Source organism: Ictalurus punctatus, chromosome 5 (genome assembly GCF_001660625.3).
Source record: "Ictalurus punctatus breed USDA103 chromosome 5, Coco_2.0, whole genome shotgun sequence".
In the NCBI taxonomy this organism is placed as follows: Eukaryota; Metazoa; Chordata; class Actinopteri; order Siluriformes; family Ictaluridae; genus Ictalurus; species Ictalurus punctatus.
Genome location: NC_030420.2, coordinates 29027423 through 29159468, shown reverse-complemented (window position 1 = coordinate 29159468; position 132046 = coordinate 29027423). Strand labels below are relative to the sequence as shown.

Below are 132046 nucleotides of genomic sequence, written 5' to 3'. Positions count from 1 at the left end.
TTGATGACTTTATTATTATTCTAAAATGTGGGTGAAAAAATACAAATAAAGAATGAGTGTGTCTAAACTTTACTATACTACTCTGTATCCAGTGTACATGTACCTTTGCTTTGTGTGGCTTGTGTTGGATTCTGTGCATTGCAAAGCAATAAGTATGAACTTCAGCAGAATTTCAATTAATGCTTTTAACAATGCGTTAATTAATTAAACAGAGAATAGATTTCCCTTTGCCATGTTGTTAGCTTGGGGCACCTTCTCACACACTGTGAGCTCCGGTAGTGTGAGCAGATTTGAGAGCTTGATTGATTTTCATTAAAACTGAAATGATACAACATAAGACTGAAGAGTGAGCAGTTCAGCTCAAGATAAGGCAGTGACACAAATAATGTCTGCATCCAAATAATGCAATAAAGTGTAACGCTGACATGAATTCTTCTCCAGGAAATAACATGATATGTAGGCCAGGGTTTAAGATGAACAGCAGGAGCGAAATCAATTTGCAGTGTTCACCCACTATGAATGTGGTGTAGAATATAAAAAATATATATTGTTTTTGTTAAATCACCGCAAAATAACAAAGCCGAAAACTCACCCAGACTCCTAACAGTCACTCTAGACTGGTTGATGAATAACCTCTTAGTAACCTCTGAATAATCTCTTAAGCTAGACATTACAGCAGAATACAAAAAATACATATCACAATCAACCTTTGCTTGGCATTCCATATAGGGACTGTATGTTTTTGCACCGGAGCTTGTAACTTGTAATTGGAGCTTGAGGCTTCATCCAATGAAATATGTGTTCATTTGCATAATCAGTAGAAAAATCCAGTTTGGGATTATTTTAAAATGTTTATTTCACTCTCAAATAAATACTTTTACTTGTTTAAAAACATTTCAAACATTTGTTGTTTAATCAGGACATAAATATACACCATTAAAAAAAAAACATTTTATGCAATTTTACATTATAAAATATAATGTGAATCCAATAATTATAAATATTTGGGAAATTCCTGTATAATAAGGTTCTAATTAGGGAAATACATGAAAATTTTTTAAAAAATCATCTAGAAACTGAAATTTGTTTCTGAATATATAAAAATTATTATGAGGAAAAACATTTTAAAAATACAATGTGGTTTAATGTGTTTCCACGCTAGTTAACGTGGATTATAAGGTATATAAAAGAAATTGACTTAAGTCAGGAAACAAGCATTTGAGGGATATATGGCATGACGCAACTGTGAAATGATCAGAGCGTAAAGCCTTCTTGAAAGTTGCTAAGTTTCAGATAATATGGTGGTGGTGAGTGAAGACAAACATAAAGTAACTTTCTTCTGTTGATTTTTTTTTCCACTATGATTTAACACATGCAGTAGATGGAATTTATCAAGAAATCTGAAAAAAAGTTTGACTGTTTTGACTAATGGTAGTTTCTACCTGTAGCATCTTGCCTTAAATTCCATGTTTTTTTATGTACTGATGAATGAATTTTGTTTAAAACCTGATTTTTTAAATATCTGTATTTGATTTATTTCACCTAATACTTTAGATTTTTTTTTTTACTTCCTACATTTATCTACAGTCTACTCACTAAAGTTTCAATCACTGTATCATATATTTGTAAAGTCATAAGGTGAGTTTTTAGCATTTTAGCATGAAGCCTGTTGCATTGCATACTTTGTATTTATCAAGGCAGTTTCTATTGTGACAGCCAGCTATTAGCATTCAGATAGTGTTATATTGTATTGTGCAGACTGAATTATTATCATGTAAGCACATTTCTTGTGAAAGATGCACTTATTTACCATCAGTAAGTAAAATCAGAGTGTGGTTTGAGACAGACATCTTTTAATTTTTTGCGATTCAATCTTGTACTTCTAATATTCGTACTTAAATTGACGTAAATATAAGAGTTTATACATTTGAGTGAGTAATTTGAAGCAGTACCTCAACCTTTACCCGAATATTTATTTAGAAGAGTTACGCAAATAAAGAATTTGGGTATATTTACCACGCCTGGAACACCCACAAGGGAATCCATCTAGTCTTAAAAGAGTAAGTAGTACAAGTAAACATAAATGTATAATGTCAACCCTGTCAAATATTAACTTTGGCCTGCACTGGCTGAAACTCAAAAAGTCGTAGATGATTGATGATATGCAATACATATATCTTTTTACCTCCAAAATCTTCTTCTCGTCTATATAGATTGATTTTTGAGCGGTGTTTCTTAAAGAAGAATTATTCATGAGCCTCATCAGATATTCAACAGCTTTTCCAGACACTGACAGGCATGAGGATGAATCCATAATGAGGTTAAAACCCCAAATGACATTACAACCCAAAGCAGAACTTTCCTGTTAATACCACTTTAAATCATTTCACAGCCTCACAGCTATTACTGACATAATTAATTGAACATGTAATGCATGCATGTGGTATGCTTAAGGCATTAATGCATTATGAACTGTGAACTTTGTAGAATATGTCATGACAGGCATTTTATGTTGAAAAAAAAAAAAACATTTTCAATGTCTTATCATTTCATGTCTGCCTGTCTGTCACAGATTTGTCATGCATCTCTGCTCACCTTCTCACAGGTTGCCAAGGCTGCATGACAAAACCAACCCCAAAAACAAGCTCAATGGTAAATAAAACCATCACAGTTCCAAAAAATCATGAACGGCCAGATTTATTGTACATTTTTATTACTTATACATAATACATACATACATACCGTCTCACAACTCCACTGTCTCTGGTTCCATCCTGAGCTCCTTACTGTATGTTCCCCATGTTCTCCCCATGTCCCTTCCTCTAGGTTCTCTACTTTCTTCCTATCTCTAAAAACATGCTATTATGATGACTGACTACTCTAAATTACCAGTAGGTGTGAATCAGTGTGTGTGCATGCAATGGACTGGCATCCCAGGTGTATTCCCACCTCACACCCAGGGTTCCCAGGATAGGCTCCACTGCTCAGTAGGATAGAGTGGTTCCTGAAAAAGAATGGATGCATTTAAAAAAAAAATCAACATGTGGCAGCAGGTCAAAAGCAGGTAACCCTGTATCTAATTGAGAATGTATTGGTCAGATTATACACTGGTTCTAAACGAGTCAACCGTTCTGTCCGATAAGGGCATTCTTTATTACTGTAGATCCTTTTGCAGACGGGTCCACAATCCTTCCGTCTTCTCCTGATGGTCTCAGTGGTGAACCTCTTCATATTTCATCTGTCAGCTTCTTATCTGACTCTGTTTACAGCACCCGGCTCTGAGGATGCACACACCACAGGAAGCAGGAAAACAGACAGAAGAGAAACGAGATGCAAACCATGTGCCAGTTGAATCGAGCTAAACGAATATGGCTTGTGTCAATCGAAGTGTGATTGGGTTACAGCCATGCATTCAAACTATTTCAGGAAAATGAGGCTCTGTGCTTTGAACAGCCTTAAAATTGAATAGATAACAATTTTTTAAATGTTCAGTTATTCAGTTATATTAACTCTTTTCTGTTGTCTTTATGAACAGTTGAACAAAGAATTCACCTTTCACCTTTTCGGGCTGTTTGGCTACTGTAGATATGCACCACAAGTCAGCTAACACTCAGAAGATTCAAAGCATTCAAGCACATACCAATTAGTCCTGATTCAAACACACGCCCTGAATGAAAAATACATGTAACCAAGCTGATCACATGTTTGTAGGCTGCATGTCTGAATATATTCTTGATTTCAGACACACACAAAAGCTAATTTAAATAAACCACTGATATCCCATATACTCCCTAAGCCTTATATTGTATCCTCTGCTATCCTTGATCTCCTGTAATGCTCACTACAGGCCCAGTTCATTCCTGTGAGTCTGTAGAATTTGTGTATGTCATCCCTGTTTTTGCCTCTGGGGATAAACTGTCCCAATTCTGCCTGCTTTCTTTGGATGATAGTCAAAGTGGCCTTTTTTCCCCCCTAAATTGCTGTTTTTCCCACTTGGTGTGCTGTGCTGACACATGCAATCAGATTTAATAGATGTTTTAGATGAAATATGTCCACTACCATTTTTCCACTATATTTTTGGAGGGTAAATTTCTAGGTGGGAATGAGTGTGTAAATGCAAAGTGCACTGTGATGGACTGGCATCCTAATCATCATTCTGCATTCCCACCTCATGCCCAGTGTTCCCAGATCCACAATGACCCTGACTAGCATAAAGAGGTTACTGAAAGTGAGTAAGTGTCATATACAAAGATAGAGACTAAACAAAAAAATAAAGCATGTGCAGGAACCAGTGTCCAATGGGACGTGCCTGTTACAGCTCTAGTGGGAGACACCCAGGGGCCATTCTTGTAAGGTGCCCAAACTACCCCAAATAGCTTGTCTTGATATGGAAGAGTAGTGACTTTACTCTAAAGAACCTATTTTCTGCTGCTTGTCACCTCAAAGGAGCATCCAACTCTTTTCGGGGAGACGACCGTGGCCATCTTAGCAGCATCTTCTGAGTAATGCTTAAGGAAGGCTTTCATGATTCAATTGAAATGTATTGTATAGGAGGGTCAGAAGCATCAGCAAGAGTGCTTTCAGAAGCGAAAAGTTGTCAAACACTTTACTAGATCATCTTTGAGGTTACTTCAAAGCCTTCTTCCATGGCCTCTCCAAACTCCCCCATGACCAAGCTTTTTCTTCTTCAACCACTTTTGCTGATGCTTCTGATGCTTCTATACATTTCAGGTGACCCCTCCTTGAGCATTATCAGGAAGCCATCCTTCTACAACTTTACAGCCTCCCTCAGAGAATTCTGGTATCACAACCCATACTGTGTGTGGACATAGAGTTAATGTGTCAGATGGAAAGATTTGGACTCGATGTGGCTGGCCTTGTGTCCACACATAATAAGGGCTGTGGTACCAAATTTCTCTGAGGGAAGCTGTCAAGTTGAGCCAGAAGCATCAGCAAAGGTTGTTACAGAAGCGAAAACTTTGTCATAGGGAGGAGTTTCGACTATATCTAATCCAAATCATCCATCTTACTCCTTCCCTCTATCCCTACCAGCATAATGTCATTCCACATTTCCCAAATGAGTTTCCATGGCAAGTGTAGAGACCACTTATGATTAGTGCTTGCCTGCTGCATTACTGGCATTGCACCTGACTCCCGGTCTTTATCTTGAAGGTGATGAACCCACAAGACCCCATTTAGGCTTAACCTGACTGTTACATACAGTAGGTGGCCCTTTCACCAGGTATTCAACTGTGGACGCTATGCCCAGGCCTGGCCCCAGGGCTGGGTCCTGGTATCTCCAATCAGGACAGGGTATACAAAGGCTTATTTGTACCTTTCCTAGGGTGTGTTAGGATGTCTGACGTCTGCTCTCAGATCTGTTCACCAAGGGTGGCCCTACTAGGAGCATTAAGCTTCTTGCAACATAACTCTGTGGTTCACTAAGCCCTTCACCATGACTACTATAACAAGGTCTCAATCCACAAAAGGTGTATTACTTTTGTTCCTATGAAAATAAAAGTACTGTATTAAAAAATGACAAATTCCATCTTTAATAAATGGATGAACTTCCCTGAGAAGGACTTCAACAAACACTTTCTCAACAAGCACAGCTCATCCTTGCCCTCATGACCTGGCAGCATATTATTAATTTATGAGTGGGATTTATTAACTGAGTACATTGTGTGGCCAAGGCTACAGCAGTTTTTTAGTTTTATTACACAAATTTAGTTAGAACTCTAGGTGCTCAGGTATGGACCTTTTGACCTAGAGAATGGAAATTCTCTGTAGAACATGAAGTGTCATCCTTTTTCTGTAAATACTTGTGCATATATTCATATGCAAACCTTTTTATATTAAAAAAGGTGATTATTTGAGTTGATCGGATTATTTATGAAAAGTACGGCTTCTCAGCAAATTACAGTTTATCACCACTTTAACATGGTTTTAGTGTGTCACCTAAGTGGAAGTTACAGTGGTTTTAAACCTTTCAATTTAAACTAAATACTGCAGCTGATGAAGAGAGGATGGTGCTTTTCAATGAGTAGGCTATGAACTAGTGGGAAAAAGGCAGCACATCCTATATCTTTTTAGAATTGTATTAGTGTATTTCAAGAATGGCACCAAGATCAGGATATATATTTTATTTACTCACATAAAATGGCAAGTGTATAAAACATTTACTGGTACAACACATCAAAGTGACAAGATGTGGTCAGGAAACAGGTACGTCTGAAATTTTCAGGAAAATGGAATATAAGCTTTAACTCAATTAAGACTTTTACCCATGAATCTCAATGAAACCCGCAAGCATTTTTTTTTAACTCAATTTATATCCATTGAGTATTCCATTAAATTCATTCTACTTATTATATTATATACTGGTCTATCTCAAAGCCTGGCAATATCCTTTATCTTGTGTTTTAGCTTTCTCATATGCTCTAGCTTATGAAACTGAACTATAATGTCATATTATGAGATAATGCTATGCAAAATGTTTACTTGTATGTCAATATGATTTTCGTTGTTTTTGTTTGTTTTTTAAATATGTTCTAATACGTACACACACACACACACACACACACACACACACACACACACACACACATATATATATATATATATATATATATATATATATATATATATATATATATATATATATATATATATATATATATATATCCATAAAAACATGTGCGTAGAATATATCAGATTAGACACTTGTGAGAGTGGATAGTATGTTGAAGTGGACTCAGGAACTCTCATGGTTTGAATGTTTTTTCTTATTGTTCATGTACAAATCTGTGTCTCTGTAGATATGAGAATTTTATACTGTGTGCTTTGAAGAAATGCAAATGCAGCCAAGAGAAAGGTCAAATCATACTTATGTGAAGCAAGGTTGAGCTCGTAGCACTTCTGTATTCAAATATTAAGAATTAATATTAAGAACTGTTAAAAATAGAGTACGATTTGTTTATGCCGATTTGTGAGTGAAAGTGATGCTACTGTTAATTTCAGATGTACCTGGAATTGTATACATAATTAAATGCACTTTTACACGTCTACACGTTTTTCTTTGTTTTTATTTTTCTCTGGTTTTCACAGTTCTCCTAATTGTAGAAATAAAAAAAAAACATTTTTAGGTATATTTATAAGATTAAAATGACCTGGTATTCATTGCAGTTTACAGCCTAGCAGTAATATAATAATGTTTTATATAGTCATTATATTTATCCTTATAAACCGTATATCACGATCTCGCGGGCACATGGCGCTGCGGCATCGACGTGCACGGACAGCTGGAGAGTGCGCTCGTGCACGAGATTACGTAATGACGACTGTTTCCTATGGACACGTGCCTTTGTTTTAGTTTTGCTCTCTTCCTGTTCAGGTATTGTTTGATGTTCGAGGGTGTGTCATTATTGGTCCCAGCTGTCTATGTTCAAGCGTGATTATGTTTGTTATTTAAAGCCCTAGTGTTGCTGTGCACTTAGTGCAGTATTACCTGAATAACTGAATGTTTAGGTGAATACGTTTAAGTATGCTAAGCGGTCGTGTTTTCGTGTCCTGTTCTTGTTTCATGCTTAAACCTCGATTATCTCTTCCAGTCTAGACCGCGTTTCATGTTTATTGACTTCCGTTTGAAAATAAAGACTTTGATCTGCGCTTGCTTCCGTTCATAGTTTCATTCCGTAACACCGTAGTACATTTGATTGAATGTTATATCAAAGGTATAGTGGAGGAAATAAGTATTGACTGTGTCTACATTTTTTTTTCAGTAAATATATTTCCAATGAGGCTATTCATATGAAATTTTTGCCAAACTTTGGTATTAACTCAAGGAATCCACACATATTAAAAAAAATCCAAACATCAAAGTCCATAAAGTTATATGTAATAAAGAGGAATGACACCATAAAAAAGATTATTGAATGTAATTGAATTGACACTAAATCTGATTTGCAGTGGGTGTTGAATAATTTTGATAGCAACTGTAGTCACAATAAGAAATATATGTACTGTATATGAGTCATGCAGAAATAGCTAAAGTTTAAGTCACCCTATTTTTTTTTGTACAAACTTTGTTATAGATTTTTTAATTTTATGACTTCTACATTGCCAAATCAGAATAAAAAACATTTTAGATTCCCAAGCATTAGTTTTCTAGCACAAATTTAAATGTTACAGAAAAATGTTTATATATATATATATATATATATATATTTTGACAAAGCATCTCACACTGTTTATATGTCCCCCTTTTATCCTTCAGTCCAAATTCAATCTGAAAGCAGTGTTTTATCATGCTGCTTTAGTCTTCCTTGCTGCGTGACCTCACACTGACTGGTTTCTCTCAGGGGGAGACAAACCAGTTTCAAATACATGGCCCATGTGCTCATGTTGATAATAGAGTCTATAAACATGCATGTGTTCTGCTATGAACCACAGAGGAATTTAAATAAAGCCAGTCAGTATAGGTTCCACAAAATATCTCTAGACTTGTGCTATATGTAAAAATGTACATATTGGAGAATTCGCTGGCTGTTTTAATGACCTCAGCTGCTGCCCTGCTGGTTGCAAAGATTCCTGACTGGCATTTTGAGCTCATTAATGAGTTTTGTTAGGAAGAATCATTGTTCTCTCACCGCTCTCGTCTCCACCACATGAAGGAGCAGCTCTTCCCTCTGTCGCGCCCCATGAGTTCCTGTTGCCATTAGTCCACTCAGCGGTCTTCTCTTGCCAAACACTTAAAGCTATTTTCTTTGCTGAGCCTGAACCAAAAAAATTCCTTTCGTCAAGCCACAATCTGATTGAGTCTAACAGAACTGAACCACATAACTGATCCCAGAATGGTGTATAAGGCAAGTCTTTATCCATAGCAACACTGCATAGCATGCATCGTTTTCAGCAAGTAAGGAATAAAATGCAATAGAAGGTGCTGTTATAGGAAAATAATTAGTGATAGGATGGCGTGATGGGCTGCGATGATAAAACTGATGAGTTACTGCTACTACCCTTAACAAGTTGATTATTTTCCGATAATAGCACACTCCAAAGTGTTTTCTCTCTTCTTTTTTTTTATCTCTTATAGCACAAGAATTGTCCAACAATTACAATTGTTCATTTTGTTAATGAAGGAGATTTTATCTGTTGATAATTAGACTTAATGTTGTGGAATGTCTGTGAACCCTGCACGTTATTTATTCTTGCATTATAATGATAATGATAATGAGTCTTTATTGATCACATATACACTACAGCACAGTGAAATTCTATGCTTCGCATACCCCAGTAAGCCAGGAAGTTAGGGTCAGAGCACAGGGTCAGCCATAATACAGCGCCCCTGGAGCAGAGAGGGTTAAGAACCTTGCTCAAGGGCCCAACAGTGGCAGCTTGGCAGTGCTGAGGCTTGAACCCCCGACCTTCCCACCTTATATCAGCTATAAACTGTTGTTCTCTCACCAGCCTGTCTTTTTTCTGTCTCTTAAAGTTAGTAAGGCAAGAAAAAGAAAAAAAATTATTGTCATGTGACCGAGAGACATGTGGTGGAAAACTTATTAACTGTTACAAAGCACTGACACCGGAGACTCCTTCCACAAATATGAAAGAAATGTCTCCTTACAGAAAGCTTGACCATGTTACCATTTGGAAGTTTTTCTAATACTTCAAATAATACTGCATTTTTATTTGTTTATAATTGGGATTAGATTTATGTATAGCATCTTCCATACAATTACCTTGAGATTTACTTGCTACCGGAGCTACTGTTAGCTACTGCTTAAAAAAAAAAAAAAAAAAATCATGACCACCTTCTGACCAATCAGATTTAAGAATTTGACTTCAGTGTAAATGTATATTACCACCCCTTTTATTTAATTTAAATGTATGCTTTAAGGCTTTTGTGATCAAATGCTTTTGTAGTTGATTAGACATCATTTCTGGATCCACGATGGCTCAGTGAATTTCCTTTCATCTGCATCTGTATTTTACTATAGTGAGCGTGAACAGATGGTGAGGAAGTGACTGATGTTTTCTAGCCACATGAACTTGCTGTGCTGATGATTCAAAGGTGAATGCAGTGCATGCAGCCATGTTCACCGTTTTTCTGCTTCACTCATCATGTTGAGAACTGGTTCACGGTCTCCTGATTGTGGAATGCAATTTCAGTCGTTCCCTTGTTGAAAAGGAAAAAAGATGTAGGATTCGACGGGAGGTCCAGAAATTAAAACTAATGAGAGTAAAACTACATATATGTAAATTTGTATTTATTATTTGCAACATATTCTCTACATGTTCACCTCTACGCTCATGTTTTTTCATACGGATTTTGATCAACATATTCAGATCGACGTATTTGCCAACATATTCCCATCGGTTCCTGACTTTCTGGACACTCTGTAGTAAATCATATTCTTGTAGATGTAATAACATTTATCAATGTATACAATCAGCCTCATGTCCAGTGTTCCCAGGGTAGGTTACATAGTCACGGGAACCCTGTCCAGGATAAAGTGCTTGCTTATTAAACATGCTTATTTTGATAGCATGTACAGGAAGATTTACAGTGTTAATTCCTATATTTCTGCTGTAGATTGAACTTTTTTATATATGCACTTTCAAGGCGATTTCTGTTTCTGGCACAGAATAAATTAATGTGTTATGGTTCACTCATTACATTGTGTAATACATATTTCACCAATGGATCTTCTATAGCAAGTTGCATTGCATTGTTCCTCCATAGCAATGAGCTTTAATAAAATCCCTCTTTGACATATATATATATATATATATATATATATATATATATATATATATATATATATATATATATATATATATATATATATATATATATATATATATATATAAACACAACGATGATAAACTAGAAATACAATAATGAGCATTTCTAAAGCCTCATATTATTTATAATTCATTAATTTATGATCCCATAGACAATCTTAATTTTTACAACACAGTGTTCAGGCCCGGACTAGCCTTCAGGAGCACCGGGAGAATTTCCGGTGGCCGGACAACTGATTACTTAGTTATAATACTAAGTAATTTATCAGACAAATATCCAAATTTATTATTTTAAATGTTGAAATTACACATACAGCTAAAGCAAATGACAACAACAGCTACAACAGCAAGCACTGTCCAAAGCTATGAGTCATAAAAGACTGAGTAATATCATCCAATATCCAATATTAGGATTTTTTGTAAGTAGATATTGTCATGGTTTAATTAGTATTGTGCTTACAGATATTTAGGCAATTGTCTTGCCAAACTTTTTTCTCCTATTTTTCACAATAAGGTGGAGAGAGTGAACCTGGCACTAGCTCTGGTGTAGTGGTCACACTTCAGGGTCAATCTGAGATGACCGGTAGAGGTAAATTAAGAGAAATTAAATATGCTTTAATATATTTGAATGAAATATAGTATGGTTAAGTGTCAGGTATTTTACGTATTTTTAAGTCTTAAAAAACCCCAAAACATTGTCCTAATATGATGCTTTCATTTTAACTAAAATAAGTTTAGATGTTTAGATTCTGTGCTCACAAATTACAGTGAGGTTAAACAGTTTTCTTTTTCCAACAATGTGGAGACAGTGAGAAGTGAGTAATGACAGGTACATGAAAAATGGCAACAAAAAAAAAAGGTGTCTTTTGTTTACCTTTTGTGAGTGAAAAGTAGAGAGCTACTGGCAGCTTTGCACTTCTGGTGTTTGTTAAATGCTTGGCATACCCATGTGATATAAATTAGGATTGCTTCACTACCTCTAGGTTTCTTGTTTATGTTTTTATGGGATGACCATAGTACGTGTAATAAATTGAATTCAGGAAAGAAAAAATAGGGTTGTCAGTGGTTTCAAAATTTGTTGTGGGTGTATGAGGTGGCCTGGATGACTGGGAGACTTCCGGCCTGAAATTACGTCCCACTCCGGCCCTGATAGTGTGTCTGCTATAATCCGCTGTAAGTGCACTGCCCTATAAGCCCTAATTATGTGTTTATAATAGAATACAGAAATGGCAAAACAACACCATGTTCTAATTAGAGGAATATAATAATAGCATCCCGATCTTATTTCAGTTATGCATTTTAATAATTCTTCTCATACTCACAGTCCCTCTGTTTTTATATTCATCCCTCTGCCTAGGCAAAGCAAAGCAAATATTAAAATGACAGGATCTGATGTAGTCATTGGATTTTGAATAATAGAATGGAAAAGGAATCATAAATATAGGCACAATATAACTAAATTTGAAACATATTATCTACAGATTTACCTCAAACCCCCCCCCACGCCACCGCCAAACAAACAAACAAACAAAAAAAGCAAAACTGATTACCTAAAGAAGTGAAAAGTAAATCTAGACCACTTAGAGTGCACTCAGCAAAAAATGTGCAAATAAAGCACATTAAGAAGATGGAAATGTGCTACATTTAGAAATGGCTTGCTATTTTATGGCAATAAACATCATATGGAGTAACAGGCCGAGGCAGCCATTGGCAATCTGTCACTCTGGTGAGAGATTTAAAAAAAAAATCTATAGGCTTCTTTTCATCCATTAGGCAACATTTCTCCAGGAAAGTGATGGTTTTCCTGGTCTGGCTGTTGTAATAATCATAACAAATGTCTGTTATATGTTAAAGATGTGAGATAAGTCTTGCTGGTGTGTCACAGATGTAGAGAAGATAGAACTGTTTTCTTCCCTGTTACAGCCAAATTACACCCCATTCACTGAAGACAAATCCTGCTGTTTCATTCAGTCTTTTTCATTAGCAAACTCAACTGTTCTCCCGTTTGAATTTATATAATGCCTTTTAGAATAGGAGAACTGCTGTTCAAATGTGACTCCCTTTACCGTTCTATCCCGTACATGAATAAAACACAGAATGACAAGCTTAATAAATAATAAGCCTTTCGTCTGATTTTTTTAAAAAACAAATTAACTTAACCTACACTGTTTCGCAGGGAGTCTGGAGCCTATCCCTGAGAACTCGGGGCACAAGGGGGAAGACACCCTGGACGGGATGACAACCCATCGTGGGACGCAATCACACACACATTCATACACCCATTCACACACGACGGAGAATTTGTAAATGGAAATCAGCCTACAAGACATGTCTTTGGTCTGGGGGAGGAAACCGGTGTACCCGGAGGAAATATTTAACCATGAGTATGAGGTACTTTTCCATATAGCTCCCTCTCTGTGTGCTCCAAAACCACCTCTGGTGTTCAGTGGCAAAAAGCTCTATGTTGGTTTCATCTGACCATAGAACCCGATCCAATTTGAAGTCCCAGTAGTGTCTGGCACACTGAAGACGCTTGAGTGTTTTTGGATGAGAGTAGAGGCTTTTTTCTTGAAACCCTTCCAAACAGCTTGTGGTGATGTAGGTGACTTCGGATTGTAGTTTTGGAGACTTTCTGACCCCAAAATGCAACTAACTTCTGCAATTCTCTATCTGTGATCCTTGATTTTTTGGCCACTCGAGCCATCCTCACAGTGCACTGAGACAATATAGACACATGTTCAATTCCAGGTTGATTCATAACATTTCCAGTTGACTGGAACTTCTTAACAATTGCCCTGATGGTGGAAATGGACATTTTCAATGCTTGTGCTATTTTCTTATAACCACTTCCCTTTTTGTGAAGCTCCACAACCTTTTGCCGCACATCACAGCTATATTCCTCGGTCTTACCTATTGTTATGAATGACTAAGGGAATTTGGCCTGTGTGTTACCTCATATTTATACCCCTGTGAAACAGGAAGTCATGGTTGAACAATTTCCTGTTCCTAGTCACCCAGGTGTACTAAAAATGTAAAATATTAACGGGAATATACTTCAAATATATTTTTATACATAATTACCAAGGGTGCCAATATTAGTGGTGGGCATTGTAGGTGGCATGACTAGCTAGGAGTCATGACACTAAACTAAAGTTTTTGTTAAAAAAAAAAACTGCCACATATTGCATACACAACTGCATATTGGATATCGCCCATTACACACGTCTTTTCCAGGAAAGTGTAGATATATCAATATTCGGAACTATGATTAGTGTGTCAGCAACTGGCTAATGCTAATTGGTGCCAATCAAAGTTTTCTTTTATTTTTTGGCATCAGAATGAGGAATTCCTAGTACTTGATGTAGCTAGTTTACTCATGTTCTGTTTGCTAATTTTACTTTTGTGATTGCATCATCATTTTGTATAACTGTGCCTTTTTTAATACGTGTAGTTCAATCTACTTCTTGAATAAACCTATAAATCATTTCAAATGTATGTGTAATAGTACTCATACAACTGTGCTGTGGGTGGAGTCACATCCGCATGGCAATCCATACACAGATCTTAAGCTGTAAGCTCTAAGCTGTGAACATTCCTCACACCATTACACCACCACTACCAGCTTGATCACTTGACACAAAGCAGGTTGGGTCCATGGATTCATGCTGTTGATTCCAAATTCTGACCCTACTAACAGAAATGAAGATTCATCTAGATTTGTCCAATTTTGTTGAGCCCCAGATTCTTATTATTGTAGCCCATCCATATCAAGGTTTGATATATTGTGTATTATGAGATGCTTTTCTGCTCACCATGGTTGTAAAGAGTGGACTTTCCTGTAAGCTTGAACTATCTGCTCATTCTCCACTAACTTTTCTTATCAACAAGGTGTTTCTATCCACAGAATTGCTGCTCACTGGAGAGCTTTTTGACACTTTCATCGTCGATGTGAACATTTAGAACAAACAATACCAACAAAAATGAGTGCAATAATGAGTCTGCAAGTTTATAAAGGCAAGGGTTTCAGCATGGACAATGACAATGTTATGGAGATGACAAAAGACAATATAGAGGTTAGGGATGGACAGTACAATACCAACAATTGCAAGACTGAGAGCCACAGCTTTCCCAAGTGCCACTTGGAAGCTATAATCATGATATCCAGCTTGTCATTATTTATCTTTAGAAAATGTGTAGGCATCTGGTGTTTTAAGTTGTGTGAACACTTCATAAGTGAGGCAAGTGGGAGGACAATGGAAGCGTTAGTGCTACAGGTAAATTTGCATATATCTACATACCTGTAGAAATGGTAGAGCCCATGGCCATAGATAATAGCACCAAGAGGAACAAGTGCATAATAAAAAGTACCAAGTGCAGATTCTTGTGGTGCACCTCAGGGGAAAGATAATGTGTGAGATTTATAATTGCCTAGTGAAAAAAAATATATTTGTCTAAGAGGTAGATCTTATCTTAATATCAAATATCCCTAAGTGAGATTGGAGCCAAGAGAGGAGACTATTATGATTATCAAAAAGTTATCAAATCAGCTTACTCAATATTGAGTGATTTGGGTTAATTGTCTGCAAACTGAACTAATTAGAAAACTGAAGAATTTTAAGCTGAGAGAGCAGTTTCCCACTTCTCTCCCACACAGCGACCTTCACACAGCTTTTGATTTGTCAGATATGGATTAAGTCCAGGTAACATGGTTCCTCAGAATCAGTTGGCAAATGGCCACCATGTTTCCTCTGCAGTGCCAAATTATAATTAGTCAGATATACACCAGTGCGTACAGGGGAACCGGTTGACCTTGGGGCATGTGGAACATCACACAGCATGGTTTAATCTGACCAAGGAAAATATTAGATAGCATTAACTGAAATTCTCCAGTTAAAGTTCTTAGAGGTCAGCTGTATTTTTAGTTAGAATTCAGACTGTTGCTGTGTTGTGGGTGGATGAAAAGCTAAGCAAAACAGGAAGGATTTTTTTGCAAACCTGTAGCTGAATAAGGACAAATTTGAATTCCTCTATTCATTTCAATAAGCTCAAGTTATTATATTTTACCCTAATGCTCAAAGCAGTACTGTACTACTGAGTCAAATGAGTAAAATAGTGGATTATGAAGGGGAGCTTTAGCTGGTGCTGGGGTGGGTGGGGGTTGAATTGCTTGGAGCCTGTCATTTGGTTTCTGTGAAAAATGTGCTTGGTTGTTAATGCCAGATCAGCTTATTCAGCTATTGTCTAGAAAAGGAAGCACACAGACAGAACTGTGGATGTAATGTTTCACTTCTGATAAGCAAATGTGCCAACACGGGCCACTGCTCTGAGCTCTCAGTAATGATGGTGTTGTTTAGGCCAGTGGAGCCGGATTTTCAAACAATCTGGTTTATTAAACATGTGATCTCTTCGCAGTGTTATGAAAAGTCCCTCTGATGAGCTTTAAATGGTTCCTTCACATGTCTCTGAGGAAATAGAGAGAAAAAGAAAACGTAAAATCTTTGGTGCATGAGTGTAGCAGTAAGGAGAAGGCTTTCGGAATGCGTTAATTGTATTCGTTGAAGAAAAACAAAACCATGTAAACATACATCCTCGATAACCTAGAGAAGCTCACTTGAAGATTCTACATAGTATACGTCACAAATGTGGTCATTTTACACCCTATAATGTAGCATCCATCCATCCATCTTCTATACCGCTTAATCCTCTTCAGGGTCACGGGGAAACCTATCCCAGGGAGCATGGGGCACAATTCGGGGTACATCACAGGGCACAATCACATACACATTCACACACCCATTCATACACTCTGGACACTTTAGACATGCCAATCAGCCTACCACGCATGCTTTTGGAGTGGGGGAGGAAAGCAGCACAGGAAGAACATGCAAACTCTGCACACACAGGTGGGAATCGAACCCCTGACCCTGGAGGTGTGAGGCGAACGTGCTAACCACTAAGTATAATGTAGCATAAGTGCGTGAGTCAGAACATCAACTGTGTGAGTCACACCTCGTGTGAGTCAGAACATCAAATGTTAGTTACAACTATACGTTTGTCTTTCATTTTTATGCAGACTTTTTTTTTTCAAAGAACTCAAATATTAATTTAAATTATGAGATGCAATACACTACTTCTCATATAAAGATTCATATAAAGGGTGCACTGTGGAGTAAATACTGGGGACTAGAAAGCATAAAAACAATGCACTTTCTCTTTTACTGGCAAACACACACTTACAGAACCAAAAGCAGAGAACAGACATAGAACTAAACTAGCCTAAGAAACTAGTGTGGGGTAACAAAACCCAACAGACTTCCACTGGTCAGTAAACACAAACACAAAGCAACATGCTAGTATAACACTGCTGGCATGGACAACCTGTTAACAAATTTCTCAGTACAATATTATATGCAGTGTAAAATTATAATGCCTAAATCTGACCTAACAGATTTGGCCTCACTAAGAAGAACTTTTAGATAAAAGATTTTTTTTTTTAAATTAAAAATTCTCATTTTATACAACAGTTGGTTCCAGTCCACTAATTTGATTGGGCAAGCGGCGTTCCAAGAGTGTTTATATTTCCTATAACTTCACTGGGACATTTCACCGTGTATATTACTCTGCTCGGCCGAGTGTGCACGTAAAATTCCACTTCCTAGTTTAAAACGATTACTACAGAAATGTTAGTGACATCATCAGCGGACATGGCAAACAGTACTTTTCAGGAATATAAGTTTTTACTTAAAATACGAAAGCTCATGAGATGAAGATGAAAAAGAAGAAGGGATGCCAGTTTTACCTAAAGCACCTTTAACGGGAACGTACAACTCAACATGAGCTAGACCAGTGGTTTTCAAAGTGGGGGCCGCCAGGGGGCACCCTGGGGGCCTCAAGAATTTTGTGAAAAATAAATAAATACATGATTTTCTTACATGATTTTTTTTCAGATAACCACACACACACACACACACACACACACACACACACACACACACACACACACAATCAATTCCTAATGTAATGTAATGTAAAGATGTAAGATGTAATTATTAATAAAAAATAATAAAATAAAAGGGGGATATATTCAGAAGTCGCAAAAGGGGGGCCTCGGTCAAATGTTAATGTCATTTGGGGGGCCTTTCCCTGGAAAAGTTTGGGAACCCCTGAGCTAGCCGACATGCTGGAAAGTGAGAGTAGATTCTTCGAGATCTATTTCCGCTAAGGTGCAAAAATAAACGGGACATTTGGTCATATTGTGTCTGAAATGTCACTTACTCTATATTAATTTCTTGTTTATAGAACAGTTGTATAAAAGCAATGTCACACTCAGTCGCAGTCGTAGGGTCAAACTGAATTTTGGTATGTTTGTGATTAGCTACTGTATCCATCCTGCAGGCTCATTCCTCCAGCCAAATCACAGTACCAATAGTCATGCTTGTGCGATATTGCTAAAACAAAGATTATTATGACTGTCACAATTTCTTAAAATTAAGTTTTATGTAGTTTTGTATGTTTCAGTTTGTCTAGATTGTCTCATTTTTGCTATTTGCAACTTGTCTTTAAATACATAATGTATCTAATGCATTTATAAAAAAACAGGAGGGGGCGTGGTTTAGTGGGTGAGGATTAGAACGGTGGTGTTTGGGGGGTGATCTGCAGGTGTAATGACTAACGTAGCACACCTGCATCCTGTTTTTCCTGCTATATTAATGTGATCTCTCGCTTTCCTTGAGTTGTTACTTGGGAAGCAGCCACATTATTTGTGTTGAAAAGTTTTAGTGTTGACTTATTCCTGTGCCAACGGAGCAAAAAGCTCATCTGTGATCTTGTTGCATTTCTGAGCAGTGTTCAGCTGACACTGAGAGAGAGAGTGAGAAAGAGCGAGAGAGAGAGAGACAGAGAGAGAGAGAGAGAGAGTGAGACAGAGAGATCGCGAGACAGAGAGAGTGAGACAGACAGACAGAGAGACAGAGAGAGAGAGAGAGAGTGAGACAGAGACAGGGAGAGAGCGAGAGAGAGACAGAGAGAGAGAGCGAGACAGAGAGAGAGAGAGACAGAGAGAGAGAGACATTGAGAGAGAGAGAGAGAGAGAGAGAGAGAGAGAGAGAGAGAGAGAGGAATGTTTTAGCCCAGGACAAAAGGCTGCAGAGCAGCAGCAGGTCTGGAGCACAGAAAGTGGATCTGGATAATAATCAAATAATGATCAGACTAGCAGCTTATAAGTGAAGCACGGCCCTGTTACTAAGGAGCTTCCTCACTTAAGCATATGCAGGTGCAAAACATTGAAACGTCCCAGAGTAATAAAGAGGCTAGGCACTGATAAATAAGATTGCTGCCTTGCTTCTGTCACTAAACTTGCTTTCAAGCATGAGGTACGTGTATCATTTACCTTTTTACAATTTGTAATTTTACAATTACATTTACAATTTGCTTTTTTGAGGCTTTTTTATTTTTTAAGGTCAAATCATATTACTCCAATTTTATTCATATTACATTGGCTCCCTATTAAGTTTGAATTGTCTACAATGTTTTGACGCTGACATACTGCTCAAAGATCTAAATGGTTTAACCCCGGCATATCTTCCTGACCTTCTGAAATGGTATAACCCTTCTCGTGGGCTTCATTCAGCTGATGCAGGTTTGTGATTAATTCCTTGCAGGTTGTAAATGTTTTTCCTATGTCACCCTTAAACTCTGGGATAGTGTTCCAGAAGCTATAAGGAACACGGGTTCTTTTCAATGTTTTTAAATCCAGATTAAAAACGTACAGACTCAAACTGGATTATTCTTCGTTCCTGTCATTAACCTTTATTTGTGGCTGATAAATCCGTGGAGTTTTTATTCAATATCTATCGATTGTTTTACTGTGAATTGTTTTATTAATATGATTTATTCACTGTTCTGCAAACATCACCGTTTACCATTTATGTTCCGTGATTGTTTTGCTTTTAATAATAAATAAATAAATAAATAAAGATCTTAAGTTCTTTTCATCTTAACTATTTTTGCTTAATAATTACTTTTTTTGTGAAAGATTTTGGACTCAAAATGATAAGTGCTATTTAAATAAACATCCTTCTTCTGATATTGTTGTTGTTGTTGTTGTTGTTGTTGTTGTTGTTGTTGTTATAGCTTTACAGAGGAACAACATAATTTCTACGCATTGTAACAATTAAAGGCCAAAATTACATTCACAATAGATCACCAAAAGCTGACATGGTTTGGAGCAGAACATCAGCACAAGATTATGTTAATACAGCATGGAAATTTGTATGATCCAAATTTCAACGCTTGTCTTCTGCTTCTTTCTGATGTGTTCAAAATGTTTCTTTTTTATCACACTCAGCGGCAATTTTTTTTCTCCCTTCCATTTTGGCTGTCATGCCACTCACCATTACATAAACCAGCTCATTTATAGACTGAACAGGAAACAGCAAGGACTTGCATACACCAATGCAGCCATTTCACAGGAAATGAAGCACTCTAACTAACCAATGTGACTACATCTAACTTTGCAAATAATTCAGTCGCATCAGCGTTACTTGGAGAATCAACTGTTCCTTTGGTACATTAGTGTGTTAGAGTACCCAGCTAAATGAGAAGCTAAATGAACTCCTAAGGGTTCCAAAAACGTAATGCTGGTGTTGTTACTGAACACTTGCTTGGGTTAATGATTTGAGGCAAGGCATGCATTTTCAATGACTATCAGCTCTAATGTATCTAATCTCATTTGGGTAAAGTGTTGGACTGCGTTAATGTTAAAACAGTTTGCTCTTAGATAACTGTACTATTTTGGTGATGTGGAGCAACTCAAGAATGACGATGATTACTATCAAACTTAGAGGAACTGAGTGGATATCATCAGCAGTTAGAGAACGCTTCATCGCCCTAGTAATAATATTGTAGTAAATATGGACACAAATTAAGCCAGACTAAATGGATAATCCATGACCATGAAGGTATGTATCAGAACCTGTACATTTTACTGTTTTGAGAACTGAGAGAGCCTGAGGCTGACAACAGTGTGAGCTTACCAGTCATGGTTCCTGCACCTGTCTTTGTCACCTATGTTTCCTCTCCTGATCCTGGCCCAGTCCCTGCTTCTATTTCTTGTTCTGACCTTGTTTCACTTCCAGGCCCTGATCATGTCACTTCCAGGCCCTGATCCTATCCCTGTTTAAGCTCATGATCCAGATCACTCACTGATCTTATCCCTATTTCAGTCAGTATTCCTTATTCCTATATTGAAGATGAAGATGAATAACAGTGTGTCAACTGTCAGTCATGTGATTTTGGTTGGTTTTATGGAAGGCACTTGCAATGACTTAGGAGAACAGCAACTTCCAGACACCTGACTGCCACACTGGAGGGAATTTTTAACAATGTACTAACTGACGCTTAATGTCAGTTAAATGTCAGTTAATACATTTACATGCTATGCAGCCAATGGCGGACCAGCAAAACTACGTTTGACTAGACTTGTATTTTTTTTGCATTTATCCCCAATTGTCTCCCTAATTTAGTCTTGACATATTTCCCACCTACCAGTTAGGTGTCCCCTATCATGCAACAGCTACCCATCCATGTGAAGATATCCAACCTCATCTTTTAAAACTGCAGGAGCTCATAGACATCCATGATTGTCTAGTGTCAATGTGACTAATACGGTAGAGAGTATGCCACCCGTCCCACTCAATGATTATGAGCAATTTTGTTCTCTTGGACTCCCATCCATGGATGGCTGCGACATTGTCAGGATTCGAACTCACGATCTCCCGACTATAGGGCAAGCACTTTTCTTTATTTACAAATGCTGAATCCTAGTGATTTGTATGGTAAAATTATGATGGCCATACTATGATGACCAGGTAATGAGAGAAATGAACTGAACCCATGTAAGTGATTCTGCACTGTAGTCCTCTTCAGGCTTTGTCCTTGAAAGTCCTTCCTGTCTGTGATCATTCCTCTGCTGCAGATTATGAGTCTTAATCAGAATCCTTCTTAGAAGTGGCACTAAAGCTTCTCAGCATTGAACAGGCTCTACGAACCAAGATAATTACGCAGCTAGAGAGTCAAAAATGAGAAAAGACTGTCTAAAACCCATGAGCTGAATTCCAGTAGGATGTTTTCCATTTTTGAGCACAAATTTATAACATGGAGGAAAAATGGATTCCGAGTTACTCAGGAATTTGTTTTGTTTTAGTGTCAGATTTAATCAAAGATCTGGGGCCTTGGCAAGGATTTGCTACAAAAGCAACCATGCTGTCAAATTAATTAATGCAATGGACAGTCTGTAATCTCTGTTAAGGCTTATCGGGAGCTAAGGCTTTTTTGGGGGGGGAGTAAATCTCACACCCAAGGAACACTACAGGCAGCTGTTATCTCAGGATCTACTCAGGGTAGATTTCACACATTGCTGAATCTTTGGTAAGACAGTAAGCCTCTTGTGCCTGGCTTTTGTGGTTGGGTCATGATTTGTGTGGGATATACAAAGATTATAAAGATGGAGGAAGTTCTTTCTAATTCACTGTGTAGGTGTGTAGCCTTGAGCATAAGCTTAGTGTAATTGATAAGCAAGTTGTTCCACCTTTACAGACCCAAATGTTGCCGTTTTATACAACCAGGGTGCCGCCTTATTCTATTCCAAGTGTCACACTGGAAAGCTTTTATTATACAATGTATGATTATGTGAAAAATTCAAATAGGATTGTGCTTGTACAGCATGTGGGTGAAACATAAAGAACATAAAGAAGAAGAAGAAAAAAACACAATATTTGTCATTGTAGGATTCCACTGCAACACAGTTTTTTTTAAAATTATATATTTTTATATTATGTTCCTGGTGTGTATCTGCCTCTACACTGGATCTCTCTGTATTAGACACCACTTGTACCAGAGGCAATAGCTGTTGTAAAGCCACTGGCAAGAGAAAGCAATATCCACAATAATGAGAGCAACGAGAGCCACTTCAAAAACAGAATAGCATTTTCGGTATCTCTATACTGCATTTCTGAAACACTGGGAGATACAGCTCAACATTTTTCATGTTTAGACATTATTCATTCTACAACCCCAATTCCACAAAAGTTGGGACGCTGAGTAAAATGTAAATAAAAACAGAATGCAATGATTTGCAAATCTCATAAACCCTTATGTTATTCACAATAGAACATAGAAAACATATCAAATGTGTAAACAGAGGAAATGTACCATTTTAAGAAAAAAAAGAAAAAGAAAAAGGTAATTTACTTACATAGACAAGAGCTGTTTTCCTTTTTGGAGATGCAAATCTGCAGCTTTCAGCATGCTTTTTTTTTATATATATAAATTTGTATACTTGCCTTTAACCCTTTCTTGCAGTACACTAGTTTTGACTTATTGGTCATTTTCTATCAGTATAAACAAATGAATTATTTTATTGCCTCAAGTCAAGATTATAAGATTAGTCAGGACAGTGTTGGGTTTCTGTGTGTAGAGTATCGTGACTCTGTGTTTAACTGCTGGTGAGCAGAGTGATCTACGCTGCTGGGTAAACAATTCACACCTTTCCACAATAACATTGGTACAGAGATAAATCAGACAGCTCGACTAAAGCGTTTTTGATAGTAAAACCCTGTAAACAACTGCCCCAATAAAATTATATTTAAACCTTGTAGGCTAGGTAAATAAATAAATAAATAAATAAATAAGAAGTACTTATGGTCATATGAGCGATTAACCACTACTGTGAAGTGTGACATCACAAATAAATGCTGAACACAGGCAACACCAAAACAGGGGTAAATTCCATTTTTGGCTTCTGGTAAAAAGAGGTAATGTTATGGAATGTTCCTGAAGCAACATCGTCTCTCTTTTTCTCTGTTGAAGTGAATAAGACAAAATGGAGCTTCTCAGAAAGTGCAAACTCTTCTGTCCTGAAGACTTTCCCAGGTTGGAAAACATACTGACTTACTAGAAATGGTCACATATCAGAACTAGCGTATTATTATAAACACTACTGTCAGAGCTGCTGTTCTGGAAAATGACGAGTACATCTCCATGAATCTATAACACAAAATAATGTCTCAATATGTTAATTAATTGATTCAATAATAATAATAATAATAATAATAATAATAATAATAATAATAATGTAACATTTCTTCTGCTGATGATGCTGCAAGTTTGCATGTTTGTTTGTTTCCGTCTCATTGCACCTCTGCGGCCTGGGGTGTGTGTAAGCTGGTCTCCTCTGTCACTGCCATGTGTGGTTTGTTTTGTGCGAGGAAGTTGTGTGGTAATTACAGTGGGTACGCAGGTGCCCTTCAGGGGAATAGACAGCAGGTGTCTGGCTCTCTATGAGTCCTTAATTACAGAAGCTCTCATGTTCTGAATCCAGACTACTGTGATCACACTCAGCTTTCTCCCTTTTGGGTTTGCTTCTGGACAATGTTTTGGCACCATTATGTTTTCGCTTGAGAAACATATTCCCAAAAGGAAAGGCCTTGATATGTCGGTCCAGGAGCTCGTAGAGTGAGTGAGTGTGATGTCACATGCAAATATCATAAAAATGTGTAAGACCTTAACCATTGAAGGGTTAATGTCACGGTTTAATAGTCAATAGTCATTTCTTTCAAGAATCTGCAACGCTTGAAAATTTTTAAAAGCTTCTAAAAACAGGCTGAATTAACCTTTTTTTATTATTATTAATTTGTAATAATCTTATAGTAAGAAATATTTGATCAATTTGCCCATTTATGCGATATTTTCACTTGCTAAGATATTAAGCTTTTTTTTTTCAGAACTAAGTAACAAAACGTTATTGCTCACCTGTGAATATATGAGCTATTTTCCTCCTATGAGCTTCGATTTAAAGTAAAACTCAACACCAAATCATTATTGCATTCTAGTTGTATGCAATAGTTTGAGCACCCCTTGTCAAACTGCATAATTTGTTGATTTTCGAAATTTAAAGATAAACTAAACACAACCACTTCAGCAAACTATTTGTAAAATAAAGTAACGTTCTGTTTCTGCAAATATTACTGCACTTTATATTTGATACCTATGGCATGTGCAGTTGCCATTGAACCTGACTTTAGTTGACACCTATGGCATTTCCCTTCTCAAGCGGACACGGTGCGTAACACTCTGTAACACAGTATTACTATACAACTTGACAGCATGATATCAAATGATATACACTATCATAAAATATTCATTAATTTGATGTGTCTCTATAAAATAAGCTAGGACAGGGTTCATAAGTCTTCTCTTAATAACACAGGCAAGGGCTGGGGTTTTTTTTTTTTTTTTCTTTTTGTTTTTTTTGGAGATGCAAATCTGCAGCTTTTTTTTTTTTTTTCATGGTATGCACCCTGAATATTGAACAAGGCACTTGAGCGAGTGCTTTTAATATGGCTCTATTCAGTAAATCAATATGAGCAAGCCAGAGAGATGAGTCAAATCATCCCAGCATGCATGAGCATGAATTATTCAAAAGCGATTTACTAAACAGATAAACAAATCCCCAGTTGTAGTTGATCCCTCAGGGCAATGGTCAAGTTGACACTGTTTAATTATTTTTTATTTTTTTTTAAATAACAATTATAAACTGCTTTGATTGGATTTAAAAAAAAATATGATTTTATTATTTAAATTTTTTGCGAAGACTAAAAGATTTCTTTCCCCCTGGCTGAAGTTGTACTACACAAGTGCAGAATTAGTCTAAAACTATGGCCTATGTTTACACATGAACTTTCTTCTTGACGGGGTTATTTTCAGAAAACAGAATAAAATTATATTTATGAGACCGTGCTGCAGTGAGAACAGAAGATGAATACAAGAAAAGAAGTTAAATAACTTGCTCCACCAGGACAGCTGACCATGCTGCATGATGGTAAAACAATCACTCAAACCTTCCTCACATTTCCCCAAACCAACCTTTAAGAGTAGGTTTCAAAAATAGTGCCAGGAGTCACAGTTCTATACACCTGTTGTGGATGGTCCAACATGGATACCCTAAAGATGTGCGCTTCCCAAAACATGTTCATGCCCAAGTTTCTTTCCTCAGTGGAAAATCTCACCTGGATACTGCAGACTTTCAGCACATACGTAGTACTGGTTTGCTTTACAGTATACAGGTGCAGAAGATTAATCATTTTTAATCCCACTCTCTGATGTCACCCCTTTGAGTCGGGTTCCTCTCAAGGTTTCGTCCTCGTGTTGTCTCAGGGACGTTTCCTCACCATGGTTGCCTCAGGCTTGCTCATTAGGAATCTAAATCTACATCCAGGTTTCAGCAAATTCTATTGGTCTGCTATGCAACTAAAATGACACTTAATTAAATTGAATTAATTTGCTCTTATAATATCCCTAGCTGCGGTTGTGTTTATGTTTGTGGATTCTGTATTTAATGATTAAATACCAGAAAAGTCGTTCCACTGCACAATCTTTTGGATTTAAATAAGAGTAATTCACCTAATTGGTGGTTAGAAGGACCAGGTCAGACTATGCATGTTTGAACTCCCGTGATGACAGGAACATGAATATGCCTTATAAAGAGCCCAGGATCAATAATCCAATATGACCCTTACTCACATTATCATTACTGAGCTTGTGCTTGCATACTTATCTTTTTAAGCAGCATAATTCTTTTTTCACACTTTTTGTATACACTATATGGCCAGAAGTTTGTGGACACCGGACCGTCACACCCATTCAGTATTAATAAGTCTTTATTGATCACATATACATTACAGCACAGTGAAATTCTTTTCTTTGCATACCCCAGCATGTCAGGAAGTTGGGGTCAGAGTGCAGGGTCAGCCATGATGCAGCACCCCTGGAGCAGAGAGGGTTAAGGGCCTTGCTCAAGGGCCCAACAGTGGCAGCTTGTTAGTGCTGGGGCTTGAACCCCCGACCTTCCGATCAGTAACCCAGAGCCTTAACTGCGAAGCCACCACTGTATATGCTTTTTGAACATCCCATTCCAGATTTAGTCCTGATTTGCTGTTATAATAAGCTCTATTATATTCTGGGAAGGCTTTCCTCTAGATTTTGGAGCATGGCTTTGGAGATTTGTGCTCATCCAGCCACAAGAGCATTAGTTTAGCCAATAGTTGTTGCACACCTACACTATATTTAACAAAGACATTTTTTTTCTTTTTTGATAAATCTGTGTTTTGTTTGCAGTTGTTTGATTTCCATGAGAGCAGAGTATTTCTGTGAATTTTCTGAACAAAAGATTAAACAATAAAGACAAATGTTCACAGCTTTCTTTGCTCATATTTACCAAGGGTGCCAATATTAGTGGAGGACACTGTATAACAAGACTAACTACCAGTGACTGAATGGAAATGGACCGTGACAAAGTCTTGTTAGCATTCAATTAATTCTCTTACTTAAAGAGAGAGGTCTGAGAGATTTAGAGTCAAGTTTCGGGTACTGACGACTGAACCGAACGTTTACCTCCATGAGGTCATTCTTCACCATGAATCAATTACAGGCTTAATAGATAACCTGGCTATGCCTGTCTGTTTTCATTGAACCACCAGCACAGCAGTGACTACTCCATCGAAAAGGCTCTTGCCATACGACTAAAAGTGTGCAGTAAAGAGAGAGATGTAAGTCCTCCTAAATCACCACGTAGGCATGTAAAGCCATTAATGGATGCATAGAGGGAAGTGGTGATTTGAAACCCTGACCACACCACACGTTATCGATCAGTCATGGGCAGGAGTCATGAAAGGTCTCAGCCTGGATAAACACTGCAAATCCCATCCTGTTGTGGTTGCCCATCTTGTAGGTTTAGCTTGCAGAACATAATCACAAAGGCTAAGACATATAGGACACAAGCGAGAGCAAGCTAATGGACAAGCTTATGATTTGCTGAGCAGTCCGGCAGCACTCAAAGGCAGACCTTGCCACCGAGGACATATCGAGCACTCGCCTCCTACACTCGGCCTTCTCAGAGAGAACACTGCAGACACAACTGAAAATGACCTTGAAGAAATAAGTAGGAGAGCGAAGCAGAGTGCAATAGAGGAATGAAAAATAATCCTCTAGTGTATCGAACTGAACGAGAGAATGAAAACATTGGACATCAAGATCTGTTTATCTCGCATACTGGCTGGAAAAGTCAGATCTAAAATTGTCATGCGTTTTGCGTAGTGACCATTTTCTTAGATAATAGTCCCCTTTAACCCATAATCCCATCATTAGCTAAAGATTTTAATGTCTAATGGAATCCGTTAGGCCGATTCCCATTAGGATTTATTTTTTTTTATCACTAAGCATGGGAAGGTCATGTGGAATAGCTGTGAAAAATATTGTAAAACAATTATATCTGAAATTCATTATGAGATTAGCATCTTTATGATCATAGTTTATACCACAGCGCTGTTGAATTCTCGAATCTCATTGGTCAGAAGGTTTTGATTAATTTTCTCTAACAGTAGCTCTGACACAGATTTATATTAACGCACTCATTCTAATACATCGTCGTTTCAATAGTAACGGCTAAATCAGATGAACTTGTAGGGCAGACATAATAACAGATTTTTCAAAAATCCATATTGTTATTTATCAAAGAAAAACATATAAACATCGAAATGGTAAAAGTGTTCCGTAAGGACATGTTTATGTAACTTTAACATTTAGAGAAGGAGTCCCCAGTGCCAGTGATTTCTAAGTTTTCCACAAAGGGAAAATCTTCACAAAAGGGGAGTTTTTGAGTAACATGGCAACTTGTTGTGTTGTTTTTTTTTTTTTGTCTTATTAACTTCAAGAGATAATAAAAGAAAGCTGTGGTTGTGTGAATTACGGTTTATAGCTGCTGTAATGTAAGAAACAGGAACTAACTTGTTTTGTGGACATATAACAACATTATATGTAACTATAAACAGATAAACTAATATGATGTGTCATTCACAAATAAATGTTTACATAATAATAATAATAATAATAATAGTGTGGTCTAAGAGGAATATAACACATCAGGGTGGTAAGAGTAACTCTGCTTCATGTTGGGCTGCATCACACAGCCCTGTCATTGATCTTTTTTTTTTTTTCCTATAAAGGCACGCCCTGTCGTTTTATTCCATACTAAAAAAAGACGTTTCATTTGTGAAAATGATCGTCGCTACACCCCGGACTGTAACTATTTTGAGAAAGTGAAGCTACACTATAGTGCACCTTAGTAAAACGTCCTGTCAGCTGAAGTAATTTTTAATTTAAAATAATATTCGAAGTGATGTAATGGGACATGATGCCATGCAAATGTCTGCCCTTTACCTTGTGCTGAGAATAAGGGAACATTACTCTTTTTATAATTGCAATGTAAAAATGTCAAATAAGGTGAAGCGTGGCCTATTTTACACCTCACTCTGCACACGCAGGAGGCTCTGAGCACCTCTCTGTCACGCTGAGATACAACGCGTCATTTGGTACCAGGCAGTCATAGTGACTTCAATTTTAATGAGCCCCATCAGTACTCGTTCTGTCCTTAAACTGAAGCAGAACAGATTGAAAAAAATAAAAAAAAAATCCCCCCCCATTCCTCTTTTTCTGTCATCTTTTATGTCAGCTGCTGTGGCATTTCATACAGTCCTCACCTGGAAGACGTGTCTGCAGTGCTTGCCAGTTCCTCAGCGAAACGAAGTCTACTTTGCTGCATTGTTCGAGGTGACTGACAAACAGAACCTACCAATTAATCTGTATGACAATGCGGCATGTCCAAAATGTCTACGAAAGCGTCTTTGCTTAACGATCTATATCTGGCCGATGTAGACGCTCACTTCCTAATGAGCTGACCTTTGGCTGCTAGCTCAGGCCACGAGGAATAATTACAACACCCTTCTATGGAAAAACACCAGAGATGTTAAATAGAAATAGAAATTTCCGAAGTTTTATTCCATGTCATTCAGAACATTGAAACACATTTAATTTAATAGATTCAGATGAGAAATGAAGAGAACGTAGGCTTACTACAGACCAGACTAGAAAAGGTAAGATAGGATAGAAGACGTGACTACATCAAATGACCAGACTGATTTTCTGCATTCCTACTGTACTTAACCTGTATCCCTCGTATAGTTAATTACTGTTCTGTTTTAGTTCTTCAAAATCATCTCATCTTTAGCAGTCAAACGCCCTGTTTAGAATTAACATGGGGTGGCCTGTGTAAATGGGTCTTTTAGAAACCCACAAAGAAACTGTCCCGGTAACTAAATTAGCTTAATTTATAAAATGTGCAATCTGTACCAGCATGAAACTCCAGCATCTGTAGTAGTAGTAATAATAATAATAATAATAATAATAATAATAATAATAATAATAATAATAATAATAAATATTTGTACAGTATTAGTGATATGGAAAATAAAAGAATCATATTGATTGAACATTGTGACTAACTATTAACGGAAAAATCCACCTTGAATCACCTTGTATATTCATTTTCAACATGCTCTTCAACGGAGTCCAATATTTAATTTATAAAGAAATTCTGATTTGAATTTATTATTTGTTTTATTTTCTTTGTTGTTTGTTTCAAATTCTTTCATTGACATTTCGGTCTATTTTCACTTTCGGTGAATGGTTTCCTGCATTATCCACAATGTTGTTTGAAACCTGCTCATAGTGGCGTCAGTGTATTTTTTCCTCTTGCTTCATTTCTACCTAAAGAGAGTGATGCAACAGAGCTCAAACAGATCAGCTTCCAAAGCATCAACTTTCATGCTAATCCCTCCATCAATGCCGTTTCGTAGATCACTCACTAGCAGAGCCGAGCAACTGCGTCGTTGCATTCTGGAGCTTTGACTCCATTGTGTGCTGTCTCCACTACTTCTACATTGGAATTGTCATTAATATGACGTTTATCGATGATGGAAATGGTGAGTGAGAAAAGAAGCTCTTGCTTTTGCGAAAGCTGGCTGATATACTTTATGTTTGAGACTGAAATTGAATTTTTTCCATCTTTATTAAGCAGCACTGTAACTGCGCTAGCAATGTCTCTGTGTCACATCAGAGCAACAGACAACTGCCAACTTCTCATAATGAAAATACAGGACTAACCAACAAATCAGCCCCACCATCAATAAATACTCCACAAATATTTCAATCGAAACATATATAAGATGTTTCAAAGTGGAACTTTCCTTTTAGACTGAAAATACTGCATTGCTTTGGATGGGCCAAACTATTTTTTTTTAGTATAGTATATTCCCATTTGAAATAATTTCTTCTTTGCCTGTAAGTGGACCGGGCAATAAGACAGTACATTGATCTGAGATATTACAGATGTCATATCATCTTTTAATAAATACTATACCCGGGGAGCTGCTGATTTGAGGTTCAAAATTTATTTTAAATTAAAGTTTCATTAAATGTAAGTAGAGCGTTAAAACATTATTTCCAGTGAGTATTGTGTTTTTTTTTTTTTTGTTTTTTGTTTTTTTTTAAATATTAGAAGAAAGCAAAACTGTCTCTAATTGAGACCAATTATGATCTGGAGTGATGTAGCTGATGTTGAAGAACTGTCACAGCTATTTCTACTCTGGTATTTCTACTTCTGTTTCATCCTGTGGTTTTTCCACTGTTTCTGGCAACATAGTGGTTAATACTGAATTCATAAATAAAATAAATAAATAAAAGTTTAGGCAGCTCCCACTTCTGTTTTAAATCCAAATACAGGTACAGATATTTGGAGCACTAAAACAGATACAGATAATGCCACCCCAACTTGTGTTTGAACAGCATAACAACTTTGTTTTGAAATACTGAATATAATATATGGCCATCACACCCATATTTTCCAGTTGAACATCCCATTCCACATACTGTATAGTCCTCCTTTGTTGTTATAATCACCTCTGGATTTAGATTGCAAAGCGTGGCTGTTGGGGATTTGTCCATTCAGTCACAAAAGCATTAGAGAAGTTGGGCACTGATGCTGCACGAGGAGACCTGGGGCGCAGTCGTGTTCCAGTTCATCCCAAAGGTGTTCAGTGGGGTTGAGGTCAGGGCTCTGTACAGGACACTCAAGTTCTTCCACTCCAACTTTGTCAAATCATGTCTTCATGGAGCTCGCTTTGTGCACAGGGGCATTGTCATGTTGGAATGTGTGATATACAACTGTGTGACTCCAACTTTGTGGGGAAGAACCACATATGGGTGTGATGGTCAGGTGTCCACAAACTTTTGGGCATATAGTGTATATACAGTAGAAGTGTTGAGATAGATTTACAATCCCAGAGCAAATCTAATTGCTTCTCAGTGACCTGGCAAATGGAAGGTCATTTATAACAGATGAGACGTAGCTAAGAAATTCCCTTACTCAACTGCACATGACCATCAGCAAGGACTAATCGCCGTAATCTACTCCATAGTACTCCATGTATATGGAGAGCACTCCCAATCAGAAGTGAGCATGTTATTATAATAAGGTTTCCATTAATGTAATAATTCCTCCCACTCCTTGTCCCTCTGGCACACTGTGATTAATTACTGAACAACATGATATGACAAGCTCTCTATGAACAGGGATTCGGTATCTCTGCTCCATTTATAATAGCCTCTCGGTAATTGTGAATTTTACTTGTTGAGCTTTTTTTTTTTTTTTTTCTCCTCTCTGCTTTCCTGCAGGCTCAAGTAGCTGAAATACTCCGCTTTCAGGAGTTACCAAAGCTTGATGATGGAATAAATTTTTTTTTTTTTTTAAAAACAAACAAAAAAAAAAACATCTTCTGTACATAATATAATCTTTCTGAGAACAGGGATAATCATTTGCTTTTTAAAACAAAAGTCGAGACAAATCCTTACTAAATTACACAGGAAGTCTTTTTTTTTGTTGTTGCTTTCTTTTTTGTTATACATTTCGTCAACAATAACCTTAAGACAAAACTGACTGCATGTTTTCATAATATACAGAGAAGTAACCAGCTAGAGTGCGCTTCATCACTAACACTACACTACGACTGGAATTGGTGGACGATGGAAAAAGGGTTTGGAAACAGAACTACGCAAAACAGGAGGAGAATACATGGTCACGGAGTCCTCGCACATTTCTGTAGCTAGTGTCTCTAACACCTACATGCTGAAGATCCTCTTGTGCTTCACTCATTCGTTTTGCTCGCATGTAGGCCTGATTTTCATCTCCGTGAATTTAAGGGAGTACTGCAAACCAGTCCATGAGTACCACTCGATGCCGTCGGCGTAGGACAAGTGCTGGCCGCGCAGGTACTGTCCATTCAGGTTGGACATGTGGCAGTTCCGGTACCACCAGGCTCCGTGGTAGAAGGACGCGCAGTTGTTCTCCGAGTGATCGTTGTCCTTGTCCTTTGTAGTGAACTTCATGCCGTTATGTTTGAGCAATGAGTCACCTAAAGCAAAAGAGACAGGCAGGATTACTCTGTGAAACTGTGTCTCGGAGTCAATTTCAGAATTATTGGCACCTTTCAAGAGAATTACTATAATGGAGGAATTATTTAGCTCCATATTGGTATTACTGTCTACTACTGTCATATATATATATATATATATATATATATATATATATATATATATATATATATATATATATATATATATATAAACTGTGACTTGTCACAGTCTTTTTTGTCTACACTGTCCTATCCTGAAATAGTCTTTACAATGTTCTGTAGTGTTTACAATGTATATCTCACCAGAGAGAGCAGTGAGACAGTGTTTCGTTATGCTGCACTGTTTATACGACAATAAATAAATCCGAATTGAATTGAACAGAATTGAATTACCAACTCGGCAACCACTTCTATCCTGAGGCAGTCAGATTAATCAATACACTGCTGCCTCCCAGCACCCACATGGTCTAATCAAACCCTTCCCAACACCCACCCTACTACCACCATCACTTCACATCTGCACTTTAATATGCCACACGGAGACGCTTTTTACTGTTGGGTCTTTTTTTTGTTTTTTCTACCCAGCTGCATGATAGAGAACAAGAGGTGTATTCAAAACCTTCCCCACTTTTCCCTCACTTCTCAACCATGAGCACTGGACTAAACAATCTGAATATGAGACATGAGGAGGAAGGAGTGGGGCTTCCAAATAGTGTCAGTGAATATCAGAGAGTTCAAAACGCCTAAATCATCATCTGCTGTTGATGATTTAACAAAAACAAACAAACAAAAAAAAAAACTAGGAACTTTTATCCTACTCCGATCATAAAATGCAGAGCTCTTGTGCAAGATTCATAAATGTTGCCAGGTCTGAAATTTATTATTATTATTTTATATTTTGCTTTGCACCCCTCACTCGCAGCCCACGGTTTAATGAACTCTAGTGTAGAGCCTACAAAGACAACCGGTTTGCACTGGTTCTTCCATCCAATACAGTTCTCCTCTCCTGTCTAGATAGTGTGCACTGTACCGTGTATTTACTGCAATTTATTGTTCACTTGTCTCACACTGACGTGTATTTGCACCTTATTTAGTTCTGTGTACCATGCTACTCTGTTTTTTTATGGATTGTACCACAATCCTGGAAAAAAACAAAAACATTTCATTCCAATGTATATTGTAGTGCTGAGAAATGACAATAAAACCCTCTTACACTTTCCTTTAAAGAAAAACATTTTTAAATAATAGTATGTTTCCAAAAAAAAATGTCCTCTTCTTTCTCTAAGGAAAAAAAAACACTGAAGGACATACAATAAATGCAACTTCTTTAAAAATTGCTTTTCAGGAACTTACATTGCCTTTAACCATGTTCAGTTTCCCTGTGGTATAAAATTGAGACTGCGCACATCTGTTTCAGTTTTAAAGTTGCCAGGAATGGATTAAGATGATGTATAGATTCATGTACAGTGTCATGAAAAAGTATTTTCCCCTTCCTGATTTCTTAAATTTTTGCACATTTGTGTCAGATCTTCAAACAAAATGAATATAAGACAGAGACAACCAAGATTTTAAATGATCATTTCATTTATGGAAGGATAAAATGTTATCCAACAGCAACTGGCCCTGTGTGCTACAAACAATCAAATTATCAAACAATTAACCAAATTTAACTGATAATCAGGCTACATTTTTTAAAAACACACCCGCGTTTGATTAACGTCAGCCCTGTTGAATCTAAACTTAGATTAAATACACTTGCATTGTGTTGTCTGAGATGTGTGTGTTGAATACATCGTGTTGTGAACAGACATCAAGGAAAATTCCTAATACACGTCAGTGTACACGGTGAATAATATGATTCTGATTCTGATCAGAAACCTTTCCAGCAATGTGATGTAAGCTGAAAGGTCTCAACAAGCAGCACACTTTGCTGCGATTAAAAGAAATTCCGGTAGAGATTTGAAATAAAGTTAGAGATTTCAGTCTGAAAAGGGGCACAAAGCCATCTCTAAGGTGCTAGGACTCCCAGCAAAAAAAAAAAAAAAAAAAAAAGTGAGTGCTTTTATCTCCAAATGGAGAAAACTTGGATCTTTCCAGAAGTAGATGGCCTACCAAAATTCCTCCAAGAGTGCATCGACAACTCATCCAGGAAGTCAGCGAAAACCCTAACAAACACCCAAGAAACTGCAGGCCTTGCTTACCTCAGATCATGCTATTGTTCATGATTCCAGTATCATAAAGAAGCCGGACAAAAATAGTGTCCATGTGAGAATTGCAAGGCGAAAACCACTGCTAACCAAGAGGAACACAAAGGCTCGTCTCTCAAAACAAGGCTCATCAAACCATGAATTCTGCTCTCTACTAGAAAATCCTGAAGGAGAATGTCCAGTCATCAGTCCGTGATCTGAAGCTCAAGTGCAATTGGGTTATTTCGCAAGACAACAATCTGAAGCTCAAGTGCAACTCCACCTCTGAATAGTTTAAAAGAAACAAAATTAAAGTTTTGGCATGGCCTAGTCAATCAGTACGTTTACATGGACAACAATAATCCAATATTAACCCGATTAAGACGATACTCTGATTAAGAAACAAGCATGTAAACAGCAGTTTTTTATGACCTTAATCCGATTAAAGTCATACTCGAAGTAAACACAAATTGAATTAAGACGTGTGGAGTATTCCTGCTTTAGTCGCATTATCGACGTGCGTTACAGACATGTACACACCTTAATCGCAGATTAAGATTACTGAGATTACTAAGTAATTAGATTACGTAGTCAGTGACTACGTTTACATGGACAGCAGTAATCTAATTATTGACCTTATTCTGAATAAGACAATATTCTGATTAAGGTGTTTACATGAGTCACTTTTAGAATACTCCTTTCATGTTGCTGTTTTAAATGTTATAGAACATGGCATGATTAACGGCACACGTCATTACGTCACCGCGCCACGCCGTCCGACGTCCCTCCAGAATTTCACGTATCGACGTACAGCTCGTCTTCGTTATGATACCGTATACAGTTTTGAGTGTTTAATTTAGAATTTTACGAAAGCTTCAAGTGCAGTTAATTATTTGTCATGCTCTACGTGCAAATAGACGACTGCTTGAAGCCGTGGGCTGCGTCTGAAACTGCGTACTTACCATCTATATAGTAGCTCAGATATGTGTATTTCACCCTATACAGTAGGTAAGTACGTTTTTTCGGACGCAGCCGTGCTCTCTTGTTTGCCGTAAAACGGTTGAGCGCTGCCGTGTGTGCACGTGTCCTGTCACAAAATGCGGTGAAAACTCTCACACGACGTTAATAGTGTGATTAAGGTGTGTACATGTCTGTAATACACGTCGATAATGCGATTAAAACAGGAATACTCCACATGTCTTAATTCGATTAGTGTTTACTTCGAGTATGACTCTAGACAGATTAAAGTCATCAATAATCGCTGTTTACATGCTAGTTTCTTAATCAGAGTATCGTCTTAATCGGGTTAATATCGGAATATTAGGAATGTCTTGACTTGAACCGCATTGAGATACTCTAGCAGGATCTTAAATGGGTAGTTCATGCTCAAAGGCCTTTTAATATGGCTGAATTAAAGCAATTCCTCAAAGAAGAGTGGGCCAAAATTCTTTCACAGCAATATGAAAGACTGAGCTCCAGCCATCAAACATGTCGCAGTTACTGCTGCTTAATTTGGCAACACAAGTTATTAAGTTTAGGGGGCAATTAATGGTGTTGCATTAATTAAGCTTTTTCTTTCAATAAATTACATTTTCATTTTAAAAGATGTTTTGTGTTTCCTCATGTTTTCCTTGTCTTATATTAAACAGATGGCATTGGAGGCAAAAAGGAACCCAATGTTTCAAAATTGCAGTACTGTGATCAGCTGTGAGACACCACCTACATAATAATAAGCTGGAAGGAATAATTTTCTCAAGAGTAAGGGTGCCGGTAATTCTGGACTTGACTGTAGTGTTGTCAAGGGGGGGGGGGGGGGGGGGGGGGGGGGGGGGGGGTAGAAATAATGTGGGAAGCCTAGAAAAATCACTGAATCGCTATGTCTCATTACTTCCCATCATGCAGTTCAATTACTTTGAATAACTGAGACTGATTAAACTGTAAAAACTTTATTGAGTGTAATTTATCATGACAGACATTTTATTCTCATTGGGCTGTTCATTTTTGTTGTACATAATCGCTAAAATATCATTAATTAGCTTGTAAGTTTAACAAATGCAGGTATGAATGAATCTAAATCACAAGCTTTGGCTATAGGCTATAGTAATTCCTACCCAAGAATGTTACAATAGAGTAGAACAGAAGTGCAAAAGATGAATCGGCACAGCAATGCAGGACAGGAGGGAGGGGGAAAAAGAGCAACGAAGCAACCCAGCTGCTTAATGTGCCCTTTTTAAGCAGAGTGATGGACTGCAAATCTCAAGAATGTAATGTGGCTGTGAGTGTTCAGCCTCATCTATTCTAAACTAATCGCGGCTCTCAGACCGTGCTGATAAAATCAGGCTTTACTGCAGCACTGTGGCTCATGCTGGCTCTTTAACTGCAGCAAAGGAGATCGTAGCGATATAGTTATGCCATATCATAAAGAAGAGTTACATGCCATAAATCCCTCTCGTGTGCCTCGAGAACTCATCAGTGTGTTTAGTGAGGTGATGAATGACCAGAATGATGACACCAATGAATGAAAAACAAGTGAATGTTAGAGTGTGAAGGGTTTCCATTAACATCTGAGGTCTATTCAATGAGTGAAATATGTCCTATAATAACCTAAGTTCACAGATAGATGGTGCGGATTTTCAGGTTTAACTCCTCAAAACTTAGAACCAAGACATTCGATGTAAGATCATATCTTTTGCGATCCTGCCATTAATCAAAGCAGTTAACCTTAAGCCCTAGTCCAGGGGTGTCCAATCTTATCCGCAAAGGTCCGGTGTGGGTGCGGGTTTTCATTCCAATCAAGCAGGACCCACACCTGATTCCACGTGTTTAATCAGTTGATCTTGGCTTTCAAGAGACTCAGGTTTGGCTTCTGCTTTTTTGGAATGAAAATCTGCACCCACGCCGGCCCTTTCCGGATAAGATTCAACACCCCTGCCCTATTCAGATTGGATTAGATTTACATGGGGAAGTGGGGTAACATAATCATTACCATAGTATCCTTGAGATTTCTGTCCCATCTGAATTTGTCAAGTGAGTCATTTTAACAGGCTATCCACATACATTCATCTGGAAATATTAAGCCATACGGCTATAAAATGACCAGTAGAAAGAACCCCAGGCAAAATATATACCATTTGAATTGACATTTTAGTAAATATTTTCATTATATGTGGGGAAAAGAGGTTTTGTGCATTTCCTTTACTCCAGGAATTCTTCTTTTCCATGGCTCTCATCGAAACCAAGTTTAAAGGACAGAACAATAAAATATATACTGTGTTTACACTACAAAAACCTGACATCTCAACCAAGTGAAAATCTCTTGAACATCGTCTAATGTATCTAGTATTTCCTATTATAAAACCACAAGAAACCATATATAAGATTATTAAACCTATTTCAAAACAATTGTTTTTTTTTATTACTCATTTTATGCTTTATTCAATTGGAAGATCATTTTGGTTCTTTCCAGCAATAAATGCTTAAAATGAACAACATTATCTGACAATAAACCAGACTATTTCAAGCTTGAAATTAGTAGAAGAAAAAAACAAACAAACTAGAAATAGGTTTAATCTTATATTTGTGGTAGATTTATAAATTGTGGCAGTAATTTGATTAAGGTTAAAATGAGCAGGAATGTGGGTCAGAGAGACCATGTGAACTAAACCTGGTCATCTAAACTGTGTCTAATTAAAATATTCTTCAGGGCACGTTTGGTTTAAATCTAATCCATGTTTCATGGTCAACAATGTAGTGACGTCATATATATCATACAAGTTTAGGAAATAAAATTTACAGTATGCAGTTTTATATTTTGCAGTGTGTGTTTGGATGAATAATGCTGCCGTTTGGGACGTGAAGGACAAGAAATTCTTCAGTGTCAGAGCAAAAGTGAGTGCTAATTAGCTAACATTAGTTTCAGATTCGCTGTAGCCTGCGTTCTAGGGTAGTAATATTTTGGTTAGGTTAACACAATATATACTGACATAAATCCAATCAAAAAAATTTTTTCAATGTCAGATAAACCTTTCCTACTGTTTAAACTGTTAGTGTATCTGACTGAACAATAGCTATCTGACATTTTGGCTAAACAAATCTGGTAAAAAAAAACAAAAAACAAAAACTGACGGGCAGTGGAAGAAAGCCCTCCTATGTTTTGCCCTGCAGGTGGGCGTTCCTATAAGAATGTGACATCACGTGAAAACTACGAATAGGAGCCCTTATTAAAACCGAGAGCGACTGAATTACTTAAACAGAAACTGTGATTTTAGTAAGAATGAAAATGAGCTCCGGGTCAAGCTGTGCTGTCGTTGGCTGCAAAAAACAACAGCAGTAAACTTTTTACGAATTCCTGGAAAATACTCATTTTGAGCACCAGCAAACCTGAAAAGAATTTCAGTGTAAGACGGCGCATGCCTTGCATTAAAAAATGAGCATGGCTTGCAGTGTTGAAGTTAAAGTACCTTTCTGAAGAATGCTTATGTGTGCTCTGATCATTTTGTGGACCAAAATCCCTCCGAAGTTCTGGAGCTGTAACGGGGATATATAAACGCACAGCTGTTACCAAGCGGCGAAAGCGAGTGACCCAAGCCTGGCCTATTTTACTGCTATGCAGGTAATTATACACGTCTGTGCTTTTGTAATTTCAGAGTTCTTCGCCATCAACGCTTTCAGAGAAACCGAAGAACTTAATTATATCAGTGTAGCTAACCTCGGGCCACAGCTTCACGTCACCTGCCCAGTCATTAAATGATCAGCCCGGAACATATGCTAATTAATTTTTTATTGTACTATATTGTAACAAACATTATTATAACGTCCGAGATACATACAGTATGTGAACGTAGACAACAATGTAGTTCTTCCAAGTACTCCCAAAAAAAAACCCCAATATAATAAAAATACAAGAATCAGTAGACGACTGTAGATGACCAAAATGCCCATCCCTAATATAGAACACAAGGAACTTTCCATGTGACAAGTATGTGTACATTTTGAAGACTTATCTCGAGATTGCGTATTCTGTGTGAATCATACTAATTACATGATCATTACAGATGTCCTGCAGCAACACTACTTTACAGACATGCATCCAGACATACTTGTCCAGTCCAAAGAGTACACAAGTAGCTAGAACTTAAACCAGGAATGAATCTGGCTCCATGTTTGGGAGAATGAAGTAGTTACAATTTGGCTGTAATTCTTCACAAAAACGCCGCTATGTCTACAGGTGTATATTCACGCCGCAGTGCGCTTCAAAGCATAACAAATGTGTATAATTTCATACTGGAATATTCTACTCATACATTCAATCATCTTTTCCAAAACATTTGTTGGTGATGCACCGCGTTACCGTAAAGGACTTTGTGCTCGTACATTGAACAGGTTTCAAAGCTAAAGCACCTTAATGGGGGAATAAAATTCAAATTACTCATTACTCGTACACTTATTCATAAAAAAAAAAAGCTCTCGACGAATACATTAGAGGAGGATTATGCATGCTTATACAAGAGAAGTGTCAGCAAGAAAATCATGGCAGGCAGGCAGGCAGAAAAATCTGAATTTTACCACAAAAGCCCTAGTGCATGTCAGTGGCTCCATGCTATCAGAACAAATAATACACAGCACTTTCAGTCCCGAGCTTTTACTGATTATAGCCCACAGCCATGCTCTCTTGATTTTTTTCTATTTGTTCAAAAGACTGAAACTTGTGAACTCAAAGGACAAAGTTCACCTGGACAAAGTGTTCGGAATTGGACGTAGCTGCTATCATAAGGAAATGCGCATATTTACAGCCTTTCTCCTTCTGGAACGATCTTTTCCACCAGAAAAATGTTATTCACATTCGATCTGTTACTCAGACAAGCATCGTTGAAAGGCGTTAAAACCATCGCATGGCGTCTGACACCTGTGTGAATTCCAAAGTGTTTAAAGTTAAGTCAAGTGAAATACTCAAATGGTTGATAATAATGGTAGATGCTAGTGTTTGATCCAAGTATGTCTTCATTAGAGGCCCTTTGACTAAACTTCTTCCAATTCCTATTGTATTAGAAATCAATTAATACCTGATTACCCACCACATAATTACCCATGCACTAGTACATCTTACTAAACAGTAATCCAAGGAGGATTATGGGAAATTTAACTCTGCCTGCTATTCACCCCAAATCTTAAACCTCCTGTCCAAACTTGGCTTTCTCATTTTGGTGATGTCTGGACTCTGTGGAGCAGAGTTCCATTTGTTGGACACACTATTATTTAGGTTGTCGAGGATACAGAACTTTTTCACCCCAAACGTAACCTCAATCTGCTTTTCAGAAAAATTGCATTTCATGGGTTTCTGTTTTTTTCTTCTTCTTCTTCTTCTTTTTCTTTTCTTTTTTTTCTTTTTCAGAGCCTATGAACCTGTTTCACTCGCACAACGTAGCGGGTAATGGTGTAGACACCCTCCAGACTTAAGACCACTGCACACCAAAATGGATGCATTTTATTCATTTGAAAAGGTAGCAACGAACACATACAATTTGATGCACAATGGCGTCTGAGAAACCTTTTTCGCAGAGGAAGTGCAATCATTTTACTTCACGGATTTTTGAAGAAGGCGAGCAGTAGGTCCGAAAATGAGTTTGCAGTTGTTTTAATCTCAGAAAGTCAGAGAAAGAAGGGGGGAAAAAACCTGCTATTGGATCCACAACGTTTTGAAGCGCTAAAAAATATAGCCAATTCTATTGGATCATTCCATTTTTATTTATTTTATTATTTTTTTGTTTGCCACATGAAATTCTACTTCTTCTAGTTGGAAACAGTTACTACAGTAAAGTTAGCGACAACATCAGTGGACATAGCAAACTATACCTTTCAGGAATTTAATTTTTAACTTATTATATGAAAGCTCATCAGATGATGATTAGAAGAAGGAAGGGACACCGATTTTACCCGAAGCATCTTTAACGGGAATGTACAGATCAATGTAAGCTAGCTTCTTATAAAGTGAGTGTAGCTCCTTGGGGATCTATTTCTGCTAGCAGAGCAAAAATAAACAGAACATTTGGGCCATATTGTGTCCGAAATGTCACTTACTCGATATTAATGTCTTGTTTGTAGAACTGTTGTATAAAAGCAATATCGCAATTGTGCTGTTATACTGAATATCGGCACGGTTGTAATTAACTACGGCACTCAGGGGTGCCGCAAGGGTTTCTGGGCCCCCTGGCTAATTTGTACTCCAGGCCCCAAGCCTCCACCCCCACCCCCCAATTATCTTTTCTTACTGCCATGTGTATAAACAATCACTATCAATAAGCATAACAATTATTGCATATTCAGTAGGAGACTATAAAGAACAAAAATTTTAACAGCTTATTACTTTAACTGAAATTATGCATTCATAAATATATACAAATAACTATATATACAGTACAAGTAATTATTACCTCATTGTACTCAAACATGAACTAAAATGAACTAAAACAGTGACAGGATCACTGAATCAGTGAGTTGAACTCGAGAATCAATTCGGTTCTATTCGTGAATCAATCATTCAGACTGGTTTTCATCAACAGGATTCTCCAATTCATTGAAATGAACCGACTCAAGCAAACGATTCACTCCTGAATCGGACATCATTACAACACTTCTCTCATAAATTCATTCGGGACAATTAAAGCAGATTGATATGATTACATTAAATTCCGATCGATTCCTCACAGAAAGCTGCTGCAAGGCTTCGGAAAACTTGAATATATACAACACTGGACTCGTTTTACTGTCCTGTTTTGAACGTCTTTTTTCTATTTGAAGTTAATTATAACAGCTTCAGACGGGCTAGCTTCAGAATCATAGCACAAAACAGGGAACATAAATCACCTTTTTTTTTTTTTGAAAAACTGGGTGACTAGCTGTCACCCTCGTCTTGCTCTATCCTATTTTTCATGTTTTTCTTTCCTCTTTTGCTATCCCGATTTTGTCTGCGCCATCTCTTGCCTCCTACTTAATGCATGTAATGACTCGCAACTGTGAACTGCCGCATTTCTGTATAATCCACGAACGTCTTAAGGGGACACACACATGCACTCGGCACAGTCTGAGGGCATTCATTATAGCGTGCTTCTTAATAGATTATTGTGCAAAGAGGCCATTTAAATACCAAAATCATACAGGAAAATATGGGGTTCTGCTGAGCCCCCTGCCTGTCCAGGGCCTAAATCATCCTAATCTTCCCGCCCATTACAGCGCCCCTGTCAGCACTCATGCCTACGGCCGAATTACAGCAGTGTTGATAATCACTATAACCACACTCTTTCTCATGCAATATTGCTTAAATAGAACATCATTGTAGCGATGACTACAGTTTTCATTAACTGTCAAATAAAAGGTCTTACTTGTTTTAAAAAAATCAGTTTATAGTTACATTTATTGTTCAAATTAGTTTGTCATGTTACGAATAAACGGGTAAACTCAAGGTCCTCTGTCCAGAAAACAGCGTGAGCTCTGACAAAGTGCTGACACTGGAGACTCCTTCCAAAAATCCTAAAAACCTTCATACGATTTTCTGTGTCAAATAACAACACCTTTTTATTCCGTTTATTACTAGGCTTAGATTACACGGAGCGTCTACCAGTAAAGTCCCTGTGATTTTGCCGTTACTGTAGAAACGATATCATATTAGAACAAGCGAATAAATATAAACATGCGTTTTACATCAGAGCCGGCACTACTGTTAGAGTTTCTGTTATGGAAAATTAATGAACAGATTTGAGAATCTGCGCTGTTGCGTAAGATCGCATTCCATAATCCAGCCTTCAGTCACTATAATTCTTACATCTTATGTGTGTTCATTTATTACTCACATATAGTTTACATTTTTGTGTGTGTGTGTGCGGGCGTGTGTGCGGGCGTGTGTGCGGGCCTGTGTGTTTTCTGCTTGGAGCTCTTCCTGAACTGAAGCTTTGAAGTTAAGTGAAGTTAAGTGAATCCTGCTGTTAAGTGAAGAACTCCCTCATGCATCAAGATGGTTCTTTTATAATATGCAGCTAGTTAGAATTACGCAGACGGAGATAGAATTGCTCATGAATAGAGATATATACAGATGGAGGAGACATGAGATAAACATGAGGATCATCGACTGGCTTGTTCGCTGCAATTTCATTATAAGTAAAGGAGAGTAAATTCCAGCACTAGATTGCTGTGGCGAGGAAAACTACGTTTAGAAAAAGAAAAACACAATCGGAGAAGACGAGAAGGCTGAAAAGACCTGGCTTTTAAATATTAAAGACGGGAATTGCTGCATTATGAATGTTTTGATTCAGAAACCTGTAGGCATCCTGGTTAATTAGAGCAGAGTGTAAGCAGTCTTCTCTCCCTGATTTATGTTAATGGAGTGTTTATTTATGACTCCCATAATAATGAACTGTCTGCTTTCTTGAAATACTATTTTCTTTATGCGTTGTGATGCTTCATTATCACTGCTCTTTTCTGTGCTCTGAAGGTCAGATCAGTGTGTTAGGCTCGAGACGGAGGCGAGGAACCCAGAAGAGGTCGAAGCAGAAACCCAATTAACGTTAGTTAGAGGACTTGAGGACAGTGCAGATGAAGCACAGTCTATACCGAGGTGTAAAATTTCATGTCTCGTTTTTGATCAGTCAAATTGAAAATGTCAACTTTTATACGTTTCCAACTTGAAATTGTGACGCATTAATGTAGCAAAGATAAAATATAGTCAACAGACAAATCTAGCATATTTGGGGATGCTAGATTGCATTTGGCAGACACACTTATCCAGAGTGACTTACATTTATCTTACTTATACAGCTGAACAGTTGAGGGTTAAGTGCCTTGCTCAAGGGCTCGGTAGTCGCACCTTGGAGGTGCTGGGATTTGAACTCATGGCTTTCCAATCAGAAGTCCAATGTCTTAAACACTGAGTAACCACCACACCAAAAATCTCAGCCAGTCTTAAAACTAATTTTTTCTGAACTCCATTTAGGCCCATATGTCATGTTTTGCTTGCCCTGTCCGTCAAATTCCGAAAAAAGAAAATCCACTTTTTACTGCAGTTATTTCCTTAGAATTACAGCATACCAAACAAATGTCAGCCTATTTTTTTCACTAGAGGAAAAAGGCTGGATAGTGTGCAGCTCTTTTGTACAGCATGTGTCTTTAGAATAGACAGAATTTTACACTCCATAAAGCATTTCAGTATAATGCACCTGTGAAAGGGTTCCTCCTTCCCCATGAATCTAAAAGATTCATGCTGGGTTACGGAGTCCTCACCATACCTGCTGGATACTAAAGTTCTCAGGACAAAGAAAGAACCTACCGGCGGTTCCTGAGTAGTCCGCTACGCTCAATGGGTAGCCGTCTTCATCCGCGTCGACGGAGAACAATCCCACGCCAAAGGATCCATACTGCGCGAAGGAAGTGCTGTTCTCAAAGTCCTCCAGGTCAATCCTCAACTCATAATTAGCCTGAATGGTCAGAGCATGAATCCGCTTCAGACCTACAAAAGCAAGAGTGAGGTCATGTCAGACGTTGTATGAGGGAACGTAACGGTACTTTTAGTAAACTTTTAGTAAAGTTGTGCTTAAATAAATTCATTGGAAGTAAAAATCCGCATCATATTTTCAAAGGAGCGCTGATTTTCTTCATACTCACATGCGTATAAAGAAAAATGCCAATCACTTGTGAATTACCAAGCGTGTTCAAAGCACAGCTGATTTACATTTTGACATCCATAAAACTCCGTAAAAAGCAAGAGCTGAAAACAAGCAAATACCTAATTAAATGGCAAAAGAGCACCCCCTGAGCACTGTGTGTTCAGTTTTCCAATAACACAGCTCATCCACTGCAGCAAGTCAACTAATATAGACACACATTAACTCTGTATCCTTTTGCAGGGTGCCATTTCTTTTGTCTGAATTGAATAGCTAGTCTTATCTGTCTTCATTTATGGATTTCTTTTGGACTGTATCCTTTCAAGAAGGGCTGGGCGATATGACAAAAAAAAAATCCTATCACGATACTTGCGGATATTTCTACAATACACGGTGCATATGACAATAGATAATTTATCTAACAAACTATTGGCAAAACACAACCCCCCCCCCCCCCCCCCCCCGAAACTGTCTCTGACGATACTTTCCTTTAATGTCTACAAAGATTAAGTAAAAAAAAAAAAAAAAAAAACATTGTCAAATCAACAGCATCCATTCAGTGCCGTTTAATTTTTAATTATTAAAAACGTACAAAAAATATACATCACCATACCAACGATATCTCAGAAAAGTTTATCGCGTAATCATTTATCACAATATTGTTATTATATCGATATTATCACCCAGCCCTACGTTTCAAGTCATTAATAAGAAACGTCTGATTTTCAAACTATTTACAAAATTTGTGCGTATAACTAAAACAAATACGCAGTTGAATCTTGACAACGTAATCCATACTGCATATACCTTGAAATTGTAGTAATACATCATTAAGTATACAATATCGGCGTTAACATCAGGGAGTCTCCTTATATGTACATTTACACAAACTCAGGAGCTCTTGTAGGAAAGCTTTTCCTCCAAACTAACTGGATTGTCATGAGTAAGACATTTCTTATGTAAATGCTCCTATGAATATTTATGAATAAATTCATTCATATCTTGTTTGATAAATGAGGCAGATTGTCTTTAGACAAGCTTAATTAAGATAGGATGGGTTGAAGTCTGGATGCTCCAACACCTGGACCAATATATCCGTTTTCCACATCTCAGCATATCTTCTACTAGATTGGGGCTTGTCATTGAACATGCTTTCGTTGCATATTAACCAGATTTAGTTATTAGCGGCTTGTTTTGTTGGAAAGGCTAAGTATACCGAGTAATAATGTTTTACTTGTTTGCTAATTGTAAAGTTTAGAATTTGGTAGGATGCGCTACATATAACCCAAAGACCAGATTTTACATGGTGGAACAGCGTATTTAGAACTGTTAGTCCCTTAAAGAGTGTGAGGCCTGTAATCCTGTAATCAAAGACGTTTGGGTACACACTTGGATGAAGGTGGACTTTGCATTTGCTAAGCTTTGGAACAGTGTCCCGTTTGATGTCTGCTTGATCGCAGACGATTCAAACCACACTTAAACGAAATGATTGCTAGTATCGTATAGCTCTGGATGTGAACTGACAACCATGATTAGTTTCTTGTCCGTCATCCACAACATGGACGTGAACGACTGAAGCCTCGCTCTGAATGTCTGAATGTCTCTTTCGATACATAAACATGTCACTGTCAAAAGTTCTTCTTTAACAAGCATTTTTTTGCCGCAACGGTGTGTGTTGTCTGTCAACACAGCGTTCTCATTTTAAATCGATTTCAAGAAGTATGTGTTTGATGGATATCATGAATTTTTGGCCCGTAGATTTTACTAGTTATACTCATACCTGGCATTCCTGATATTGGTAGTCTGATATTTTTGTTGACTATACTTACATGGACATTGTCTGTTTTTCCTCCTCGCTATGACTGGCCATTTTATATTTGTCATTTATTAGATCATAACTGCTCTCTCAATTCTTGGAAAACCTATACTCAATACGTATTCATCCTGCTTAGTTTTCATGGTTGCACCTGGGGCCTGATCTAGAGAAGAAAGTAGACCTCGGTGCTGCTGAGACACATATCGTACTGTATAAGCGGTGAATAACAGCATGTAAAAGAAATAATAATAATAATTTGTCTGTAGATGACGGCACGTTGTTACTTGTTTAGGAGATAGAATTTCAAAATGTCACTTTACCATCACCAGAACGTTCCAATATATAATCCAAACAAACAAACAGGGTTCTCAAACGTGGCCAGGGATTCTTTTAACTGTAAAATAAATTCACTGCTGAGTTCTTTTATGAACATAATCCGATTATCTAAACATCTGCCTCCGTATTTAGCGTGTGCAACAATATTTTTGGCTGTTTTCTCAAGCCGTGGAGCTTTTTATTCCTGAACTTTCCAGCAACTGGACACATTAGATGTAAATATTTGTTTTTTTTTTGTTTTTTGTTTTTTTTTTGCAAATGACCAGTCAAACAAGCTTATAGTTATAATCAAATAACCAAATAACCGCTTGACTATGTTTCCCCGGAAGCATTCTAGCAGTTTTGAAACTTTCACACTTTTGTGAAGCCGGACCTTGTCATTTCATCATAACGTAGTTGATGACCCATAAAAAGCACCAGATGGCCTTCTTGGTTCTCCTCAGAGCTTCAAGTGACTTATTCGGTTAGGATGAAGAAAGAAAGCAAGGCAGCACTCCAAACAACTTGAGTCAGCTCTCGAGATCAATACCTCTACTCCAACTGCAGAAAGTTTTTAAATTTAATATTCCTCACTCTGGCTTCACAGATGAGTGCGCTCCATCTGCAGGGGTCCAGGATTTGCTAACTGCAGAGCTTCTCACTCCAAAAAACAACATATTGTGCACAGGAGAAATGCTCAAGAAATGCCCGAAAGAGCCCGGTAATTATTAGCATAAAATTGCGGAATTAATAACAAGACTGCCTTTAGGGGCGAAGGGATTTCTGAATCTCTCTCTCGCTGAAGTTAATACTTTCACACTGTCTCGCAGCACTCTTCTTGCTGTGCGATTCACACCGGAGGAGATGCCAGATCGATTTCAAATTAACTCAAACTCAAAAAGAAATGGCACTGGAAACGGGGTTAATAAAATGAGGTTCCAAATGGGTGAAGACAGCGAGACAGTGATGATTCTTTTCTCTTTTTTTTGATGTCTCAAAGTCCTGTGTGAGAGAGAAAGTAGAAACTGTGCTAGAATAATACGACAGCTATATCGACTCTTATCATGTAGAGGATAAATGTGGTAGGGCGTGACCTGCAGGCGAGCATATCTATGCGACTCATCAAGCATAAACCCCACCCTAATGGTTTCTGCACTGAGCAAATGGATGATTTGTTCATGGTGGATAGCTGTTTCACCCCAGAGGTGCACTAATGTGCCCTCAGTGCCAGTGCAAAGCAGAAATGACTGATTCATCTGAATCATCAGCTGGTGTAATGGCCTGGTTTATAGGGCAGGCACAAGTTTCTTTATAAATACTCGTATTGTAATCTTTAGAAACTTTGCCATCATGGGAACTGTGAATATGCAAAGCGATAAGTACTGACTGGTCATATGTCACTTACTAATTAAGTCATCCATAACATGGAGAGCAGTTACCTCAAGTACCTCATGCAAACTTGAGCCATTTACTGCTAAACAGGAAGTGTTGGCATTTCATAAGCTATTTCTGGAAAGTTTTAAGCTTTAATTCAAATTATTCGAATTCTTTATTGTTTCTATAGTAACAGTTCATTCGTAGGGTTGTACATGGTGGACATAATCTATAATCGACAGCTAAAAACTGCAGAATTTTTTAAAAATGTGTTATTTAACAAAGACAAACATTAACGTTGTTACCTCTCTCTCCCTCTCTCTCCTTCTGTCGAGCTACACATGATTTTATGGAGATGCCAGTGATCCTGACCCTTTCTGCTCTCCGGACCTGCCTGACCGATCCTGATACCCTACCTCTGGATGGAGATCTCATCAACTGGAGGCTGAAACCTGGAGATTGCTGAGGATGAGACTGCTTGAAGTACCATGGAAATGGTTCTGGACCTCAATTCCACATGGACGTTCTCACTGTGGTTGCTGGGACTACGGTTGCTGCGATGGCCTTAGGACTGCAATTACTGCATACAATTTTGCTCTCAAGTGTCCTTTAGTGAACAGTGGACTAGTTCAACAAACAGACTTCATATTAAACCATAATGAACTTTCTTTTACTTTCACACTATCCGTTGTTACCCAGTGAGGACGGGTTCCCTTCTGAGTCTGGCTCCTCTCAAGGTTTCTTCCTCATATCACTCATATCAGTTTTTCCTCGCCATCATGACCACCGGCTCGCTCAATAGGTATAAATTCACACATTTAACACTGAATCCTGTGTTTATATGTTTCTGTAAAGCAGTTTTGAGACAATGTCCATTGTAAAAAGCGCTATACAAATAAAATTGAATTGAATTGAATTGAATGTTGATATGGTGAAGTTGATATGTTAGTTATTTATATCACATTTATGGAAGGAGTCTCCAGTGTCAGCACTTTTTAACAGTCGTTAAGTTTGCCGCTAAAGTCTTTGGGACAGACGAGTTATTCTTTTTCAAGAGAGAGAAAAAAGAGAGAGGCTGGTAAAGGAATATATGTTTATAGTTGCTGTATTATAGGTCACAATAGGAAGCAAATGTTTTGAAGATGCTCTACAACATTAGACTATAAATAGATAAAAAAGCGCAGTATTGGAAAGCTGATGTGGCGTACGAGGAGTAAAACACTTCAGGATGTGCTGTTATTGGAAAATGATCAACAGGGTGGTCACAGTAACTCTGCTTCACATCAGAACACGTATTCCTTAACTGTTAAGTACAGATTTAGACATAGAAATGAGTGTCTGAGATGCAGAACTGTCTGGAGACGTAATTTAGCCACGTGCTTCAAAAATTCCAAGCCTTACCGAACACAAAATACCAAGGTTTAATTGGGTGTTTAAGCATGTTCTGAGCTGTATAGGACATTCTTGGAAACTCATATCTTTCAATGCCCTCTCTGCAGACCCTGATTTATTTTTTGATGCCTCTAAGCACTGACTCTTTTCCTAGACACGCTGCTTTCTTTTCCCTATTCACTATAGTCTATATAATACTCCGCAAAACCAAACACCAACCTTTTAGCCTTTAATATTCTCAGTTTTGTCAAGTTTATGAACTAAAAATTCCTCTGAGCTTCCAGCCCTATCTTTTCCATGACAGACCGAACAGCAAAAACACATTGAATTGAATATTTTTAGTTCCAATTTCATATGGCGCTGACATATGAAATCAGGCTAAATCACGTGTCAAACGCAAGCTCTGTGGACCAAATCCGGCCTGCAGCCTCGTTTTATTTGGCGGACGTGAACATGGAAAAATTAACAGTAAAATGGCCTGCAGAAGGCCTACACTATTGCTGAACATTTTCACAATATCCATGATTCACAGCAGATCCACAGCACTGAACAGCACGCAAGCACATCTCAAGCTGCATCACTAAAACCGACGATTTTTGGTGGAATGAAGAATTATAGAGTAATAAAACTATGTAACATTCTTTTCAAATCTAATGTAGAGTATGACATTAATAGGAACACCTGTAAATCTGTTCATTCATGCAGTTATCTAATCATGGACACCTAGTCTATTTCCAGTCTTCAACTGTCCAGTGTCCATGAGCCTGTACCCATGATAGCCTCAGATTCCTTCACTTGGCTGAGAGGACTGGAATCTGATGTGGTCTTGTGCTGTAGCTCATCCACCTCAAGGTTTAATGTGCTGTGCATGCTGAGATGCTTTTATGCTGACCACAGTTACTATAGACATCCTGGTAGCTTGAACGAATCTGGCCGTTTTCCTCCGACCTCTCATCAACAAGGTGTTTCAGCCTGCAGACCCTCTGCTCACAGGACATTTTTATTTGTTTGTTTGTCTCACTATTCTGTGTGAACTCTGGAGACTGTTGTGTGTGGGTAAATCCCAGGAGATCAGCAGTTTCTGAAATACTCAAATCAGCCCATCTGGTAGCAACAACCATGCCACGGTTAAAATCACAGAGATCACAATTTGTCCCCATTCTGATGTGAAAATGAACTGGAGCTCTTGACTTGTATCTGCATGTTTTTTTTTTTTGCATTGCACTGCTGCCACATGATTGGCTGATTAGGTAACTGCATGAATGAAAAAAACACTGACAGGTGAAGTGAATAACTGATGATCTTGGGATATAATGTAAGGTGGGATATATTAGGCAGCACCTGAACAGTCAGTTCTATTCACACATATATATTTTTATATAGTTTATATATATATATATATATATATATATATATATATATATATATATATATATATATATATATATATATATATTGCTAGATTCACGTATGTTTGCTGGTGTCCTTAACAATTACCATAGAAACATACTCCTTGCTCTGGCTGGCTTATATATGAAAGTTCACGTAGCAAGTTACAGCTTACAATAAATACAAATCAAGACAGCATCAAAGCAGCTATACAGATAACACAAAACGCTGTCTAATTCACTAACCTTTTAGAACATCTATAGGCACACACAAACACACACTCATTCGTCCAATTATCCAATCAGGCAATCATGTGGCAGCAGCACAACACATAAAATCCTGCAGAAACAGGTCAAGCGCTTCAGTTAATTTTCAATCAAACATCAGAATGGGGGAAAAGTGTGATCTCAGTGACTTGTGATCTCAGTGACGTGATTCCACGTGATTCCGCATGAAATCATAAGATCCCGTGTCCGTCGGCGCGCATTTTTGTTATGTTAATTCAAATGACCACTCTTTATAACCGTGATGAGCAGAAAAGCATCACAGCATGCACAACACGTACTGCAGAACCCTGAGGCAGATGAGCTACAACAGAAGACAAAACAAAAAACATCCTGTGAGTGGAGGGTCTGCAGTCTGAAACACCTTGATGAGAGAGATCAGAAGAGAATGAGGAGCCGACAGGACGTCTATAGTAACTCCGATAAGCACTCTTTACATTGGGTTCCACTCCTGTCAGCCAAGAACAGGTATCTGAGTCTACTGTGGACACAAAGTTGTTGAAACAATAAGGCGATGTTTGTTCCAATACGGAAATCAATCCTAAACACTGACTGTTTAAATGTTTGAACCTGTGTAAGATTCGAACTTGGACTAAACCATGATAGATATAGCTAACAAACAACGAGGCTGCAGCATTAGTGGTTTTGTTTATTAATCCAGGCTAAGCCTACTGTTTGCAGTAGCTCCCAGCTGACAGTGTCTTGTATTCTCACATCTCCTCAGTTTACCTCAGTTTACCCTTGTCTGCCACTAGAAAGAAGAAGCTGCACATTCTGCCACACTAAAGAGGTGACTGACAGGCTGGTTATTTCCCACTCGTCCTCTCTGTGCGGAAGTATAGCTGCTGAATTTAAAAACCGATTCTGAAGTGTTTTTTTTTTATATATATATTTTTTAAATGCATCTTAACAACGACCTAATTTAACAAGCAAAAGTAACACGAAGTAAACTAAAGTGAACTTAATACTTTGTTTAAAAGTGATACTCTAGGTTCAGCATCCACAGAGGTGGCGATATTGCTGGAGAAAAACATAATTTTACCACAAAAACCCTTGCATGCGATGGGAGCAGGGGTGGGCGATATGACAAAAATATCATAACAGGATTCTCGAAGACGTTCCTATAATAAACGATATGATTAGCTAAATATCATATCGCGATATATACAATTGCTAACAATTTCCCTGCAATGCAGCAGTATTGTATTTTCAAAAAAAAACAAAAAAACAATTTGATATGACACAGGTCAGCCATAACATTAAAACCACTGAGAGGTGAAGTGAATAACACTGGTTATTTCGTTACAGTGGCACCTGTCAAGGGGTGGGATATATTTATTTAAGCAGAGAGTGAACAGTCAGTTCTCAAAGTTGATGTGCTGGAAGCAGGAAAAATGGGCAAGCGTAAGGATCTGAGCAGCTTTAACAAGGGCTGAATTGTGATGGATGGACGATTAGGTCAGAGCATCTCCAAAACGTCAGGGCTTGTGGGGGGTTCCCGGTATGCATTGGTTAGTACCTATGAAAATGGTCCAAGGATGGACAACCGGTGAACCGGCGACAGGGTCATGTGCACCCAAGGCTCACTGATGCGCATGTGGAGTGAAGACTAGCCCGTCTGGTCCAATCCCACAGAGGAGCTACTGTAGTACAGAATGGCTATGATGCGATGATAGAAAGGTGTCAGAACACACAATGCATCACAGCCTGCTGTGTATGAGGCTGCGTAGCTGCAGATAGTCAGAGTGCCCATGCTGACCCCTGTACACCACTGAAAGCACAAACAATGGGCATGTGAGCATCAGAGCTGTTAATGGTAATGGAGCAATGGAAGAAGCTGGCCTGGTCTGATGAATCACGTTTTCTTTTACGTCACGTGGACCGCCGAGTGCATGTGTGTCACTTACCTGGGGAAGAGATGGCACCATGGAGGACCTACACTATATTAAGACAGGTGGTTATGGCTGATCGGTGTATGTATAATGTCTACAAAAATAAATGGATTTTTTTTATACATATATATATTTAAACATTTTTATTTATTAAAAATAAAAAAGGAGAAAAAAAATGAACATTTTACGTTTAAAGATTAAGTAAAAAGTGGAGAAGTGTACTTTTTGGGTGGTTCATCTATAAACACAGCAAGGTTCAAAATACGCAGGTAAATCGTCGGCAATCCCTTAATGATTTTGGCGTGTATGAAGGTGTCTAATTATTTTCCATTATCAAAGCTCATTAATAAATACGCAATTCAGCAAATATAATATGAAAACAAATGAATTATGTAAGACCCTGTAAGCTAGTTGGCCTTTGTTCTGCACTCTGCTTAATTCTGCTGATACAGTATGCTCTAAATTACGTGTGAGTGTTAATAAATAAAGCTGTTCCTTTTTTTAAAAAATAAATAAAAAGCATGTAGATGTTTTGCAGCGGAGCGTCCTGACTCTCAGCTCCGCTCTCCTTTTCTTTCCATGCAACGCAACTGGGTCATTAATTTTTAATCACAGTACTTCATCTGCGTGGCAGGAGACGGTCTGGTACTCATGGGAGAACTTTTGGGAAACGGGTCTTGTGTGCGTAGATGTTCCTCTCACTGTGTTACACAAGAGAGGAGGAGAGGAAAGAGACGATGTCTTAGTGTATAAATACACACACAGCTACTAAACACATACACACAGCTACTACCCGCTATCACTCACACGTCAACTATGCACACACCTCCTGCAGCAATGACACATCTAAACACACACCCAGCTCTCACCTCCTTTGATACCGGGTTTCTGTACTCCCGATAACTGAGTGACAGCTCTTTCCAAAATAAATTGTTGTTGTTTTTTTTTCCACCCATAATACCTACTACACACACTCTCCACATCTCAGCCACTTCTAGCTTCATATTTCCCTCCCGTTTTACAAGAATTGAACATTTTCAACACATGCACTGCAGATTGTTTGCCACCATGTGCTCAACTGTATGCAAATCAGGAGGCGGATGTTGTAATTAGGTCAGCTATCTGTCTTATTTTTCCCGGCTGAAGAAAACAATAAAGGATGTCTCTGCTTCGGTTGTCTTTCTAGCAGTGACGGAGCCTGACACAAGCGCAGTGGCCGTCCTGTCAGCATTTGAACGGGTGGTTCAGGGCTAAGGATAAATCCATCCATGCGAATCCAGGAACAATACTCAAAGGCTATGAATTTAAACAAAGGAAACGAAAAAGCTCAAAGCACATACCGTGTACCAAGATCTCCCTCTCTGTAAGCAGAGACAGAAATCGGGGATCAAGACAAAAGCTAGATGGAATAGCTATCCAGACAGAGTGAAAGTCTCGATCCCATTTGGCTCCAGAGATGCAAAGATATCTGAATCTGCTGAAGTTTTGTTGTGGAAATGTGTGAGCCGAGTGTCAGCAGAAACAAGTTTCGCTCAGCAAGACAAATGGCATTTTTGTGCATTTTTAAGGATTCATATCTAGATCTTAATGAACATGTGTACCTGCATTTGTATCTGTCTGCCTGTTCCCTCACGTGACACTGTCAAACTAAAAATAGGCGGGATCTCACTAAGGCAGGATATTTAATAAAAGTGTGAACAGTGTTTAGCATTCACTTAATTTACACCTCACTTGCAATATATTGTAGGTGTTGACACACTTTTTTTTTTTTTAAATATGTGTTTGCAAGCAATATGGAGCCTTTGGGAAAAAAAAAGGTTTGGCAAAAAAGCTTGAATAAGATCTAGACATATTACATCCGCCTTGTCGGCGTCGTCATGTGACCTACAACTTAAAAGAGCCGACGCTCTGCCTTCTGCTGATTTTGATTCTGACAGCTCTTCCGCACCAGTTCCAATGCCTTATGGGATAGCGTGGTGTCCGTTACTTCCATACTGCAGACTCTCGGTGGAAGCAGTAGGTCATCTGGGTATTTCTCACCTACTGTTTTATGAATGCTGAGAATTCAGACATATAGTGGTGCTTGAAAGTTTGTGAACACTATGAACGTTTTTAAATTTCTACATAAATATGATCTAAAACATCATCGGACTTACACAAAAGTCCTAAAAGTAAATAAAGAGAACACGATTAGACAAATAAAACAAAATATTATACTTGGTCATGTAAATGGAACACTTATATAGCACTTTACATGGGTTCTCATTCACCCACACACTCACACACTCCAATGGCAGCAGAGCTGCCGTGCAAGGCGCTAACTTGCCACCGAGAGCAACTTGGGGTTCAATGTCTTGCCCAAGGACACTTCGGGATGTGGAGTCATGTGGGCCAGGAATCAAACCACCAACCCTACGATTAGTGGACAACCCGCTCTACCACCTGAACCACAGCCGTATTGAGGAAATTGATCCAATATTACATATCTGTATGGCAAAAGTATGTGAAGCTTTGTTTTCAGTATCTGGTTTGACCCCCTTGTGCAGCAATAACTGCGACTAAAAGTTTCCGGTAACTGTTGATCAGTCCTGCACATCGGCTTGGAGGAATTTTAGCCCATTCCTCAGTACAGAACATTGTACTGAGGAATGTTGTTGGTGTGTTTCCTCACATGAACTGCTTGCTTCAGGTCCTTCCAGAACATTTCTATTGGATTAAGGTCAGGACTTTGATTTGGCCATTCCAAAACATTAACTTTATTCTTCCTTAACCGTTCTTTTGTAGAAAGACTTGTGTGCTTAGGATTGTTGTCTTGTTGCATGACCCAGTTTCTCTTGAGATTCAGTTCATGGACAGATATCCTGACATTTTCCTTTATAATTCGCTGGTATAATTCATCGTTCTATCAATGATGGCAAGTCGTCCCAGCCCAGATGCAGCAAAACAGGCCCCAAACGATGATACTACCACCACCATGTTTCACAGATGAGATAAGGTTCTTATGCTGGAATGCAGTGTTTTCCTTTCTACACGGATTGAAAACACCTACCTCTAATTTCACCTTCAAATGAAACTGCTAATCCTACAGGTTCACATACTTTGGACACTCACAGATATGTACTATTGGAACATTTTCCTTAATAAGTAAATGACCAAGTATAATATTTTTGTCTAATTTGTTTAATTGGGTTCTTTTTGTCTACTTTTAGGACTTTTTAAGTTGTTTTAGGTCATATTTATTCAGATATATAGAAAATTCTAAAGGGTTCACAAACTGTTTTTCACCTACTGTGTAGTAAGCCAGTAGGGATATTCGACTTCAGCCTGTGTTTTAAGCCAAGCAAAGCCAAGTCAAGTTTTAAGTCCAAATGAAGGCAAGACTAAGTCAAGATTGAGACTGAAAAACCATCAAGAACTGCTTGAGGCCAAGCAATTTAATTCAACTATTTAGCTTCATTGCATGCATTGCAGCAATGATAAGGCTGTTTTCTAGAAGAAGGATTTATGTCTTGTCAAACTTGCAAAAGAAAAGACAACACAAGCATTATGTTTAGAGCTCTCAAGACCAAGACAAGTCCAAATACAAATGCCCCCAAGTCCAAGTCAAGGACTGCCTACAACCCCACCATTCATACATTTTATTAATCAGTTTCTACTCCAATCAGAAGCTTTCGTAGCCCATAACAGGACACAAACAATGTACAATGTACAATGTAATTCATCCACTGTATAAAATCAGTCAAATTCTTTATTAATTGTTATTCCTAGGTTAATTATATTAATTGTTATTCCTAGACCTTCCACAGAGCTACCAATGACCTTAATATCATGTACTGTAATTTTATTTTGCATTTAAGATCACATTTAAGCTGGAGACCATTAAAGGAAATGGATCTTCCTTGTGTTATCCATAGGAGAAAGATCAGCATTGAGCCTTTCAATACAAATTTATCGTATAATGTGACTTAATATCTGATAACACTAGAAAGAGGCATTATTAATATATTACTAACGTATACTAATTATCCATAATGTGCTGAAATTATTCATCAGCGTTGGTGTTCAGGACATTTTATCAGAGTAAATGCCTATTTATCTCTTCCAGTCTGTACTATACCATCCAGGTGTGCAGGTGTGTTTTGCCCTAGGTAGGATGCCTGAAGGGAGCAAATCAGCCACACACTCATTGTTAAACAATACACCAGCCAGAAAAAAAAAGAGCACAGTAGAGTCTGTGAAAAGGGAAACAAGAACATGAAAGCGCAAACATTCCCCGAGGCAAATTTGTGGACAATACTTCACACTGGCCACTGGGTGTGACGGTGGAGTATTTATGATGGAGTGTGTTTTGTGTTTGATTCCCTCTACAGGTGTACGCTGGAATCCAGCTGTCAGAGGCTAGAGCATGCAGAGAACATTAACGTCCCTTACACTCTGCCAAAATGACTCCGAAAATTACTGCCAATTATTTGGGACGGGGGTAAGTGTGAACACAAGCCAGGGTGAAAATTCTGGGAAGATTAATGCATGAGCTGCTTGGGCGAGACTACAACAATTGCTGGGAAATTGATCTACCGCTGTAGATTCATCCTGATGCACTAAATTCCACCAAATGCATTGTATTTGAGATTTGTTCAATGACAAATCCCGTAAGAGGTCTTTCCAGGAAAATGTAAATTTAAAGTTTTTAATGATATACACATTGTTTATGATCGTGGCCTTCTTAATTGTCTAACCCTTAATGTTCAGTGAAAAAAAAAACACTCAAGATTTTGGACTCAATATGAAATTTCAGTCAGTACGTGAGTACTGTATGTATGTATGTAAATAAATACATACTTGTCTACAACACACAGGCAAAGATAAATAAAAATACAGTAACTATTCACTAGAAATATTCACTGGCTTTTTTCCCACCTTCTCTGAATCTTGTATATTAGATGCCGGAAACATTCCCAGTGTGTGTATTAACACGTTGTGGCAAAAATGTCACACATTGTGCCTCATACAATTGGGTGTGAAATATTATGAAGGTCATTCACAATTGCTGGCTGCTGCATTTTCGGAAAGTAAACAATAGTAAAGTGCCCGAACATGAAACTTCAAAAAAAAAAATGAGCTTCAACAGATACACAAGGGGGCTGACAGAGAAGAGGAGAGAGTAGAATAGCTGGAGGGGAAAAAGAGGGAAGGAAGAGGAAAAAGGGCAGTAAACATGCCTGTCAGCAGAATGAGTCTCATACAGAAAAACTCAATTGGATTTTGGGAGCACAGCGCAGACACGGCAGGGAACGAGGGAGCAAAACCAAATAAGCATGAGAGCAGAGGGAGAGCAAGCTCTGGCACGAGAGATCGCTGACAGTTTTGTGGTGAGACAGGGTCTCCAGCCGTACCACTGTGCCCCAATCTGCCACGTCCTAAGATCCAGGATCCAAATCGGCTGTGCAATGCTTATGTAAGAAACCAATATAGTATTACCAGAGAAATATATCACACAGCCAGCAGCAGAGGCAGAACATGGGCCATCATGGCCTCCTGTGGCACCGTAGTTCATTTCAATGCTATTAAGATGCCGAGTGTCTTAACCGAAGCTCTCTGTAGCATAATGAATCAGCAGGCAGAAGAGGAACAGCCCAGAGGGGACGCCATCTTTTTAACCCGCTTTTTAAAATGCACGCTTTCATTCAGGGAGGCCTCATGAAGCATGGCTAAGCTCAGTGAAATCAGCAGGACTACAGGGTGTGAAGGGAGAAATAAGGGATGAAAGCATTATATTAAGACATAAAGACAACGGGAGAACGAGAACGAGACGGGAAAGGATAACGGATCGAAATGCTACTGGAGTCAGCAGTACTAAATGTGCTGGAAAGGACCAAGAGCAAAAATGGGTAGTAATTAGGTCAGTGCTGCTGCTAAAACAGATTTGGAGAAACAAAACCGAACTAAAGGTGGCACCGTGTCTCAGCGTGTAGCATTGCTGCCTCATAGCTCCATGGTCCCTGGTTCAAGCCTAAGCTTGGGTGACTCCTAAGCTCTATGTGGAGTTTTACATGTTCTCCTCATCTTCACAAGGTTTTCTCTAGGTTCTCAGGGTTCTTCCTACTGTCCAAAAACATGCCAGTAGGTGGACTGGCCATGTTAAATTTGTCACAAGTGTGGATCAGTGTGTGAATAAGTGTGTGCATGCTGCCCTGACATGGACTGCCATCCCATCTCATGACTCGCACCCAGTATTTCCAAGATACCAAGATAAAGCGGTTACTGAAAAGTTCGAAACTCAAATAATCACACCTTCTAGTATTTTTCCACAGACTCCTCCCACCTTCACAGTCATCTGTTCTGAAAATCCCACACCTCACACGATACAATCAAGCTCCACTCCATGTGTCCTTAGCACACTACTTTGAAAGGAAATGAAAGGTAAAGAGGAGGCAGACGAAACACTGAAATGCAAATCCTACTCCCAGATGTTGTTGGTGAATTCCCCCTGGGAGAGTGAGATTGAGACTGATTATTTATAGTATTACAAATTCAGTCATTTATTATTAGATTGCGCCGAGCATCTGCAATACAAGTCCTAGAGAAATGATAATGTATGAAAACAAGTTCGTTAATGTAAACCTGTGATTTGCCTTGCAGCTGGAACTACTTCCAGAGCTGCTGTTATAGAATGAATCGACACCTTCTGCCCAATCAGAACGGAGAACTCAAATGTGTTGCGGTACAATCAACAATAAGACATGACTACTCAACTGACACCAAAAGAGCTCTCACACCAAACTTCCTTACTAAACTTTTCTCTCCAGCATTACAGCGTTTAACCTTAGAACCGTTTCAGAAGGTGATACACTACAGCTCCGTTCTGTCACTCAAAGCTCCACAGAGGTGATGACTCAGTGTTCTGACCTCGCACACCATCACTGGGTTTATCAGACAAGCAAAGGCTGTTTCTGTGAGATTGTGGATTTAAGGTGCTCTAGTTTTGATGATTCAGGACTGGGCTGGATTTCAGGAGTGCAGTACCCGGTATCAGGTAAACATCATTAAGGACTTCTTTCCAAAAATACTTCAGGAGATACAAGTTTAATAGAATGTTCTGGCATTGTAATGTTTTTTTTTTTTTTTCCAAGCATATACGCTTGAAAGAATTTTCATCTAGCACCCTAAAGAAGTGAAAAACCCTTAACTAGAAAAGGGTTTTATAAAAAGTACAATCTTAGAAAAAAATACTAAAATGAACTCTAGAAATTTTATTCACCCTGTTGCTCTGGTAGCTCCTTCAAAGTTTAAAAGGTCTACAACAGACTGTTCCTCTTTCAGAGATGGTTCTCAGTAGAAACTTTGAGGCAGGGTCTTTTTTGTTGTTGTTGAAAGGTTTATAACAAGTAGTCACTTAGGGACCACCAGGGGGACTCATGAGTTTTAAAATAAATATGAAAAAAAAAAAAAATGATGGATTATGTATCAGACAGTTACAGGTGGCCCCCATGTGGTGTGAAAACAATACAAACTGCAATTTACGCGACTAAATAGAGAAACTAACACAGGTAACATGTCATTAATGCTAATTAATTGGATTTTTGTTCATTTAGCTAGCTGGCTAGTATCTGAATTAAAAAGTGTTAGGCTAACACATATCAAGTTACTAGCTAGCACACATTCTTACTAGCTATGACAACTTATCATGGCTTGTTTACTCAACTCCAGTTATTCTAAGAACTATAGCAACTCTATCACTATCACATCCAATGAAGAAGTTCAAACCTTTCCTCATGCTAAGTAGATTAATGGTCTAGTGGTCATATTTCATCTTCTATAAGGAGATATTTGGGGTGGAGGGGAGGGGGGCTTTTACTTCCTTGTGTACACAGTTCTTGTTCAGTTGTTTTTATTTTATTGTTTACTAAACAATCAAAGATATTGAAGTGTGTAAGTGAATATGACTGGCATGGGTGGGGTGTCACATAGAGCTCTATAATGTTTCAAAATGGCCCTTTGATGGACATTTAATGGAAGCTAGAGTTGGTGAACATCCAAATATCCACCAAAGAACACTTTCTGCACCATCTGAACAGTTCGACACATTTGCTCAGAGGAAAGAAAATCGATATCGATAACATAATCACTTATACAATATATGGCCAAAAGTTTGTGGACACCCGATGGTAACAATCATATGTGCTTTTGGACATCCCATCCCAGACTTAGCCTCTCTCTGCTGTTACAATAACCTCCACTCTTCTGGGAAGGCACTTCGTTTTCGAGTGTGGCTGTGGTCAGTTTGTGCTCAGTCAGCCACAAGAGCATTAGGGAGGTCAGGCACTTATGTTGGGCGAGGAGGCCTAGGGTGCAGTCAGGGGCAGTGTCATGCTGGAACAGGTTTGGGCCTCTTCAATCCAGTGAAAAAAAATTGTAATGCTACAGCAGACAAAGACATTATATACAATCGTGTGCTTCCAACTTTGTGGCAACAGTTTAGGGAAGAACCACATATGAGTGTGATGGTAAGGTGTCCACAAACTTTTGGCAACATAGTGTTCTATCTTATAAGCAAAGGTCAGTTTTCTTGCTCTTTTATCAGTACCGGAAAAAGAAAAAAAACTTGGAATCTGTATCATAACGAGGGCTGGATTTGTAGATTCCCCTCATACGCCTAGTTTCATAATACTATATACGTGTGTGTGTGTGTGTGTGTGTGTGTGTGTGTGTGTGTGTGTGTGTGTGTGTGTGTGGTACATGTGTGGGTATGTAAGCTAGGAAAATGAGCTATTAATGAGCACATTAGTTTTGTGTGAGCACTGTATTTGGGAAAGAGAGTGAGAATATATACTAAAATACAATGATTCGCTTCAAAAATTACTGATAAAAGCCCAAGTTTATTTATATTTCTCTGATAGGAGGACTGTGAGTAGATGTGATGATGCACAACAAAGGGGGAATTATAGCATGGCAATTCAAGCCCACTCCTTTGATGACATAAGCTACATTAATATTTATATCTCTATTATAATGAATTGCCTCATTGCTAATGAGCTGCTATGACGATTTGAATATTCACCCTAAGCACTGGCAAAGTTTCTGCAGTGTTATAAAAGTTCCTTGTTTTAATTTGTCAGAGATGGGATGCATGTGTCTCTCTCTTTCTCCTTCGCTGTCTTTGCTGAAGGCCCTGTGGCCTGCGCTCTCTCTCTCTCTCTCTCTCTCTCTCTCTCTCTCTCTCTTTCCCTCGATCACCCTGATGCCTGTGTACTGTTTATGCGTTTTATTTTTTCCCCCCTCCAACTCATCTCTCTGGACCCATAGGTTAATTGCGCTCAAGTTCCTCATGTCTTATTGATTAGTAAATGGTTGAGAGTTTCATGCTAATCTTCATCGACAGCAGTGGTGTCCCGGAGCTCCATTATCAGACAGATCTGCTAGGTTCTTCAGTCCACAGAAAAAGGGCATCACTTGGCATCCAGACAAACCCACCGACATTGGTTTTAGGCCCAGACTTCAGGTCAGTGCTACAGGCAAGGCTTCTTTATAGTGCAGGAGCCAGAATAATCCACCATGGGAAATGTCATTCCTCTTCTCATAAAGATCATCAATCTCAGGAAGATCACATTCACTGAGCGACAGGCCTGTCATTCCACATTACTGGACATGATTACACACATGGTCAAAGGCACACACTCTTGCACTGAACAGCAAAATAAATAAGACTCCAGATTTGCCTCTAAACTAGTGTTGTCAGCTAGAGGTGTTTAAGAATGAAATATGAGGATGCATGCTGTTATAGGAAAACAATCAACAACAGAACGATGTGATGTGGACTGACAGGAAGTGGAGTTACTGTTACCACTCCGAAGGAGGTTATTTCCCACGAACAGTACATCCCGAAGAGTTTATTTTCTATTATATCACAGAAATGACTACAAGACTACAATAATGACATATTAACGAATGACATGTTGTATCATTTAACAGTTTATTGTTACACTGAATGTTGTTCACGAAACAAATTCGTTCCTGTTATATACAGGATAAGATTTGTGCAAAACTATTGAATGTAACTTTCCAAGAAACGAACAAAAATATAGAAAAAACACTCAGTGAACTCGGTGGCAAAAATTTAACATGGTCTTCAAATAAACAGAATTCTGTGTTAACAGTTGTCTAAGCGTCGCCTACACTAATCATGGTTTATGAATGCGTGGCCACAGTTTTCGTTTACGCTCCGCAAGTTTATATTCGCCATTCTGGCATCGATCAGTTGTGTGGGCGGGGCTTAACGGTGCTTTACTCTAATTGGCTAGTGAGATTCAGATCGAAAGCTCCCTGACCAGAAGTCCAGAAGACCAGACTTCAGTGGCACAAATTTTGGATAGCGTTCTCGATGCGCTTCTCTGTATAGTTCTAGTGTTTGCACCGCCTTACTTAGGCAGTATATTCGTTTGGAATTAATATCTGAGGTTTGAGTAGTCTCATACGACTATTTTTTCAAGATGAGCTCTCAGGAGTAGCATTCGCGTCGTCGTGATCATCAATGTCATCATCCTCCTCATCCTCAGATGGACACTCGAGCTGTCAATCCAAATCTCACTAGCCAATGAGAATAAATCGCAGTGTGTTAAGCCCCGCCCACACATGAGATTTGTGCCAGAATGGTAAACGTAAATTTGTGGAGAGTAAGCACAAAGTTTGAAAGCCTAAAAAAAAAAAAAAAAAAACCTCTGGCAGCGCATTCATATACATTGATTAGCGAAAACGAATCTTAGAAAACTATTAAAAAAGAATGCTGTTAATTTGAAGACCATGTTAATTTTTTGCCACTGACGTCATTGTTTTTAGTTTCAGAGTGTTTCTTTTCTTTCTTTCTCGTTGTATATTTCTGTTCATTTCATGAAAAATTACGTTCAATACTTTTGGCACAAATTTAATCCCATAATTATCACCGCTATGAACTCTCATTCCCTCACCAGCTGCTCTTTTTTCTCTCTTTCTTGAATTGAATAAGACAGTTTGTCATGTTAACGAGATAACAAAAAAGAGCATAGCTCTCTGTCTTAAAGACTTTCTGGCTGTGAAAAACTTACTGACACTGTGGAGTGTCTCTTTCCGTGAACCTTAATTAAACAACTTTTTACAGAAATCCTCACCATAGCAACGATTAAACGTTTTTCTTTCAAATTTGAACATTTGGTTATTATTAGACATGATCTGGCACATCCACATTACACGACCATGTATAAGTTGTTATTATAGAAATGATAACGTATTACTATAACAAGCGCATTAACGTGTAATAACTTGTGCATTAACCCCACAATTTGTGATTTGAACTGCAGTAAGCACTACTGCCATCTGTAATAAAAAGTTCATCGATATCTCCTGACCAAGCGGTATTGCGAAATCAATAACGCTGTGTTATAAGTCAATGTGAATCACTTTGACGAACGCTCTCCATCTTCTGACGCTGATAAAGTAAAAGAGACCTTTCAGTAAATAAATAAATAAATAAAAAGCCATTTATCTTCTTTATGTTGGAAGGAAAAAGAAAAGAAAAGGTCCACCGTATGCACACAGAAAGACACCCCCACTTACACACATACTGCATATACACATCAGTCAGTATAAAGAGCACATATATGTTCGTTTCTATAGAAAACTATTCCTGTAGCTATGAGACACATTGGGTGGTGGTAGATTAGTGGTTAAGACACTGGACAGATCAGAAGGTCAGAAGGTGAGTTCAAATCCCTGTACTGTCAAGCTGCCACTGTTGGGCCCTTGATCAACTGCTCGGTTGTATAAATGAGACGCTCTGAATAAGGGCATCTGCCAAATGCCATAAAAGTCATGTAAATGGACTGTTATTGTTGCATCTCTTTTCAAGAGAATCTATGTGAACTCCACCCTCTGAATCCATCATCAACTCTGTCACGACGCAGTGGAAAAGAATACCTCCCTCCAAATGTTTCGCTGTAAATGTTCTGCCAATAAACCCTGTAAGCTGTAGCCAGAAATTAATCTCCGGCATGATAAGGAAATATACTGAATAAAATCACTCTGCACAATTAAATTGATAAGTGTGACATGCACATGCATCTTGGGTGGATGCCAGACAGTAGTAGAAGCGGTGTCAAGTAAGACATGTCATTTTTACATGCATTTAATCATCTGTATACAGTATGTTTTATGTTAACCAACTCCACCGCCGCCGCCTATCCCCCCCCCCTTGCTAAGCCTCTGCAAGGAAGAATTAGATTTTAAAAAAAAAAAAAAAAAAAAAGGCATTACAGTCTCTCTCCCTGTAGGATATTATTGCACAGGTCAGCAGTTTTGAAAGAAATATGTCGTTAATTCAGGACCTCCCTTCGCATTAATACCGGTGGAGCAGCGCTGGTGTGGTTTTTGCAAGAGGATCACTTCCTGATAACGCTCTCTCCTCTGTATTTTATCTCTCCTCATTATAATCTCAGTCTGTTCCTGCTCAAGTTGACCCAGTAACTCTTCCTGTCTTCCCTACATCTACATCCCAACAAATCTCGGTAAGTGCTCAGATCTCTGAGCTGCCGTATGCCAGTAATTATGAAAAGGCATCCCACCATTTAAATATTAACTAAATTACCTCGTGGACATACAGTAAGCGTTCTGGTTTAGGGAAAAATGGAGGACATTTTGACATGTACATTCTAAAAAATACTGGACTATTTTTTCTACCAAATGCTGGTTTGAACCTGTTGGTTCATTTGATTGGGATATTAGCGCAGTGTTGGATGGAAACACTGGTTAGGTGACTGGCTCAGCCTCAGACCTTGTCCATATGGGTATTTATGAAAATGTAGTTTTTAACCTCACATGCTCACATGAGCATGTCAGGCCAGGGTGGTAACATCTAAAAAAAACCAACCAAACAAACAAACAAACAAAAAAAAACAATTAAAAAACATGCAAAGAACGCATGCTTTCCTACCATATAATAACTAATTAAAAACTGCAACAGGCATGTGTAGGTTGATGGTGTAACGTCAGCCTTTCCAGAAACGTTTTTCACATCCACATGAAAAAGAAAAGAATTTTTACATTTCTCCACCCTTAAGGGCATTTTATTGACCCAAAATGCTGTTCTCATGTGGACAGGAGAACAAAGCAGAGAGAAAATACCACAACGCCTCAGCGCCACTGAAGGCAATGCGGATACAGACCACCCCTCCCCCTCTCCTACATCTTTACCTCAGGTGTACTGAAATGAGCCATTTTCTCTGTGGCACACTCTTACTAAGAATAAAGCTCCAATTCAAGTGGAAAACTAGCACAATTTCCTAATAAAACAAAGGTTTGTATCCACTTTTTAAACTAGAAAGTCATTTTAAAAGAGTTAAAACTGCAAAATCCTATTTCATAAGCTAGCACTGTTTGCCTAGTTGCTTAGCTAGCGAGAGTATGCCTTCTTGGTAGTTAGCAGGGTTGCCAAAATGTAAAAAACATTCCCCGTCAATAAGAAAGCTAGCACCCAGGCTTGTTAGCTAACTTTTCTTGTATTAGCAACAAAGATTATAGGCATAAACATTTGAGTACATCGAAATTATTTTAGAAATCCTGTCAGGTTAGCTCATATTTTGCTAGCTGACTAGCATGAACAGTGAAGCTTTATGGTCAGCTGAATGAATGAATGAATGATACATGACTTTTTAAACATCGTGTCATTTCAACACCTAAGAAATACTGTTACTTTATTTTATTTTTTTTTTTTAAAAAAACCTCAATATATGCTTCGTTACTACAGGTTTGTAAACTTCTACTTTTTCACTGAATTATGTTGTCGAAAAACAGCTTCCTTGTCTTCTCTGTGAGGAAAATTATAGATAATATTTCCCCAAACTTTCTTTTCAGAAACGGTTTACTTCTAACCGCCGAATGTTTATCTGACTTTGAAGCAATTACCAACTTCAACATATTGTTAACTGCTCAGCGGGGAAGCAAAAAAAATCCGCTCCACAAGCTTTTGCAGTTCTCTGCTAACATGATCACTTCATCTGTAAAAGCTCTGGCTTGCTCGTATACAATAATATTGTTTATTAAAATACCATCATGATAACAATACATGGAAAAAAACACACACAAAAAAAAAAAAAAAAAATGACGGGAAATGGAAATAATTCCTGAAAGCTGGACTTACCAAGCCAGTGTTCTCCTGTAATCTTACCAAATCCCTCTTGATACGCGGCCCATTCCCTGTAGAAGTTCACAGAGCCATCTTCTCTGCGCTGGAACACCTGGAGCACGGACATATGAAAATTAAGGTATAACATTTCTGCTTGAAGATTTGAAGGATAAAGTTGTCATCACACAAATAGCTATATACATTGTAATATATATGATAATAAACACTGAATCAGTAATCAGTGTACTGTATGTTAGGCAATAAGAGTTTGCTTGTCGACAGAAACATTTAACACTCTGTTCTCTATTTATGACCGATTTTTATAACCCCCCCCCCCCCCCCCCCCCCTACCACATTACCACAGTAATCCCACCCCACCCCCCATCGCGAGATACTGATTCCAATAGATTTTATACAGTTAGATATTTGACGTTTATTCATACAGTATCTAACTTGAGTGAAACTATTTGTGTGCAATAACAATCCAACTTTTTTTTAACTGCACCTATACAGTAGTACGATGAGGAGACCAAAGCACCAGCCGTTATTATACTCTATCATTGCTCTCTTCTGTTCCTCTCGGGGCAAAAAATAAAAAATAGAAATGCTGAGTCTTTAGAAAACCAATCCAGTGTCATGCTCTAGCCCCTCTGCCTGACCAAGCACACCCTCTGTTTTTGCCAAAAGCAAAACCTAAGAAATCTATGTCTATATTTGATGTCTATGCTTCATAGTCAATAAAATACCCTACACTATAGGGCCAAAATTCTGTGGACACCTGACCACCACACCCACATATGGGCCTTAGCAAAATGTTGCCACAAAGTTGGAATCACACCGCTGTATAAGATGTATGCTGTAGCATTACAATTAACCTTCACTGGATCTCTGCACAAAGTGAGGTCCATGAAGACATGATTTACCAAATTTGGACTGGAGGAACTCGAGTGTCCTGCACAGAACCCTGACCTCGACCCCATTGAACACCTTTGGGATGAACTGGAACACTGTATCATCGCCCGACATCAATACCTGTCCTCACTAATGCTCTTGTGGCTGAATGGGCAAATCCTCACAGCCCCGCTCCAAAATCTAGTGGAACACCTTCCCAGAAGGGTGGAGATTATTATAAGAGCAAAAAAACGGACTAAATCTAGAATGGGATGTTCAAAAAGCACATAAGGATGTGATGGTTTTGTCCGTATAGGGTATTACATGACATGATGTCCTTTCATGAGTTGCCAAAAAAAAAAGGTTTTGGGGCTTTGTAAGTAAATTGGTGTGAAGGTAAGACCTCATCAGAATTTAAAGTGTAATTCAGGCACTAATTGACTGCTGATGCCCTTTAAGAAAATTAATCAAGCAAGCAGTGGATCAATGACTGCTGAAAGTACCAGAAATGGGGGGAAAAAAACCCTGGATAGTAACATAAAGAAGGCAAGGGCATGTGCTCAGCATTGCTCCGTCAGGACGAGAACACGCATTCGGACACACATCTATACACACAAACGCATCAGGGAACTATATAAATTGAATCCACAATGATGTCGACACATCCTCTGGCCTGAATTCGAAATCATAATATTGTCTCCGTGGGTGTGTTTGTCAGCGATCAACAGCCTCCTACTGCAAGAAACGGTTTGTGCTTCAGTATAAGCTTGTTACGGTGGTTTAGCTGTTACTGAAGGCATACGGTTCGTGTGGACGTATAGTGTAGAACCCGGATCCAACAGTGAGGCCTGGGAGCTGCACCTTTCAAGCGTCTTGGAAAGCACAGCACTTCTCTCGAGACAGCATGCGAGAGCTCCATGCAGGTGCTCGGGGCTGCATTTAAAATGAATAGCTGTGGCTCGCCTCAGAATAAACCCTCTCTTTCAATCCTCCTCCAATCCACAAAGGAACCAAAGAGAATTTAATTATTCAGCATAATCTCTGTAACTACTTACCGAGTCACCTTTCAGAAGCAAGAGCTCTAAATCTTTATTGCACCATGAGGACAAACCTATTAAAATACAGCGAAATTTGTGTGTTTTAATAAATATTTCACAAGGATATTCCCACTAGGGCAGCACGGACTGGCTTTCGTTTAAAAAGCGATAATACGTTCAATTGAAAAGAGAATGTATTGCCCGGCACGAGCGAGCACTCCTGTGGTAGAGATGATTGGCTGTGAATAAAGGGTGTAGCTTTGGGTAACATCTCCCCAGCAAACTTGCTGAACTTATCGTCTCATACGCAGGGTAAACGGGGAAAAAACATACATTATAATGGCATTAGATGGAGTGGGAGTGTTTGTGTGATATTTCCTTCCTCATGTTTCTCTTCATATCCACCATGTGCTGGCAGCGGAGCACACAATAGCTGACACTAGTCCTTCAGCTCAGATGAGCTTCAGCAGCAGATTACACTGCGTTGCCAAGTACTCCCGTTCACTTTTGTCTACTTTTGTCACGTTTGGCTTTAACATCGAGGGACAACTTTGTTGAATTACAGAATAATGGTTGTAGGAAGTTTGGTCTGAGTGTGTGGATACTGCACAGTAAATATGTGTGCGTGTGTTTAACCGCTTCATAGTTCTTTTAATTCTAATGTTTGTCCTGTTTATAGTTCCTTTTTTTTGTTGTTGTTGTTTGTTTATTCTCTTTTTTAAGTAAGATTAATTAAAGCAAAGAGCATGACGTCATCACAGGAAAGTGTGGTCTTAATGTGATCAAATAAATTGTTCCATAAATCATTTCATTCATTATTAATAATGTTCACAAAACAGTACTGCAAACTGCTAAGGTCTGGTTGCTAAGCAACATACAAGGGCAAAAATTATGTACAGAGCAATGGCTTAAGTGTATATCGAGGCTCAGCCAAGAAGCTTTTAGAACCAAAACAATCCATTTTTATAATGCATGTCATGAAATATTTGCTAATTAATACATTAAGTATAAGTGAAGCATAAATTAAGACTTTTAAGTAGTTTAAGTAATACATATTGTAAACGTTGATAATGGTATATGGAAATAATATGTTCGTTATCGTTACTGTAATTAGTTTTAACTGCATTAACCATTTAGTAATGTTTAATGTCAGTCCCGTGAGGATTTCGCCATTTTGCGATCGCAGAAATGAACGCAAAATCAAACAAACTCCGTAATATTCTGAGGTGCTTGTAGTTTCTCAGAATTACCCCGGATTTTCCGCAGATTTGCCCCGAGACGCTTCATGTGACGTCATCACAACGCACATTCAGCTAAAGCCCTCTTCGAGTCGAACGTGAGTACAGCAAAAAGGTCTCATTTGCCAGCAAACATCACTGTGAAAAACCGTGAAAAACAGTTTCGTGCAAGTGTAATGGGAATACTATGAGGATTACATTTTTTTTTTCATTTAAAAGCAAAGAAATTAATATTTTGACATAACACAATATTGACAGCTGCTTGGTTATAGTTCCGGTCGTCTCTTGCCAGTCGTGGGTCACATGAGCAACCTCCTGGTGCATGTGCAAATAACTTTGGGTAGAAATGAACACAAATTGTTCTCTGAAATGTTTTTGTTAGGATGTCCATACGTCCTCTTTTTCCCGGACATGTCCTCTTTTTCAGACCTTAAAAAAGCGTCCGGCCGGGATTTCTAATTTTGAGAAGATGTCCAGGATTCGGCTTTAGCTTCGTTATGATGAGGCTGCACCAGACATCATTTCTTTTGGGCGTTATTGGGCAATAGTAGGTTTGGTTTCATATCACTGCCAACCAAGAACAAAAGGTGAAAAAAAAACAAGCCCTGCAGCAAAAACGACAGAAAAACAAAGCATGTGCTTCTGTTGTTCCTCCCAGCAGGCTGCTTCTTTAGCCAAGAAGGTACAGCAGTGTGGTGATGACAATCTACTGCACTGACAAACACCACAGTGAGCCAGTGAGCACTGAGGGCAGGACGCGCTTGTCAACATGTCAATCGACTCAGCTCCGCCTCCTCTGTACGGGGTCCAGAAGTACATTGAGGAGAGAGCAATGAAGAAGTGAGTGGGCCCACAGCCACACAGCTGGGTCCTATCTGATTCAATAGTGCAGTTATTGTCTCCTGAAGTACTGCAGGCCTGCTGTAAGACAACAAGAAACACACGCTCTGTGATTACAGTGATCGATCCACTTTATTAAATGAGCATAGCCCCAAAATATAGCACAGGAATGTAGTAGACTAAAAGCATTCTTCCCAGTTTACAGCCTCTCTATAGTTCCTTTACACCATCCAAATTACGCACGTCCATCAATGACAGCATTCGGCAGGGAAGACAGAACCTTTAACTTCTTGGGGAGACACATAGAGTCCACAGAACCTCTTCTGCAGATCTGACCCTCGGTTGTTTGCATCGATGGCACAGCGGAGAGGCGAAGTGAGACGCTTGAGCTTTTCTTGCTTCGAACCACAAGATTAAGTCAAAAGAACCAACTGTTTTATTTACACTCTGCTATTCCTACGAATGATGATGCCTTATAAAACACATTCAAAGAAAATACTTAATAACAGCACTAATCAATGGGATGGTAGGAATGACCACTAGTCCAGAATGTGTATTGTACCAAGTGCAGCAGGACAGCATCCATTTGGGCATTTTTTTTTTCTGACTGTCAGTGAGTAATCAAAGAATGCAGCAACAGGATCATGGAAAAGAGGGAGAGCAAGAGAGGGCGAGAACAAGAAGTCAAGCGTTCTTTGCTGCTACTCGTTTGATTAGAAGAAGCGACCAAAGCTGAAATACAGAATTACAAACAAAAGCCGAAAGGGTAATTATAGTCACTCTTTCCAACTGGCGGTAATAATGAAACAGGGCGGCAGAGCAGTACAGCGGACCGCTTTAGGATTCCTGGTTCTATCCTGAGCTTGGCTTACTCTCAGGTTTTGTATGGGTTTCTTCCTGGTTCTCTGGTTTCTTCCCACCTTCCAAAAACATGCCAGTAGGTGAATTGGTGAGGTGTGAATTCATGGTGTCCTCATCCAGTGTGTATTCCCATCTTATAATGAGTAATGTGTCTTTATTAGTCACATATAAATATGCAGAGTGAAATTCTTTTCTTCGCATACCCCAGAATGTCAGGAGGCTGGGGTCAGAGCACAGGGTCAACCATGAGGTAGCGCCCCTGGAGCTGAGAGGGTTAAGGGCCTTGCTCAAGGGCCCAACAGTGGCAGCTTGGCAGTGCTGGGGTTTGAACCCCCGACCATCCGATCAGTAACCCAGAGCCTTAACCACCAAGCCACCACTGCTCCTGGTGGTTGTGATATAGCTCTGGATCCACCATGACCCTGACCAGGATAAAGCTTTTACTGTAGATGAATGAAAGAATTAATATGGCGTGGGTTCGAATCCTGTCTCTGCCATGTGCGCTCGGAGTTTGCATGAACTCCCCATGCTCCGGGGGTTTCCTCCATATACTCTTAGTTTCTTCCAGCAGTCCAAAGACATGCGTTGTAGGTTGACTGGCATCTCTAAATTGTCCGTAGTGTGTGAGTGTGTGTCTGTCCAGGGTATCCACCACCTTGTGGCCCCCACGACCTAGAGTAGGATAAGCGGTACAGAAAATGGATGGATGGATGGATGGATGTGAGGCAGCCTGGGAAAGCCCATCGGATTTCACTGTAGCTGGCAAACATAAAAATTAGACTTTTCTACCTGCAACATGCTTTGACACTTCTAATTTTATTTAAAACATACATACATTTTTCTCGCCGAAATGATTTCAAAATTCTTCTGGATAGCACTTAAGTCAGTAGTCGGAGTAGAGATGTGTGGAATACCTGTGTTAAATCCTCAGTATGCATGTGTAGCCCAAGTCCTAGCGAAGTCCAAATGTAATGGTATCAAAAGTACTAGGTGTACCAGGAGTTTTTGGTACGCGTTCAACGGGGCGGGAAAGTAGTGTCTGTTGCTGATTGGTAGCACACAATTAAGCAGCATGTGACACACATATGCACACACAGAGATGTCATTTTTATGCAAACAATGTCGTGCTGTGATGACGAAATAATAACGAAATCACTTTTACCGTCAGCACTGAGCCTATTCTGGTTGTCTCTCAAACTTCTGGACAATAAACTAGCTTTCCTTTGCCTTCATTTGGGGCAGCTGTTGAGACTGTACCATGGAAAAAGGTTCATAGCTATTAAGACAACACACACACACACCAACTTCAAAGAACCAGGCTTACACAGGCCGCTGAGTCACCACACACCTAATCATCGCAGGCTCTTAATCCAGAACAGGAAACTGGAGATAGCACATTCTGCAATGATGCATGCCACTGACGTGAGAAGACTCATGCCAGCTCATTTCCCTTCACGTTATGGAGTGTGCTTATCCGGTACATCCAATAACTCCGTTCCCGACAAAAGAGCTTCCACTTTACACGGCGCTCTCCATCGCTCCTTCAATCACTGTAGCAAAACTACACAGAAAAACCCCATTTTTTTTCTTTTCTTTTTTTTTTTTTAACTTAACGGTTAAAAACGTTATCACCGTATTGACCCTGATTTAATTTGCTGTCCATCACTCGGCATGATTTCTAAATATAAATGTCAGTTGGAGAGCTTTTCAGCATTTGGAGTCCAAGAAGAACATGGCAAAGAACAGAGGGATTAATATACCCTCAGCGCAATCTGTAAATACTTGTTAATTATGTAATATGCAGTCTGTGCAATTAGATTGAAGAGGGAAAAGCGGCCAGTCGAAATCATTGGAACCATCTGCAACCCATTAGCAATTAAACACCCTGTTAATGTGATTCAGATTGAATCGTGACAATGGACGTTTGCAGCTCCTCTACCAGCAAATCATGGAAATCCAGTCGAGGTTATCGAGGATTATCCGGATAGCATCTGAGGTGAACAGCTACAGATGCCATCCGTGACTCGTGGCCGTTTATTCACACAACACTTGACGTTCTGCACCTAGATTTGTCACGTAAATAGGCACCGAGGGCACTCAGAAGACAAACTGAGTAAGAACAGTCATATAGCAACTGGGCTCGTGCACAAGCCCGGACTCCTGAGGCACTTTTTTAAAAGACCTTTCTGCAATCTTTATTGGCACATATCTGCAGACGAGGCCGTGTTTTGTCTTCAAGACCTAGTGAGTGTTTTCTGTTTGGTGGAAGAAGGATTGAATTTTTAGGAAATGAACCTTTACTGACTGAGTGACTGACTGAACATATGCCCATGAGATGTTATCAAAAGCGCATTTTGTGGTCAAAAGTATGTGGACACCTGACCATGATAACCAATATGTGGGCCTTCCCTAAGCTGTTGCCACGAATTTTTAAGCACACAATTGTATAAGATGTCTTTGTTTATTAGGGCTCTGAGCAGGACACTCATTTAAGGAGGCAGCCTGTTTAAGGACAGGGGTTGGCACTTATTTAAGGAGGCAGCCTGTTTAAGGACAGGATTTGGCACTTATTTAAGGAAGCAGTCCGATTAAGGCCCGGGGTTGGTACTCATTTAACGAGGCAGCCCGTTTAAGGCCGGGGTGGGCACTCAAGGCGGCAGCCCATTTAAGGCAAGGGGTTGGCACTTATTTACGGAGGCAGCCCGTTTAAGGACAGGGGTTGGCACTTATTTAAGGAGGCAGCCCGTTTAAGTACAGGGTTTGGCACTTATTTAAGGGGGCAGCCCATTTAAGGACAGGGGTGGGCACTTATTTAAGAAGGCAGCCCGTTTAAGGACAGGGGTGGGCACTTATTTAAGGAGGCAGCCCGTTTAAGGACAGGGGTGGGCACTTATTTAAGGAGGCAGCCCGTTTAAGGACAGGGGTTGGCACTTATTTAAGGAGGCAGCCCGTTTAAGGACAGGGGTGGGCACTTAAGTGCCTGTAAGGAGGCAGCCCGTTTAAGGACAGGGGTTGGCACTTATTTAAGGAGGCAGCCCATTTAAGGACAGGGGTGGGCACTTATTTAAGGAGGCAGCCCGTTTAAGGACAGGGGTGGACACTTATTTAAGGAGGCAGAACGTTTTAGGAAAGGGGTGGGCACTTATTTAAGGAGGCAGCCCATTTAAGGACAGGGGTGGGCACTTATTTAAGGAGGCAGCCCGTTTAAGGACAGGGGTTGGCACTTATTTAAGGAGGCAGCCCATTTAAGGACGGGGGGGCACTTATTTAAGGAGGCAGCCCGTTTAAGGACAGGGGTGGACACTTATTTAAGGAGGCAGCCCGTTTAAGGACAGGGGTTGGCACTTATTTAAGGAGGCAGCCCATTTAAGGACGGGGTGGGCACTTATTTAAGGAGGCAGCCCGTTTAAGGACGGGGTGGACACTTATTTAAGGAGGCAGCCCGTTTAAGGACAGGGGTGGGCACTTATTTAAGGAGGCAGCCCGTTTAAGGCCAGGGGTGGACACTCGTTTAAGGAGGCAGCCTGTTTAAAAAATGTCACAAAATATCAAACTATGGTGCAGACTGTAGCAAACAAGCTAGGTGTGAAAACAGCCATACGCTACATCTTTAAAGTTTTGCTCTGGTTGGTCTTGCCTTGTTATGGATTGTCATCGTCTTGACTGCAACAACACTGGCTGTTAATAGATGCTTAGACACTTTGGAGACATCTTTAGTTCATAATCATAATGTAGGGTTAATCATCCCTCAGCAGGCCACCTTTTTGGATTATTCAAATGTTAAAGCTATGAAGTACATAATTATACATATGTCCAATAAATTACCTTTTATTCATAAGTGAATAATACACTTCTGCAAAAGTGTAGTTGGAAGATCCTGTCCTCATGTTTTGAAAAAAAAAAAAAAAAGGCTCTGGCGCGATGTATATAGAGCTCTAGATGTTGTTATTGTCCATCCTTTTGGGTTTATGCAAATAGCTTAAGGTCTGTCAATCCGTAATGTCTTGGGATTAATGGAGCCTCTGAAAGGTGACAGCGGGAGCCGGTGTTGGATAATGAAGTTGGACAGCAGTAATGTCCTCAAGGCCTGCTGCTTTTCCGAGTAGATGAAAAAGCAAAATGTGTGCTTTAAAGGAAACTCAATTTATTGCGAATCCTATGCAGACTTCAGTCGCAAACATATAAAGCGCCAACTCCCGCTGAGTTTGAAAAGAAACCCAGGGAGCTTTCGAAACTCTGCGGCATTCTGAGAATTTTGTTTGCCACTTTTCCTCAAGAAACACAACACAAAAGTGAATGTTGTCATACTTCTGACCAAACATTTGTGCCATTCCCTCGATGGTGAATATTTCAGTAGAGGCACCTTCCCTCCAGTCATACAGCCATCTGATATAAATAAAGCATTTCTCTTCCTTTTACCAAATAAAAGTCATAACATTAATAATACAATATTGTCTTGCAAATGAAATAAATCTCAGGCAAGCGTGCAGTTTGAACTAGAAGGATGATGATCGTTCTTGAAGCTAGTCGGCGGGATATAATTGCAAAAAAAAAACAACGAAATAAATACTAGTTTCTGAGCGATCAGTGGCAAGGCTGTACGATTAAGTATGCATAGTTCAGTCATTTTAAACTAACCTTAAACTACATGCTTGCTGTTCCAGCTCTGAGAATATAAATAGAGCAATTCCATAAATCCTTAGAGCTTCAGACCTTTAGTGGTCATGCAAAATTCAAACCACAGAGATGGAAAGAGAAAAGGAGAAGTAAGGCTCTCTAGTATTAATGGTCCTTTTATCTCTCATCACCTTTTAAAGTTCCTGCATAAAAATGGATCCTTTTTTCACCCTTCCGCTGAGCTGCATCTCAGAGTTTGGAGTGCAGAAAAAAAAAAAAAATACAGCAATCACTGAAGAGGAGGTCGGAGCTGGAGATGTGCAAGAAAGCCTTCTTTCAAGGAGTTTTACGTCTCCTGCATCTCTATCAAAAAAAGATAAAACAGTCTAGATTCAGACGACTGAAGCGAGATCCACGTCATTCATTCCATTGATATGGGCTACCTCCAGGGCGCACTGTGGCTTAGTGGTTAGCACGTTTGCCTCACACATCCAGGGTCGGGGATTCGATTCCTGCCGTGGCCCTGTGTGTGCGGAGTTTGCATGTTCTCTGCGGGGGTTTCCTCTGCCAGTCCAAAGACATGCATGGTAGACTGACTGGCATGTCCAAAGTGTCCGTAGTGTATGAATTGGTGTGTGAGTGTGTATGTGATTGTGCCCTGCGATGGATTGGCACCCTGTCCAGGGTGTACCCCGCCTTGTGCCCCTGGGATAGACTCCAGGTTTCCCCATGACCCTGAAAAGGATAAGCGGTATAGAAGATGGATGGACGGATGGACTTCCTCCAAACACTGCTTCAGTTTCAACTCCCATGCTATATTTCTTTATCTTGCTTTATCATGTGATTTAGACAGATTCCTGTAGCAGAACAAGTTTAGTCGAACAGTTCTGTTGCTTCTGTAGCATCACGTCATCCTCAACATATTTCATACCTGAAAAGTTACTTAGCAATAGATGTAGTGTTCATGGGTCATTTTGACTTTCCGCCACTGAGACAGAAAAAAAACAACAACTTGTTTTCTTTGTTCATGTTTAATTCACAAACATTTGAAAAAAAAAAACTTTTTGAGGAAGACAAAAACAAACCACTTCTCATGCTGGGAATGCTTCAACCAGTAGGTGTGTGTGTGTGTGTAATCAGGTATGAGTGCATATAGCAGATTGTCAGGTACTTCCCCTGCTCTCAGTGCACTTAACCTGCCCATAGCGCACGATTCCAGGTTGACATGACATTGTTTACATTATCACGTGTTTTTGTTTTGGTTTATGTCCTGTCTCCACCCATATCCTCTCATTAATAATAATAATTCCTTACATTTATATAGCGCTTTTCTTTCTAGACACTCAAAGCGCTTTACATAGTCGGAGGGAGGGAATCTCATTAACCACCACCAATGTGTAGTATCCACCTGGATGATGCGACAGCAGCCATAGTGCGCCAGAATGCCCACCACACACCGGATATTAGTGGAGAGGAGAGGCGAGGAGAGGAGAGAGTGATGTAGCCAATTCAGAGTTGGGGATTATTAGGGGGTCATGATAGAGAAGGGCCAATGGGGGATTTTCATCAGGACCCCGGGGTTAGACCCCTACACTGGTATTGTAGGTCATTGGGTGTCTCCCTCATGTGTCTCACTTGCTTTCAGTTTCCCTTTGTAGATTTAAACCCATGTGTTTCTTCGTCCAGGACGAAGTATTGTGCAGTGTTTAACCGCCTGATCCTTACCGAGGCTTTTTTCTGTTTTTTTTTTTTTTTTTGACTTCTCGCCTGTTTTTTTTTTTTTTTTTTTTTTTTTTGTGTGTGTGTTTTACCTCACCTATTCTGTATTCTTTGTCCATCTCTTGACCCACCCTTGTTTCTGGATACTGTCTCTGCCTGTCATATTGGATTTGTTTGCCTGCCTCTCAATGAAAGCTTTTACTGCACTTGTACCTGTCTCAGCCTCCCGTGACGTGACACAGATGTGCTATATGGAACAATGGCTCTATAAATAAAATCAATATAAAAAGTAAAAAAATAAAAGTCCACAACGAATAGACAAAATTCAGAAAAGGCTGAAAAGCAGTTCCACTTAGACCTCGAGATATTTAATGGAGCCAGAATGTAATGAAGATTTTAATTATTGCCTAACACTTTATTTAGCCTGAGGCCATTTCAATTGAAAAAAAAATGTTATGTTGGGTCTCACACACACACACACACACACACACACACACACACACACACACACACACACACAAAAACCAGCAACCTTTTAAGACAAACCAATGAATTGAAGTGTAAAGTAATCAGAAGTTAGAAAATGCCAGAAGGCGGCTGAAAGGGAAACGCTATGTGACCCTCATTGTTAAATGAGCTTTGAAGCTCCAACTGTCAGCGCGGTATCCCACAGTGCAGCGGGAGACTATTAGCACGGTTCAGCGGAAGCACCAACCTGACGCAAACACAGCGTGTCACTGTGTGAAAGAATCTCCTGAAGCTTGGATCCTCACGCAGTTGAAACGACTGAACTCAAAGTGAAAATAAATAAATAAATAAATCCTTTGCAACACCATTCACATCCTGTGCAAACAGAGCCCATGCGACAACAACAACAACAACAAACAAAAAAAAAAAACCCACGTGTTTGAACTGTTGCTCCCGATCTGTGTGAAAGTTGACACCACTTTGCTCTCGCTGCTCTCTAGCTTTATAAAGCTGAGTGAGAGCAGATCATCTCATTCACAAGCTGCAGACAGTGACAGAGGTCCAAACTGTGTCAGGATCGTCACGCTCTTCAGCAAGCAGCATGGATCTCCAGCTCCATTTGTGTTTTGTAGAGTTTTCATAATTCTACATTCACACTAGCAAGTGACAAAATGACAGGTGAATACTGATCTCCTCTCTAGGTTACGCAATGTGCAGCCATGACATCAGTGACATCTGAAGTGAGATTTTTCCTCTGAAAATTAGGTATTATGTTGTACAATCCAAACGATTGGTTCGAATAATTCCTCTGACCATTAATTCCCATTTAATGTTTAATTTTAAAAAAACAAACAACAACAACTCTTATTAAATGTCTATAGAGATATTATCAAGAAAGGGAGACGCTTTCATAGACTTTCACAGACTTCTTGTCTGAACAGTGAATACATAGCTTGTTAAAAAAAAAAAAGTGGATGACAAACACAGAATGTTTAAAGATGAATGGACAAAGAAAGATGTGTTTATTCTCTATTTTGAGTTCTAAACAGAGATCTTATCTGTTCAAAGTCTGCAGAAATAGTCCAAAATGGTCAAATAAAGCATTTCAAATTGTTCACCAGTTCAAATTGTCTTACTTATAGCTCTGAACTAATCAGTAATGGTTAAGAATTAAAAGGTTTCTATAGTCACTATAGTTCAGACATGTTGACTGCACTACATGGCCAAAAGTATGTGGACATCCTCACCATCACACCTTCTCTAAACAAAGCTGGAAACATGTAGATAACAATTATCTAGAATGTCTTTGTGTGCTGTAACATTACAATGTCTCTTCACTGGAACGAAGAGGCCTAAACCTGTTCCAGCATGACAATGCCCCTGTGCACAAAGCAAGATCCACGAAGACATGGTATGCCAAGGTTTGAGTAGACAGATTCGACAGCCCTGACCTCAACACCTTTGGGTTGAACTGAAATGTCAGGTGCACCCCAGGCATCCTCAGCGGACATCAGTGCCTGACCTCACTAATGCTATTGTGGCTAAATGAACACAAATTCCCACAGTCATTCGCCAAGCTCTAGTGGAAAGCCTTCCCATAAGAGTGGAGGTTATTATTACAGCAAAGGGCGAGAAAATCTGGCGTGGAATGTTCAGAAGCACATATGTGTTGGTGTGATGGTCTGGTGACCAGAAACTTTTGGCCTTATACTGTAGAGTATCTCTACCTTTGTAAGCAAGGACTTATATTGTGAGTAAAATGAAAGCCTTAATTTCAGTGGCTGCACATACAACTAAAATAATCCTTTCTAGAAATCGGGATTATATGGAAAAATTTTGCACTTTCGTGATACTTATCTGTAAAAAAAAAAAAAAAAAACTATGCCAAAAAAAAAAAAAGAAAAAAGAAGAAAAGGTTTTCATTTGACTCACCCTTATGTGTAGCTGAACCTTTAAGAAATAAGCGTTTCTCAAGGGTTCCTTGCTTCCCAAAGATGTTCCCCTTGCAATCCATCCATCCATCTATTTTCTTCCATTTAGTCGAAGCAGAGATGCCCAGACCTCCCTCTCCCTGGCCACCTACTCCAGCTCCTCCATGGGGATTCCCAGGCACTCCCAGACCAGATGAGATATATTCTCTCCATCTAGTACAGATGGATCTAAATAGATAAAATACCTCCCCTGGGAGGTGTCCAAGAGGGATCCTAGCCAGATGCCAGAATAACAGAGAGGAGAGGTGCAGCGACTCCACCCGGTCGTCTCTAAGCCTGAGCCAGCCACCCTGTGAAGGATGCTCATTTCCACCACTTGCAATCCTATTGGATTATAAGCTTCGATTTTCAAAGACCGTTTTTTTTTTTTTTTTTTTTTCTCCGAGTGCATACATTGCATTACATAGAGTGAAATGCTTTGCAGTTTTACATTTTCTTGGCACATGGTTCTCTGTTTTTCACTGCTCTGGAAGGACTGCTTGGTTGATTGAAGAAATATACAACCTCTCAGATGTCTAGGATGTTATTTTTAGCAACACAGCCCAACTCTGCTATGGTTTGACATTTAGGCTTTGGGTGTTAATGGTGGAAATGTTATTTGACATGACGTCAGGAAACGTTCCAGGCTGCCTTCAGATTTGATGTTTGTAATGGTGGTATTAATAGGTCTATATTCTCCGAAGAAAAAAAAGAAGATTCCACACATGGTTTTATTCTAAGGTCAAAACAGGACTAGTCACATGTTATAATGGGAAGCTTCAGTATGAAACAAAGCACTGAATTGAATCTTTTTTTCTTCTTAGAGTGTATGTGGTTCATTTTTTCTGGCCTTGCTGAATGACATGTGCTAGAGGCAGTAGTTTAACGTTGCAGTAGATTACTGGGCAGTACATCTAGGTTGTTTATAGTCATATTAAAATTCCTTGTTGTTGTTGTTTTGTTTTGTTTTTTATCTATAAAACAGAGAGTGAGGGTGGGTAATTTACAAATATTATAAAGCACCACTTTGACTTTTTTTCTCTCTCTCTCTCTTTCTCCGAGTCTGTCTAGTGCTTGTTGATTTGGGAAAGTTTTGGAATTGTAGTTTTTAGGGACTGCACCTGTGTACATACTGAGGTAGAACAGGGTCATTATAGCAGACATGCCTGACAGCCACAGCTGTTCCACAGATGTTTATACATCTGATTTTGGCAGCAAAAGTGTCTGCTCCAATTAACCACTGTGTGTTACAGAGACGTCCTGTTTTTTTAATTAATTTTAGGCTCTCTCGGTTCACTCTAGCCATCTTCCTCTATTCCTTGTGGCAAAAATGAAATGGAAGTGAAATATCAAGAGAAGGTATGTGAAGGGGGGAAAAAATAAACCAGTGTGAAGGTGTATCATTTGTATGTGTTTGATAAACAGAGCTGAGACCTGAAGGGTGTGTACATCAGAGAACCAGGAAGTCCCACTCCATCTTTCTCCATACCGATCTTCAATCTTCACCACCTCCCTCCTTCACTCACTTCTTTCTCCAGCCTCTCTCTGTTCTGTTGTCTGAACTCAATCTGCTCCTCTCCAGCTCACCCTCATCAGCAATAAAATGCTGGAGGCCAGAGATGATGAATAGAGGCACTGCGACTATTAATTCCTCATAACAGATCCATTCTTCCTCTTCAGGATCCTACTGATGTTGATGCGCTTGGGAGGGAAAGAAAACGAGGCTAACGCTTTCTCAGAACTAAGCACATTTGATTAAAATGAGAGCTCCACCCTACTTCAGTCGTGACAATGAGGGCAAATCAAGAAAATACGTGTTTTTAATCATTCCGAATGTCTTGTCGTGATGATGTCATGGCATAACTCTTTGCAGAGTCTGTCTGAACTACTGAAATGTTGACATGGTTCTATCTTTTCTACATCCACTAGCCAATCACTTAAAGAAATTCAACAAATTAAACACCTAATCCTGAATCAAATGCAGACTGATTAGTTAAAACAAGGGCCAAGATTAGAAGTAAACACCGCCTACCAGGATAATGGATTCAAAATAGGGCTGCAGTGATCTGTAATCACGCAGGTAGCAACATCCAATACAACATGACAGTATGTGACATAAGTCTGGTGTATGTTGTCACACTAATAAACCGATGACGTGAAATGATGGCGATCTGTATGTATTTCACAACTGGCAGTCAAAGCAAAGCAGAATGCAAACTGTGCTGTCAGATAATACCGAGATGAGAAACTACAGCATCTTCCTACGATTTCGACGAAGCGTTTAAACAAAATCAGAGCACAAAGTGGCCGACCTGAGTGTGCGCAGTAGTATCGGCGAGCACGGTCGTTAAAAACGAGCGCAAGGTATCGTGGATTGTACGATTCACAAGCATGGAGCAGTGAGGTAACGCACATAGAAATGGTAGCATGGGAGCACTTCCGTTCTGCGAGCACTGACACAAGTGCACATTCTTTTCCTCTCACACTAAACTTTGTGCAATTCATGGCCCTCGTTTTGAATGACCATGCCCACTGATATTGCTCTGTGCACTCAGGTCAGCCAGTCTCACGCCTCTATATTAAAGATATGGTATAAACAATATAACATCTTAAACATAACTCGGCACAAGGAGATCATTATTATCAGCATACTGCATCGACCAAGCAACCAAGCATCCATCCCTGATTGCTTATTACTAAGTACAGTAGGTTAATCATGTTGGTATTAGTATTGGTATTGGTATTGACGAGTAAAAAACATACTCATATACAAAATAATATGAAAATAATAGCATTAATGCATGAACCTTATCTCATCTGTGAAACATGGTGGAGGTAGTATCGTGGTTTGGGGCCGGTTTTGCTGCATCTGGAACAGGACGGCCTGCCATCATTGATGGAACAATGAATTCTGAATTATACCAGCGAATTATAAAGGAAAATGTCAGGATATCTGTCCATGAACTGAATCTCAAGAAAAAGTGGGTGATGCATCAAGACAACGACCCTAAGTACACAAGTTGTTCTACTGAAAAATGGTTAAAGAAGAATAAAGTTAATGTTTTGGAATGGACAAGTCAAAGTCCTGACCTTAATCCAATAGAAATGTTCTGGAAGGACCTCAAGGAAGCAGTTCATGTGAGGAAACACAACAACATCCCAGAGTTGAAGCTGTTCTGTGCTGAGGAACGGGCTAAAATTCCGCCAAGCCGATGTGCAGGACTGATCAACAGTTACCGGAAACGTTTAGTAGCAGTCATTGCTGCGCAAGGGGGTCACACCAGATACCGAAAACAAAGCTTCACATAATTTTCCCCCTCACAGATATGTAATATTGGATCATTTTCCTCAATAAATAAATATCCAAGTATAATATTTTTGTTTCATTTTTTTTTAAAGGGGGTTCACTTTATCTACCTTTTGGACTTGTGTGGAAAATCTGATGATGTTTTAGCCCATATTTATGCAGAAATGTAGAAAATTCTACTTTCAAACGTTCAAGCACCACTGTAATGTCTATGAATGATTTATCAATTGATGTAAAATTTCACAAAATTACAGTCTTCATTTTCCCGGACCACCAGAACTTGGTGCAGGACTGCATGCTGTCATGTACGTTCTGTCTAAGGCTCCACAAAACGGTCCTGCTGGCATGTTAAACCTTTGGCCAGTGCCTGTTCCAACAGATATTTCGCGTCTTTAGAAAGCAGCCTGTAGTGAGACTCTGGGGTTAACATGGATCTTTGAACAGATTACCTCAGAGTAAAGACCAAACAGAAATGGTAAAGCATGAAATCAGAAAATATCTGCAACAGTATTTTTCTGACAATCAAGCTAAGTGCGGTTGATACCTTTCGTGGGTGGAATATTCTAAAAATTAACTATGGACACATTTCTCCATTTAACTCCCTTTCAATGGGTTCTAGGTCATCAGCCTACACTCCTTCCATGCGAGATAGAGACAAGTTATATAAGCACAGTGGATTAATGGTTTTAGAAAATGTTTTAATTTTTCACACACACACACACACACACACATACACATCAGCATCTGTGAGAGGAATAGGTAGAGTATTACTATAACCAATGATTAACTTCAGTCATAAATATGCTTATGAATCACTGTTTATTTTTTTCCACCTGGGACTTTTCAGTATATGGCTTGGATCCAAGGTTTTTTTTATGGACTACTGACCATTATACTCATTTGTGCTTGCTGAACATCCCATTCCAGATTTAGTCCCCCTTTGCTGTTATAATAACCTCCTCTCTTCTGGGAAGGCTTTCAGCTAGATTTTGGAGCATGGCTGTAGGGATTTGTCCATTCAGCCACAAGAGCATTAGTGAAGTCAGGTACTGATGCTGCACGAGGAGGTCTGGGGTGCAGTCGGCGTTCCAGTTCATCCCAAAGGTGTTCAGTGGAGTTGAGGTCAGGGCTCTGTGCAGGATACTCGAGTTCTAACACCTAACACTCCAACCTTAGCAAACCATGTCTTCATGGAGCTCACTTTGTCCACAGGGGCATTGTCATGCTGGAACAGGTTTGGGCCTCTTAGTTCCAGTGAAGTGACATAGTAATGTTACAGCATCCTTTGCAATTGTGTGCTTCCAACTTTGTGGTAAGAGTTTGGGGAAGAACCACATATGGGTGTGATGGTCAGAAATCTACAAACTTGAGGCCATATTTGTACATCTACATTGGGGTCCAAAAGTCTCGGACCACATGGAATATCTGGGATGTTTTTTTTTTGGTTTTGAAAGATTAGAGTTAAATTGAAACAGAAACATTTTTTCAGTCAGTGTAGCCTATGATAAGTGATCCAGACTTCTGTAAACAAGAAACTGCATGTAACATGGCACTAAATAGCACGGATCTATAGCATATAGTTCTTAAGGTTTTTCGATGCCTCTTAAGATATAGAAAAAGCAGACATTTTGGTCTGCTTTCCGTTTTGATTTGGCTTTGGATACACCTCGGCTGCACAGCTTCAAGTCATTACTTCAGCAAAGACTCATTATGAAGATCTTCATGTGCAGGTCAAGTATGTCTAGGGATCGATAATCAAACAACCAGGACTCACCGTCCAGCCACCTCCCTCTGTGCTCATGTCACAGTAAACCTGGAAGCCTGCGGGGAAATGTATGGGAAAGATAGAGTAGATCCCGTCTTCATGCTGTCCACTAGCATAGATATCACTGCAGTCTCTTGGTCGGCCTGCAAAAAAAAACAAAAAAAAAAAACATCATCATCAGGGGCGGCTGTGGCTCAATTGGTAGAGCGGGTTGTCCACTAATCGTAGGGTTGGCGGTTCGATTCCAAGCCCACATGACTCCACATCCTTGGGCAAGACACTGAACCCCAAGTTGCTCCCGATGGCAAGTTAGCGCCTTGCGTGGCAGCTCAGCTACCATTTGTGTGTGAGTGTGTGTATGAATGGGTGAATGAGACACAGTGTAAAGCGCTTTGGATAAAGTGCACCATTTACCATTTATCAGGATGCACTAAAACCGTCTTGCAAGAAGTGACTGTTGAAGAGTTAGTAGAAGGTTAGTCTACAAAAAACAAGGGATCATTACTGCCAGATGGTTACTGTACTATAGGATGGTATGTTAACAACATGAGTCTTTACCCTCTCCGCTGGAGCAGCCCCTGGACCGGATGCCACTGCGCACTGGAGCCCTCTGCAAGTCTGCCTTCAGGAACACCTTCATGCTGCCAGGTTCCTTCTGCATGGAGTCGAACACGTCACTCAACGTGTTCACGACCTTCATCATGTTACTTTGGCTTTCGGATAACAGCTGAAACACGAGAGAGAGAGAGAGAGAGAGAGAGAGAGATTTCTTGACATTCGAGTGCTAGATTCAATGCTGACTCCAACACGTTATGGAGGTTCTTGCGTTTTAGACCGCAGGGAATGTGTCAGATCTGCAGAAGGACCTTTCTTCAATTAGCAAAGCTTGTTTCTGAATGTGAAAAACACTCAGCTCTCCAAGATGCTGTCTTTTTATGTGTGTGTGTGTTGGAGTACCCATGACAATAATGGCAGCCCATGCACTGGTGACCTTGTGAAGAATCCAGCATGGATTGATCTCGCATAGACTCACATTCAAACACCCATTTTGTGCATTACCACAGCAACCATGCTTACCTGTCATTCATGAGTAGGATGGCCCACTAGTAGGAATTTTTTTTTTTTAAATAATGAATAATACATGACAACCACAAAGGGAGAAGCTACGTGCTTTCACTGGTTGATGCGTTTCCTCCACAGTCTGAATGTTTCGTCCTGTATCCACTACCTAATAGTATAGTACAGTATCATCCTTCCCAAGGAGAGAGAATCTGTTTTGTTTGTGCATACATAAGGGTTTGGCATTTATCACTAATATACAATGGAACTCTTCCTCTTAGGGATGTAACGCAATGTATCTGCTTCTGTTCAGTGTTCTAAACGTTCACATCTACATCTCTATTTGGATATAAACCCAAAGTGGGTGTGGCCTCAACCAGAAGGGGTATATTATTATTAATGTTTTTTTTTAAATTAAATATGAACTATGTCCCCTGGAAACACTGGAAAGGCCAGGGGAAAAAATCCCAAAGGTAGAAATGCCAGCAGTGATGTTTCCTCAACCTCATATCATTTGAGAGATGTGCATGGGAATGCCATTTTATATTTTAACGAATTTACCAAGTTTTATTTTTTACAATATATAAACAAACTACTAGCCTAATTGAAACCACCACTCAGTCACTCAGACCAGGCAGTTCCTAAGGACCACTGCATGACCTTCGTCTGACAACTTACTCATGCCCGCATGAAAGTACATCTTCCCCCTCATGCAACTTTTTCTAAATTATGTGATCATACAGGTTACATCGATAATTCCAAATACCAACGGTTTTGTCTTAATAATACATAATATTAGATAAATTAGTGAATGGGAAATGCATTAAAGGATTCCTGTTAAAATGGCTATTCAATTGGAAACACTTAATTTATTGCCAACTATTAAACATGAGTTTTCACTAGGACTTTATAGTGCATATTTGTATTATTATTGTTATTCTACAACTCCTTTGGACTGTCATACAAAATATAGTTTACACAGTGGAATGGTCTACTTTCCAGATTGGGTCCGTATTGAATACTTATAGGTTAGCCATTACATTCTACTAACTCATTCAGTGCATGCAATGTGACTACTCATAAGGACTTTACAATGTAATTTCAGTGATTAATTGGTAATTGGGGTATCACAGTGGTACAGTGAGCTGGAAGCTCTGCCACCTTCTAGCTCCAGGGTCCTCAGTTTGATCCTGAACTTGGGTTCCTGTCTGTGTATATGGGTTTCCTCCTATTGTCCAAAAATATGCAGTTACTCTAAATCGCCCCTAGATGTGAATGAGTGTGTGAACGTGTGTGAGTGTGTGTGTGTGTGGTGCGCTGCGATGGACTGGCATGAATTCTTCCACTTTGCACCAGCGCTCCCAGGATAGGCTTCAGAGCCACCGTGAAACTGACTAGGAAACTGCGGTTACTGAAGATGAATAATTAGTAATTATGGAAATTCCATGGTTCTACGGCATCTTTTGGGATTTATGGGTGTCATGTATGGTACGTGTCAGACAAACATGCTGGCTTTATCATAGCAGGCTAAGTATGAGTAACATAAATTTTCATGGGCTCCCAAATAAACATCCCACGGTTGCCTAAGAACGTATCATGGAGCTCCAATGGTGATCTATCCAACCCCACTCATAACCGTTTGGACTCCTGTGGGAATCCATAACTAATAGAGGATCTTCAATAACAACCCATCCCAATTAAAATGTATAACCTGCTCATCCAGGGGTATCTGATATTCGCACTTAACAGTCTGAATCTTTAAATGGAATGTTAAAAAGTAAAGCCAGATTTAGACTAATTTCATTGGAATTAAGGTCTCGGTCCTGTGCTGGCCCACTGTTGGCAGATAAAGCTTGTTTTGATATTGTAATTGGACTCTGTAAGCGTTCAATGATGGTCACTGCTACTTTGTGAACATGATTTAAAATTGGTGTCTGAGATGCATTCATTAATCATGGACACATTCAAAGCTGCGTTTTTTTTTTTTTTTTCTTGCTTCCTATCAGAGTGGGCATCTGAGTGTGGAACAAAACTCTCACTTAAAAAAAAAAAAAAAAAAAAAAAAAAAAAAGACTTCACTCGCTGGAAAAGAAAGATTAATGAACACAACAGCATCAGAGGAAATTGAATAGAAAATAGCAACCCAGTGTCAAGCAATCACAAGCAGAAAGAAGAGATTTATACAGTATATTAGGTTTTAGTCGTCTTTTATTTATTTATTTTTTTACGAAGCACTGTTTAAACAGGAAATAGTCAACATTGGGATTGTCATCTTAGATGTCATTCTGCGCTTTGATTTAGATTCTTCTTGTTCTGCATAGGCATAAAATAAAGTTTTCCACTCTTCTAAGATGCAATACGAGGGGGTATGTTAGTGTGAAGTTTTACTTCGACATGACAATTAAACACATTTCCACCCCCACCCCCCCCCACACACACACACAAAACAATTATACCCATTTTCCTCTGAATATAAAAGACTCCTTCTCGACCAGCCATTGCATCATCTCATCGCCGCTATGAAATTGGTTTCTAAGAGTTTTTTTTTTTTTTTTTTGCAACCCACAGTGTTGTCGCTTTGCATAGTTCAGCGTTATTGTATTAAAAACCCTTGGGACAGTAAATGAAGGCTTGAAGACATTCGCTACATTATTTCTTCTCTGAAGCATGCCATTATAAAATCGGAGTTTTCTAGTGTCTCTGAAAATCCCTGCCAGGTTTCACACGGTCTAAATATAGATATCTAAATAAGCGGTTTATACGAGTTGGGACGAGGAGAACGAAAATAGTCGCGTTGGTATAATGTCATGCCTGGGCTTGCACTCAATCTTCAAAATTAGTCTCAGTGTTGTCAGAACGTTCCTCGAGTTGATCAGAGAGACCGCCTTAGGCTGATGTAGCCTGCACTGGTATTGTCAGAGCACAAATTCTGCTATTCTGCCACCAGAATTAACATTCCTGTTGGATAGCGATTGGCGTCATAACAACAATTACTCCAGTCAAAGAAAGTTTTAACAAACTTTAGACACACACACACACACACACACACACACACACATATATATATATATATATATATATATATATATATATATATATATATATATATATATATATATATATCTGTGTGTGTGTGCAGCACTAATTTTAGTCAAGCATGTGATGCAGCTTTGCCAGGAGATGAGGGAAAGTGTCAGGGTGGATTAATTTCAGCGCGTGTCTGACAGATGAAAAAAAAAAAATGTTTCTTTCTTTTCACTCCTTCAAGGCAAAGGGCAAAAGCGTGTTGTCTTGGTGAAACAGGTCTCTCACTAGGCAGAAGGATGGAAAAGGGTCTGACTCACCATACAATTACCCACAGCACTCGATTTCACAGGCTGTTCTGATAATTAACTACAGAATATGTTAAATACTCCTGTAGCCACCTTCTTGACTCAAGTCTGCCCTTTGCTAAAGCTGAGCTTTTACCACATAATCAGCAGTGCCAAGATCACCTGAAACTAGAAGAGCAACGTGCAGACTACTTTCGTTAGATGCATTCTAATTTTACGTTCAGGCCAAAATGGCTCATTGTAAATACTCAGTAGAAGTGAATAGTTCTGAAAACGATATACTGCGGGGGTTTCCTCTGGGTACTCCGGTTTCCTCCCCCAGTCCAAAGACATGCATGGTAGGCTGATCGGCGTGTCTAAAGTGTCCGTAGTGTATGAATGGGTGTGTGAATGTGTATGTGATTGTGCCCTGCGATGGATTGGCACCCTGTCCAGGGTGTAGCCCGCCTTGTGCTCCATGGGATAGGCTCCAGGTTCCCCGTGACCCTGAAAAGGATAAAGCGGTATAGAAGATGGATGGATGGATGGTATTAGTAATTATTATATGACATAAATTTAATCTTGAAAAGGGTTACGGACGTGACACAGCACTGAAGCGTCGTGATGTTACTAAATGTAGCCCTCGTAAAAGGCATTCAAAAGGCATCGCTGTGATGGCAAAGTGAGCGGATTTATTTCGGATTTATAAGCCGTATAGAAGATGGATGGATGGATACTACATATCACGATCATAAGTAAGGCTATAGCTTTTTAAAGTCTGTTTACCGCCAAAAGGGAGAAAATGACATTTAAAGATTTAATTCTGGCTTTGACGCAGGAGAAACGGACACACTTTGACAGCCGGTATCTGATTACAAATTGAATCGATTAGGCTTTTGCTCAGTTCACTATGGCAAACATGAGATTTGTGTCAGAACGGCGACCGTACATTTGCATAAACAGAAATTCTGGCAGCGCATTCATAAACCACGATTAGCAAAAACTACAGTTAGAAACTACGATGTTAGCAGAGAACGCTGTTTGTTTGAAGACCATGTGAAATTTTTGCCACTGAGTGCACTGTTCTCAGTTTCAGAGTGTTTTTCTTCTTTCTCATTGAATATTTCTTGAAAAGTTATGTTCAATACTTTTGGCACATACAGTTATTGTATTCTAATGCAATGATAAATAAACGAAATCCTTAACCATTACAGAAAATGTATCGATGTATGCGTCGAAATTTCTAATGGTTTAATATATGCCACCATTTGAAATGAATTTCAAATCTATCAATCACAAAACATTTGAATCCTATTAGAAAATGTCCAGAAAATGCCTAGAGTTCCAAGTATATTTGTATTTTGTATCATTTGTATCATTTTAAAGATATGTGGTTTAATAGTAACCTCCGGCGCTAATTAATTCTCCTGTGTATGCTGAGAAATTATCTACGGGGGGCATTTACATTCGCTCACAGGGAAACCTGAACAACTATACAGCATAAAGTCATATAATATACGATGGTGGGCTACAGGTTCATGTTAGCTACCTAAAAAATATATATAGTGTGACAAATATAGAAAGTAAATATTTACAGTTGAGGTCATAAGTTTACAGAATCTGCAAAATAAAATAATAAAATAATATAAAATAATAATAATAATAATAATAATAATAATAATAATAATAATAATAATAATAAGAGGAATCATAAAAATGGCATTTTGTTGTTTATTTAGTTCTGCCCTGAATAAGCTATTTCACATAGCAGATGTTTACATATAGTCCACAAAACACAATAATAACAGAATTTACACAAATGAACCAGTTCAAAAGTTTACACACGCTCGATTCTTAATACCGTGTGTCGTTACCTCGATAATCAATGACTGTTTCTATGTTTCGTGAGAGTTGTTCATGAGTCCATTGTTTGTCCTGAGCAGTTAAACTGTCCACTGTTCTCCAGAAAAATCCTCCAGGTCCTGCACATTCTTTCCTTTTCCAGCATCTTCTGCATATTTGAGCCCTTTCCAACAGCGGTTATATGACGTTGATATCCATCTTTTCACGCTGAGGACAACCGAGGGAACCGTACACGACTATTGCATAAGGTGCGAACGTTCACTGATGCTCAAGAAGGCAACACGATACGTTAATAGCTCGGGGGGGCGGGGGTTAACTTTTGAACAGGATGATCGGTGTAAATTGTTATTACTTTGTTTAAAGATCTTATTTTTCTTAATTTACCTTCGGAAGCTATATAAGAAAGTTACAGCAGAAGTTTCCCAGAAGACTGAATAATAACAATTTACACCGATCATCCTGTTCAAAAGTTTACACACCATTTACAATCAGTGACTGCTTATGTCTTGTGGACTATATGTAAACATGTATTATGTGAAATAGATTATTGGGGGCAGGACTAACCATAAAAACAAAATGCAATTTCTATGATCCTGCTTTTTTTTTTTTTTATAAATGAACATTTTCCAGATTTTGCAAGGCGTATGTAAGCGTACGACCTCAACTGTATTTTAATGTGACCCTTCCACGTATTCAGGTGGTCCATGCTTACGCTTTCTATTAAAGATACTGCTTCAACAGCAACTTTTTCAAAATCACCACACATTACCTGATAACCAGGTTAGCAAATGATATCCATTAACACGAACCTGACCGAAATTACAACAACTAACTAGAATATACATGATCAGAGAAGAAAAAGTGTAATATTGTTTTATGGAAAAACAAAATCCCATGTGTGAGAGAGTAAAAAATTTTAATTAAAGATATAACATTGTAGTAAAATGGTAATATACGTTTTGCAAGTAGGGAATCATAAAAAAGTAGATATTAAAATGAACTCATATATTTTAATGGGACATTCCTCCATCAGGGTGTATTTCTTCCGAGGGTTAGGTGAAACTTTTCCACTAACGTTAAGGTTACGTGTGCTAATCGCTCCACATCACAGCCTTTCTTAAGTTTCATATAAGGCATCGTGAAACTGGAGCAGTGTTATTAAAGTTAGTGTATGTAATGGGGCGTTCTTCACTTCCTCTGCTTTACGTTTCCAGGGAGTGAAGGGAAGAAATGTTCCAGCGTCTTTAGGTATCTTTAATGATCCAGAGATTCAGTCAGATGAGTGATACAGACAGAGAAGGTGTAGAAGCAGAGACTGGCCACTGCTTGAAATATAAATGAGGCTGTATCATGTATTACGTTTTTAAAAAATCAAACCTTTTTTTAAAGGCAATCACCTTGTTGGTGAACCCTAGTGATACTCCAAATTGAAAATTCCTGGCCTGAATAAAACAACCCAAAAAACTTACCACAGAATACCTAGACCTTTTTTTGTCAGAGTTAAACGCCAAATGTTCAAAATCCATGTTTTTAAACTCTTGTTCATCAGTTATTAGTTTATACGTCTCTCCCCTTTCAAATAGATACTGTAAGAGTATGAAAAGACTTGGCAAGTAGTGTTACCAAGATGGCACCAATGGACAAAACTTTTCTATAGGGACGTTGCCAGAGATTCACAAAAGAAGCCTTTTTTTCTTGGGTTTACAGATAACTAGATGGCAAACGCACTCAGAATATCAGCAATCTCTCTCATTCTAATTGAGAAGAGCACTCGACTTACAAAATAAGGGAAAAAGGGAAAAATACTACCAGGGAAGCGCTCTCATTCCAGGTTAAGGGGCCGAGGAAGCCGCTTAACCATCAACTCATCAGCTCGATTGTAAGTCGCTTTAGATAAAAGCGTCTCCCAGATGAATAAATGTAAACGGATCAACCGAAGCGTCTCCTTCTTCCTATTTAACGTCCTACAAATTCCCAGCTTCTCTAATGACGACGACGTTTCTGCACCCGCCACATCCCCATCTCCTCCGTACTAGTCAACAACTCCTACCTAAGAATCTTTCAGCAGGGGGGAGGGAGAGGAGGGGAGTGTTTGTGTGTGTGTGTGTGGGGGGGGGGGGGGGGGTCTGGATATTACGCACAAAAAAACACAAGCTACCCAAAACTGCACTCACTCTATAAATGTAAATGTACAGCTCTTGTCTGAATTCTCCTCAGGAGGTGACTCTTCGATTCCCTTTTTAAAAAATGCCTAACAGTCCAAGTGTCCTTCAAGCAAAGATTTCAAAACCCATTTCTAAACTTGCCTAAGTGAATATGACAAATTATAACACAGACACACCGCAGGGATTTACAGGAGATGGTTCAGCCCCACTGTTTATTGCCTGGCTGAGGAAATCTAATGAAAATACGATCCTAGTTTGCTGTCTGAATTCATAAAATGCTGATCTAAGTGGAGAGTCAGTTGGTCCCATCTGTCTCTCAGTATGCTGGTCAGCACTGAAACAACACTATTACAGGTTACACAGGAGCTTCTCTAAATCATCACCCTGCCCACTAGAATCACTAGGTTTCAAAGAGCATCTCCAGACAGAACTGTCTTCAGGTCAGCCTACATTCCTGAAGGAATATGGAGCTGAACAGTGCTTTAACACACAGCAATTTAAACCTGTGAAAGGCTTGTAATTGAACTGATGAGCCCATCTTGTGCTGGAGTTCAATCTGCAAGTCATTCACTACTAAATGTCCTTACTGTGAACTGTGATTCACATTACCGCATACCTGCATCTGGACAAAGAAAGGGTTTATGGGTAGGCATAGCTTACAGAGAAGCCAACCTTTAAAATCTCAACTATACTGAACTTGTCTTGCAAATGTCCAATGCTGTGTGTCAAGCTTGAGATGCAAATAATCCCACAGAACATCTGATAGATTTTGCACACTATTCTGGCCACGGGATTCAGAATCTTGCTGGCTGAAATCAGTTTGTCACTCTGCACTCCCATTTATATGCATGTCCCTGTGCAGGTTTGCAGCTAGAAGAGAATATGCTGGACACTGGGAGGCGTTGAGCTTTTTGTAGAAAGATTAAGTCATTAGACTGGGACAAAAATGTTCAGGGAAACTTCTTTTGAAAGTTATTAAAGACTTTTGTTTGAAGCAGTTATGGGTGATTAAACAAGATAAGCTCCATAAAGGGCTACTGGGAAATCTCTGCACTTGGCTGTCTGCCATGTCAGGTAAAATGTCTCTTTCTGTGACAGTAGGTGTTTCTTGGACTTTTTTAAATTCCCCTTCTTTTTTCTTTTTTTTCTTTTAAATAAAAGGACCCAGGATACTCTGGAAACTGCCCAGACCTCGCACAAAAGCAAAATTGCTGGGCAAAGGACACAAGGCATTTTCAAAACTTTGTCCAAACCAGTGAATGGACAGTAAATGTGTAAATAAACATCTGGGTGAATATCCAAAGGTACACTACATTCATTTAGAAGAGCACCGAACAGCGCTGCTGCTAGTTTTAAACTAACCATGTGAAAAGCAATCACGCATACAAAATCAACACATACATTCATCTTAAACAAACTCTCGAACCGTTCTCAGCACCACAGCTGGATGTGCCAGAGTTGAGCAGCACGTTAAGGCAAATACGTCACTTAGGTTTGGATTTTCGCTCTACAGTGCTACTGCCAAAACGTCCACATTCTCAAATGTCCATCGATGTTTCAGACTTGGTTTTTGAGTGGTTATAACCTTGTGGTGTTACTGGTGTTTGGATTTGTGTTGTTGGATTTTGTTGTGTGTTTTCAGATTATGGTTAATATTGAGGTTATTTGTTTTCGGTTGTGGTCAATCAATCGTGTTAAGCATCGCCAAAAAGGGCAGCTTAGCAACGGGATATTAATTCACAGTGAAATTTTACCTGCGATGGAATGAAAGCTTAGCTCCGCTCATAAAATGTTGACTATATACCCAGATGTTCTTCTGGGTTAGCGGTGGTATACTGAAAAAAGGAGTGTTAACTCAAGCTGTGGGCCTGGTCTGGTTTAACAGCGTGAGTGTCTCACCTGGATGAGCCTGGCCTGCTCAGTCTGCAGCATGCTGATCTCCTGGCTGATGCTGCTCTGGCCCTGCCTCAACGTGCTGTACTCCGCCTTCAGCTGGCTGCCGTGGGCTGACAGCTTCGCAATTTCCTCAGCCAACTGGACAAGCAGTGCATGCTCCTGTCCCTTCACTGACTTCAGGTCTGTGTCATGGTGACTGAGCGAGTGCAGCAGTGACGTCTGTAACCCCTCCAGTCGCAAGAAGTTGCTGTTGTAGTCGGGGCAGTTGGGGTCGATGAAGATGTTAATGCGGGAGCCATCACCCCTCTCTACCGTCACCAGGGCGTTACCTTCGTCTTGATTGGTAGTGATGAGGGGTGGAGCATCGGGGCCTGAGGGTGTCTGGGAGTGGTTCATTAAGAGGATGGTGCCTGTTACTGTAACGGCTAGTAGCACAGCAACAAAGAGGAGAATGGTGCACAGGAGGTAACTACAGCTCGTCCTCTGTGAGAGAAAGAGAGAGAGGAAGACGACGAATAAAAACCAGGGGAAAAAAGCAGGAGAAAAACGTTAGACAAAAGGAAACACGTTAGACAAAAGCATTTCAAATGAAAGTAATTAGAACGGAAGACTGGAGCTGCCACACCGGAGATCCTGTTTTATGTTTTAAAGATGTCATGCTCACTCACTGCTTTACAGTTGACGCTTCAGTAATGCACCTGACACGCCAAGCCAACAGCACATGTCAGGAAAATTAGGAACAAGCACAGTAATAAGTGGGTGTTTATTACTCCACTGCATCTTTATGAGTGGTTAAATCAACAGCCAGCGCACACTACAGACAACGCACATGAGCAGGCTACAATTTGGATGTTTCTTCCCCTTGAGAGCTATATACTTGAATATGCACTATGTCTATATGTATGCACAGAAAAAGAAGAAGAAAAAAAAAAAAACAGCTGCTTGCAGAACGCTCTACTGAATGCTGGGGAAATTTATGATCATTATTTTCTCTTCCGTTCCCATGGTGAAAATCATTACACTTTAGGGGTCGCAAGCCGAACTCCTATTACCCTGCTGTGTGCTGACTGTTTACAATACACCCATGGAGAGAAACTAACCACAACAAGCCTGTAGGACTCGTTTCCTCACACTCCGCTGAATCTTCCGCAGTCTCTGTCATATTCTTTCGAAAGATAATAAATATGCACAGAAGAAGATGCCAATCTACAGTCATCATTAGGCTGCAGAAGAGAGCAGTCTCTGCAGAATAAAGCAATAATATCTGATGTCTGCTGGGATGAGGAGACCTTGCCTCCGGCCCCCTGCACAACTAACGAGAGCATCATTTGGCTGCGAAGGAAGAAAGACTTGGACAAAGGTGTGGGGACAAATGCAAGCTATGAGATGGCCTCCTTCCAACAAGCACATATAAGAGCCATGTAGAACCTTTGTAGAGAATCAACAGAAGTGTTTATAAAGGAATTTCAGCTTTTCAAGATGAGACAAGATAGCCCTTAGTGTCCCGTATTTTCTTGGGCTTTCCAACCATCACATTGTTACCAGGGTGGATAAATCATAGATTTATTAGCTACCCTACTAGGCAAGTAAATGTTCCAGTGTGCTGGCCAGTCCCTTGTATTGACTGCCTGGATAAAAACGGATAAAAAAGCAATACCGCGTCCATACCACACCATCAAACCCCATGTATCCAAGCCATGGAAATGGAGCAAAACCTGCACTAACGTCTTTATTCATGCAGTTGCTAGATTCAAATGCTTGAATTTCCCCTATTGGGGATCAATAAAGATAAAGGTACATTATCTTATCTTAAATATCAGGGCTACACATTCAATTACTCAAAATCGATTGGATTATTTAAAAAGACTCGTGGCTATAGAAATCATCACTTGAAAGAAAGTTATACTGTCCCATTCGGAAGCTTCACCGTTTTTTTGTTTTTTTTTAAAACATGAGTGCACTAATGAGTGTAACTGCTATGATCCATCTTCCAAGCTGGCTAAACAAGACAAGCTAGTCTACTCTTTAATAGCACTGTAGGATTACTAAACTCATTTATAATGCTGTGTTTAATAATGCTCTCCAGTTCTTCTTCCAACACTCGGAAAAAAAAAAAAAGTACATATAAAGGACGCTCGGGACAGGGCTTCATTGTAATGAATGACAGGCCTGTGATTAACAAATCCTCTAGGTTCATAAACCATCACACAATTAAAAATATCAAAATATCTTGCACTTATGCAGCACTGGAAAGGAAGACATACCTATGCATATCATGTATAATATATATATCATCAATTTGTACATTCATAACTCCACAAGAAATCGAATCCTAAATTAGCACATGGTTTGTGCACACAGGTCCCAGAAGTCCACAGTGGGAGGGCTTTGGCAGACAAACTCTGACTCACTGAGACGGTATGCTATGCTACGCTACACAGCATGTGTATAAAGCATCAGTCTTGTCTTCCTCTGTGAAAGTGATGACCTTTCAAAGAGTGCCTCTAGGGGACCAGGAGAGCACAGAGCCTTTTAAACATTTTACTAGCGAACGCCAATTGGAATACCAATCAGGGAGCCAGTGACCATAGAGATTCCCAGACACGTACACACCCACACTTCCACCACCACCCTGCTCCTCTGGCCCCGGACAATAGTGGCTCGAGATCATGAGGCCATGCTCAACCAGGCATGGACAATATTTTGAGAAGAGCTTTTTATGTGTTGTCAGTGAAGCGACGCTGGTAAGGCAAAGGACATGGGGACAGAGCCGAGGGTATCTAAAATAAAAGCGTAGCAGCATTCTCCTCTTCAGCTCATCTTTCAGTGGCACTTCACCCATGGCAGAGTGACACCAATAGCGCTGAGGTCAGAACCAGTGCATAACATACAAAGCGGGAGAGCACTCAATGATTACTATAATGATTGGTTCAAAAGAGTCATACAAAGACGCCTTCAGTCAGTCGTACCTCCGTATTGCTTTTAAGCTTAAATTAAGTGCAGGTGCTCTGGAGAGAAAAGGCTTATTAAGGAGATGGATGGACAGATAAAAAGCCTTAGCTTTCTTTCAAGTGATCCATTGTATAGCCATGTGCCATTTTTAATGACCCAATCAATATTGTGTAATAAAAAATTTAAAAAATCGTGTAGTCCTGATATTCCATCCAAATGGCTACCTCCATGAATGAAGGTATTACAGGTTTTCCTCTCCATTACTTGGGCTCAGATTCGTGAGGTCAGATTCAGAAAGGCTCCTTCATGGACACATCAATTGGTGTGTGCTTTCAACGGACTGAACATTCTAACGATGAATGGTCTAAATAGTGATTTACACAATGGTTCATTGTATGAGCTTGTCTTATGGGCCAGTGGTTCTGAGGGTGCTTTCAAACTTTTGTTTAGTGATGAACACTCAGTACTAAGTACTTAGTGACTGTTCTGCATATGACGCAATATGAGTGACAATATGATTGTCAGACAAATAGTAATCCAGTGACCTTTCATTCTACTAGTACACTAATAACTGTTGGTTAACAACAATAGTCAGGATTCTGACTTTTCTCTAATAAAAAATTAACTTTCCTGAACTGTAGATGTAAAAAAAAAAAAAAAAAAAAATCAGAACCGATACGAAGCATCCACCAAAGCACTGCCAAGTTACTGACCGATAAAATAACACCCACACATACAAACAATTTGGTGTGCGTGAAAGCTGTTGCAATGTGTAACCAACTGAATCAAATGAAAAGATGTCACAATGTCACAAAAATAAATAAAAAAACAACCCCGAAACAGATTTCAGCAAACAAACTCAGTGTAAAAATTGACCACGGTTCATTAGGAACGATAATGCGCTCGTTATGTGGAGCAGGATATTAAAAACGACTTTTCATGAGTTTCATGTCTAGAATTGTAACTCTACGATAGGTTTCAATACATTGCATCACTCGCACGTTGCAATCTCTTAGTTACATCTTCCAAAGAAAAACAGATAATCCACTGCAATATGTCCAACATGTTTCATTTTTATATAGATAAAGGCTCCAGCTGATCTCTGTGTGATGGCAGGACCAGCACTGAATCCCTGGGCTTCGCATATAACCTGAGAGGAGGCCAGAAATAAAAATCAAAACACAGATCTACCTGCCAACTACACAAGCTGCAGACCTCACTGTGGCTTCCTCATTATATTACAGGCCAGACAGGGAGCTCGCGTTCGCCTACGACTCGCTCAACAGGATACGTCCAAAAGCCTTTAGGATTAGATAACCATGAATCTCAGATCAGGAAGCAAAGCACTGATGGATTTTTTTAGCATTTCTAGCACTTCCTGAATCTGGTTAATGGGTTGAATCTTGCAGACAAGGCAGATTGATGTATGGGAAATCAAATGATAGGACAGCTGGATTGATGTACAGTACAAACCAAACAGACAAATGTTTATTTGATTTTAGTGGTCCAGAGTTTCCAGAGACTGATTTCTATGTACCATGCTATTTTATCCTAAAACTGGGTTGCCTCTGCCTGAAGGTTAAAACCTGGCCACAGATTAAACTTTCAGCAAGATAATGTTAGTTAGTTACAGTTACATTTATATAGTGGCTTTTGGAGACTCTCAAACCACTTTACATAGTATGTATGGCGGTGGGGGGGGCCTAGTCAAGCACCACTAGTGTGCAGAATCCACCTGGATTATGCCATAGTGCGCCAGAACGCATAATGCCTCCAAATTAACACAAGAACAGTGTTTTGAAACAATCATCTCCAGATTGGAGAATCGTCTACTGATTGGAGAATCGTCTACTAATTGGAGAATCGTCTACTGATTGGCAGGTGACTGGAATGTGAGCTCAAATCCCAGCACTGCCAAGCTCCCATCGTTTGTCCATAGTCCTTGATAGAACTCAGCTGTCATCTGCTCCGTTGTATAACAATATTGTAATTTGCTTTGGATAAACATATCAGCCAAATGAGCAAAATTAAAAAAAAAAAAATACATTCAAGATATGAGCTATGACCTCAGATCCATCCATCCATCTTCTACACCGCTTAATCCTTTTCAGTTTCACGGGGAAACCTGGAGTCTATCCCAGGGTGCATCGGGCACAAGGCGGGGTACACCCTGGACAGGGTGCCAATCCATCGCAGGGCACAAAAACACATACACACATTCACACACCCATTCATACACTACGGACATGCCAATCAGCCTACCGTGCATGTGTTTGGACTGGGGGAGGAAACCGGAGTACCCGGAGGAAACCCCCGCAGCACGGGGAGAACATGCAAACTCCACACACACAGGGCCACGGTGGGAATCGAACCCCGACCCTGGAGGTGTGAGGAGAACGTATGACATGATATACAGACTTCTTAATGGCAAGGACAGATCATTTTGACCATAGTATCTTACATAAAATTATGCACAAAAAATATATATAGAACGGAATAATTACATAGTCTTCTTACCAGACAGCTGCTTTCGAGAAAGAAAATGATGCACATACGCAACAACTGTCTTCTTATCCCTGGTTTAGCGATTTACACGGTTTAAGAGTGTAAGAGTGCAAGAATTAAAAGCTCTGTGAAAAGCTCTGCAAATGTATGACCACTTATGCTCTCATAGCACATACTGTACTGCTCGCTGATTTGAGACCAATGACTGCCAAAGGATCTGGCAAGCAGAATGGTACTACACTTAGAAATGTTTAAAATTCTCTCTCTATTAGTGCAAGACATTTAGAACTGGATTTGCTGTACAAGGAGCAAATCTCCAAAGGATGTAAACACCCAGCTGATAACATGTTTCGATGTGATTACAATTTTTTATTTTTTAAAAAGCTTTCCGGCTCTCTTATGGGTTACATTAAAATGGTGGTCTTTAACTAAAATTTGTAACCGCGCAGTTACATAAAAACTTCTTACTTGTGGTCCAGATAAGCAACGGACACTTACTGATTAACAGTTTGTTTACGTCTATAAATAAATTCCAGGTAGCTTCACGTTACCACTCGGCACCACTCGGTGTACTCAAGAAGAACAAACACATCCCGTCATCTGTAAACATTCACTGTCAACTTTTTTAAACAAGCCATGGCATCACTTCACTAATCAGACTAGAGATGCATTCAAATGTCCCCATGATATGAAAAAATGCATTAAAATGTCCCCCTTTCTAACCTAACGTCTCTTGTCCGATGAGCTGCCTTCAGCTAAAAAAATGCAAGTGGTCATGCTGGTTTATGTTTACAAAACTGGACAGTACAGTCACTACAAAGAGTTCAAGGTGTTGACTTGGCCTCCAAATTCCCTGAGATCTCAGTCCGATCAAGCATCTGTGGGATGTGCTGGACAAAAAGTTTGATCCATGAAGACGCCACTTTGCAACTTACAGGACTTAAAGGATCTGCTGCTAATGTCTTGGTTTCAGATACCACAGCACACCTTTAGAGGTCTTGTGGAGTCCATGCCTCGACGGGTCAGAGCTGACTTGGCAGAACAAGGGGGATCTACACAATATTAGGCAGGTGTTAATGTATATATACCAAGTCAACACCCTGAACTCTTTGTCATGTTCCTCAAACCATTCTTGAACAATTTTTACAGTATGACAGGGCGCATTATCTTGCTGAAGAGGACACTGCCATTATGGAATATCGTTGCCATGAAGGGGTATACCTTTATCTGCAACAATGTTTAGGTAGGTGGTACATGTCAAAGCAACATCCACATGAATGCCAGAACCCAAGGTTTCCCAGAAGATCATTGGCCAGAGCATCACACCGTCTCCACCAGCTTGCCTCATTCCCATAGTTCATCCTGGTGCCATCTCTTCCCCAAGAAAGTTACACACACGCAGCCGGCCATCCACATGATGTAAAAGAAAACATGATTCATCATCTTCCATTGCTCCCTGATCCGGTTCTGATGCTCACATGCCCAATGTAGGCAGTGGAGAGGGGTCAGCATGGGCACTCTGACCTGTGTGTCTGCGGCTATGCAGCCCAATAGACAGCAAGCTACAATGCGCTGTCTGATACCGTTTTTAACATAAGCCAGCATAAACTTTTTCAGCAATTTGTGCTGCAGTAGTTCTTCTGTACGATCGGACCAGACAGGCTAACCTTCGCTCCACACGCACGTCAATGAGACTTTGGTGCCTATGACCCTGTCGCCGGTTCACTGTTTGTCCTTCCTTGGACTACGTTTGGTAGGTACTAACCTCTGCATACACCGAACACCTCACAAGACTCTGACCCGGTCATCTAGCCATCACAATTTGGCCCTTGTCAAAGTCGCTCAGATCCTTACGTGTGACCATTTTTCCTGCTTCCAACACATCAACTTCGAGAACTGACTGTTCACTCGCTGCCTAATACACCTTGACAGGTGCCACTGTACGAAGATAATCAATGTGATTCACTTCACCTTTCAGTGGTTGTAATGTTAAAGCTGATCTGTGAATTACAATATTTCAAGTACTCAGTTCAGTTCCCTGAAATACGTTGCTGGGTCCGCAACTGGACCTCAGTGCACTACAAAGATGCAAGAGCACACACACACACTCTCCAAGTGTCAAGAACATTTGTGCAGCCTTGGAGAGTAGAGCTTCATTAGATGTCTTGAGATGATAAATGTGTAACAAACGGAGCACAGAGAGATCTTTACTTCAGGCATTCAGAAGTAAGCTGCTCCAGTTTTTCCTCTCCCATGAGTCCTTAACCTGAATGGTTAATACAGCATGGCTTTCTTTTTTTTTTTTTATTCATCACACCAATACCCAGTGTGTGAGAGCATCACTGGAAAAAAGATCATCCTTTAAAGGTAGAATGATAATCCCATAAAAAGATTGTCTACCATTCATGATGATCTGAACTTCACGAATCCTAGGAGTCCTGATCTTTACGGCAGATATCTTTTCATTCTTTCTAGTAAAAGAGTGATATAACTAGCCTCTAGCCAATTCTATCAATCAATCAATCCACAAAACAAAAAAAAAATGATGAGATCTTTGACTATAGACCCACATCAGAGTCCAGTCAGTGTGCATTCTCATCACTAATTCTTGAGTGTAAGTAGCTCAGGCATATGTCCTGACCCACTGTTTTCAAGAATATTCGAAATTATCGGCACAAAATACTGTTAGGAAATTGATATAGAAACAAAACACACACTCTCAGAAAACAAGGTACTAAATTGTACTACTGGATCTCACTGTGTGGTAGAATTCCTATTCAAAAATACAATCATGGTCCTTTTGTAACCTCAATGTACACTACATTGCCCTGCCAAGGTAAAAACAATTTGTACAGTGACTAGCAATGTGTACATTAAATACAGTTTAGGACCTTTTTTGTACACATCTCCCTGGAGGTGTACGGCATTGACACATACAGGTTTAGTTTTTACATTTTCATTGCTCTATAACATGTTTTCTTAACAATTAACCCCTTTTGGGAAATTACTTTCAAGCCAAAGTTAAAGACTTCTTTTATAAAACTAGCAGCGTAAAAAATCTCAATGGAAAAAAATACGAGCTGAAATGTGTGTGAATGCAAGAAAGAGTTATTGCATCATAAAATGTAAGAACCTATCAAGTTCCATATGCAAATGAGATGGCAGGGGCATCATCGATTCTGGATTATTTCATTAGGATAAAAATGTAGGTGCTTCTGTAATGGCTTTGTGTAGAACCGCCGTGTCAAGAAACGCATTCAGTATAGGAGAAATTTATTTTATTTTTTTTTACAGGTTTTAGAAATGTCAATTACTGTCTTTTTTTATGCTGTTCAAATAGAGAACACTGAATGATAAGCATACTTCACAAGCTCCAAAATGGCCATGTTACATTCATGGAAAATGAATTTTCATATGTGTTAAACAAAGATATTTTGATTATATGAAGCAGGGGCGTCCAGTCTAATCCACAAAAGGTCAGTGTGGATGAAGGTTTTTCATTAGTTCATCTTGACCTTCAATTGACTGTCATGCTTGTCTGGGACAAAAACCAGCCCTTTGTGTATTAGACCGGACACCCATGACATAAAGTATGCACCGCTACAGACTATTGTGTATTGTGTGTGTTACAGTGGTTTTAAGATTAAGCGTTAGCTACCACCAGGCACTTGATGAAGAGCAACACTATTTTAAGGGACACATATTGGAGATTATATTAAGGTCTTCTTCTGTTTCAGTCCAAAGCTACTTGGACTAGCTGTAGTTTAATCACAATAAATGACCTTATTCACCTGTAATGCTTCATAATTGGAGATCTGCTAAGGTGGAAATGGTTAATAAATGCATTATTAATTGTGATATTGCACAATGCACAGTATACAGTAGCTAGAATTGATAATCTCCTATCAGTGTATAATTGGCCGCATGTTCTGCGTATGCTGTAGATTCTACAGTGGTGACGTTACGTCGCCGTCAGTAGCAATTCAACCGTTTCTTCTGAAACCATTTAGACCTGAGCAATTCCATGCAAATGTCAACCTTACCTTTAAATAATAAAGTTCTTAAAAAAAGGACAAAGCCCTATTTTAGTTGTCCATTTAGGTCTGTATTTTACTGCATTAATGTGCTTTGATATTTGATTTGTTTATCCAGCACATATGAGGTGTGCACCAATACTAAAATGACATTTTCAACCAGCCATATTTCATATTTTAAAAATCATTTCAAAAACCTCTTTAAAAAAAAAAAGACTTTATTATGCTAACGATATTAATAATAAGCACTTTGCAGAAAGATGGATAAATGGTCTGAGAAATAAATCCGCTCACTTTGCCATCACAGCGATGCCTTTTGAATGCCTTTTTACGAGGGCTACATTTAGGACATCACGACGCTTCAGTGCTGTGTCACGTCCGTAACGTTTAAAGATTAAATGTATGTCATATAATAATTACTATCACAAATAATTAAAATCTTTCGGTACAAAGCTGAATTATGTCCATGCTAATTGTCCATGCTAAATGTCTTGTCGGGGGGGAAATATTTCACATAGCTGCTGATCTAGCACATGGTCTCATGCACACACCAAATTCATGGTCTTGAACAACGCCACGCTGGTTACACCTTAACAGCATCAGAGACGCTGTGAACTCAGGTTTAAATAATCCATAAACTCTTGCGGTGCTGTGATTTCAGTTTAAAGTCCACTAATCGTGCAGCGTTTGTCTCAGAAGTCAAAGTTTGGTGGTTTAAATACCTACAAGAGGTCTCTGTTAAAGCATTTTTTTATGCTTCTCCATAGTCAGGTACGTCCCTAACAATGGTCTTTCCTCATGAATGCGAAAACGGAAATGAAAATAAAATAAATATTTCATATATTCATGCTCTATGGAGAGCCAACCCCTCTCCATTCGGTCTGTGTTAATACTTCTGGTTCGTGCATTTTATTTCACAGAATTCCTACAAAGTATTTTGTATCCAAAAAAAAACTCGTGTCCTTTTTTTTTTTTTTGTCATGTCCATAACGCAGGTATATTTCCCACATCTAAAATACAAAACGTGTGTATAGACTGATATTTCTCTTGATGTCTGGACTCTATTGTCAGGGGTTTAGGAAAATATAAAAAGACCGCTCAGCATACTGATAATAAATACAGAATTTATATTCTAATTTATATTCTTCGATATTTCTATGAATATGAATATAAATATATATTCCAGTTTTGGCTATAAATGGCACGTCCATAACGCTGGAATTGCTCGTCTATTTATAACTCTATTATAGCTATTTGTCACCTTCACACTGTGGTCAACGAGGAAGCTTTCCCACTGCGGGCCTTGAATTGCCCGTGTGTGTACTGGCAGAAAAATAAATGCGACGGCATTTACTGAGATGTGGTGTTGAGGACGCTGAGTACTTTCGCAGCATCCCAGAAAAGGTTGCTTGTGGTAAGGAGAGAAAATGAGGGCTTCAGCGAAATCTGTCCTGGAAATAACAGTCATCTACGACTGGCGTCAAACTGCAATATCCTCATCATTATGTTTCAAACCGAGCGGCACTGCTAACCTATTTCAGCTCTGCAGGACTTTGGGTCATGTGGTGTTCATGTGTGGATAACAGGTTTAACATTTATCTCTTCCGTATGAGCGGGTCCTGCACTCAGATCGGATTATAAAAGCATATATAGTCTTATATAGTGTGCATAATACTTTCTAATCTCTATATAATATGAAGGCTACACATAAGCTTGTGTAATTGCTCATAAGTCCAGTGCGTACAGTTTTTTTTTGTGTGTGAAAAATGCTTGATTTTGCTGCGGCTTTTTAAAAAATTGGACTCGATGCGATTTGCGGCTTTTTCTGTGCTTTTTTTGAGGAAAAATTCTCGAACTGGCGAAACCAATGCATGGAATTGTTTTGCAACGGTCTTTCGCAGTGTTGCTAAATGCGATCTTTTAGCTATACTCATGTTCAACACATGTGAAGGCTTTGGCTGAATACGCATTGTGATGACGTCACATGACACGTCTTGACCCAAATCTGCAGAAAATCTGTGCTAATTTCGAAAACTTGCACGCTTCACCGGATATAGCGGAGTTTCCTTGATTTTGTGTTCCGGGAGGGACTGAAAACAGTTACACGCTTGACACCTTTTATACCACAGTGCTGCTGAATTCTTGATTCTGATTGGTTAGCGTGGCTCCGACAGCAGCCAATCACAGATTTATAAGACTGCACTCGTTCTAGTACGTTATTGCTTCTATAGTAACAGCTCATTCACAGGGCGGATGCACCACATGACCTAAACATAATAACACAGTTGTTATTATTTACCAAGGAAAAACTTGAAATCTTTGATTTACTGACGCTTTCTAAGTTCATTTAACGCAAAAAATTTGAGGAAACTAATTACCTCAAAATGTTTAAGTCGATAAATCCATTTCTTTAAGATAAATACACTTAAATATAACAAGTTTGAGCTACATTTTTGTTATATTTGAGTGTATTTGGCTTAAAGAAATTTGATTTATCAAATTAAAAATGTTGAGGTAATCAGTTTCCTCAAATTTTTTGACTTAAATGAACTATCCGGTTTTACAGTGTGTTTAGAATTTTTGGAAGGAGTCTCCAGTGTCAGCGCTGTGTAAAGGTCAGAGGTATAGCTGTTCCTTTAAGTTTTCCGCCACAGGAATGTCTTTAGGCCGGAGAACTTTGCACTTTCTCTGTAGGAACAGGAGATAACTCGTTTACCGAATATTAAATGTAACTATAAATGAATCAAAAGTATAACACTTGCTGTTATAGGAAAATAATCAACTTTTTGTCGAAACAGTAGCACGAGACATAAATGTCTTCATGATGTCAGGGCTTATAATGCATTATGAGATATGTCTATAAATTACTTATAAACACTATTACTGTAATGTACTATAGCAATCTGTGGTGCAGTCGTACGGTATCGTTACGTTATAAGGACAATCCTGTTTTATAATGCATTATAACCTTAATTCCTACAGTGCTCTAATGAACAGATATTATAGTGCATCTCTCCTTCTCTCTTTCTCCATCTGTATCTTCGTGTGTGTCTTTGTACGTGTGTATGACTGCGAGAGACCATCTATAAATCTATGGCGTTTCAGGCTACCGTTTCTACTGTCCAATTTCAGCAGGTTTCCTCAGCAATGCAATTCAAGGACGTGTGAGCAAGCAACGATTTGTCTTTCAGCCAGGCACCTAGGCTGCGGAAAACGTTGCAGGGGGTGCATAACTCTCCTATCGCTCGTTCTTTCTCTCTCTCTCTCACGTTTCCTTTTTCTCTTTTTCTGTGCTCCCACTGGACCCGCAGAGAGCACATAGCCCCAGTCTGCTCCGTCTCACTTAGTGGATTAGAAACACAAGAGGACAAAAGATTAACTTGCACACACACTACTGCACACATATCAAAGACAGACACGTACAATGCACCATTTTTTATCTGTGATGTCTCATGCGCCAGAAGAGAGGCTGGGGAAAAATGTAAGATTTTCGCAACAAATACAGCTGTGTCTGAACACGTTTATCGTATTATCGTAATATTTAATTTCTTGTCATTATTATGTACTTTACCTGGCTGCTACCGCAATAATTGCTATAGTATGTCCACATTTGGTATAAGCGAATCTGCTGAATACTAAGTCATAGCATGTTATGTTTACATTTATGCCATTTTTACATTATATTGTTACTCTGAGGCACTTACCTGTTATATCGGACACTTCCACACTAAAACTGTGTACTGTTTGGCGCTACACTGTCACTTCCTGTGCCTAATGTCCTGTTTTAGGCGTACTATACTGTCCTGTGTTGTTAGCACACGTTTACACGTGCACCTTGTAAAAATGTTTAGATCTTATTAAGTTCTGTGTCGTCTCATGTGGTCAGTTTTATGTAGCACCGTGGTCCTGGAGGAACGTTGTTTCGTTTGTACTGTACCAGCTGTATGTGGTCGAAATGACAATCAAGCCACTTGAACTTGAACTTGATTTACATTTATTCATTTCATCAGCTGCTTTTTATTCCAAACGGATACAGTCGAGGTTTACAGCTGAGTACTTATAGCTAACAGTGGTTCTCAAGCAGTCCTGGGAATTAACCTCAAAAACTTCCAATCATTAGCACAGAGCTTTAACCAATGGAGGCTGATTTATACTTCTACAAAAACATATTACCGTTAAGACACAGAGAAGAGCATAGCTCAGAGAGGCTCAAGGTGTCAAGGTGAACACGGCAGGTTCATCTGTGGTGTAGTGCAGCAAATAAGCGCTGATTTGGTAAGCAGAGAACTGTATCCGGGAACATTATGAGATAAGGTCAGACAATCCTCAACCAAAACCAAAAGACATGATGTTATAAGCACGTTTATGATCCGTCTTTAAAATGTAAGTGACACTACATTCTTGGGGGGAGAGAAAAACGCTTTGGGCAAAGATTTGTACGTGCCCTGACAAATATACCTAAACTACATACTACAGTGCCCTCCACTAATATTGACACCCTTGGTAAATATGAGCAAAGAAGGCTGTGAAAAATTGTCTTTATTGTTTAACCTTTTGATCTTTTGTTTAAAAATTCACAAAAATACTTTACTCTCATGTATATCAAACAATTACAAACACAACACAGGTTTATCAAGAAACAAATCTTTGTTAAATGTAGTTGTGCCACAATTACATATATTACTATATTAATAATATTAAATATATGTGAGCCATATTTTGTAGTACACCTGGGTGACTAGGAACAGGAAATTGTTCAACCATGACTTCCTGTTTCAGGGGGTATAAATATGAGGTAACACATAGGTCAAATTCCCTTCAATGTTAGTCATTCATAACATTGGGTAAGACCAAGGAGTATAGCTGTGATGTGCGGCAAAAGGTTGTTGAGCTTCACAAAATGGGAAGTGTCTATAAGAAAATAGCACACGCATTGAAAATGCCCATTTCCACCATCAGGGCAATAATTAAGAAGTTCCAGTCAACTGGAAATGTTATGAATCAACCTGGAATTGGACATGTGTCTATATTGTCTCAACACACTGTGAAGAGGACGGTTCGAGTGGCCAAAAAATCTCCAAGGATCACAGCTGGAGAATTGCAGTAGTTAGTTGCGTCTTGGGGTCAGAAAGTCTCCAAAATTACAATCCGAAGTCACCTACATCACCACAAGCTGTTTGTAAAGGTTTCAAGAAAAAAGCCTCTACTCTCATCCAAAAACAAACTCAAGCATCTTCAGTTTGCCAGACACTACTGGAACTGCAAATGGGATTGGGTTCTACGGTCAGATGAAACCAAAATAGAGCTTTTTGGCGATAAACACCAGAGGTGGTTTTGGCACACAGAGAGGAAGCCATAAGGAAAAGTACCTCATGCCCGCGGGTAAATATGGTGGTGGCTCTTTAATGTTTTGGGGCTGTTTTTCTGCCAGAGCACCTGGACATTTTGTTAGGATACACGGCATCATGGACTCCTGTACATGGCCTAAATGAAAACCTGACTACCTCTGCCAGAAAGCTTAAAATGGGCCATGGTTGGATCTTGTACAATGATCCAAAACATACATCAAAATCAACACAAAAATTATTTACTGAACACAAAATCAAGGTCCTGCCATGGCCATCCCAGTCCCCTGACTTGAAACCCATAGAAAACCTGTGGGGTGAACTGAAGAGGAGAGTCCACCAGCGTGGACCTCAGAATTTGAAGGATCTGGAGAGATTCTGTATGGAGGAACGGTCTCAGATCCCTTGCCATGTATTCTCCAACCTCATCAGGCATTATAGGAGAAGACTCAGAGCTGTTATCTTGGCAAAGGGAGGTAGCACAAAGTATTGACTAAAAGGGTGCGAATAGTTGTTGCAAACCTATATTTAACAAAGATTATTTTTTGATAAACCTGTGTTTTGTTTGAAATTGTTTGATAGCCATGAGAGCAGCGTATTATACAAAAGATCAAAAGGTTAAACAATAAAGACAATTTTTCCCAGCCTTCTTTCACTGCTCATACTGTATTTACCAAGGGTGCCAATATTAGTGGAGGGCACTGTATGTACCCATGTGACCCTATCAGCAAAAATACACTCTGAATGACTTCTGAGTCGACTTGTTTGAATCCTTCCGTGCCATGTTGGTCTACATTCATTTCCAACATTACCCACAACACCATTCAACCACAAGCTGAGAGTGGCGCCCTTCCTTTATCTCTACCTAAAGGTAGCGATGCAGCGGCACTTTAGTTTTTTAGACTGTCCAGTTCTCTCACCTCCTGTACACTCTGCTTAAACAGATCACGTTCCAAAGCTTCAACATTAATGCTAATACCCCCTTTTAACACCATCACACTCACCATCTCTTAGATTGCTAACTAGCCGAGTCCCCGCTGTAGCTCAGCGCAACTGCGTTGTGTAGCTGCATTGCATTCTGAAGTCCAATCTGTATTGTCCAAAAATGGTGAGTGAGAAAAGACAAATGTTTTGTCTTCTATTAAACACAATTGTAGCTGTCCTAGAAATGTCCTTCGTGGCATGTTCAACAACCATCAAATTCTCCCAGGAATAACTAACGTACAACCACGACCAACAAATTAGCACAAAGCACATAAACATTACAATATAAACCTATTTAGTGCACAGTGTTTTTATTTATCGTTTCCGGTATTTGACTACCTCTGTTAATTTTGTCTGTTTCAGTGCCACACCAAACTTTATCTGTACTTTTCATTTTCTGAACATTCTGGTTTGGTACATGTGACACTGCCCAATAGTGCACAAATACATACTACATGCAAGTTTGCTGGCAGACACCTATGTGAATGTCTACCCACTACACTCGTACATGTTGGCAGAATATAAATCAGCCCTGAGTCACCATGGCTCACAGAAGAAAACAATAGTTTGCAGTGAAATCAAACTCTTGGTTTTTATAACTTTTTGGTATTAGAACATTACTACTGAAGCACTGGAGAATAGGAGACTTGCGGCACAAGGGTAATATATTATACATAAAGAACTGATGCCTAATGGTGCAGTAAAGTGAAGTGGTTTTCATATCACAGTAACACTGGTGTACGGCACCAAGGATGCTTGCCTTGGTCATGGTCCCAAAGTAGCGTTATAGAAATCTGAACGTAGATTCAGATCCCTAATGAACAAGCAAGAAGTGACACTGGCGAGTAAAAACTCCCCGAGAAGTCGTGAGGAAGAAACCTTGAATGCACGCAGACCCATTAAAAAATTAACCCATCCTCTTTTGGGTCGACATGGTAGAGGTAAGTGTGCCGAATGGATGCTCAACTTTAGATGAGAACAGGAGTCTTTATGGTTTACATCAGCAGTTCTTGGGTAAAAGCATACAGTATACTGGTTATACCATCCATTGATGCAAGGCTGAGAGATATTAAGGCTTTAGGGCAGTGGTCACCAACCTTGTTCCTGGATCGCTACCTTTCTGAAGACTTGGCTCCAACTGTAATCGGGACCACCTGACCATCCAGTCATTACCTTAAGAAGTTCTTGATCAGCCAAAACAAGTGTGTTAGATTTTGGTTGGAGATGAAACCTTCAAGAAGGTAGATCTCAAGGAAGAGGGTTGGTGACCACTGCTTTAGAGTATTCACATGGGACAAGACTCAAAAGCAGAAATCGAGTCGCAAGTGCAGTGGAGGGAAACTGGAGGACCTGGAAAATAACACAACAAACACTAGCTTGTGTATGTGTTGCCTTGTACATCGGGTGAATGCATATTCTGTTCTGCTTTCGAAGTCCAGTTTAAAGAAAACAACCATGTGAAGACCAAGTGTGATGGTTCAAATACGGAGTCTTAAATCAATCAAACACCTCAAAGCCTCCAATATTTGGAAGTAAGGAGGCGGCTCTACCTCAATAAGAAGCCTCATAAACTTGCTTGCAAGTCCCAGAGCAGGGCGCACGGCACAGCAGCACCCACTCACTGTTCCGCTGTTTCCACAGCGCACTACCAAGGGATCACGCTGAAGTGTTTAAGGTCTGAAGAATAAACGCTCAGCCAGACAGCAGTTTAAAGAAAAAAGCAAATGGAAGAATTTTATCATCTGGGACATCAGAGAGTGTGTTGAGTTATCGGGGTCATCCATTTTATTTACACACGCACTGCTCTTCTCCACAGTCACATTAAGATGCTTCCAGGTACACACACACACACATACACAGAGAGAGAGAAAAAGAGAGACAGAGACAGAGATAAGGTAATAACATTTGCTGTTGAACTAATCCATTACACAAAATACAATTACAATATAATTGCAAAAATTATTTCACCTCTGTAAATAGCTGCTTCATTTAATGAGCTTTATCAAGGAGCTCCAACACCCTACCAGCTACTTCTATTTTTCCACCCAATAATAATACAACGCTGAATCACTTATTCTATTTTATTTAGAAAGTTTAGTTGCATTTTTATGGAAATATGTTACTGTCCATTAGTCAATAAAGTAATATCTTTTTAGACCACAGCACCGTGGCTTCTGCGTATGATGACAGAAAACAGAATAGTAAGCCGTATAGTTGTATTTGTGCCCCCCCCGGGGAAATGATGCAATCCGTGAGTTTTGTGATCTGTTGCATCCCTATTGTAAAGTACAAGACAGGCTGTCTGTGACCAACTTATTTCCCTTCCCCTATTAGTATCTCAATCTATGCTCCACTTTCATCTCCAGTGAGATTTTCCTACAAATCCTTGAATGTTAGCCTTTTGCACTTCTGCTATGTTTTGCCGCCAGGGAAACGACCCCCATTGCTGTGGCAGTACTGTGAACGCTACTCTGCCTTTAATGCCCTCCAGCAACCTTCCGTGACATATAAGACATTTGGTATAAATTGAAAACACAAACAGGGGATGAAGAGGTCACATAACCCAAACTGAGAGGACCCGGGGCACACGACTGGAGAAAGCTCTAGATTTGTCAAGTTTAGTGGGAGAAAAAGATGTGATGTGTCATATTTGTGTAACCTTCTCTCAGGCTTGTTCATAATTGTTCCCCTGAGCCTCATATAGATGAGTATATAATCAACTTCAATAATCGATTTCATTAAGCCACTACAGGAACGAAGCTTGAGATATTATTACCCTTTCCAATGCTTCTCACATTCGCAGCCTGACAGTGGGATGAAATGGTAATTGCACAAATGGGTTGTTTGCTGTAATAGTCATTACACAAGATAGCACAATAAGTACCAGGTAAATGGAGCACAAACACAAAAACTTGCATTCACTGGGCTTGTGGATGAACCGGCTACACTGCCATGGTGCATGTCTACAGTCCCTGGTTTGAGTTTACATGGGATAGGAGATAGGACTAGGGTAGGACTCCCCAGCAAGGCAAAGTATTTGCCACCAGGACATGGTAATCACTACAATGACTACTGTTGATGCTCCACCTGATGCACGGTCCCTGGAGGATGGTGAATTGCTGCCAGTACCTCCAATACCTCAGTACTTCCTGGTGCCTTGGAGTATGCCAACTTTCCAACCATGGCTACAGTGAAATCTAGAGCTATTAGCTGCCACAGCACTGTATACTGCCCCAGAAATCATCACTTGCAAGCTACTGAATTTAGGAGGTGAGGCAAGGCACTCAGGCGCTGGTTAGGAAGGAATGTTCAGGACAGCTCTGCCTCTTTGGTTCAGTCTTTCTTCAGCCCAGGGACCGAAGCCTGTCTTATGGTTAACCCACTCAATGGAGTCAGGAGCAACAGGGTAGAGAAGGTGAGGTAGAGGTACCATAATACTTCATGCTCTGTTGCACCTTTCCATAATTATTTGGTGTAGATTTGCCAAGGATGTACAGGATGTGTGGAGAGGACCAGGCCGGAGCTGTAGGATTTTAAAGCCATATGCTAGATACTTTAGAATTATACTTACTTTTGGTCTGTGCAATCTATAAACAAATAAATCGTTGTTTCTGTCCCCAATCTCACAGCCTTCCACCGCAAAAGAGATCCAATGGGGCAAAAAGCCCTAAATGCTGCTGGCTTCTAAAAGAAAACCAATAATACCACGGACTCAAGGACAGCGTCATTTTAGAACTTAGAGCCCTTAACTCTTCAAAGAACGACCAAGGATCCCTGTTTTGTATACATAAGGAAAGGGTTTTCAAACAGGTGGAACCTTATGGCCTTCAAAACTTCTTAAAAGGTTTGTTGGACCAGCAAGGCACCTTCTCAGAAGAAAAGACAGCTGCTCCTGCCCTGTAAACATTCTCCTGTGAGTTCTCTCTTTGTTTGGCACGAGTCAGAATTTGTGTCTCCTTTATTCACTCACACTGCTATAATGGATACTTAGCATGCACAGCAATATTGGAGACCATAAGCTGGAGACTCTGTGAGATTTCACGCTCATCCACAATCTGTCAGCTAAAACCAAAACCCGAAGATTTAATTATAGACACAGACCTTGTTTGAGCCGAGACACATCATTCTTAGCCGTAGTGGGGCCAGAAAATCCTGCAGGCGCTAAACATGCTTCCTGGAAATTGTTTCACAGTTAATTTCTAAAAACTTGACCAAAGAATATTTGCTTCCATTATTAAGTGCAAATATTCTAGGGACGAATAAAAAACATATGCGCCAATGTTAATGGAAGTTGATTTTCAAGAAATTTATACCTGACTGTCCACTCCCACATACATGTAAAAGTAAAAACTGCCACTCCTATGACTTTTCTCTTGGATCACGCGATTATCTTAGTCCCAGTGAGTTTCTAAAAGACACGTGCTAGAATGTGTCCTGAAGTGGACTGAGCAAACAGGTTTAAATATGTCTTGCATTTGCACTTTTATTTGTATGTGAATAATCTCCATCCAGATATAATCCTGATACTCAATAAGCATGAAACAACCAATTGTAAAGATTCTGAAATCAGGTCAAAAAATGTGATAGCACACACATAAAGCTACGATTTTGACACAGTGCTGTTCTGACATAGCATCTAGTATGGCCTTCTGCAGTTCTGGACATCACACATTTCATTTCTTACGCTTTATAACACCTTTTGATACTCACAGCAACTTTTTCACCTCCAAAAAAAAAGGTAACAACGTTCTTTAAAAAATAAATAAATAAATAAATAAATAAAAAATAAAAATAAATGTTATGGTGTTTTCATCATGGTTTTTTTTTTTTTCCATACACAAACTCAAGATTCACATAAAAGCAGATGGTATGCCTAATACTGATAAGAGCTGAGCCAAGAAACATGTTGGCAATCCTCAGTCTATCTGTCAGTGATTTGATTAATCTAAATAACAGACTGAAGCAAGCTGCCACTGCTCATCCTGCTTAATACAACACATATTATAAGAAAGTACTGTGAGAGCATTTTCTCCAAGCTCATCTGTGACTCACTTTCTGATACTCCTGTTCTGGGGCTCACCAGTTCTTCACTTCTCAGATCCATTATACATGTGAGCGACTGTGTTTGTGGAGAGCAGAACAAAATGGCAGGGTCTGTCACGAACCACTCATTCGTGTCATTATTTGAACAGCATGCCAAGACCATTTCAGGGTGAGTTTATAGCCAAAGTGCATAAGAAGTATCCATACTCCTGGAGCACTTTGCAGACATTTCAGAACCAGGAAACAGCACCTATGCTTCATGATACCCAACCATGCTTATTATTATTATTATTATTATTATTATTATTATTATTATTATTGCACGGTGGGGGTTTCATGCTGTGAAACGTCTGTAATTGGATTTGGCGATTCTCTTGAAGTCTGCCTGAATACAGCTTATGAAGCTCTTTCTGTTATTTGTGTTGGGAATTCAAAGCAAATATGTACTTTTTTTTATTTATTTTTTTTTAAATGATTCTTTTTATTGCCAATCTGGAGCTTGAACTGACTAAAAATGTTGCTTGCAGTAGAGATTTAATGTACACAAAGCAGATGGCAATTGTCTCCAACGTCTCGAATGTCTTCTGCCAAAGCTGTGAATATGGAGGATTTTTTTTTTTTTTCTCAAATGAAATTGAATATTTCTGTACACAATTTTTTTTCACTCTGTTGTCTCAAGTTGCAAGTAATAAATGATAACAAATGAGTGCGAAGAACAAGAACAGAATTTCTTACTTATGTTAGGAGACTACGGTGGAGTAGTGGCCTTTAGCTTTTTAACAGTTGCACTGGAAGTAAATCTTTACACTGCAACACAGCAAGAATTAACCAGACAAATGCTTAACCCTGCAAACTAAACGTATGCTGGTGAAAGCTATAACTTGAGCCCAGAAAATAAATTGAAGTTTTTTGTGAATCGCATTCCATCGATTGCGGCACTGCGTGAACATTCAAATCTCTGACTATCCGAGATGGCGGCCATTAGAGATGAGCGTCTTGGCCAAATCAGTACTCTTGAGGGTTTTTTTAATGGGTAAAACAGTGACAGCTCCAGTTTGACTCTGCAGCTACTGCATAATGGATGTATGGAATTATTTCAATAAATAAATAGACGTGCGACTACCAAAATGCAAATTCATTTACATTTGGTGACATTCCATTTATACTGTTTGTTTATTACCACTTAACACAGTACATTTATCCATCCATCCATTTTTTGTACCGTTTATCCTACATAGGGTCACGTGAAGAATGGAGATTATCCCACAGGGCGGGGGACACCCTGGACGGGGTGCTAACCCATCGCAGGGCACAATCACACACACCCATTCACACACTACGGACAGTACCTGGAGGAATCCCCCCGAAGCACACGGAGAACATGCAAACCCCGTGCACACAGGGGGGAGCCGGGAATCGAACCCAAAGGTGCGAGGCAAACATGCTAACTAAGCCCCCATGCTCTCTTTGCATTATTTATTAGTATTAATGCATCGATTATTTATCTTATCTGAGTTCACTTGTATCCTCTGTATCACTTCGTATATCCAGTCACTTTGTATTTCACAAAACCAGTAGGTCAGTATTTGAATGCTAATTTTAAGTAAAAATGCTGTCTAGCACTCTGGAGGAAACGTATCACCCAGTAGTGGAGGTGTTTCCTCCTTCTCAGTCTTGAATTAACCATCTCTGTGATATGGTGGAGGATTTATGAGGTGACACATCTCCAGACCTGGAAAATGAACACATTTATCATCTGATTGTATTGCAATGGAAAGCATGTGAATGAAACAGACGATGGGTTTAGTTCTAATGTTTCATCCTTAGACTTCTAATAGTTTGACTTACCTTTAACAGGACACAGCAAGTAAAAACCTTCCTGCACTGAGATAGATCCTTTCTATAAAAGGCCACCGGCTCATGACTCTCTGGACCACGGGCCCTATTTTTACCCCTTTTAAACAGGTACAAATCTCACTGACCGGGAACCAGCTGTTTCATCCCATCACACAGGAACTGGAAAAATCATGACATTACATGCAGAAGACAGGATTACAGCGTGGATCAATCAAACCCTGAGCTATAGTGTTTCACTCTGCAGGTGGGTTTTTTTCATCCCATAAACACCCCTTACGCATAATGAAAGCAGCAAGCCCTGAAATAATGTATGCTGTGTAAAACAGGAGCAGGATGTGAGATGAGCAGGTGCGACACTCTGTGTGTGTGTGTGTTGCATGACAAAAGCACTTGGAAGAAGTAAGACAGGTGAGTTAACGGCAGCGATTAAAAAAAAAAAAACGCTGCTGACCGTTGATACTGACGTGACACACGGAGGTGTAATGAAACAGTAGCTTAAAAGGATGTCACAGTAAAGTAGAATTATGCCTTGCACAATCCGGAGTCATGAAAATCTATCCAGATCCTCACAGCAGATGAGTGTGAAACAGTAAATAACAGGAGAATGATTTTTTAAATTAAACTGCCATCAAGAGACAAACAAGCATCAATGCAGAAACAGGAAAGCTTTAACATTCTGTTATCTGAGCTACACGTTATTATCTGTAAACAGCCTCATCCTCAGATCTACTGTGCGTGTGTGTATGTGTGTGTGTGTCAAGCAAACACCGCAATATTTTTCAAAATTACCGCAGATTTTTTCCAAAGCCCTCTATGATTCGTGTGCCTCGAACATGACTACAGCTAAAAGGTCTCATTTACCAACAGACATGACTGTGAAAGACCGTGAAAAACAATTCAGGGCAACTGCGATTTCACCAATTCAAGTCGTTTCCCACAAAACAAACGCACAAACTCTGCAATTCTGAAAAAAGCCGAAGCAAAATCAAGCGTTTTGGCCGCAACAATCACAAATAAAACTCTGAGAAATCTGGTACAGACCGGCTAGTTAGTTCCTGTTATCACTTCCTTCACTCAGCAGCCTATTTTTTTAAGTCGGGGCGGCTGTGCCTCAGGTGGTAGAGCGGGTTGTCCACTAATCGAAGGGTTGGCGGTTCGATTCCCGGCCCACGTCTCCACATACCGAAGTGACCTTGGGCAAGACGCTGAACCCCAAGTCGCTCCCGATGACAAGTTAGCACCTTGCACGGCAGCTCTGCTACCATAGGTGTGTGAATGTGAATGTAAATCAGTGAATGAGAACCAGTGTAAAGCACTTTGGATAAAAGCACTATATAAGTGCAGACCATTTACCATTAAAATTAACAAGACAAAGACTGCAGTTTGTCTTGTTTACCGAGAAACCACAAAGTGCAAAGCCCTTAACGTCCTAAAGACTTTCCTGTGTATGAAAACATACAGGAACGGCTTTACGTCTGACGGTCACTCCAGCTGACACTAGAGACTCCTTCCAAAAATGTTACATAAACATCTCCTCGCGTTTCTCAGTAGAGCGTCCAACATACAGGACTGGGTATAAGTTATTACTATACAGTAGAATATGATGATAATGTATCAAAACCGATGCATAAAAGAAATCTGCGATTTCCCTTGCTTCAACACCTTCTGACCAATCAGAATCGAGAATTTTCCAGCACTAACACTTACACAAGCTCAAATAAATTAAAGAATAGGCTGTCTTTACTTCATTATGGTCACATGACCAGGACCATGTACTTCAAACATCTGAAGCACCTGAGAAAGAATATATCAGGAGGATCATATACAGACAGAAAGAATCTTTAATGAGCCTATTTAATGAGGTTTTATTAAGACTGCTCTGCCACGTTGCTATCATTCTCACAGGAAGTACAAAAGGAAGTGTAATCTGTCCCAAGTGCACCCTGGGATAACACATGCCTCATTGTAAATATATAATTGGTTGTTGATTAGCTATCCATACTGCACAGATTTTTAAAACAATGATATGAAAAGCAGTTACGCGGGGTAAAAATAGTTTTTGTGATTTTATTATAATTTTTATAATATAATATTCTAATCTTAAAAACAATATAAAATAGTGGAAATATATTACTTTTGATTTTATTATCATTTCATAATGTTTGCACAAGTAATCTAAGTTAATGCATGGGTTTAAATATTTGTTAATACTTTGGTTTCCCGAGTGTTACAATTAAAAGATGTTTTTTTGTCTTTACCAAAAGGGATATATTTTTCCACAGTTTGCACCTTGCTCAATTACCTCCTACAGTGCCGAATTCACATTTGCATTGTTGATTTAATGCAGAGTTGAATAACATATTCGCTGCTGACTTAACACCCACAGTTTCCACTGAAATGAAGTCTCAGGGTATACTTTTACAAGCAGCTGGATACAGGCTCTGCGGCTGTGAAGTCAGTACTGGAAGATTCTGTCTTTCACTCAGTTTGAAGTTCCATCATTCTTGAGTGAACTGATCGTACGTTCTCGCAAATCTTTCACACTTGGCAATGAAACATCGTCCCTCACTTCCATCTCGGAGTGAGTGTTTGTCAATCTCAGTAAAGGTACTAAACTGTATCATTCCTTGTTACTGAGGTGGTACCCTCAAGTACCCTCGAGCTCATTCGTGACTTTAGGTGATAAGCCACATTACACTTCGTCTAATGTCCAGTGGGCTGGACACGTCGACAACATTAACGTGTTCATTTATCGATATTTATCTGAAAGTTACATTCTGAATGAACAAACTGACTAAACATATATCACCTTAAACAGATAGATAGACAGACAGACAGACAGACAGACAGACAGATAGACAAATAGATAGATAGACAAACAGACAGACAGATCGATAGATAGACAGACAGACAGATAGATAGACAAACAGACAGGCAGACAGATAGATAGATAGATAGACAGACAAACAGACAGACAGATAGATAGATAGATAGATAGACAGACAGACAGACAGACTGAGAACGATAGATAGACAGACTTACTCAAACAGTGCTGTGCATAAGTATTCACCCCTTGAACTTTTACACACTTTGTTACTTATTTCCACTCTATTACACTCTAAAAATAAAGGTACCAGACTGTACTTTTCTTTGTCACTGAGGTGGTACCATCAAGAGAACATCTTTTGCATCTGCAATATCTATCTTTCACCTGGAAACATGAATATAGTGTCCTAACCGGACCTTAAGGATCACTGATGTGCCTTAAGGGTAAATCATATGCAGTTTTCCGGGTAATAAGTACGCGCTAGTTACAAAACATACACCATATATGGTCCCACCCCAGCCATAAGGAACATTATGGATTGGCACCTTTATTTCTCTAAATGTATGCGGGACTTAATTGGGATTGTATGTCATGAATCTACACAAAAATAGTCCCTTTTTTCTGTGTATTTTGTAATAGTGAAGACAAAGAACAGCTCTTTTATTTTATTTTATAAAATAAAATAAAAAAAAAAGTCGAAATTCATTGACCGGACCGGATTAGGACCTCTATCCTATACCGGCCCGGTCCTGGTCTACGGGTCATGTGTTTTGCACTCCTGTTCTAAAATGTAATTACGGTTCAAACAGACGTAGGAGATAGACATTAAAGGTACAAAGGATAAGGGTACCACCCCAGAGACAAGCAAGGCTACAGTATAGTGCCCTTATTTCTGAGAGTGTCTAGAGAAGTAGAGGACGATGAATTTCATGATGCTGTGAATGCAGAGAGCAGAGCACCCACTACTCACCGGTGTAAAACCTTCATTTGTATTATTTTATTACTATTTCTATCACTTCACACTTTCCCATATGGATAATAATAATAATAATAATAATAATAATAATAATAATAATAATAATAATAATTGGAGAATGGAAAACACACTCATGGCTTATGCTGGAAGTTTGTAACATTCCTGATAATACCTGCATCATGAGGTGTAAGACAAAAAATTATTTCAGACAACTAAAGCTAATAATCCGAGCCAAAGTGTTGAGAGAATGATGTTTAAATGAGACAGAGTGTGTAAAATGGCTGTGTCTCATTTCGCGCTGTCTACCTGAGCCTTGTGCTGCGGTCCGTCTTCAAGCTCCGTGACGCTGTTCATGATTTTCCACACAGCTCCTTCAGCAATATTCTCCGACAAAACAACCTGCAAAAATCCCAGATTTGTCCTCACGGACTGTAAAGATATCCTGCTTTGTTTAATCCCTCCATTAACACACAGTTTGAGTTTCTCTCTAGGAGATGTGAACTACTTCAGCAGCACACACACACACACACACACACGTCCAACACAGAGCTACTGAACCTGCTGCAGGTCTGATAAACTCATTTAAAAAAAAGAAGAAGAAAAAAAAGAAAAACACACTTACAAGATCCCTCAGTCATAAGAAAAAAAAAACTAAGAAGAAAAATATGTTCTTCGAATTTTCTGGAAAATGTCGGAGAGAGTAAACACGCTCGAGTGATGCGCGCGCCGCTTCTCCTCACACAAATCCTCCTGTGAGGAAACTTCCTCTGTCCGTTAACCTGATGAGAAGAACAAATAGGTTACAAAAACAGAGAAAAATGTCGGTATTCTAGGACAAATATGTATCCAGAGCAGTGTTGCAGTGCGTATTAATCCCGTAGCGTCCATGAGAGAATATTTGTGGTCATTAAAAATGTGTCTCACATCACACTCCGTGTCTCTGTAGTGTGTCTCTGCTGAGCTAAAGCGCCGCTTTACAGACGACAAACAGCACAGGGTTGCCAGATTGGAGTCATGGTTGCCAGGTCTGCAGGCGAAAATGTACTCATTTGCCAAACAAAAACCGCCAAACATTCTTCTCAGTCCGATTCATGGTCCGACTTAAAACATTTTCTTTATCAGATCGATTTTAACGATGTTTATTTATGATGATATATTTATTTTGGCTGAATCAATGGCACAGGATACAAATGAGAAGCTAAGGGTTAAAGGGTGAACACCGCTTGCATATTCATGGTTGTTAATAATCAGTCCATTCAGGATTTCGCGATCACAGAAATCAGTGCAAAGTCAAGGAAACTCCATGATATTCCGAGGAGTTTGCAATTTTTTGAAAATTACCACAGATTTTCCGCAGATTTGTGCCAAGATGTGTAATGTGACGTCATCACAATGCGCATTCGACCAAAGCCGAATTCACGTGTCGAACATGAATACGGCTAAAAGGTCTCATTTAGTAACAAACATCACTGCATCACTGCGAAAGGGCGTGCAAAACATTTTTTATTTTATTTATTTAAATTTTTTTTTGCAATTGGTGCAATTGCAATTTCTGCAAAAAACAAGTACTTTCCCACAAAATAAAACAATTTAAAAACTCTGCACGTTGCATGACAAAAAGCCACAGCAAAATCAAGCATTCTTGGTCACAACAATGCATTCTTGGTCACAACAACTCCCCCCCCCCCCCCCCCCCCCCAAAAAAAAAAAAAAAATGAAATCCTGTATGGACTGAATAATACTTAAGATGTGATTTTCAAATCCAAGATTTGCTTATTTATTTATTTATTTTTAGTCCACCTAGAAAGTTACTGCTTATGAGATGGTAGGATGTGATTACGATGAGGTCTGTATTTAAATGGTTTTGGTCAGGAAAAAAATGAACGTTATGGGGGAAAAATGGGATGTGCGATGGCAAACTTCTATTGGTTTCATTTATTTTTGTGTCATCAATGATGTTATATTAACATACAAAATTACCACTTAAGTAATATTCATACAAAAATATAAGTTCCCAAGTTGTAAATACAATATTGTGGTGAAGTGCACTCACCTTGACAATATTTCTGACAGGAGCTTTCTGCATTACCCATTCGACAAAAGACTAATAGCGGTACCAATGACAGTTAGACCTTGCTTAGAGACAGAGATGCTGCAGCGCTTTAGTCCTGTCCAGATCTCTCACTTCCTCATTAGCCTTAACGTTCTTGCTAATATCGCATCGTGCTTGACATCTCGTTAGACTGCTAACTAGTTGATTATTTTATATACCACACCATCCCATCGCTGATAATTATCCCAGAATACACAATCTCCTCATCATGTTTCATTCTTTACTTATACAAGATTGTAAACTGTAAATGTGGTCTTGGCCTGCTATTATTATCCCTAATGGATTGTTCCCCCAAACATTCATTATATATACAAAGTGATTGGTGCATAATGGTGCAGTTGCTGCCTCTCCGCTTTAGGGTCTCCAGTTCGATCCTGAGTTGGGGATTACTGTCTGTGCTGAGTTTCTGTTCATGTGTTCAGATGGGTTTCCTCCGGGTTCTCTGGTTTCCTCTCACTGTCCAAAAACATGTTGGTAGGTGGATTGGCTACTCTGAAATGTCCCTAGGTGTGATTGACTGTGTGCATGGCAGTCTGTGACGGACTGGTGTATATCCACCTCATGCTAAGTGTTCCTGACATAGCCAGTTGAATCACCGTAACCCTGATGAGGATAAAGCACTTTCTGAAGGTGAATGAACAAGTGACTGTGAAAACATGCATGTAAGTTAAATTTCCATAGGAGTTCAATTTCCATAGGCTTACAGATGTGTGGGTGGTGAATAAAACAAATGAAAACTTTTCATTTCACATAAACTAGTTTGAATCAGTGAGCTGTGAGTAACACCCAAGTCGAGAGAGATTCTTTCCAATCTGGCAACCCAATGACTTTCCCAGCAAAGCAGCTGTAGCAGAAGACAACACTAATACATTACTCTAATGAGTGTTTTATAGGTGCAGATTGATTACCTTGCTGTGGACAGTTCCTAACAAAATTCATCAGGGTTGAACTAACACTTTTATTACTGCTATAATGTTTAATTAATATCAACTATGTTGACTTCAGTCATTTTTACAGTGTAAATATAAGTGTAGCTGGACACAAAACAAACTAGGGTTGTAACGATACATATCATATCATTCAGATCTGTGTATCGAACAATAAATTCAACAGACTGCATAATAATGTAGGCTATACACGATAAAATATCCTTTTGAGGCTATTTTGCATTATAGGTATGCAGCAAAAATGCTTTGCATTTGATGATTCTTTCAAAAACATAAAAATGACCAGAAATAGATTTGATAATTCAGACATGCCATTCTGGTCTATATGTACTGGTATAAAGCACAAAGACTGTATTTTTATTGTTTGCTTGTTTGTAAATGGCATAAAAATTCCAAGCAGACCAACACTTTATCAGTGCTTTAGCCCTAGCGTTATGTATTGCACTATACATGAGTACAAACATCCTTACTTTATATCAGGTTTGAGCAGCGTAATGGAATCAGACCTTTTCTGGAATTAAACTTTTTCACTAATTAAACCTATTCATATCCTATGACAGAATAATCACAGGCACACTGTATGTAGGAGACCTTTGTGTTTTCCATATTTAAATATGTGACATACAGTCAACATTACATGAAATATTCATGTAAATGAGTCATTAGTATGCATGCATTTATACATCCATTTTAGCATCCAGTAAGTTGTGAATATCTCAGTGTTATCCTTAGAAAGTCCTTAGAATGCAGATGAGAGCTAAATAAAGAGCTAAATGAAGTTAAGTAAAATAATTTTTTAAAAAGTTTTTTAAAAATGTAAAAATGCCAATAACAAGGCCACTTTCGAGATCCAAAAATATTTCAAAAGATATCTGTGTTTCTAAAGTGTTTTTCCATCACTATCCAGCTTTTTACACATTATTGATTGGCTGTATTCAGTGTTGTTTCATCTAGGAGAGGTCTGGTACACATTGAGCAAGGTGAAGCCATTCAAAGTCCCTCCAGCATTTCATTTATTTTTTTATTTTTTTGCGATCGCAAAAATTTACGGAAAATCGTGCACAATATTCGGTGGAGCTTGCTATTTTTCAAAATGACCACAGATTCTCTGCAGATTTGGCCCAAAGTCCTCTTCCATTCACATGCTTCGAATTTGAGTACAGCACTATGGATGTAGAAACTTTGGTTTTCATATATCCTTTGGTTATCCATTCTGAACGAATGCATTGTTTTCATTGTGTGACGATGACGCATAGTTTACGTTCTGTAAAGTTGACGCATTGGTTGAGTTTTGTTAGGATGATGCATAAATGGCATGCTGTACTATTTGATGAATAGCTTGTGTTCTGTTAACTTGCAAGAGTACAGATGATAAAACTACATAAAACAAACAATAGCCACTTTAAAATTCAAACTATGCTTTTACATTTTATGTGAATGAATTTCACTGATTTTTTTTTTAATTTTGTGCTAAATTAGAATTGAAATGTTGAAATTTGATTTTTCAGTGTTTTTTTTAAGTAGTTCTCTTTTTATATATTAGAGCGCCCAATGGTTCTTGAAGTCATTAAAGTAATACTCAAAAAAAGTGTACCAAATGTTAAAAGAAGAATCCTTTGCTTGTAATTTCAAAAATTTAAGTAGTTTTCCACACAAAAAAAAGCACAAAAACTCTGCACATAGCAAAATCAAGCATTTTTGGCCGCAACGATCACAAAACAAAAAAATCTATATTTACTGCATTCACTTTTATTCATTTATGAAGCTTCACACACTGAGAGGCAGCTGAGCCAAAAATTATCATCCACAGTGTGATAATAAGACAAGCATCACTGACAGCTCAAAGGTTCTACTGGTATGTTGTGTTGCATTCCCACTATAAGAACAGATTTTCTTTCTGTTAAGGAAAAACACCAACATCTGTTTTGACAGTGTGCTGGAGATGGAGCTGCAGCTGAGACTGTTTTTAATGGTGAAGACTCTGTGTTATTAAAGAAACTCACTAAATAGTTCATGAAACTCACGATGAATATAGCAATTAGTCCATCAACAATCTGTTTGTCGGACAAGTGTTACAGTAGACTTCACAGTCTTTCCGTCTCACATACATACATACACAAACACAATATTCCTGCCTCTCTCATTATTTAGTCTGACATGTCATAGATTTAAATCATACTGATGTGCTACATTCTTTCATATTCTTTCATCCAGACAGCTCTATTGCCAATTACCCATCATCTTCCCCCAGAGCAGTATACTCCATTGTCTACCTCCACACACGCACACACACACACACAGAATCTGCAGCAAATTTAAGTCTGAAGGATAATATCCACAGAGAATAATTACAAATAAAACAAATGAAAAGCTGAGTAAGAAGCAGTAGTGCGATTTCGTTACGTTAAATTAGACAGTTCAGACAGTTCAAGGTGAAAGAAAATCATTTCAGAATATATTTCTGTTGAATATAAAGTGTTTGTCAGAGAATGTGTATCCAAGAGAACAAAACATATTATTTTGTAACTTTGCATTGCAAAGCATTATAAATATAATACATATTATTATACCATATATAACATAAAATTATTCATGGGGTCACAATGGCTAAGTAGTTACCACATCTGCCTCGCATCTCTAAGGTTGGAGATTCGAATCCCGGCTCTGCCACGTGTGCACGCAGTTTGCATGCTCTCCCCATGCTTTGGGGGTTTCCTCTGGGTACTCTGATTTAATCCCCCAGTCCAAAGACATGCTTTGTGGACTGATTCGTAGGCATTTCCAAATAGTGTGAATGTGTGTGCTGTGTCTTGTGATGGGTTGGCACCCTATCCAGGGTGTCCCCTACCTTGTGCCCCTAGTTCCCTGGGTTAGGCTCCAGGCTCCCCCATGACCCTTTGTAGGATAAGCAGTATGGAAAATAGACGGATGGATGGATTATCATTCAACTTCAGTAACCGCAGGGACACTTTGAATCCAGAGCCTAACACAGGCTGTGAGGTGGGAATACACCCATGATTGGACACGAGTCCATCATAGGTTAGCCTGTGCCCACTGTAGACTCAGATTCATTTCTTGGCTGACAGGAGTGGAATGCAATGTGGTCTTCTGCTGTTGAAGCCGATCTGCCTCAAGGTTCAACATGTTGTGCTTTCTGATATGCTTTTCTGCTTGCCATGTTTGTACAGAGTGGTTATTCGAAATAGACTTCTTGTCGGCTCAAAAGTGTCTGGCTTTTCCCTTTCTTTATCAAGCATTCCTGCTCACAGAACTGCTGCTCACTACATGTTTGGTTTTTGGGGGGGGGGTTTTGTACCATTTTCTTTAAATTCTAGAGATTGTCGTGCATGAATATCCCAGGAGATCAGCAATTTCTTCCCTTTTTTTACTTTTTTTACTTCAGCCTAATCTGACCTGTTTCAGTTCTAAAATGATTTAAAAAAAAAAAAAAAAAAAAAAAAAAAGGTGAGGTAATGTTGGAAAGCAGTTACGTTTTCAGAGGCTTTATTTATTTTATTTTTTTAAAGAGCATGAAATGTACTCATCTCCCTCTTCCATTTACTTCTTTCCTCTAATCTTCCTTGGATATTGATTGCCTGTTTGAATGCGTTCTCTCTCACAATCTGCATGAATCAGGGCTCGTTTCATGTAAATTAGATGGTGTGTCATTTGCACGTTACACGAGGTTGTGTTGGATGCAGTGTTATATCATTCTTGATGTTACTGTCAAAAATGAAAAAACAAAAACACTGTAATGTAGGTCTGGAAGGCTAACTTATATTAATTAATTAACCTCGGGGCATAAAAAATATTCAACCACATTGTACAAGCACAGACTGCATGGAAATGCACTAGTGCTGGAAATTGTAATGTATCTGGGGAAATATTTGTTGGAATTGATTTCTGTTAGACAGAAAAGCAGATAAAGTATGATGTATCGCACACTGTTGCAAGAAGTCAAATATTGGTTCGGGCCTCATATTAATTTTCCTGGATCGTCCAGAACTATCCAGAGGGAAATATTTCCCTACTCGGGAGCGAGCAGCATGGTGGCAAATTTACAGCCTGTAGGAGAATCAGAGCTCTGCTTCGAGTGAGAACGTCACAAAGAGAGACAGATGTGTCTGCAAACCTGTGAAACCCACACCTGCTCTAACCGCCGCGATTGTCACATCTTTGCATACAAAAGAAGACATGGGCAGATACAAGCAGAGAAAATGAGAGAGAGAGAGAGAGAGAGAGAGAGAGAGAGAGAGAGAGAGAGAGAGAGAGAGAAAGAAATACAAAGAAAAAGTGGAATACAGTACATCACAGATACCAACCAGTTACAGATCAATATTATAACAGAAACAAGCATTATTTTTAAATCCAGATGTAGACATAGATCCCTAATTAGCAATTAAAGTTGACAGCATCAAGGAAAAACTTCCTGAGATAACATGAGGAAGAAATGTGGAGAGGAACCAGACTCAAAAGGAGTCCAACCTCTTCTGCAGCTGTACGGTATACTGTAACGTCAGACAGTACTAAGTGTGTTGAAAGGATCTTCAGTATGAGTACAGGAGTGCAGTCTTTATGATTACAGCAACAGTACTGCGTTCTCACTGAATTCCTGTGAATGATGATTAACAAGCCATTAAAGGTCTAGGAGAGACAATGACACAGTTTTGAAAGCCTCTAGAATTAAACTATTTCCTAAAAGAAATTCTCAGATATTTTATGCACCATTCAAAAGAACCATTTGAGATATTTCATGACACCAAACGAAAGGCGATTTGGAATAAAAGCCTGTCAAAGAAAAACAATTAGTATGTAATCATGGTAGAGGTTAGACATAATGGGA

General features: G+C 39.2%; 1 protein-coding gene across 1 annotated transcript; it reads right to left on the bottom strand.

The window, feature by feature from the left end:
• Window positions 1–29526: 29526 nt before the first annotated feature.
• LOC108264998 (fibrinogen C domain-containing protein 1) lies at window positions 29527–125178 on the bottom strand. Its single transcript, XM_053680401.1, has 9 exons — window positions 125068–125178; window positions 124766–124922; window positions 124450–124542; window positions 97624–98103; window positions 87885–88053; window positions 87336–87469; window positions 68629–68725; window positions 45669–45848; window positions 29527–33167 (listed from the first exon to the last, which is right to left on the bottom strand). The coding sequence occupies exons 3-9, from the start codon at window positions 124495–124497 to the stop codon at window positions 32905–32907; spliced, it is 1371 nt and encodes a 456-aa protein (XP_053536376.1). The 5' UTR covers window positions 124498–124542; window positions 124766–124922; window positions 125068–125178; the 3' UTR covers window positions 29527–32904.
• Window positions 125179–132046: the final 6868 nt, after the last annotated feature.

Coding starts and splice junctions, on each gene's coding strand:
- LOC108264998 (XM_053680401.1), bottom strand. CDS start 124,497: ATGAACAGCGTCACGGAGCTTGAAGACGGACCGCAGCACAAGGCTCAG. Junction 98,104..124,449: donor GACCGCAGCACAAGGCTCAG/GTAGACAGCGCG, acceptor TTTCTCTCACAG/AGGACGAGCTGTAGTTACCT. Junction 68,726..87,335: donor CAGAGGGAGGTGGCTGGACG/GTGAGTCCTGGT, acceptor TCCGTGCTCCAG/GTGTTCCAGCGCAGAGAAGA.